Source organism: Trachypithecus francoisi, unplaced genomic scaffold (assembly GCF_009764315.1).
Source record: "Trachypithecus francoisi isolate TF-2019V2 unplaced genomic scaffold, Tfra_2.0 Lachesis_group15, whole genome shotgun sequence".
Lineage (NCBI taxonomy): Eukaryota > Metazoa > Chordata > Mammalia > Primates > Cercopithecidae > Trachypithecus > Trachypithecus francoisi.
In genome coordinates, this window is record NW_022681460.1 from 27,360,151 (window position 1) to 27,504,329 (window position 144,179).

The window sequence follows — 144,179 nt, forward strand, 5'->3', positions numbered from 1 at the left end:
GACTGACAGTACCACAAATAGAAGGGTCCTAGGTCCCAGAATTGCCATGGAAGAAAGTCTCCTGCCAATTGAGTAAACATTATGAATAATTATGTGAGCCAGAAATAAATCCTAATGAGTTATGCCATTAACATTTGAAGGTTTATTTATTAAAACAGCAAATGTTGCCCTAATTAATACACACAGCTGTTAAATTTAATGTACAATATATTCATTTTAATTTCGACTCATACCTTATTTCTAAATTTTGCTTTAGGGAATAGAAATTATACACATGCACACATACCACATACACACACATATTTTATTCCCTCAATAGAGAAAGGGGTAAATGATATCTGGAGAATCTAGTGAAAGTAACTTTCAAGTTTATTATTATGTTCTTTCTTCTGTGTTTTCTATAAATAATTTGTAAATTTTGGAGAAATGTAACCTTTTCTAAGACCATAATTTTTAGGGTAAGTTTTTTCTTTTTGTTTTTATGTGTGCAATCAGGAGAACTGGATGAAGAAAGTCACATAACAGAAATTATTGTGTGGTTCTGTTAGTCATGGGGAGTGTCATTGTTTTACTTATTATATTTCTCATTTAAAAATAAGGGATGAAGTAGAATAAAATAAAATAAAACTTGTCCAAGAAAGAAGTAAAAATTCCTATTATTTCTTTGCCAAATTAACAATGCTGTGATATTGATCAGCTGTATTTGCACAAGAACCCTGTAGAAGAGGACATGCCAAGTCAGGAAGGGTCCATAATATAAGCCCATTATACGAAACCTATCATAAACCCCACAAGAATTACTGTCAAAACCTTGAAACAGATACCTGTAGGAACTTAACATTTCCTTCTTTAGACAGCCTATCCTAATAATTTATAATTCTGATTCCAAGACTATCCCATCAGCTAAGATATCAACACAACATACAGAATTTACAAAAAGTAAATTCTCCGTGTCTCTTACCTATATGCTTATGCACTTTGTGTAGGAAATTTACAGCAAGCAAGACTATGTTCTGAAAGTTGGAAAAGTCACCGATGAAGTGGACTTTATTCCCATTAACAAGTATTCGTGGCGGCAGGTCCTTCTGGAATTCATTCATTCTAATCAAAGTTGTAGGAAAGCGTGTTGGAGCTAAATAATCCGCAAATAAAACCCAGTTTCTTTTACAATCTACTTCTTGTTTAAAATAATATTTTAACCTAATAGAAATGTAGGGTAGAAGTATGCACTTAAAATTAGTCTACTCAGAGTTCTGCCAATTCAATTTTCGAAATGGATCATCTGTCCAAAAGCTACTATATTCTACTTTTTAGAATACAAATTGTATAAACTTGCTTTTGATTTTAGCCCCTACATTTGAAAATGTGAAGAGACATTACTAGAATTTTAAATTTCGAAATTACCATCCCAGAAATTTGGTAATTTTTAGCCAAATGTTTTTCCCTTTTCAAGCATGTTATCCTTGCACATACTCTGAAATGTGGCCAAATATTATTTTAGAATGTGAAGATGAAGATCAAAGGTGGTGAGGCAAAAATTCTGCTGGATTTGGACATCTCTTGAAGAACAGATGATTTTTATGTCAGGTGACCACTGAAAATGAAATAAATTAAAATAACTTTTCTTGATTTTAGGTAGTTTGGTATTTTTTCCTCATGAATTATGCTAGAAAGCCAACACCTCTTATCTTATTGAGGAACCAATTTTAATTTTATGTTTGTAGTGAATAGTTTTACATCTATACAATCTGCACCACCTGTTCCAATCTTCTGAGCATGTAAACAGCTTGCTGTTTTGCAGCATGCTTGTTCCCTCCAAAATGATTTCCACCCCATATTTTGCTCATTATGTCCTATGTCCTTCAAGACCTATTATGGAAATTATATGGTTTGTTAGATTTCCCTTGGTATTACTATACGTATTACAGACATAGGGGGCTAGTTGTTATGGATTCAAAAAACAATTAGAATGTATCCTCTGGTCAACGCTGTGAAAGAAACACACCTGTATATAGGTGGTTCCCATGGAGTTATGGGAGTATAGAGTATGAAATTATGAAGCCTGTCCTGGATTACAGAAAAATTGGTTAGAACATCACACTTTTATCAAAGCATCATAACCAATGCTTAGGTTTAAGAAAGAGGACTTGAGGAACAAAATATAAAAAATAAAAACAGTTGTTACTGTCTGACTTTTAAACTTTAGCCATTCTAGTGATTGTTAAGTAGTAGCTCATTGTGGTTTTGATTTACATGTCCTTAATGATTAATGATTTCGACAAATGATTTTGAATATCTATGTACTTACTGGCCATTTGCATATCTTCTTTGGAGAAATACCTGTTCAAATCCCCTTTTTCTATTTTAAATTTTTTTATACCACTGAGTTGTAAGAGTTGTAAAATATATTTTAAACACAAGTTCCTTATCGGATATATGATTTGTAAATATTTTCTCCCATCCTGTGTACTGTCCTTAACTTTTTCAATAGTAACATTTGCAGCACCAAATTTTTAAACACTTTATGAAATTCATTCTATTTTCTTTGTCGTTTGTGCTTTTAGTGCCACATCTTAGAAAAAACTTGTCTAACCCTAAGTCAAAAAATTTATTCTAAAAGTTTTATAGTTCTAGCTCTAACATTTAGGTTTATCATGCATATTATGTTAATTTTGTTGTGTCGCAGAAGACACTTCATTCACCAGCATATGGATTTTTAGAAGACTAATCCATTTCCATTGAAAACTAATCTAACCCACTGAATTGTCTTGCCCCCTTGTTAAAAATCAAGTGACCACAAATCTAAGGGTTTATATCTGGTCTCTCAATTTTATTCCATTAATCTACGTGTCTATTATGATGCCCTTACCACACTTGATTACTTGTACATCTTGATTATTGTAGTTTTATACTAAGAGATTAATAGGGATTGCATAGAATCTGTGGGTCAATTTAGGGAAAGTCTCCAACTTAACAATATTAAGTCTTCCAATCCATGAACACAGGAAGTCTTTCACTTTAAATGGATCTGTAATTTCTTTTGCCAATATCTTGTATTTTCTCAGGGTATCTAAGTTTTGAATTTCTTTCTGTTAAATCTATTCTTGTGAATTTTTTCCTCTTGATCCTGTTATAAATGTATCTGTTTCCTTAGTTTTATTTTAGAATTTTTTTCATTGCAGTATATAGAAATACAATTGATTTCTGTATGTTGCTCTTTTTTTTTTTTTTTTGAAGTTTGTTTCTAAACTGGATTTTTATTTATTTATTTATTTATTTTTATTTTTTTATTATACTTTAAGTTCTAGGGTACATGTGCATGACGTTTATATCATGTATAACTCCCGAATGCAATCCCTCCCTCCTCCCCCCTCCCCATGATAGGCCCCAGTGTGTGATGTTCCCCTTCCCGAGTCCAAGTGATCTCATTGTTCAGTTCCCACCTATGAGTGAGAACATGCGGTGTTTGGTTTTCTCTTCTTGTGATAGTTTGCTAAGAATGATGGTTTCCAGCTGCATCCATGTCCCTACAAAGGACGCAAACTCATCCTTTTTGATGGCTGCATAGTATTCCATGGTGTATATGTGCCACATTTTCTTAATCCAGTCTGTCACAGATGGACATTTGGGTTGATTCCAAGTCTTTGCTATTGTGAATAGTGCCGCAATAAACATACGTGTGCATGTGTCTTTGTAGTAGAGTAATTTATAATCCTTTGGGTATATACCCAGTAGTGGAATGGCTGGGTCATATGGTACATCTAGTTCTAGATCCCTGAGGAATCGCCATACTGTTTTGCATAATGGTTGAACTAGTTTACAATCCCACCAACAGTGTAAAAGTGTTCCTATTTCTCCACATCCTCTCCAACACCTGTTGTTTCCTGACTTCTTAATGATTGCCATTCTAACTGGTGTGAGATGGTATCTCATTGTGGTTTTGATTTGCATTTCTCTGATGGCCAGTGATGATGAGCATTTTTTCATGTATCTGTTGGCTGTATGGATGTCTTCTTTTGAGAAATGTCTGTTCATATCCTTTCCCCACTTTTTGATAGGGTTGTTTGTTTTTTTCTTGTATATTTGTTTGAGTTCTTTGTAGATTCTGGATACTAGCCCTTTGTCAGATGAGTAGGTTGCAAAAATTTTTTCCCATTCTGTAGGTTGCCTGTTCACTCTGATGGTAGTTTCTTTTGCTGTGCAAAAGCTCTTTAGTTTAATTAGATCCCATGTGTCAATTTTTGCTTTTGCTGCCGTTGCTTTTGGTGTTTTAGACATGAAGTCCTTGCCCATGCCTATGTCCTGAATGGTACTACCTAGATTTTCTTCTAGGGTTTTTATGGTATTAGGTCTAACATTTAAGTCTCTAATCCATCTTGAATTAATTTTCGTATGGCCGGGCGCGGTGGCTCAAGCCTGTAATCCCAGCACTTTGGGAGGCCGAGATGGGCAGATCATGAGGTCAGGAGATCGAGACCATCCTGGCTAATACGGTGAAACCCCGTCTCTACTAAAAATACAAAAACTAGCCGGGCGAGGTGGCGGGCGCCTGTAGTCCCAGCTACTCCGGAGGCTGAGGCAGGAGAATGGCGGAAACCCGGGAGGCGGAGCTTGCAGTGAGCTGAGATCTGGCCACTGCACTCCAGTCCGGGCGACAGAGCGAGACTCCGCCTCAAAAAAAAAAAAAAAAAAAAAAAAAATTTTTGTATAACGGGTAAGGAAAGGATCCAGTTTCAGCTTTCTACTTATGGCTAGCCAATTTTCCCAGCACCATTTATTAAATAGGGAATCCTTTCCCCATTTCTTGTTTCTCTCAGGTTTGTCAAAGATCAGATGGCTGTAGATGTGTGGTATTATTTCTGAGGACTCTGTTCTGTTCCATTGGTCTATATCTCTGTTGTGGTACCAGTACCATGCTGTTTTGGTTACTGTAGCCTTGTAGTATAGTTTGAAGTCAGGTAGCGTGACGCCTCCAGCTTTGTCTTTTTGACTTAGGATTGTCTTGGCAATGCGGGCTCTTTTTGGTTCCATATGAACTTTAAAGCTGTTTTTTCCAATTCTGTGAAGAAACTCATTGGTAGCTTGATGGGGATGGCATTGAATCTATAAATCACCTTGGGCAGTATGGCCATTTTCACGATATTGATTCTTCCTATCCATGAGCATGGTATGTTCTTCCATTTGTTTGTGTCCTCTTTTATTTCACTGAGCAGTGGTTTGTAGTTCTCCTTGAAGAGGTCCTTTACATTCCTTGTAAGTTGGATTCCTAGGTATTTTATTCTCTTTGAAGCAATTGTGAATGGAAGTTCATTCCTGATTTGGCTCTCTGCTTGTCTGTTACTGGTGTATAAGAATGCTTGTGATTTTTGCACATTAATTTTGTATCCCGAGACTTTGCTGAAGTTGCTTATCAGCTTAAGGAGATTTTGGGCTGAGACAATGGGGTTTTCTAAATATACAATCATGTCATCTGCAAACAGGGACAATTTGACTTCTTCTTTTCCTAACTGGATACCCTTGATTTCTTTCGCTTGCCTGATTGCCCTAGCCAGAACTTCCAACACTGTGTTGAATAGGAGTGGTGAGAGAGGGCATCCCTGTCTTGTGCCAGTTTTCAAAGGGAATTTTTCCAGTTTTTGCCCATTCAGTATGATATTAGCTGTGGGTTTGTCATAAATAGCTCTTATTATTTTGAGGTACGTTCCATCAATACCGAATTTATTGAGCGTTTTTAGCATAAAGGGCTGTTGAATTTTGTCAAAAGCCTTTTCTGCATCTATTGAGATAATTATGTGGTTCTTGTCTTTGGTTCTGTTTATATGCTGGATTACGTTTATTGATTTGCGAATGTTGAACCAGCCTTGCATCCCAGGGATGAAGCCCACTTGATCATGGTGGATAAGCTTTTTGATGTGCTGCTGAATCCGTTTTGCCAGTATTTTATTGAGGATTTTTGCATCGATGTTCATCAGGGATATTGGTCTAAAATTCTCTTTTTTTGTTGTGTCTCTGCCAGGCTTGGTATCAGGATGATGTTGGCCTCATAAAAAGAGTTAGGGAGGATTCCCTCTTTTTCTATTGATTGGAATAGTTTCAGAAGGAATGGTACCAGCTCCTCCTTGTACCTCTGGTAGAATTCAGCTGTGAATCCATCTGGTCCTGGACTTTTTTTGGTGGGTAGGCTATTAATTGTTGCCTCAATTTCAGAGCCTGCTATTGGTCTATTCAGGGATTCAACTTCTTCCTGGTTTAGTCTTGGGAGAGTGTAAGTGTCCAGGAAATTATCCATTTCTTCTAGATTTTCTAGTTGATTGGTGTAGAGGCATTTATAGTATTCCTTGATGGTTGTTTGTATTTCTGTGGGGTCGGTGGTGATATCCCCTTTATCATTTTTTATTGCGTCTATTTGATTCCTCTCTCTTTTCTTCTTTATTAGTCTAGCTAGCGGTCTGTCAATTTTGTTGATCTTTTCAAAAAACCAACTCCTGGATTCATTGATTTTTTGGAGGGTTTTTGTGTCTCTATCTCCTTCAGTTCTGCTCTGATCTTAGTTATTTCTTGCCTTCTGCTAGCTTTTGAATGTGTTTGCTCTTGCCTCTCTAGTTCTTTTAATTGTGATGTTAGAGTGTCAATTTTAGATCTCTCCTGCTTTCTCTTGTGGGCATTTAGTGCTATAAATTTCCCTCTACACACTGCTTTAAATGTGTCCCAGAGATTCTGGTATGTTGTATCTTTGTTCTCATTGGTTTCAAAGAACATCTTTATTTCTGCTTTCATTTCGTTATGTACCCAGTAGTCATTCAGGAGCAGGTTGTTCAGTTTCCATGTAGTTGAGCGGTTTTGATTGAGTTTCTTAGTCCTGAGTTCTAGTTGATTGCACTGTGGTCTGAGAGACAGTTTGTTATAATTTCTGTTGTTTTACATTTGCTGAGGAGTGCTTTACTTCCAATTATGTGGTCAATTTTGGAATAAGTGCGATGTGGTGCTGAGAAGAATGTATATTCTGTTGATTTGGGGTGGAGAGTTCTATAGATGTCTATTAGGTCCGCTTGGTGCAGAGATGAGTTCAATTCCTGGATATCCTTGTTAACTTTCTGTCTCGTTGATCTGTCTAATGTGACAGTGGAGTGTTGAAGTCTCCCATTATTATTGTATGGGAGTCTAAGTCTCTTTGTAGTCTCTAAGGACTTGCTTTATGAATCTGGGTGCTCCTGTATTGGGTGCATATATATTTAGGAGAGTTAGCTCTTCCTGTTGAATTGATCCCTTTACCATTATGTAATGGCCTTCTTTGTCTCTTTTGATCTTTGATGGTTTAAAGTCTGTTTTATCAGAGACTAGGATTGCAACCCCTGCTTTTTTTTGTTCTCCATTTGCTTGGTAGATCTTCCTCCATCCCTTTATTTTGAGCCTATGTATGTCTCTGCATGTGAGATGGGTCTCCTGAATACAGCAGACTGATGGGTCTTGACTCTTTATCCAGTTTGCCAGTCTGTGTCTTTTAATTGGAGCATTTAGTCCATTGACATTTAAGGTTAATATTGTTATGTGTGAACTTGATCCTGCCATTATGATATTAACTGGTTATTTTGCTCGTTAGTTGATGCGGTTTCTTCCTAGCCTCGATGGTCTTTACATTTTGGCATGTTTTTGCAATGGCTGGTACCGGTTGTTCCTTTCCATGTTTAGGGCTTCCTTCAGGGTCTCTTGTAAGGCAGGCCTGGTGGTGACAAAATCTCTAAGCATTTGCTTATCTGTAAAGGATTTTATTTCTCCTTCACTGATGAAGCTTAGTTTGGCTGGATATGAAATTCTGGGTTGAAAATTCTTTTCTTTAAGAACGTTGAATATTGGCCCCCACTCTCTTCTGGCTTGTAGAGTTTCTGCCGAGAGGTCTGCTGTTATTCTGATGGGCTTCCCTTTGTGGGTAACCCGACCTTTCTCTCTGGCTGCCCTTAAGATTTTTTCCTTCATTTCAACTTTGGTGAATCTGGCAATTATGTGTCTTGGAGTTGCTCTTCTGGAGGAGTAGCTTTGTGGCGTTCTCTGTATTTCCTGAATTTGAATGTTGGCCTGCCCTACTAGGTTGGGGAAGTTCTCCTGGGTGATATCCTGAAGAGTGTTTTCCAACTTGGTTCCATTTTCCCCGTCACTTTCCGGCACCCCAATCAGACGTAGATTTGGTCTTTTTACATAATCCCATACTTCTTGCAGGCTTTGTTCATTTCTTTTTCTTCTTTTTTCTTTTGGTTTCTCTTCTCGCTTCATTTCATTCATTTGATCCTCAATCGCTGATACTCTTTCTTCCAGTTGATCGAGTCGGTTACTGAAGCTTGTGCATTTGTCACGTATTTCTCGTGTCATGGTTTTCATCTCTGTCATTTCGTTTATGATCTTCTCTGCATTAATTATTCTAGCTGTCAATTCTTCCACTTTTTTTTTCAAGATTTTTAGTTTCTTTGCGCTGGGTACGTAATTCCTCCTTTAGCTCTGAGAGGTTTGATGGACTGAAGCCTTCTTCTCTCATCTCGTCAAAGTCATTCTCTGACCAGCTTTGATCCGTTGCTGGCGATGGGCTGCGCTCCTTTGCAGGGGGAGATGCGCTCTTATTTTTTGAATTTCCAGCTTTTCTGCCCTGCTTCTTCCCCATCTTTGTGGTTTTATCTGTCTCTGGACTTTGATGATGGTGACGTACTGATGGGGTTTTGTATAGGTGTCCTTCCTGTTTGATAGTTTTCCATCTGACAGTCAGAAGGACTGTCTGTTGGTCTGTTGGAGATTGCTTGAGGTCCACTCCAGACCCTGTTTGCCTGGGTATCAGCAGCAGAGGTTGCCGAAGATAGAATATTGCTGAACAGCGAGTGTACCTGTCTGATTCTTTCTTTGGAAGTTTCCTCTCAGGGGTGACGCCACCCTGTGAGGTGTGGGGTGTCAGACTGCCCCTAGTGGGGGATGTCTCCCAGTTAGGCTACTCAGGGGTCAGGGACCCACCTGAGCAGGCAGTCTGTCCGTTCTCAGATCTCAACCTCCGCGTTAGGAGATCCACGGCTCTCCCCAAAGCTGTCAGACAGAGTCGTTCGCGTCTGCACCGCCCCCGCTCTTTCCCCTAATGGACTGCAGCTGTGCGCTGTCCGCAGAGGTAGAGTCTACAGAGACGGGCAGGCTTCCTTGAGCTGCTGTGAGCTCCACCCAGTTCGAGCTTCCCAGCGGCTTTGTTTACCTACTTAAGCCTCAGCAATGGCGGGCGCCCCTCCCCCAGCCTCGCTGCTGCCTTGCGGATAGATCGCCGCAGACGGCTGTGTTAGCAGTGAGGGAGGCTCCGTGGGCGTGGGACCCTCCCGGCCAGGTGTGGGATATATTCTCCTGGTGTGCCTGTTTCCTTAAAGCGCAGTATTGGGGTGGGAGTTACCCGATTTTCCAGGTGTTGTGTGTCTCAGTTCCCCTGGCTAGGAAAAGGGATTCCCTTCCCCCTTGCGCTTCCAGGTGAGGCGATGCCTCGCCCTGCTTCAGCTCACGCTGGTCAGGCTGCAGCAGCTGACCAGCACCGATTGTCCGGCACTCCCTAGAGAGATGACCCCAGTACCTCAGTTGGAAATGCAGAAATCACCGGTCTTCTGTGTCGCTCGCGCTGGGAGTTGGAGACTGGAGCTGTTCCTATTCGGCCATCTTGCTCCGCCCTATTATTTAATTTTCTGTAAGTATAATTACCATCTACTTCAAAGAAAATTTCTGTATAATTTTGTTTAAAATTCTGTTGTTTTTCATCATTTTGACAAATAATATCACCCAAAGAAATGCTGTCCACGTTATTTCTATTGGTAAGAAACAAGAATTTGTTAGAATTTATTTATAATTTTCAGTCATGGGATTTGACTTACAAGTGCAATTATCTGCCTTAATATCATTTTTAAATTGTTGTGCCAAGCATTTTATGCATTGAAATACATATTTTATTATCAATTTTTTTCTTTTGGTTTATAGTTCCTGTTTCTGTTTCATTGAATTTCTTTATAAACTTATATGTGAAGATAGAATACATTATCTACAAAAATCACTAAAGGTTTTTTAAATTCTGATAAAGCATTTACCATAAAAGGAGAGCATTAAGAGTAACCAAGAAGTGACAACAGAAAGTCAGTGGAATAAAATATCTTGGGATCACTCAAACACAGAGATGTATAGTTAACAACTATTGAAAGACAAGAATGGCATTCTGAATTCACTGTAACTTGGAGGAGAACCACTCTGGGCCCACAGAGTCAAGAAAAGCTGCAACCTCAAGAGGAAATGGTCATTTTAGACTCTGCCACTCCCTCCCTCAAAGCAGCAAAATACCACTCACAGAGAATTTTCTGAACCCAGGATTCCAAGGTGGGAGGAGGGAATTGGAGGTGAAAGTCTGGTCTCCTCCCACTTGCTCTGGCAGTCTTCACAGAAAGCCCACTTTGGCCCTGTCCCATGGAAGAGTTGAACCACTTGGGGTAAAAATGAGACAAGGAATAGGATGCTGATCAGAGTGACCATCCCACAGATCGTGATGGCTGCTCTGTACTCCAATTAGTGGAGCTCTCACGCAGAGGAGACTGGTCATGCCATAGCACTGTTAGGGCATTATCTATGGGAAGGCCTAAGTCTCTGGCCAGATTCCCCAATTAGTTCAGGCGCTGCTATGGAGCCTTTTCCTGACCAAGAAACATTTAAAATGTTACAATTAAGCTCTGGTGCTTGCTTAAGTCTTTCTCAGACCCAGAAACCACTGCAGTTTGTGTTTAAGTTGCAATGCAGCAATTAACTTGTGGTGTGAACTGTACATTCTCCCTAGAACAGGCCAACAACAGGCCAGCAATTAAATTCTGATATTAAGTATTAAACATCTAACACTCAAAGAACACCTGCAAAAGCTGAAAACGTGGCCATGTCCTCAAATGCATAGATACCAATGTAAGGACACAGGATTGTGAAAAATCAGAAAAATGACACCACCAAAAGAAACCAATAAAGCTCCAGCAACCAACCCCCCAAAATTGAAGGTGACAAGATATATTGAGACAAGAAAATGAGAAATTGACAAAGAAATAAAAACAATTTTAAAAAACAAATATAAACCCCAGAAATAAATAATACAATAACTCTACTGAAAACTTAATAGAAAGCTTCAAAAAAACAGACTTGATCAAACAGAACAAAGAATCAGTGAGGTCAAAGACAGAACATATGAAATTATCTAATCAGAGGAGCAAAAAGAAAGAATTTTAAAAAGTGAAGAAGGCTTATGGGACTTATTGGACACCATCAAGCAAACTAACCTTCACATAATAGGAGTTCCCAAAAGATACAAGAAAGAAAAAGGCCTATAAAGCGTATTTGAGAAGAAAAAATAGCTGAAAATTCTCAAATCTGGAAGAAGACGACAGCATCCAGGTACAAGATGCTCAGAAGTCACCAATAAAACTCAACCCAAAGAGAAATTCCCCAAGGCACATCGTAATAAAATTATTAAAAATCAGAGACAAAAAAGAATATTGAAAGTGGCAAGAAAAAAGAAACATATTATATTCAACAGAGAACCAATGGAATTTTCAGCAGATTTCTCAGCATAAACCCTCAGGGCCAGGAGAGAGTGGGACGATACATTCACAGTTCTGAAGGAAAATATTGCAAACTAAAATTGCAAACTAAAATACCGTGCCCAGCAAAGCTATTCTTCAAACACAAAGGAGAGATAAAGATATTTTCAGGCAAACAAATTTGAGGGAATTGATCAAAACCAGATCTGTCTTATAAGAAATCTCAAAAGGAGTTCCTCAGTTTGAAAGAAAGTGGTGCTAATATGTAACAAGAAAACATCTGAAGGTATAAAACTCACTAGTAAAAGTATAAGGACAAATTCAAATATTCTAATACCGAATTTGTGGTGTGTAAACTACGTATGTCTTTAGTATGAAAACTAAGAAAAAACTATTAATAACAATAAAAACTGCAATTGATTAAGTGATAGGAAATATAAAATGACATTGAGATCTCAAAAAGTCAAAATGAGGGGGAGAAATTATGTTAAAGTGTAGAGTTTGTTTTTGTTTCTTTTCTTTTCTTGCAACTAAAGATGTCGTTCAGCTTAAAATTACCTGTTCTAACTATAAGATGATTTTTGTAAGCCTCATGATAACAGCAAAGCAAAAACCTACAATAGATACACTAAAAATAAATAGCACAGAATCAAAGCATACTACTAGAGAAAATCACTTAACCACAAAGGAAAACTGTAAGAGAAGGAAAAAGGAAGAAAGGATCTACAAAACATCCAGAAAACATTAACAAAATGACAGTAGGAAGTCCTTACTTATCAATAATAACCTTGAATGTAAACAGATCAAAGTTAAAGTCTCCAATGAAAAGACATAAAATGGTTGAATTGATTTAAGAGAAAAGACCCAACTATAGGCTCACTTACCTATAAAGACATGAATTGTGTTGACATTTCTCCTCTTTGTAAGGAGATTAGCTGTATTGGATTAAGGACTAATTGTGCTCCAGTGTGATTTCATCTTAACTAATTACGTTTGCAACGACTTCATTTCCAAATACAGTCACATTCAGAAGTATTAGGGGCCTGGATTTCAAAGTATAAATTGTTGGGGGGTGCACACGATTCAACCCATAACAATTGCTCTATCAGTTTGCATTCCTTCTGCTGTGTATGAGAGTTCCAGATCTTCCACATCCTAGACAACATTTGATATTGTCAGTATTTTAGCCATTCTAACAGGTGTGCAGTGGTACTCATAGTTTGTAGATACATTTTCTTAATGGAAAACTGAGATTTTCTGTGTAGACAGTCAGGTTGTCTGTGATTTCTGTTTCTCTGTAGGTCTTTTCATTTCTGTTTCTCTGTAGGTCTTTTCACTACTGTATTCTGACTATAGGAGGAAATCAGTCTTTCAACAGTAAGTATAATGTTAACTGTAGGGTTTTTATAATGCCTTCTAATCAAGTTGACGAAGTTTCCTTCTATTCCTAGTTTGCTGAAAGTTTCTACATGATAAATAGAGTTTGCATTTTATCAAATGCTTAATCTGCATTCATTTATGTAATCTTATGGAATGTATATTTGAATAATGTGAATTACATTGACTAATTTTAAATATCAAACCAGCTTTTTATACTCACAAAACCTCCCTCTGTAGTGATATATTATTCCTCTTATATATTGCTGAATTTCATTTGATAATACCTGATTGAGAATCTTTAAAATCAAAAATTCGTGAGGCATATTGGTCTGTGGATTTGTGGGTTTGCTTTTTTTTGGTCTGGTTTTAGCATCAGGGTAATGTTAGACCATAAAATAGGTTGGTTAATGTTGGTAAATGTTTGCCTGTTTTCTGTTTTCTGAAAGAGATGTATAGAATTTTCAAGCTTTTCTTTCTATTTTTCATACGGATAATTTCTTTGCTCTTTCTTCAGTCAACTCCATTCTGCTATTAAGTTTATTCTTCAAGTATTTTACTTCTATCACTATATATATATCCATTTTACAATTTCAATTTATATATTTTATTTTTATTTGTTAAAACTGTTCATGATTATGCATTTGAGCAATTTAAAAATAGCTGCTTTAATGTCCCTGTCAGCTAATTTCAATATCTATATCATCTGATTGTAGGCATCTGTTGATTGTATTTTCCCATCAAAGTTGACATTTTCATCTCCCTTTATATATATATTTTCTATTGTATCCTGGATATTTTGATTATTATGTTATAAGACTCTGGGTTTTACTTAAATCCTATGGAAAATGTTGATATTTTTGGTTTTGCGGCAATCTACTTGTCAAAACAAAGGTTCAGGCTGCAAATTTCTGCCCATCTTCTATAGGATACAGTTACTAATTCAGTTCAGTTTCAAAGTTTTTGCAGTGGCCCAGTACTATTTGGATTTGTCCTTTGTGTACACTACTCAGTTGTCAGTCTGGGACCTATATAAGAACCTATTCATTAGTTCAGTTCTCCAAAGTCTTTGGTATGCTAACTAGAACCAGATTCATGCATACGTAGGTTGAAGTCAGCCCAGAAGTTTATAAACAACTTTATGAGTGTTCTTTCTGAGTTCTCATTCCTTATAGCATCTCATTCCATAAAATAAAGTCCTGCTCTGGGTATGGCAGCACTGTTGATTTTATAAAGTTGGAACAAGTAAATGGAATAATAAACAAAGACAGATTGGTTAACATCAGGTTACTTCAGGTTGCTTTTAAGGGTTAAAGCAAAGAGGACTTGTTAATTACACTGGCTTAGGTCAACTAGGCCCTTTCTAATTGGTTGCTGCAAATATGCTAATTTCAGGAAAGTATTATTTAGTATTCCATGACTAGGTTAACTTAAAACAGAGAGCGAGAACAAGTGGGTCTAGAATCTGATTCCATAAAAGGAACCAGTAGTGCAATTTGAGCAAATGGTTTTGTTAGGAATGCTGCTAAAGTCAGCTGATGGGCGGACTAAGGGATCTCTTACATAATGTGAAGATCTGGGTTTAGCATGAGAGATTCAACACTCCCTCAAGTTACCCACAGAAGCTACTAATTGTGAGATTCTAATGACAGTATTATACTTCCAAGCAAAAGAGGAAAACATAAGAAAGTCAAAAAATAAAGAGGAGTAAGAGTCTCATGATGATGAGTTTTATTCTTATGTCTTGGGAAAGTCGTCCACAACTTGAAGTTGTCAACTTCTCATCCTGTCTGCAGTATGAAGGTCTCTGGTTATGGCATTTCACATTTCACTGAACTCTCAAGGCATAAAGTTGCCCCTAGAAATTTATGTTGATTGGTTAGGCTCCAGATTATGGGGCTTCAAGAGCAGAACTGCTCTTGTCATTAGTGGAAGCCAGATATTGCAGGGAACAAGAAAAGTTTGAGGATCATGTCCAATCTACAGGTAGATAATAAAAACTCAGAAACAGCTGGGCTTGGTGGCGCATACCTGTCATCCCGGCACTTTGGGAGTCTGAGATGAGCAGATCACCTGAGCTCAGGAGTTTAAGAGCAGCCTGGCCAACGTGGCAACACTCCATCTCTACTAAAAATACAAAAATTAGCTGGGTGTGGTGGCAGGCACCTGTAATCCCAGCTACTCGGGGAGCTGAAGTAAGCAAATCGCTTGAATCCAGGAGGCGAAGGTTGCAGTGAGCTGAGATGGCACCACTACACTCCAGCCTGGGCGACAGAGTGAGACTCCTTCTCAAAACAAACAAACAAACAAACAATGAATAGAGCTATAATCCAATAACAAGTATATTATAGTTTTTTTCTGAAACATAATTTTTATCTCTACACTCACCCCAATTTCTACCTAAGTTAATCAAAGTAAGACTAATTTGTTTACAAAAATAAATTTACTCTCATCATACTTTTTCTGATTATATAAGCACAGCAAAAATAGTGATTGACAATATAGGCCCCTTTTTCACGTTGAAAATTTCTAATATGACTAAGAAGCAAATCCTTATTTTTCCTTAAAACTTATTTTAGGTTTAGGGGCACATGCTATATAAGTAAACTTGGGTCACAGGGGTTTGTTGTACAGATTATTTCATGAACCAGGTACTAAGCCTAGTACCCAACAGTTACTTTTTCTGCTCCTCTCCCTCCTCCCACCTTCCACCCTCAAGTAGACCCCAGGGTCTGTTTTTCCCTTCTTTGCGTTCATGAGTTCTCATCATTCAGCTCCTACTTATAAGTGAGAAATGCGTTGTTTGGTATCCTATTCCTGTGTTAACTTGCTAAAGATAATAGCCTCCCAATTCATCTGTGCTCCTTCAAAACATGATCTTGTTCTTTTTTATGGCTGTGTAGTATTCCGTGGTGTATAGGTACCACATTTTCTTTATCCAATCTGTCATTGATGGACATTTAGGTTGATTTCATGTCTTTGCAATTGTGAATAGTACTGCAGTGAGCATTCACGTGCATGTGCCTTTATGGTAGAATGATTTATATTCCTCTGGGTATATACCCAGTAAAGGGATTGCTGGGTTTAATGGTAGTTCTGCTTTTAGCTCTTTGAAGAATCACCATTCTCCTTTCCACAATGGTTGGAATTTACACTCCCACCATCAGTATGTAAGTGTTTCCTTTTCTCCACAACCTCACCAGCATCTGTTATTTTATGACTCTCTAATAATAGCCATTCTGACTGGTGTGAGGTGGTATCTCACTGTGGCTTTGATTTGCATTTCTCTAATTCTCAGTGATATTGAGCTGTTTTTCATAAGCTTGTCAGCCACGTGTGTGTCTTATTTTGAGAAATGTCTGTTCATGTCCTTTGCTCACTTTTTAATGGGGTTGCTTTTCTTGTAAATTCGATTACGTTTCTTATAAATGCTGGATATTAAACCTTTGTCAGATGCATAGTTTGCAAATATTTTATCCCATTTTGTAGATTAGCTGTTTACTCTCTTAATCATTTCTTTTGTTGTATAGAAGCTCTTAAGTTTAATTAGATCCCATTTGTCAATTTTTGGTTTTGTTAAGACTGTTTTCAGTGCCTTTGTCATAAAATCTTTGCCCATTCCTATGTCCAGGATGGTATTGCCTTGGTTGTCTTCCAAGATTTTTACAATTTTGGGTTTTACATTTAAGTCTTTAATCCATCTTGATTTGATTTTGTATATGGTTTAAGGAAGGGATACAGCTGTATGTTACCAATGTGCTGTAGATAAGAGAAAAAAATTAAAAGTTTTCTTAGTTCAGGAAAATAAAACATTAAAACAAAGAATCTCCAAAATTTTGAATAGAAAGTCAAAAAACGTTATCCTCAGCAGAATAAACATCGTGCAATTCTTGTTTTGCTTGATCTTGTTATAGCTGTTGCATGAAGCCATTAGGTTTTTCATTAGAGTTTAAAAAATTCTTACCCAGTCCAATGATCAGATCACAAAGTTATCAGCAGAAGTCTGTATTTCAGAGTACCTGTCAGAGTCTTTTTCATGAATGGCCTTGAAGATAAGGCAATTTTGAACTGTAGCTGATTACAAACACTTTCAGAGAAGAATCAAAGGAAAACAATTAACTGTCTGTGAATGACAAGAGTTCAATTGCCCATTGTTAAAAAGTCTGATGGCAGCTGATTATAATAATAATGTAATTACAAGAAGATTTGGTTATTTTTGTGACATAGCTATATTTTAGACTTGGATGTTACTACCTTTTAGGATATAAAGAAAAAGAGATTGAGTGAAGTTAGAAGTATTTTTTTAACTTGAATACTACAAATGTTAACTTTCTATATTCTCCAACTTAACTGAACCTTAAAACTGAATTCTATATTGTGTTTAGAAAACACTGGTGAAAAAAAGGGAGAAGCAAGCTTTTGAGAAATGCAACTGCTTGGATTTATAAACTAGACAACTAGCAACATCTAGTGGTCATGCTCATGATCAACCCCTGTCTTCAGTTTCATTGTTGCTTGGAATTAACTTGCATTACAAGACTTGGCAGATATTTTGAATTAAGTAAAATCCACATGTGAAAAAAACAAAAAACTTAAACTAAACAGCAGTTTCAATGAATATGTGTCGTAAACATAGTGTTGTTTATAATTGTGTTCAGTTTCTGATAGAATTTAATATATTGAATAAAACTTATCTAAGAGAGTGTTCAGCTGCTTTATTTGTCTTAAGAAGGGTTGTGATTTTGCCACATTCAGGGAACTGGACTTAATTCTACCAATTTTAATACTAAATGTTCAGTTGATATTTTGGAACTCTTATGGAGAACTGTACTATTTTAACTTATAATATTGGCATGGATTTTGAACCATTATTTTATTCATCTGTTTGAAATTGAGTTATAAGCACAATAGTTTTGCATCCTTGAAAGCACATGACAGTGAGGTTTATACATATGTTTAAAAAATGATAATAGGTAATAATTACTTGGTGGCAAAAGAAAGGTAGCCAGGAGTTTTTACGATTCTCATGACCAATCTGCAAATAAATAATCAAAAGTTGAATACAGATTAAAAACTGTCAGGAAATGGGTGATTTCTACTAACATAATTCAAATGCTCTAAAAATTATTTATTTCACATACTAATAGTATGTTATATGGATACTGAAAACACAAGGACTATAAACGAAAAGGCAGGAGCGGAAATGGAAGAAAGAGACTAATGATGTTTATGCACCTTTCAAGTGCCAGGCACTGCGTTGTGCTTCATGTGCATCCATCATTATCCTTCATCTGCATGACAATTCTAGAGGCAGGTGTCTTTGTCCCCCATCTTATAGACAAAGGAATGGAGTCCTACTCCTGTTATCACACAAGAAGGAAGTGAGAAAGGTAAATTTGAATTTGACCAAATCTGACTACAAAATTGATGTTCTCAGAGTTTATCAACTCATCATATACACAAAATCTATAGTCTGGGAAAAAAGTTTTTAATAGAGTGTCAGCATTTTTTTAGTCTTGACATTGTTTTGCAAGTCCTGAAAAAAAAAAAAAACCACATAACTTCAGTGTAAAGCAGTGAACAATGTGTCATCTTCAAATATGCCTAATTGGTATGTTGATTATTTTGAGTTAAAAACATTAGAGAAATAATTTCAGAAAGGCTGAGTTGATTTTTCTCTTTCTGCCTGCAGCAAATGATAAAGATTCCTCGGGAAGGGGTACTTTCTCCATATCAGGGTGAGAAAATAGCCCTTATCACCAGAGACTTGAAACTGAAGACTACAGTGGACCTAAATAAACATAATTAATGAAATAATCCTCATCCTTCACCTGTTTTACACTTTCCTATGTATTTCCTAGTGATTCCCCTAGAAAATTTTACCACAGTAGCCAGATTTTCTTTGTCCTATCATTTCTTCTCAAACGTATCACTCTATGTCTACAAAGTATCAAGGCATCTTGCTTTGGCCACTTCTTTTGACTTCCCTCTCTTGTGAAGAACCCCATGTGCATGCAAAACAAATAAAATTTGTATACCTTTCTCTTATCAACCTTCCTGGTATCAATCTGGTTTCTGCATCCAGCTGAAGAACCCATTAAGAGTTAAAAGGGGGGTTGGAGGTGACCTCTGGCTCCCTACAAGTGTCATCTGTTATCTTGAAAGATGCTCCACTGGTCAAGCATGACTCTTACTTGTCAGTGAACAAAACTTTTCATTTTAAACATTTATTCAACTATTTTCTCAGGTACTTGTAGGACTGGAGACTTAAACAAGTGGACATTGCTTTCATGGATCTTATGGTCTAGTTGGGAAAGACATAACAGGTTTCAAAGGTAATACAACTGTGCTAAACATGAAAGGAGCAAATACACAATGCTTAGAAATGTTTTGAAACCTCCACAATTAAAAATAAGGTTTAAGATACAAATCTAAGTTAGAAGTGGTATTACAAATTAAATGTATATAGCATTAGAGATGTATTCATTCAAAAATCATACATTGTGCACCTACTATGTGGCACTGTTGATACCAAACAGATGATGGAAAACAGCCTAAACACCAAGAACTCAGTAAAAATATATGCAAACCATTATTCACAATACTGAAGATACATTAGTGTACAATATATACTATAGTGGTAGAGGAGAAGAAGGAATGATGGTGTCTGCTTTGATGTAACTTGCAGAGTTTACAAAGGAGATGTTCAAACTCTGTCATTTACTATCCAGATTAAGGTGGAACAAAAGATAATGACAGCGGAGTCCACATAAAGGCAAGAAAGAGATGGAGAGAAGTAGATGAATTTGAGAGATATTTAAAAGCAATGATACATTAAAGGTAATAACTTCTCATGATGATTGAATAATACATCCTCCTCAAATAGGTAGGAGGAGAAGAAGTTGTTGACTGTGTCTGACATACTAACTGATCTAAACTGACACACTCCCTTTCCTTGAAGCTTTCTCAAATGGTCAATAATTATTCATTTCCTATTTTGGCAATACTATTTAATATAGTTATAACATTATTCCTTAGTTCTTTCTGAAAGTATATTTATTGTCAACAAGTTAAAATATATACACCTCCATACTTTAGGCCCACAACAAGAAAGGGCACTTTTATACTTTTTGATACATAAGCTCACACACACACACACACACACACACACACACACACAGGCACACACACACACACTTAATAAATGAGAACATACTACTCGCAACTCCACTGTCCCTCATTTATCCATCTGTCTCATGTTTGTGTGTCTGATAGTACCACATATCAATCGTTATTTAGGTTGTTTGCAATTCTGCACTATTTAAAACTGAGCCCATCTGTGTTTATTTTTCATGGCCTAATTTGTGATGATAGCCTAGAGTAAATTCCTGAAAATGAAATGGCTAAGTTAAAAGAGAAATAATTTTTAATCGATATTGTCAGATTGCACTCAACAATTTTGCACCAGAAAACACATTAAGTTATTGTTTCTGCACGCTCACACTCAAGTTTAGGAAAGCTTTCAATCTGTGCTTCTATGATAGACAAAATATGATACTTAAATGTCAATTTGATTAACTTTTATATTTTAACTATAATATTTTAAAACTTGACTATGTAGTTTAAATTTTAACCATCATTCGTATATATGTATGCCTATATATCTGCATATCTACATCATGTATCTTACAATACAGAGGAAGAATTGTCATACTCCTTTCTAAGTTTGTAGCAGCTGCCAACATTGTATCTTCCAATGATGTGAAGTATCTTAGAGAGTTTCTTTCAAGTGAAGTATTTGTGCTGTTACCACCTGCTCTTTAACATCTTTGTCCTTTTTGTCAGAACCACTTTCCTTATGCATGTCATTAAGTGGGACCTTCACTAAGTTCCTCAGGCTGTGTAATTAGAGTCTCTCAATGGCAGCTATTTTCCCATAACTCCATTCATGTTTGATTCACATTTCACTGCTGGTGTCACAACTTTTTTTTTTTCTTTTTTTTTCTTTTGCTGCACTTTTATGTATGTTGACTTCTTTGATTCCCTCTTTGGATTATTCACTTTTATAAAATGTCAGGCGGGTTTATCAGTTGGAGACCAGGAAGCAACACAACAAAATGCTTTGCTGTCTGTGGGAACTGAATTACAGATGTGCAGTGAACAATCACTAATAAACTTTAAAAGAAGTGACATCACTGGCCACTAGTCACAATGTATCCATGTTATTTACATAGGGATTTGTGGTCTGAAGAGCCAGCAGCAACATTTGTACTTTACTCCATTATTCAGTTAATATACTGTGAAAACTAAAATTTGAACTGTGTTGTTGGGGAATTATTATTATTTGGTATTATTTAACTAAACCATGGTAATTGAAATCTGTACATAATGGAGCTGTGCAAGGCAAGGACTATCTGTACACACATACATACGTGTGTGTGTGGATTTATTTCAATACCATATGTACGTATACATTGTATTAATTTATTACTGCTACCATAACAAAGCACACATACTGAATGGCTTAAACAACAGAAATTTATTTTCTCACAGTTCTGGAGACAAGAAGTTGAAATCAAGGTGTTGGCAGAGATGGTTTCTTTGAAGCCTTTCTTTTTGCTTTGTGGATGACCATCTTCTCCCTCTGTCTTCACATGGTTTTTCCTCTGTGTGCACATATTCCCATGTCCAAATTTCCTCTTCTTATAAGGACACTGATCATACTGGATTGTAGCCCTCCATATAACCTCACTTTACCTCTTTACAGGACGTTTCTCCAAATACAGTCACGTTCTAAAGTACTGGAGTTTAGCACTTTAACCTGCTAATTTTGGATGGCCACAGTTCAACACAAAACCCTCCAACTTTCATGTCCTCTTCACATGCAAAATATATGAGTTCTTTCCCAATAGCTCAAAATATTTAATCCATTCCAGTATCGAATACAAGTCTAAAAGTTCATCTAAAGATCATCTAAATCAGGCATAGTGAGACTCAAGGTATGATTATCCTCAGGCAAAATTCCTCTCCAGCATGAAACTATAGAACTGCAAAAGTTATCAACTTACTAAATGCAATGGTAGGGCTGGCATACAATAAACATCCCATTTCCAAAAGGGATACATCAGAAAGAAGAAAGGGGTCAGAGGTCCCAGGCCAGTCCAAAATCTACCAGGGCAAATTCCAGTATATTTTAAGGCTCAAGAATAATCCCTTTTGTCTCAATTCTTTGTCTTCAGGACCCACTGGGGAGGTGACCCTGCCCTCCAGGACCACTGGGGTGGCTGTTTTGCTCCCTTGGCCCTGGATAATGGCAGCCTAGCCTACTGAAACAAAGGAGGTGGCCCCACCCTCTGAAACTGGGGAAGAGACCTCCCTGCCACCCAGACCTGAGACTCTGAGCCCATAGTAATAGTGGCAGTACCACCTTTGGAGTCATTTTTCTCTTTTCTTGAAAAATAGCACAGATTTTCAGCTTGATACCCCAACTGGCTCATCCTATGGAATTTCAGAATTCTGATGGCTTTCCTTCACTCTCTCCCATCACTGTCCCTTTTACTCCAAGCTGGCAGTTTTTCTGCTGATATAAAATTCTCAAAAATAACCTTGTTTACTTCATAGGGATTCAAGCCATCAGACAAGAGCGCCTTCCACAGATCTTTCCTGGATGATCACATCTGTATTCTTGGCTTCTGCTGAGATCATTGATTCAATTCATGAGTCACATTCATAATTTATTTATGAAATGACCAGTCACACCCTTGTCTTCTGTTCAGAACAAGTTTTCTCATTTTTTGGCCATATGAATAAACTGATAATTTTCTAAATCTCAAGTTCTGACTCCTTTATTCTTAATGATCCTTTGATATATCTCTCTTCTCTTGTATTTTACTATAAGCATCAAAAAGAAACCTGGCCACACTTTCAAAAGTTTGCTTAGAAATCACCTCAGCTAAATCCCTGGGTTAGCACGGTCGGGGGCGGAGCAAGATGGCCGAATAGGAACAGCTCCAGTCTCCAACTCCCAGCGCGAGCGACACAGAAGACCAGTGATTTCTGCATTTTCAACTGAGGTACTGGGGTCATCTCACTAGGGAGTGACGGACAATCGGTGCTGGTCAGCTGCTGCAGCCCGATCAGCGAGAGCTGAAGCAGGGTGAGGCATCGCCTCACCTGGGAAGCGCAAGGGGGAAGGGAATCCCTTTTCCTAGCCAGGGGAACTGAGACACACAACACCTGGAAAATCGGGTAACTCCCACCCCAATATTGCGCTTTAAGCAAACGGGCACACCAGGAGAATACATCCCACACCTGGCCGGGAGGGTCCCACGCCCACGGAGCCTCCCTCATTTCTAACACAGCAGTCTGCGATCTAACCGCAAGGCAGCAGCGAGGCCGGGGGAGGGGTGCCCGCCATTGCTGAGGCTTAAGTAGGTAAACAAAGCCGCTGGGAAGCTCGAACTGGGTGGAGCTCACAGCAGCTCAAGGAAACCTGCCTGTCTCTATAGACTCCACCTCTGGGGACAGGGCACAGCTAAAACAACAACAACAACAACAAAAAGGCAGCAGAACCTCTGCAGACGCAAATGACTCTGTCTGACAGCTTTGAAGAGAGCAGTGGATCTCCCAACACGGAGGTTGAGATCCGAGAACGGACAGACTGCCTGTGCAAGTGGGTCCCTGACCCCTGAGTAGCCTGACTGGGAGACATCCCCCACAAGGGGCAGTCTGACACCCCACACCTCACAGGGTGGAGTACACCCCTGAGAGGAAGCTTCCAAAGTAAGAATCAGACAGGTACACTCGCTGTTCAGCAATATTCTATCTTCTGCAACCTCTGCTGCTGATACCCAGGCAAACAGGGTCTGGAGTGGACCTCAAGCAATCTCCAACAGACCTACAGCTGAGGGTCCTGACTGTCAGAAGGAAAACTATCAAACAGGAAGGACACCTATACCAAAACCCCATCAGTACGTCACCATCATCAAAGACCAGAGACAGATAAAACCACAAAGATGAGGAAAAAGCAGGGCAGAAAAGCCGGAAATTCAAAAACTAAGAGCACATCTCCCCCTGCAAAGGAGCGCAGCCCATCGCCAGCAACAGATCAAAGCTGGTCAGAGAATGACTTTGACAAGATGAGAGAAGAAGGCTTCAGTCCATCAAACTTCTCAGAGCTAAAGGAGGAATTACATACCCAGCGCAAAGAAACTAAAAATCTTTAAAAAAGAGTAGAAGAATTGACAGCCAGACTAATTAATGCAGAGAAGGTCATAAACGAAATGACAGAGGTGAAAACCATGGCACGAGAAATACGTGACAAATGCACAAGCTTCAGTAACTGACTCGATCAACTGGAAGAAAGAGTATCAGCGATTGAGGATCAAATGAATGAAATGAAGCGAGAAGAGAAACCAAAAGAAAAACGAAGAAAAAGAAATGAACAAAGCCTGCAAGAAGTATGGGATTATGTAAAAAGACCAAATCTATGTCTGATTGGGGTGCCTGAAAGTGAGGGAGAAAATGGAACCAAGTTGGAAAACACTCTTCAGGATATCATCCAGGAGAACTTCCCCAACCTAGTAGGGCAGACCAACATTCAAATTCAGGAAATACAGAGAACGCCACAAAGATACTCCTCCAGAAGAGCAACTCCAAGACACATAATTGCCAGATTCACCAAAGTTGAAATGAAGGAAAAAATCTTAAGGGCAGCCAGAGAGAAAGGTCGGGTTACCCACAAAGGGAAGCCCATCAGACTAACAGCAGATCTATCGGCAGAAACTCTACAAGCCAGAAGAGAGTGGGAGCCAATATTCAACGTTCTTAAAGAAAAGAATTTTCAACCCAGAATTTCATATCCAGCCAAACTAAGTTTCATCAGTGAAGGAGAAATAAAATCCTTTACAGATAAGCAAATGCTTAGAGATTTTGTCACCACCAGGCCTGCCTTACAAGAGACCCTGAAGGAAGCCCTAAACATGGAAAGGAACAACTGGTACCAGCCATTGCAAAAACATACCAAAATGTAAAGACCATCGAGGCTAGGAAGAAACCGCATCAACTAACGAGCAAAATGACCAGTTAATATCATAATGGCAGGATCAAGTTCACACATAACAATATTAACCTTAAATGTAAATGGACTAAATGCTCCAATTAAAAGACACAGACTGGCAAACTGGATAAAGAGTCAAGACCCATCAGTCTGCTGTATTCAGGAGACCCATCTCACATGCAGAGACATACATAGGCTCAAAATAAAGGGATGAAAGAAGATCTACCAAGCAAATGGAGAACAAAAAAAGCAGGGGTTGCAATCCTAGTCTCTGATAAAACAGACTTTAAACCATCAAAGATTAAAAGAGACAAAGAAGGCCATTACATAATGGTAAAGGGATCAATTCAACAGGAAGAGCTAACTCTCCTAAATATATATGCACCCAATACAGGAGCACCCACATTCATAAAACAAGTCCTTAGAGACTTACAAAGAGACTTAGACTCCCATACAATAATAATGGGAGACTTCAACACTCCACTGTCAGCATTAGACAGATCAACGAGACAGAAAGTTAACAAGCATATCCAGGAATTGAACTCATCTCTGCACCAAGCGGACCTAATAGACATCTATAGAACTCTCCACCCAAAATCAACAGAATATACATTCTCAGCACCACATCGCACTTATTCCAAAATTGACCACATAATTGGAAGTAAAGCACTCCTCAGCAAATGTAAAACAACAGAAATTATAACAAACTGTCTCTCAGACCACAATGCAATCAAACTAGAACTCAGGACTAAGAAACTCAATCAAAACCGCTCAACTACATGGAAACTGAACAACCTGCTCCTGAATGACTACTGGGTACATAACGAAATGAAAGCAGAAATAAAGATGTTCTTTGAAACCAATGAGAACAAACATACAACATACCAGAATCTCTGGGACACATTTAAAGCAGTGTGTAGAGGGAAATTTATAGCACTAAATGCCCACAAGAGAAAGCAGGAAAGATCTAAAATTGACACTCTAACATCACAATTAAAAGAACTAGAGAAGCAAGAGCAAACACATTCAAAAGCTAGCAGAAGGCAAGAAATAACGAAGATCAGAGCAGAACTGAAGGAGATAGAGACACAAAAACCCTCCAAAAAATCAATGAATCCAGGAGTTGGTTTTTTGAAAAGATCAACAAAATTGACAGACCGCTAGCAAGACTAATAAAGAAGAAAAGAGAGAGGAATCAAATAGACGCAATAAAAAATGATAAAGGGGATATCACCACCAACTCCACAGAAATACAAACTACCATCAGAGAATAATGTAAACACCCCTAAACAAATAAACTAGAAAATCTACAAGAAATGGATAATTTCCTGGACACTTACACTCTCCCAAGACTAAACCAGGAAGAAGTTGAATCCCTGAATAGACCAATAGTAGGCTCTGATATTGAGGCAATAATTAATAGCCTACCCACCAAAAAAAGTCCAGGACCAGATGGATTCACAGCTGAATTCTACCAGAGGTACAAGGAGGAGCTGGTACCATTCCTTCTGAAACTATTCCAATCAATAGAAAAAGAGGGAATCCTCCCTAACTCATTTTATGAGGCCAACATCATCCTGATACCAAAGCCTGGCAGAGACACAACAAAAAAAGAGAATTTTAGACCAATATCCCGATGAACATCGATGCAAAAATCCTCAATAAAATACTGGCAAAACGGATTCAGCAGCACATCAAAAAGCTTATCCACCATGATCAAGTGGGCTTCATCCCTGGGATGCAAGGCTGGTTCAACATTCGCAAATCAATAAACGTAATCCAGCATATAAACAGAACCAAAGACAAGAACCACATGATTATCTCAATAGATGCAGAAAAGGCTTTTGACAAAATCAACAGCCCTTCACGCTAAAAATGCTCAATAAATTCGGTATTGATGGAACGTACCTCAAAATAATAAGAGCTATTTATGACAAACCCACAGCTAATATCATACTGAATGGGCAAAAACTGGAAAAATTCCCTTTGAAAACTGGCACAAGACAGGGATGCCCTCTCTCACCACTCCTATTCAACATAGTGTTGGAAGTTCTGGCTAGGGCAATCAGGCAAGAGAAAGAAATCAAGGGTATTCAGTTAGGAAAAGAAGAAGTCAAATTGTCCCTGTTTGCAGATGACATGATTGTATATTTAGAAAACCCCATTGTCTCAGCCCAAAATCTCCTTAAGCTGATAAGCAACTTCAGCAAAGTCTCAGGATACAAAATTAATGTGCAAAAATCACAAGCATTCTTATACAACAGTAACAGACAAACAGAGAGCCAAATCATGAATGAACTTCCATTCACAATTGCTTCAAAGAGAATAAAATACCTAGGAATCCAACTTACAAGGATGTAAAGGACCTCTTCAAGGAGAACTACAAACCATGCTCAGTGAAATAAAAGAGGACACAAACAAATGGAAGAACATACCATGCTCATGGATAGGAAGAATCAATATCGTGAAAATGGCCATACTGCCCAAGGTGATTTATAGATTCAATGCCATCCCCATCAAGCTACCAATGACTTTCTTCACAGAATTGGAAAAAACTGCTTTAATGTTCATATGGAACCAAAAAAGAGCCCGCATTGTCAAGACAATCCTAAGTCAAAAGGACAAAGCTGGAGGCGTCACGCTACCTGACTTCAATCTATACTACAAGGCTACAGTAACCAAAACAGCATGCTACTGTACCAAAACAGAGATATAGACCAATGGAACAGAACAGAGTCCTCAGAAATAATACCACACATCTACAGCCATCTGATCTTTGACAAACCTGAGAGAAACAAGAAATGGAGAAAGGATTCCCTATTTAATAAATGTTGCTGGGAAAATTGGCTAGTCATAAGTAGAAAGCTGAAACTGGATCCTCTCCTTACTCCTTATACGAAGATTAATTCAAGGTGGATTAGAGACTTAAATGTTAGACCTAATACCATAAAAACCCTAGAAGAAAATCTAGGTAGTACCATTCAGGACATAGGCATGGGCAAGGACTTCATGTCTAAAACACCAAAAGCAACAGCAGCAAAAGCCAAATTGACAAATGGGATCTAATTAAACTAAAGAGCTTCTGCACAGCAAAAGAAACTACCACCAGAGTGAACAGGCAAGCTACAGAATGGGAGAAAATTTTTGCAATCTACTCATCTGACAAAGGGCTAATATCCAGAATCTACAAAGAACTCAAACAAATATACAAGAAAAAAACAACCCCATCAAAAAGTGGGAAAAGGATATGAACAGACATTTCTGAAAAGAAGACATTCATACAGCCAACAGACACATGAAAAAATGCTCATCATCACTGGCCATCAGAGAAATGCAAATCAAAACCACAATGAGATACCATCTCACACCAGTTAGAATGGCAATCATTAAAAAGTCAGGAAACAACAGGTGTTGTAGAGGATGTGGAGAAATAGGAACACTTTTATACTGTTGGTGGGATTGTAAACTAGTTCAACCATTATGGAAAACAGTATGGCAATTCCTCAAGGATCTAGAACTAGATGTACCATATGACCCAGCCATCCCATTACTGGGTATATACCCAAAGGATTATAAATTATTCTACTACAAAGACACATGCACACGTATGTTTATTGCGGCACTATTCACAATAGCAAAGACTTGGAATCAACCCAAATGTCCGTCTGTGACAGACTGGATTAAGAAAATGTGGCACATATACACCATGGAATACTATGCAGCCATAAAAAAGGATGAGTTTGCGTCCTTTGTAGGGACATGGATGCAGCTGGAGACCATCATTCTTAGCAAACTATCACAAGAAGAGAAACCAAACACCGCATGTTCTCACTCATAGGTGGGAACTGAACAATGAGATCACTTGGACTCGGGAAGGGGAACATCACACACTGGGGCCTATCATGGGGAGGGGGGAGGGGGAGGGATTGCATTGGGAGTTATACATGATATAAATGATGAATTGATGGGTGCTGACGAGTTGATGGGTGCAGCACACCAACATGGCACAAGTATACATATGTAACAAACCTGCACGTTATGCACATGTACCCTAGAACTTAAAGTATAATAAAAAAAAAAAAAAAAAGAAAAAAGAAAAAAATTAAAAAAAAAAATAAATCCCTGGGTTAATAATCACTTACATGTTGTACCTTCCATAAAACACTAGAGCATAATTCAGTCATGTTCTTTGCCACTCTGTAATAGGTATTGCCTTTGCTCCAGTGTCCAAAACATATTTCTCATTTCCATCTATGGTTTCACAGTAGCACTTTTTAATTTTTGTGTGTTTTTTGTCTTTTGTTTTTGTTTGTTTGTTTGTTTGTTTTATTTTTTTATTGAGACAGAATCTTGCTGTGTTGCCCAGGCTGGGGTACAGTGGTGTGATCTCGGCTCACTGCAACTTCTACCACTGCAAATTCTCCTGCCTCAAACTCCCGAGTAGTTGGGATTACAGGCATGTACCACTATGCCCAGCTAATTTTTGTATTTTTAGTAGAGATGGGATTTTGCCTTGTTGGCCAGGCTGGTCTTGAACTCTTGACCTCAAGAGAACCACCCACCTCGGCCTCTTAAAGTGCTGGGATTACAGGCGTGAGCCACTGCACCCGGCCCCACAGTAGCACTTTTAATGTCTATATTTCCACCAACAGTTTCTTCAAGGCAAGCTAAGCTTTTTCTAACATGGCCTCATCAGTCTTCCAGCCTCTATTTGTTACCTATTTCCAAAGCCACTTCCACATTTGTAGTTATTTTTACAGTTGGTATCCCACTCCCAGTATCAAAATCTGTATTAGATTGCTAGGGCTATCATAACAAAAAATAAATACCATTTACTGGAGGGTTAAATAATAGAAATTTATTTTCTCAGAGTTCTGGAGGCAAGGAGTCTGAGATCACAGTGTCAGCAGAGTTTTGTGATTTGTTTTGTTTTGTTCTAGTCTTTATTTTTTATTTTTAAGGCTGCCCTCCGTAGACTGTAGATAGCTTTCTCTCTGTCTTTACATAGTCTTTCCTCTGTGCATGTGTACGTCTAATGTCTAAATTTCCTCTTCTTATAAAGACTCCAATCTATTGGATTGGGCCTATCTGACCCTTTTTACCTTAATTACATCTATCCCAAATACAGTCACATTCTGAGGCATTGTGTGTGAAGGCTTCAATATATGATTTTTGGGGAGGCACAATTCAACTCAAAATATATGATAACACACACACACATACATGTATATGTATACTACTCTAAAATTGGTGTCTATAGCCTGGAACCCTCTCCCAACTCATATATGCAGTTGTGTGAGGGCTAAAAGGGGTACAAAAATTAATGTGTCCAAAACTGAGCCTCTGAGAATCATTCCCAAATCAGCACTTTCTGCACTATTCCTTATTATAGTCAATGGTAAGTCTATTTGAATGGGCCAAAATTCTTCAGGTCGTCCTTGACTCCTCTCTATTTCCCACAACTATATCCATGCTTTCCACAAATTCTAATAACTCTACCTTTCCAAAATACGTACAAAATTTGATTCTCATTCTTACCACCTGGATTCCAGCAACTGTCATCTCTGGAGGACTGTTGCATTAGCCCACTTACTGGTAATACTGTTTCGACTCTTCCTCACATATATTGTACCCTCACACAATAGGCATAACAGTTCTAGGAAAATAAGAAATCATCACTTTCTCAAAACCCTCCAGTGACTCTCATCTCATTCAATGAAAAGCTAAATTCCTTAATGTTACCTTCAAGACTATATTTTCTAGTTTTCTTACTTTTCTTACTTCTTTCCCTAGCTATTCTCCAATTCAAGAACCCCTTGGTTACACTGCACATGTCATGTATGTTTGGACCTCAAGTCTTTTGCACTTGTTAATCTCACTGACTTGGTGCTGTCTCTCCAGATGTTCGTATTACCAGTGTGATCACTTTCTCAGGATTTTACTGAAATTTTCCTTCTCCTTGAGGCTTTTACTGCATATCTGATTAGCACTGCCACTTCTAGAACCCCTTCCCTGTATTAATGTTTCTCCTTAAAAATTATCAATATCCATTCTACTATATATTTTATTTGTTTATTTTATAAGTTATCAAGAAACAGTAGATTTAAAACTAACTTTGTCAAAATCAAGTTATTCTTCCATGTTTAGTATCCTGGGCTTATGTATGTTTGATGGAATGCTATTATCTGACCTTTTACAATTTAAATTAATGTTGCTCTATACAACTTGCCAGTTAATGATTTGGCTTTCATAATCAGTAATGAGAGAGATTTTGTGAGATAATTATAAATTTCTGAGGAAATTTAAAAATAGCCATTCAACTTAATTGTATCATTTATGGTTGTTATTGATAACTTGATCTTATGAAATTTTTAATGATAGTCTTTGACAACTTGCTGTGAATAGGCAAAATCTTTTAAAATAATGTTCAGGTGATTTTTTAACAATGTTTATGTTTTTAAAACTTTTAATATTGATATGGAAAATAGAGTACACCACTTGACTCACCAGACTTTTGTAACATTAGTTCATATAATCTTTGAACTACATTATGGACAAGATAAGAATGTTGGTCCATACAGCTGTGAGGTCAAGGCCAGGTTTGCTGTCTTTTAGGAAGAATGTAAGGACAACAGGAGAATATTCTCTCTTTTCTTAATATCCATTGTTTCAGAGGCCATATTAAAATTTTAGTTTATTACCCAAGTCTATAAGGAAGGTTACTCTTTCTGGCTGAAAAAAAAAATGGAGATTTCCCCTCCTGTTATAATGTCCATCCTTAATTCAATTGACTATGAACAAGCAACAGCACATTCACTCAGATGAAACAATCATACAGGGCCTATTCTCCTGTTGTGGGTATGGGTTGACATATTTCCCAGAAGCTACATACTACATATTGACTGAAAAGATACAACAAAATTCCTAATGGCTAAAACTCCCTATCTAGGCCCAGAAAATAGAAAGAAATTTTTCTACTAAGTTATTAATTTGGAAATTTATTTCTTCATTTTATGAGTTCCTAAATTATATGACTTAAAATATCAGGCCAGATAATTTTAAAAGTATTATGACTAGTTGCTATACTGTTAATTTTTCACTTTTATCTGGAGAATTAATTAAAATTTAAGGAGATAATTTTAGAGTCTAAAAATTCCACAGTCTTAAGTTTTGCAGATGATACTTTAAAAAAAAAAGAAAAAGCCAAAGTTTGGGGCAAACCTAGTATCTCCACTCTCTTCATATTTCTAGGATATTCCTTCCTTATTATAATCCAATAAAAAGAGTTAGACTTCTCATCTCACAGGATCAATAGGAAATCTAGTCTCTTTCAAGGTCTCCCTCCCCAAGTTTTTGGGAGGAGGGGTTGTCCTAAAAAGTGCCTGTGTGGTCCACAAATTTATCTAATTTATTTCTCATCATAGTAAATCTGTCTACTACTTCAGATCTTTTACTGGTCACATTTTGTAGTGTCATAACCACCTTTTCTGGCTGTGTGTGGTTGCTATGTTTGTATAACTTCTCACCAAGTGTGGGCCACTCTTCTTCCATACATTAATTAAGTGACATCTCAGATGTAATATTTCAAAACACTTCATTGAACATTTTTGAAAAAAGTAAATAATTAAAAGCTAGGGGGAAAAGTACATTGTACTTACTAGATGATGTGGCTCCTGAATTCCACAGGATATGTCCTTCTACTAAACATTCCCTACTCTCTTCACTCTTCTTAAGTCTAAAAAGTCTAAAAAGTTGCATGAATTAGTCCACATGGCTGGAAAAGAGATTGATAGAACAGAGACAGCAGAAATAGACTGAAATGTACATGATTAATTAGATTTCAAACAACTTGCAAAAGCCACTCAATAGAAAAAAGAAGTCTGTTTAACAAATAGTGGTGGAAAACTTAAGTATCTATTTGGGGAAAAAAGGAAGGAAGAAATAAAGGCAGGAAAGAAGAAGAAAAAAAGCATCTTTACAACCATCCCTCCTCATACCATATATAAATATTAACTCAAACAGATCACATACCTAAATGTAAAATCTAAAAGTTCTAGAAGAATATATAGTAGAAACTCTTCATGACTTGTGTTAGGCAAATATTTTTTTAAATATGACACACAAACATGATCCATAAAATAAAATTATAAATCAAACCTCATTAAAATTAAGAACTGTGTTTTAACAGACTATTTTAAGAAAATGAAAAGATAAAACACAGATCAAGTAAAAATATTTGCAAATCACATTTCTGATGAAGAACTTGTATTTAATATTTACATACATATTTATGACTCAAGTTTCAATCATAATAAAAATGAAAACCTATTCTAAATGAGAATTATTTAGACAAAGTTAATTGTTTTCATGTAATGGGAGAAGGAAAACATTAGAGTAGGCTTCCTCTAATAGTGTGCTATTTAGTCTAATTATCCTATGAGCACTATAAATAAATATTTTTGCTAGTATTTCACTACTAATCTCTAACTTAGAAATAAGAACACTTCGTGTATCTTTCCATGAATTGGAAATATTCAGCCCAACTTGAGGTTTCCTCAGAATGCACAAAAGCAAAAAAAAAAAAAGAAAAAAAAGAAAAAAATTAAATGCCAGGGTTATGCCTAAAAAAGTACAAATATCATATTCATTAAGTACTTCAAGTACTTTGATAACACGGACTAAAGTGTTCAGATTTTACTTTGAATACTACAGAAGATAAGAAATTGACATACAATGTAGAAAGCATTTATTTTTAACAAAATGATTTGGGATAAGCACAGCACTTTTACTAGTTGCCATACATTCACACACTCAAAACCTACAAAATACACTAAAGAAAAAAAATAAAACCCACTTTAACCAGACATTTTGTGACTCTGCTCACTTCACTAAAGGTTTGGAGTTCCCATCTTTCTGTCTCCCACTTCCTTCCTCATTTGCTGTTGTAACAGACAAATTCTTCCCCTCTCCTACTGCAGCATCAGTTCCGCCTAAATTCTTCCCCTCCCCTACTGCAGCATCAGTTCAACCTAATTTCAGGCCCTTCAAACCGAACTTTAGCCGGAAAGCAGCTTATATGACCATTCATTTCCTCAATGTGGGCAGGTTTTGTCCTACAAGGAATGCTCTCTTTTTAAACATTGAGAAAAGAAAAATAATTTTGGATCTCAACATTAAAATAAGAGAGTGAGGGAAAATGAGAGAGTATGATACAAACAGAGAGGTTGGTCACAAAGTATAGGTCAAGCAGTTTCTGAATTTGAAAAGCTGCTAGAGAGGGCAGAGGAAGGACTGAAATCAAGCAACATGACAGAAGTATCTGAATAACTTAGCAGCTGGTGGGACCTGTGGAACAGAAGAGATGAGGAAGTAAAAAGTTACACCAGAATTGTGAATCAGGGATATTTAGGAAAGTAGCCCCATCATGTGATGAAATAAGAAACTTAGAAAGGAGAGTCAGTTTGGAGGAGACGATGGCGCATTTACCTTCTCAGGTAAAGATCCTGCAGAAAGTGTTTGTAATTGGAGTGTGGATGAATGGGACCCTGGGAGGGATATTGAGACTGATCTGACTCCTGGCTGCCTGTGAACATCTGTGGAGGACTACAGAATGACACTGTCACTATAAAAACCAGTCCAAAGAGAAGGGAGATTTGTAGTAGGGTGCAGGGCAGGATGAATTAAAACAATTTTCTGGGTAAGCATCAAGTGATAGGGTGATGTGGGGAGATGGATTAGTGAAACAAGTAAGAGGTTGTGACTTCTACAGTGTCCACAATTAGGGTTTTTCTTTTCTGTTATTTTGTCTGTCTGAGTGTTGGCATTATTTTGTGAAAGGGAGAGGCATCATGCTGGGGATGAAAAATGATTTTCTGGTACTTGCTGCAGCTAACTGTTACCATAGCAACTGACTTAGGAGGGAGGATTTTACTAGAGACAGTCTATACTGGACTGTTGTGCTTTCAAAGGGAAATATTTACAACTCTGTCAGTATAGCTGTTCCAGTTTAGATTGTGACAGCATGGCAGGTTAAACTGTATTTCAAAGATTTCTAAAGAGTTTAATCATTGTTAACTCAAATTAACGCTCTTCTTGACCAGTTGCCAAAAGCAAAACTTTGCAGTATGTACAGCCCATGGTGGTTGGGGTTAGTTTGTCTGTTTTTTGTTTGTTTGTTTGTTTTTTAGCTCTGTTGATAGTGAAGTTTGTCTACGCTGGGGTTTAAACCAAACCAAAATATTAAAATTATTGTGTGAGACCGATGCAGGGTGCTATGGACAGTTTTTGTCTTATCTCATTCAGAACTCAGAGAGTCTCCTTATTCCTCTCACAAAAAGCCTCTCCATCAAGCATTACAAGAAATGGATATTTCACTGGAGGCTTGGTGGGAGGAGTTGGTTTATTTCATAGAGCTTGGAGCCTTTTACCTCCTCCCCATGTGAAGACAATGAATTCTCTTGTCTTTCATTACAGCAGGGGGCTGAGTCTCTGCTTCACTTCCACCTCCTTTCTCCAGCCTCTCCTCCTTCTATATCTCCATTTTTAGATAGAACTATAGGATGTGGTACAGACTCCTCCAGCTGGGGCTCCCCACATTCATTTCTTAAAACTGTCTGTAAAAGACAGCCAGTTAGTGACTTCATTTGTTCATGGCAAATCAAGTCTTTCATTTGCTAGAATCTTCCTTCCTTAGATAATAGAGAGTAATTACAAATAAAAATGTTTTCTCTGTGTACTTACTGTTAAAAAATATGTGTATATATATATGTGTGTGTATGTGTGTATATATGTGTGTGTATATATGTGTATATATATATAATGTTCTTTTAGGCTTCTGTATGCCTTTGGTTTGAAAGCCAGATTTTCCTGACTTTTGAAGTGAAGCACCTCTCCAGATTCTGGCAATTACAAAATCTGGAGATAGCGTTTTGCACCAAAAGTGTAAAGAGTGAGTGTACTGGTCTGAGTCTTTCAGTCTCAGATTTTCTCCCCTCTATTTCTACTGTAAGATTGACTCTGACCTTAGCTAAGTGTGACACTAATTACTACAGGTTTTAAATTATTGTTTTACTTCTCCCTTCATCCCCCAGTGGTATTTTCCATTTTGAAAGATGATTTTGTTAATTAATCTTAAATGGTGATACATTTGTGCATGAAGACAGATTTGAAAGGGGTGATATTGAGGATTCTTGCACATTCCCAGCCGCATTTCTGGAATCAGTACTACTCCATTCTCAAACATAGTTCATCAGAGAATTACACAGAATCAGCTTAGAAACACTCATCACTGAACTTTTCCAAACTTTCTCCCAAATTTTCACCTAAAACTAAAGATCTCTTTATCTATTCATTTGTAATATCTATTCCTTTGTAATAAATAAGGATCCAGTATTTATTCATTTGTGTATTTGTTGAGACATTGTTATGGACTTTGGACATCATGGATACACGTTATGGGCATTGTTCATGTTATACCTGAATTTGCTTCTGGCAGAGTTACCGTTTTATTTTACTTACATGACAGTCATGGAAAACACTACACCCAGAATCTGAGGTTCTTTGGATTAACAAAAAAGCATGGCCTTTTTCTTTTTTGAGAAAGGTTATGACTAATTCAGGACTTTAAAAATATAAAATATTTGAAATGTTAGAAATTTTTTCTCTTTTTTTTTGAGTTATTATTGACATACAAAAAGCTATACACATTTAATATATACAACTTGAAGAGTTTGGAGATAAGCCTATACCCATGACTACAATCTATGCCATAAATCTATGCTGTAAATCTATACCCAAAAGTGTCCTCCCATTATTTTTATTTATAATTATTTGTGTGTGTGACATGAACACTGAACATAGATCTAGTCTTTTAGCAAATTTTTAAGTATAAAATACAGTATTGTTAACTATTGGCACTGTGCTGTATATTAGATCTCTAGGATTTCTTCATCTTATGTAAACAAAACTGTACCCTTTAACCAATACCTCCCTGTTTCGCCTCCCCTCTCAGCGACTATCAACCACCATTCTTGGATCCAGTGCCTTGATCTTGGACTTCCCATCCTCCCGAACTGTGAAAAATAAATTTCTATTGCTTACAAATTGCCCAGACCATGATTTTTTTTATAGGAGCACAAACGGACTAAGACAACACAAAAGCAACCTAATGTCCATTGACAGATCAATGAATAAAGAGCTCAGCTTCTATGAGTTTGACTATTTTAGATTCATTAGCTAGTGATATGATGTAGTATTTGACCTTCTGTATCTGCCTTATTTCACTTAGCATAATGTCCTTCAGGTTCATTCATGTTTTCATAAATGGTAGGATTGTCTTATTTTTTAAGCCTGAATAATATTTCATTTATCACATTTTCTTTACCCACTTATCTGTCAATGGACATTTAGGTTACTTCCATGTTTTCTTAGTCCATTTTTGCTGCTATAATAAAATGCCAAAAGTCCAAGATCAAGACACTGGTGATGGCTGCTCTCTGCTTCCAAGATGGTGCCTTGTTGCTGCATCCTCCAGAGGGGATGAATGCTGAGAAGGACATGAGGGCAAAAGAGAGGAAGGCAGCTCCGTAGCACCTCTTTTATGAAGTCACTAATCCCATTTGTGAGAGCTCTGCCCTCTTGACTTCTTAATCACCTCTTAAAGGCCTCACCTCTTAATACTATCACATTGGAGATTATATTTCAACATACGAATTTTAAACATTGAAACTATAGCATGTGTCTTGGCTATTATGAATAATGTTATAATGAACATGGGTCTGCAGGTATCTCTTTAACATCTATAGTGTCTTTTAAATTTAATTGTCTGGATTAAAGTATTTTAGGAGCCCTTATATTTATATCTCTTTTAAATGCAGATATGGTGCTAGAAATAAAGCTACAAAAATAACACAGATCAAGACACAAGCTCTCTTTACAAGAAACTTACACCAAAGTAGGGGAGATAGATAAGTAAATAACCAACTTGATGCAGTGTAAGAGGGGCAATGACAGCAATAACCCCAGAATGTTAAGTGAAACATGCAAGGGTGACTGCCTGGCCTGGAGGGGTGGGAGGGAATCAGGAAGTTTTCTCAGGGGAGTTAACACTAGTGTATAAGTACCCAGATGAGTTTGCCTGGTCAGGTTAGGGTAGGGATGTGTACGGGTGATCCAGACTGAAGAAATAGCAATAGGGCAAAGAAAATATTAATTGGCAGATGGAACCATGATATAAATAAATAAAACTTACTGAGAACCTATTATGTGCCAGATACTGTATGCTACCAATTTCTATGTTATTCTTAATTCAAAACTCTGTGGGGCACATCATTGTTATTCCTCTTTTATAGGTGAGAAAACAAAGGTTTAGCAAGGATGAGTACTTACTGCAGGTCCAACAGTTATGATGAACTGGAACTTCATCCCATTTTGGCCTAACTTCAGAGGAGTTTCATTCAACTTATATAGATTCGATATGAAATAGGAATGCAAGAAGGCATAGATATTTCTGGTTGATTCAATTTCCTGATAATTCCCAATTATAATAAAAGAAATGATTGCATAAAGACTCAGATGTTTGAACAAGTCTTTGGATATAAAATATAAACCTGAGATTAAATTTGATAATAGAAAATTTTTGATGAAGCATAAATATAAAAATATTTTTCTGGCATTTTTTTCTAAAAATAATAATAATAATCCCGTTCCAAAACCAGGGCTTCATAAAGAGGTCCTATTCCTATGTATTTTATGATTGGAGATGTGGAGGTCACGGTTGATGTGGTAAAAGTAGAAACATTTGTGGGTTTTTTCTTCTTGAAGAAATAAACCAAAATGCTAAAATAAATGAGTAGTGAATTAAGTTTGGAAGTTTTAAATATATGTGTAATCAGGAATACACACCCAAATTATCATCTTTAAGTATGATAGAGAATTGATGGTGCTTCACTTTCAAAGCATACTTTTTCACATTAATATTCCCCACTCTACAGTTATTACACAATTGCTAGCAGGGTCACTGTGCATCTTTTGAAATTGAATATATTCTTATGTACTTAGTATCTATTCAGTACACTCCAGAGATCGCCTTGGATCCTGTCTCTGAAGATGTAAACATAGGAGAACAGACTAGTAATCATTTTATTTTCTGAATGTGTTTGAAATACATAAGCACAAAGTAAGAGTCTGGATTTTCTCATTCCCAATTATGTTGCTTACACCTCATTCTTCACGCAGTCACCATAACTTGAGGCCAGGTACTGCGCTAGCTGTGGGCCGCCATATTGATTTCTAAAGATAAGAAAATAATTAACACCTGGCATCTGTGAAAATTTAATAGAGTACCAAGCCTCTATTCCAATAGTACAGAGATATGGGCAGATGGCATGGGAAAATATACGAGGGCACAACAAATTATGCAACAATTAGGAAGGGTTCCAAAAATGTTTCACAGAGATGTTCCTTGCTGGGTCTCGAGAGTGAGGGGGACTCTCTAGGAAGATAAGTAGAAGGATATTCTAGGGAGTGAGACCAGCATCAGCAAAGGCACAGAGACATGAAAATGCACAGTAGGTTTTGAAAACGGGAAGTTACGCCAGCCCAAAGTGAGTCTGCATTGTGTGAAAAGAAGAAGGCAAAAAGAGCCTATCAATATCCCTGAGTTAAAAGACAGGCAGGTGCAGATTTTAAAGGGCTTTGTACTCTGTTCTAAAACAACTGGACTCTGTCAAAAGTCAGTGCAGGGTATTAAAGAAAGTGAACTTGGAGTTCTATATTTCACGGCAATAGGTGTTGTCAAATATCCCACAGAGTAAGGAGAAATGGTTGGATTCAGAGAAGGCAAGTCCTATACATTCTTTTGCTAACCTAGTTCCACATTTACAATATTAAATAAATATTCAAGCTCAACCGTTCTTATTTTATCTCTTCTGCCTTCTGTTTTCAGGGAAGATGGCACATGGCTAGCACTTATCTTGTATATCGAAGTTCTATTCTATCAGCTCTCAATTTTCCCTTTTCTGACCCAAATAACACAGACTCCTCACTCCTCATAAGGTTGATTCTCAAGCCTTTGATCTGCCTTTGTAGGATTTCACCAAACTTCTGTCAAGTTCTCTTCCTCCTCCAGTCTTCTTCTTAGATAAAATTATTTATTTTTGACTAGGCAATATATTTATATAATTCAACCATAAAATATCCTTTCTACCAATAATAATAACATATAATATTCTTTCAACCCTGTCCTCCATCTGCCCCTTTCTTTAAAGAGGCATTAAAAAGGCATCCTTTTCTATAAATCATACCTGTGCCTATTTTTCTGTGAGCTATTTATATCCTTTGCCCATTTCTCTATACCTTTTTGCATCTTATGAGCTTTTTGTATATTTTACATTCATGCTGAACACTTTTTTTTTGGGCGAGGGGAGGGACATAGTCTCGCTATGTCGCCCAGGCTGGAGTGCGATGGTACAATCTCAGCTTACTGCAACCTCTGCCTCCTGGGTTCAAGTGATTCTCTTGCCTCAGCCTCCTGAGTAGCTGGGATTACAGGTGCCCGCCACCGTGCCCAGTTAATTTTTTGTATTTTTAGTAGGGACGGGGTTTCACCATGTTGGCCAGGCAGGTCTAGAATTCCTGACCTCATGATTCACCCACCTTGGCCTCCCAAAGTGCTGGGATTACAGGCATGAGCTACCGCGCCCAGCGGAACACTTTTTTGTTTTTGAAATCAGCATTCATCCCTGCTCCCTAATTAAGTCCTCTTTTACATCATGAAAGTTGGAAGCTGGAAATTATGATTTAATAGACTTCCTTTCTTCCCTCTGGATGCAATTTACATTGTATGAGTAAAAGGCATGCCTGCAAGATTTTGGAAGGTGTTGAATTTCCTTTGACTGTTTCTTTATTATTTTCTCCTGAATTATTTTCAACTTTTAACAGAAATGAATTTCTCTTTCATTGTAATATTTCATTATAATCTTTTGATCACAGTGTCTATTCTATTTCATTTATGCTCCTTCCAGTTATGCCTTATTTCTTTCTCTCTCTCTTTTTTTTTTTTTTTGTTTTTGAGACAGAGTCTCACTCTATCACCCAAGCTGGAGTGCAGTGGCGCAATCTCGGCTCACCGCAACCTCCGCCTCCCAGATTCAAGCGATTCTCTCCTGCCTTAGCCTCCCAGGTATCTGGAATTAAAGGCATACACCACCATGCCTGTCTAACTTTTTGTATTTTTAGTAGAGACGGGGCTTCTCCATGTTGGTCAGGCTGGTCTTGAACTCCCGACCTCAGGTGATCCTCCCACTTCAGCCTCCTAAAGTGCTGGGATTACAGGCGTGAGCCACCGCGCCCGGCCAATTATGCCTTATCTTTACAAATTTTTTTTTTCTTCTAATACTCTGCTGGTTTCGCCAGCTCACCAGTTTTTATCTCTTTCTGTTGCTTTGCCATCTCGTCCGTGAGTTCTTGCATTTTTGTTTCCTGGCCTTCATTTTGAGTGACAATTACTTATGAATTTTTTTTAAGTCCATGAATAGCTTCCTCTCCTTGTTATTTCTCTTCATGTAATCAATGAAACGTCATGTTTCACTTATGTATTTTTCTGTAACAACAGAGCTTTATTATGCAGGGAATCCCTGCAACACACAGCAATACATGAAAATGGATGGGACAATGGCACGGTGGCTCATGCCTGTAATCCCACCACTTTGGGAGGCTGAGGTGGGCGGATCAAGAGGTCAGGAGATCGAGACCATCCTGACTAACACGGTGACACCCGTCTCTACTAAAAATACAAAAAATTAGCCGGGTGTGGTGGCTAGCTACTCAGGAGTCTGAGGCAGGAGAATGGCGTGAACCTGGAAGGCAGAGGTTGCAGTGAGCCGAGATCGTGCCACTGCGCTCCAGCCTAGGCAACAGAGCAAGACTCCTCCGTCTCAAAAAAAAAAAAAAAAAAAAGATAGGACAAGAAGGATTATTTTTCTTTCTTTCTTTTTTCTTTTCTTTTTTTTTTTTAGACAGGAACTTGCTCCATTGCCCAGGTTTTTGAGTACAGTGATGTGATTTTGGCTCACCACAGCCTCCCCCCGGGCTCAAGTGATCTTCCCATCCCAGCCTCCTGAGTTGCTGATACTATAGGCATGTGACACCACACTTAGCTAATTTTTAAAAAATTTTTGGTAGAGACAGTCTCTCTATGTTGCTCAGGCTAGTCTTGAACTCCTGAGCTCAAATCACCCTTCTGCCTTGGCCTCCCAAAGAGCTGGGATTACAGGTGTGAGCAACCACACCTGGCCAAGAAGTCATCCTTGTTAATGGAAAGATAGGATTTGACAAATATTAATAAAAAATAAGCTTATACTTTATGGGATTTTTATTATTGAGAACTTGTATATGAAAGAGGATTGTAATATATGAAAGCAATGTGAAAGATGTCCTTGTAGTGATGTAAAGACTGTAGCCTTTGGAGAGAACTTGCATCAACACATTCAGTGTGGTTATAGGATAGCTGGGGACATGTGAGGCCTGAATTATGAGGTCATATCAACCCAAGTTCCTGCATATATGCCCAGGGAAAGATGCAGTGATATTTATGGATAAAATGACTCAATGAATTATTGATAGCCTTTTTAAAAACAAATCTTAACATAAACTTTATAAGCATACTTAGCTCATATTTTAGTTATTCACTGAAATGCTTGGGAAAGGAATATGTTACCTCGACACCTACCATGAAAGGAAGTGTCCTCATGGAGGTGCCAGGTATTCCTCTACAGATATCTCATAGTTTATGTGATCTACTCAACAGCTTAAAAAGCTGTGGACATCTCCAGTTAATGATACCCATGTATTTTGGGGGATGTGTACTCAGATCTGTAGTTTACTTTGAAGTACATAAAAATAAGATGGGTTGATAGGTGAATAGATGGTTGAATCAATGGATTGATATATGAGAGAGCAAGTATACTGAAGTGTTAATGGCAGAACCTAGGTGATAGTCACTCTAAAATTCTTCCAACTTTGCTGTATGCTTAAAACATTTCATTATCAAGTATTGAAGAAAATTATAGAAGTGAAAGCAATTGCTATGTAGTTGTTGATTTCATGGCATTTATAATGCTCCCAGATTAAGGGCTTAGTATATTTAATTCCAGAAGGTAAAAGTGGAGGGGTCAGTCACAACAGCTGGACAATTTCTCTCTTCCCTGTCTTTTTCTCAAACCTGCCTGATTGACTTGCTTAGTTAAAAGGTTGGGTTCTTCTAACATGAATGTCTAAGATAAGGTGCTCCTAACCAGGACCCCTTTCAGGATGATGGGAACAATACCAAAGAGAGCCACTCTCAGTGGAAATGCTGTTAAGACCATTCTCCTATTACTATTTTGAAATCCAAAAAACTACCTTCCAAGCAATCTTCTTGTGAAATTCCCCAGGGAGTGGTCCAAGTTTGAGTCATATACAAAACCTCCAAAGTGGGTATCCAGCATTGGATCCCCTACTTGGGCATCCAATACTTGAGTTGCATAAACTCCAACACCCTAAATTTTGGTCTCTTATCATACATAGTAAGTCTGGATGCTAGAAGTTGACTTCAAATAGGAGATTTCTAGAGACTGTTCAAGTGTAGCAACTCAAATGGATTGTTTTAATGAGGCCAAGTGGCACTGTCCTGATGGGTCTCTTTTAAAAGCCACTTGCTCCATTTTGGTTTCTTGTGTAACACAATCTTGAGTTCATCTACCCTGAGGTAGGGTAGACCGCTTATCCAATACGAGTAACATCCTTACTTAGAGAACAGAGACACAGACACACAGCAAAGAACACCATGTAACAAGGGAGGTAGATACTAGAGTGATGCATCTACAAACTAGGGGATGCCAAGGGTTGCTGGCAACCACTGAACATTTGGAGACAGGCATGGAACAGACTCTCCCTCAGAGAGACAATTTAATTTTGGACTTCTAGCTTCCAGAAATGTGAGAGAATACATTTCTGTTGTTTTAAGCCACCAAGTTTGCCGGACTTTGTTATGGCAGCCGTAGGAAATCGATGCACTGATCACGATTATGAAGTCTCATAGACAGGACTTCAAAAGTCAGAATTGTAAGTAATCTCTTCCTCTCCTCTGTATCAGCACCACTCATTTCTTCATGCTCTTAGAGCCATACCATGCCATCAATCATGCTTTCAACTTCAGTTAGAAAAGACTGTAAAATGAATATACAAGTGAAGAGTCACCAGTAAAAGCAGAAAGTAATACATGGGTCACATTTAGGTGGCAACTCCAGCAAGACATTCTGGGTTGGATTTTGGTTTTGCTCAGAGACGGGAGCTTGTAACTCCTTCGGTAAAATTCATACTCTCCTTGCTAACAGGCTTTCTTGAGCTGTTTAAGTCAGCTTCTGGCTTATTTGAAATGAGGTGGGTTTTTTTTCTACTTTTGTCCTAAATTTCCTCACTACACTCATATTTCCCAAGTCTTAGGCTTAGAGAGGGAGCACAAATACACAAAACTTTGATATCATGTTCTCTTCAGAAACAAAAAAACGAGATTTTTTTTAAATCACTTATAACCATGGGCAGAATTTCCTTCAATCTGCTGTGATTTTTGTGGCAAAGTCTTTAAAATTTGACCTGGCAAAAGAATGAAGGTAAGAATAAAAAACAAAACAAAATGAAACAAGCAAAAAACACTTCTATTGTTATTTCCTTTTCCTTTGTTCATTTGGAGGGCCACAGAGCTGGGAACTTGTATTTTTGGGCATCAGGAAATAAGGCAGTAAACTTTGAATTTTCCCAGACTTCAGAGTCACTTGCTATTTATCAGGTTAAATACAATTGCCAATTGGCTTAGAAGGAAATAATTTATATTACCTTGGCATGGCAAGTTGTGTGGCTTAGAACAAACAAGGTTATCCTCAGCAATGATAGGAGTCAAAAATTACATGACAAAGAGCTTTACAACAATGTTTTTTCAAGTTTTTATCATTTATATAACGTGTTCCCTTGTGACTCCCTACTCCCTTATATCCTTGTAGCTCTTTTCGAAAGACATACTACTACTTTGAATAACAGCATCAAAAATCATTATTGAAATTTTTTTCAGGCCGGGCGCGGTGGCTCAAGCCTGTAATCCCAGCACTTTGGGAGGCCGAGACGGGCGGATCACGAGGTCAGGAGATCGAGACCATCCTGGCTAACACGGTGAAACCCCGTCTCTACTAAAAGTATAAAAACTAGGCGGGCGAGGTGGCGGGCGCCTGTAGTCCCAGCTACTCGGGAGGCTGAGGCAGGAGAATGGCGTAAACCTGGGAGACGGAGCTTGCAGTGAGCTGAGATCCGGCCACTGCACTCCAGTCCGGGCGACAGAGCGAGACTCCGCCTCAAAAAAAAAAAAAAAAAAAAAAAGAAATTTTTTTCATTTGTTGTTGTTGTTGTTGTTCTAAGGGCCTCACATTCCGATTTAAAGAGACATATGGAGCTCTGAGGGTAATGCACTGGCTGCTTAGGAATAGGCAGGTTAGTAAAAACAAGTATGAGCTCAGAAATGCACTTTTCTGCTAGGATATAAAAGTGTCATGTTACTGATAAAGTGTAATCTGATGCAACTATCACATTGGGAGATGCTGGGAGAGCCGTGGACATTGTTTAGTTGGAGTCTAAGTAAACTATCTGGTCTTCCAAATCCCAAGACCTAAATTATTCAAAGCCTATGTCATCAATTGCATGATTTTAGATTTCTCCTTCCCAAATCCTTATCTGTGTGTCCACTGGGGTTGGAAAGGAAATATTGATTGAGCGTTATATCCTTATACATCCGTGAGAATGGATTTTAAAAATACTTCCTCTGGCTGGGAGCGGTGGTTCATGCCTGTAATCCCAGCATTTTGGGAGGCTGAGGAGGGCGGATCACTTGAGCTCAGGAGTTTGAGACCAGTCTGGACAACATGATGAAACCCTGTCTCTACAAAAAATACAAAACTTAGCAGGGCACGGTGTCATGTGCCTGTAGTCCCAGTTACTTAAGTGGCTGAGGCAGGTCACTTGAACCTAAATATATATATTTAGAATTGTGGGCAGAATTTGCTTCAATTTGTTATGATTTTTCTGATAAAGTCTTTAAAATTTGACTTGGCAAAAGGATAAAAGTAAGAATAAAAGACAAAATGAACAAAAAACCCTTCTATTGTTATTTCTTTTTCTTTTGGAAATATTCTTTAAGTCTTGCTTCTTAAATGGGAATGACATAAAATAATTTCTTTTTCTTTTTTTTTTTTTTTTTTGAGATGGAGTTTCACTCTTGTTGCCCAGGCTGCAGTGCAGTGGCCCAATCTTGACTCACTGCAACCTCCACCTCCCAGGTTCCAGCGATTCTCCTGCCTCAGCCTCCCAAGTAGCTGGGATTATGGACTCCTGCCACCATGTTCGACTAATTCTTGTGTTTTCAGTAGAGGTGGGGTTTCACCATGTTAGCCAGGCTGGTCTCAACCTCCTGACCTCAGGTGATCTGCCCACCTAGGCCTCCTAAAGTGCTGGGATTACAGGCATAAGCCACCACGCCCGACTGACATAAAACAATTTCTGAGCCCACAAATGCTTTTTCTTTCAAGATCTTTTTGTCTCTTAACACATCCCATTTACCAACACATTTTACCTATGTGTAATTCTAAATCCTCATACTGCTCACAATACACTGATAATTTAATCAGATTTTGTTATGGACAACTGATTTTTCTAGGGGCGGAAAAACTCGGCCTATTTAGAAAGTAAATTGGTCAGCTCTATTGGCATGAAGCCTGGGGCTTTCTTCATATACTCCATTGCCCTTTAGTACTGGGTTTGACCAGCCTTACTTTGCTTTCCTGAAGGCAGCATCTCAGAATGTTGTCTTGGCACATAACTCTGGCTGCTGCTTTGTGATGACCCCAGAACACTGTTCAGATCTCCCCTCCGACCTCCCTTTCTAATCTCCTGCTATCACCCCAGAGTAGCAAACCCTAATGGCTCACACTGCCCTGGGACTTGTTTAATGGAATCCTGAAAGTGTGCCAGGGTCACTGAACACGGAGGCCTCTATAGCTTTTCCTTAAACAGACTTTTTCCTTCAACAGGCCTTTGTAGTCATCCATCTGTAGCAGTGCCAAGAGCTTCCTTTGACACATTTTGGGACACCAAGATCTTCCATAGGGATAGATCCTTTGGGTAAGAGGGCCTTAGCACACTGGTTGGCACATTCTTCATTTGCTGTACATACTGGATATATTTCAGTAAATGTTATTAAATGGATTGTCTTATAAAAAATATTGGGGCTCTGCTTGGAGAATATGAAAAGGAAACGATAACCATAAGCAATACTCAGGGCTGTAGCATTGACCCTTTTGGTTGGAGCTCAGGTGTTCTTCTGAGAGGCAATAACAGAGCTTACAGTCAACAGAAAGATGTTTGTTTGGTGAAACGGTCGCTCTCCAAAACACTCGCCCCTTGCTGCTGAATGAAGGTAAGTGCAGAGAGCAGAGCCCTGGTAAAGAAGGTGTGAGCATCTCTTCAGGGTTCTGCTTACCTAGCTGGCTCATTCTGATCAGGAAGTTCCCACCTTCTCCAGATGTTTACCTAGAAATTTATGAAGATGACAGAAAGAAATGATAGTCCATTCTTTCTGAGAAGAATGTGTAGGTCCTTTAGAAATACAGATTTCAAAGACTGCAAGCTGGGTCCTGGTACCAACTGCCACTTCGTCTTCACTAAATGGATGATTACAAAAGAAGTTGTCTTGGTTACAGACCAGCCTGGATTCACATATGTGTCTCTGTGGCTCTTGTCTTCACAATCTGTACTGAATTAATTTCTGCCTTTTGCTCAAGGCCTTTGTCACTGAGACACTGTCCTTTTTAAAACAAATCTTCTCCAATTATAGAGTTTATGTACTAAATCTTTGTCAGTTGATTTTCAAGGGAGGGTTCCCCTCCAGGGTGCTATGGATGTTGCCAACTTTGTGTCTTTAGGATCTTTGGAGGAAAGAATTCTTCCCCGGTGAGAATCCTCCAGTGCACCCCACCATGACATACTACCTATGTAACTGCTGAATCTCTCTCTGCCACCCAGCAATAGCAATGCTGATTGAATTGCAATTCAATTACTTAGTGGCCAATATATGTGTATTACAAAAGTTCTAAAAGGAGGAATTGGCAGACTGGATAAGGAGCTCCTGAGAATATAATAGCTGCATCAGGGAATCTCAGTATTTCACAAAGTCAAATCTAGAAATATAATTTATAATTTTGAATAATTTATTGTTGCACTTGTAATTACTTTTTTAATGGTAGCCTTTTGCAAAGCGTGTATGCTCTGTGAAGCAGGGGCTGAGTTTATCTTATCTACTGATATAGCCCCAGAACTTAGTACAGAACCAGAACCATAAAGACATTTAATACTGTTTGTTTTAATTCGTTCTATCGTATAGTCTAGCACTGGTGCTCACTAAAACAGGGATGAATCACTCACTGTTCTTTGATTTGTCTGAGATATTCTGTATTAACATCAATGTCAGGGTTTTCTAGTCTGATTTTTATTATGTTTGCAATCATCTAGAAGATATTCTCCATGTCAAGTACAGACTTGGCACGTGGAAGGAGTCTATAGAGTGAATGAATAAATGATCTTGAGAGGGTTATGTGGCAACCAATGGGCAACAATAATTTGGGAGCCTGGGAATATAACAGGGAATGGAGAAACCGGTGGAACCCTCCATTCAGACCCAATTGATGAGAGCAAAACTGGGACAGGAAGGAACTTTCCAGGCCTCAGCAAGATGGTTGAATCAAAGCAGTAGGTGCCTACTTTGTCCACCATCTTGAATTAAATACTTTAAAATTTTGTGATTAAAATATTTAATAAGGCAGCATAACCAAGTGGATAAGAGCATGGATTCTGGAGCAGACTCTAGGTTTTAATCAGGCAGGCTGGGTGACCTTGAGCAAGTTATTAGAGCTCTCTAAACCTGTTTTTTCATCAGCAAAATGGAGATAAAGATATTAATAGTACCTACCTAATCATATGGTTGTTATGGGGATGAAATGAGTTAATCTTTACAAGATACTCATACCATGCTTGGCAAATAATAAATGCCATATAAATGTATGTTAAATACAAACAAATAATTATCTTTTGGGGAAGGAAGATAAGAATGTTACTGTGTATATTAGCATCTCTTATCCTGTAACAAATATTCTATATTTTATGTCTTTAGAGTATGCAGAAATCCACGATCTCTACCTGAGATTTAAAGAAGCATGAGTTATTGATTTAAACTTTGCATCTGGTATAGAATTAAACCTCTCCTGCCCGATGAGACATCTGAAATGTAGCCCACAGTTGATTGCTCTTTGATAACTTGTTTTTATTCTGCTTCCAAAATCTGGTGGAACATCCATTCGAGTTTGGCAAAAACTCTGTTCTCTAATCAGCACTATGAGTTGAGTTTGCCCCAGAAACTGGAAGGAAGAACTGGTTTTCAAACAATTTAATTGCCATCTAAAGACATGAATGGCTTGATTTATCTGATTTATGAGTTAAATGACTTCACCTGGTCCTGCGAGGGAACTGATGGTGCATTCAGTTTCTCATCCCCACTCCACAAATAACTGTTTCTGATGACTACAGCAACCACATGCACTTTCATCTTCTGAATTTAATCAGGCAACATGCTGTTTACTGATTCATTTGAGTTGTACAGCAGAATACTCAAAAGAGGACAAAATAAAGCTGATTCTTCCTCCATCATGAGGAAGTGTCTTGCGAACTGTTTTCTCTGATCAAGCAGGGATCTTACCAAGGTTAAGCCCAAAGGGAATTAAAATAAAATAAGAGGAAATGGGTAGAAAAATCAAAATGATAAGTCTGAGGACAAAGGTAGACTTTATAGACCAAGCGGTGAGATTGTCAAGAGGCAGAGCTGGATATAGAATGGAAAAATGTGTGTATGCCCAGAAACCCACTGATCCACATCCCATCTGGAAAAAAATCAGCATTCCTGCTTTGCGTGGCTGCCTTGCTTGATTAACTGCTTTTACATTCCATCTATCTGCCAAGATTTGACAATGTTTGGTATAGCCATTCCTGCTCTAAAGACATAGGCTTAGCTATGTTCTTAGAGGAAATTCAAAGATCAATATTTAATGAAACCACTTTATTTTGAATTTGAGAGAAATCTGTCCAATTAGAATGACGTTGCCACTTGAGGTTCTGAATTCTATCTCTTTATCCTTATTAAGTATCCCTTAATACTCATCTAGACTAATTTTTCTTTGAGGACCAAGTCCCGGGTCCTTACATATGGCAGGCAAATCTCAAAGGAGATTTAAAAGGGGCACCTGTCTTCAAGAAGGCAGGAAGTTTGCCTCCCAACATGGTGCCTGCTGCTTGACTTGAACACACCTCTCCCTCTTCCTCCACCAGACTTCTGACTGGTCACCAGGTGGGAATGTCAAATCTGACTCACATGAATCAGAAGTCTTCCCTAGTGACAAGCTTTACTACTAATTTCCAGGAGACAAGGAATCAAGAAGCATAGGCTGAGCAGGGACCAGAGTGGGACTTTCAGTGCAGGTGTCCAGGCCCTTTCTTGAAGTTTTGGTTCCACTCTGGCTCAGGAGAACACAGGAGGCATCAAAGGGATGTATACAGTTCAAATTACTTATACAAAGGAGAGCCACTTCAGTCTTGAAACCTCTCCATTTTATACTCAGCTAGTTATACAGCTTACTTAATTGTGACAAGGAGCCACGCCCCAGAAATTTACAGATGCCAGAAGCAATCCTAGGCGATCTGGTATACACGACTAAATCTCTCCTTACAGGATTCTTCCCCTAGCAATTTCATCACTTTACTTGGCAGGAGAACCATCATTACAAGGAGATTAGAGAAGGTCACTGATTTTTTTTCTTTCTTTCCGGCCGGCACGGGGATTCTCTGCCTTCTTAAAGAGGAGCGTGTGCTGTAGACCTCCTGCTTAATGGTGTCGTTCCCGAAGATAAAGCAGCTGCTCACCTGAAAAGCCTTGGAGGGCGAGGCGGTGGGGAGTGGAGCGAGGCGGCGGGTAGGGGGGACGAGGCGGTGGGGAGGGGGTCGAGGCGGTGGGGCGTGGGGCGGGGCGAGGAGGTGGGGAGGGGGACGAGGCGGTGGGGTGGGGAACGAGGCGGTGGAGTGGGGGGGCGGAGCACTGCTCTAGGGAATGCATGTTTAAAGCAAATATTGCCGAGTCCATTCTCATCAAAGGAAAGCAGAGCCATGTTATAAGATCTACCAAAACCCCAGACAGTGAACAACTTCTTTTCTAAGTTGGGAATGCTTCTGCCTAGAGATTTATTGTCCTCATCAGGTTTTGCTTGGATTCCTTAAAAAAAAAAAAAAGGAGCTCGTTACCCAAGCAGCCACAGTTTCTTGTGAAAAGGAAGCAGCCCAGCTCCAGAAAATGCTCTCAGGCCCAGAGAAAAACAATCCTGGAGACACAGGAACCATAGGCAGCAGCTGCAGCGTCTCTTGGGAGATATTTTAGTTTCATGTAAAGCCTAATTGAGGCCAAACTCATTCACATGCCATTTGAGGTGGGCCATTCTTGATACCACTTAAAAAAAAAAAAAATTATGGCTGGGCACCGTGGCTCACGCCTGTAATCTCAGCACTTTGGGAGGCCGAGGCAGGTAGATCCGCTGAGGTTAGGAGATCAAGACCAGCCTGGCCAACATGTGAAACCCCGTCTCTACTAAAAATACCAAAAAATTAGCTGGCCATGGTGGCGGGCGTCTGTAATCCCAGCTACTACGGGAGGCTGAGGCAGGAGAATCACTTGAACCTGGGAGGCAGACGTTGTAGTGAGCCGAGATGGTGCCATTGCACTCCAGCCTGGGTGACAAGATTGAAACTCTGTCTTAAAAATATATATATATATATGATTATATTTTATTTTGTTCCTGGGTACATGTGCAGGATGTGTAGGTTTCCTACATAGGAAAACATGTGCCATGGGATACCACTTTTTATGTGACCCTGGAATTGAAGCAAAATTACTTGTGAGGATTGGATAACTGCTGCTTTGTCACAAAAAAAGAGCATAAACAGATTCACTGACTTGCCCAGAGTACCAAAATTATTTACTTTTGGACTCAAACTCAAAAGTCCAGATTGGAACATTTTTTTCACCACAAGATGGAAACTGTGGCCATGCAATTGTTGTTCACATCATGCATAACCAAGAATAGCAGCTGCTGCCCTGTGGTGAGTATTTACTCCAGGACAGACACCGTCCCAAGCTCACCATGTATGTGATTTCATTTCATCATTGCAAAAAACCTGGAGGCCATGTTTATCTCTACTTTACAGATGAAAAAACTGAGGCACAGAACAAGTTAGTGGCAGAACAGAGATTCCAATGAAGACCTCTTTGACTCTTACCCTGTGTTCTCACTGCTTCTTGTACTGCCTCTCCGTAAGTACACTGATCCTGCCAAAGAGCTTCATTCCATTAATTGGTTTTTTAAATTTATTTTTCAGAAGTGAACAATGGTGAGCAATTGTTTTTCCAGAGCACAGACACCCATGAGTTTAGACCTATCTTCAGTAATTAGCTTTTCCAAATATTCCCATCTACCTAGATAGATGTGTGTTTTAAATCATTTTCACCTGATGCTCTTTCTCTTCCACTGAATATCCTTCCTTCATAAATTACATATAATATATTAACATATCATGTGTATTTGTAAATACATTTATGTTATATATGTGCTATGGTCCGAATGTTTATGTCCTCCCAAAATTCATATGTCGAAATCCTAACCCCTTCGGTGATGGTGTTAAGAGGAGAAGCCTTTAGAGCCCTCATGAATGAAATCAATGAGCCCAAGGGAGTTCATTCATCCCTTCCACCATGTGAGGACACAGTGAGAAGCTGCCATCTTACGAACCAGGAAGCAAGCCCTCATCAGACACTGATTCTCCCAGCGCCTTGGTCTTGGACTTCACAGCCTATAGAACCATGAGAAACAGATTTTTATTGTTTATAAGCCATCCAGTTTATCGTATTTTGTTACAGCCACAAATGGACTAAAACAATATGTATGTATGTATGTGTATAGATATATCCCCTCTTCTACTTTAGGTTTAACATGGCTTTGTCCTCAATTAATGAGAATGTGAGGAGGGATTATGCTGCCATTTTTTCATTAACTTTTCCCTTTAAATAGAGGGAAACCTGCTAGAAACCTGCCATGAAAAGATATGTTTATCTTTCTCAATTTCCAAGTGCAGAGGACATCTGTGATGTCACACGATTACTTTACTTCTGGGTAAATACAATCCAGTGATTGTAATGGAGAACTTGGTAAAGTCAAGTCCAGAATTTAATTAAGCAGAACATACTGAAGTGCACTCAAATAATCATGCAGCTCTCAAAATAAGCGATGCTTTAAAATGAAGATTAACCAGACTCTTCTAAAGATGAGGTGTCACTCTGTCACCTAGGCTGAAGTGTGGTGGCACAATCATGGCTCACTGCAGCCTTGAACTCCTGGGCTCAAACAATCCTCCCACTTCAGCCTCTTAAGTAGCTGGGAATAGAGGTCTGTGCCCCCAGGTTCGGCTAATTAAAAAAAATTTTTTTTTGTTTGTTTGTTTGGTAGAGACAGGGTCTTGCTGTGTTATTCAGGCTGGGCTTGAACTCCTGGCCTCCAGCGATTCTCCCACCTCAGCCTCCCAAAGTTCTGGGATTATAGGTGTGAGTCACCATGCTCTGCCAGTCCTACACATTTTGCCAAGCATTTCTGTTATCAATACACAGATCTGTACTTTACTCTTTCAGTTTCTTGGACATTGTATGAAACACCAGAACTTCCCATTTCTAAGGTACTGTAACTTCACAAAAACAACATACTTTAGAAACACAATATAAGAATAGTGTTTGTTTTTTGTGAGTTGTGGTTATCCATTAACAAACACTGATAAAGCACGTGTTACGTGCCCCAGACATGAGGTTTTCAAAAATGAGTAAGAGGTAATGTCAGCCTTTGGAGAACTTCATGGCTTAAAAATTAAAATATATTAGGCTTGTAAAGAGTACTGCTTCCTTCTGCAGCTTCGTCTCTTTGTAACATAAAATATGTGGTAATTTTTAAGAAACTCAGGATATGTTGTCCACTCCAGAAGTCTGAGGTGGGACTGCAGGAATATGAGCTCCTCTCCATATGCAGTGACCCCAGGTGAGGTAACGTGGCAGGTGCAGAGCACCAGAACAGGAGCGACCAGGGCTGAGTTTTCATATTTATTTATTTATTTGTTTGTTTTTGAGACAGAGTCTTGCTCTGTTGCCCAGGCTGGAGTACGTGGAGCAATCACAGCTCACTGCAGCCTCGAATTCCTGGGCTGAAACAGTCCTCCTACCTCATCCTCTGGAGTAGCTGGGACTACAGGTGTGTGCCACCATGCCCTGCTAATTTTTAAATTTTTTGGAGTCAAGATCTTACTATGTTGTCCAGGCTGATCTTGAAATCTTGAGCCCAAGTGATCCTCCAGCCTCAGCCCAGATGGGATGAGTTTTCATTCTTCCTCCACAATTCTCTGTGTGCTCCTGGGGAGGTCACTGAACCTTTCTAAGCCTTAGTTTCTTCATTCATAGCAGGGAAAATAGCTGCTCTACAAACCTCAGGCAATCATCATGGGATCAAATAAGAAAACATGTGAAACATTTTGAAAACTGTGGTAGGCATTTGTAAGCTCTAAGGAGGCATAGATTTTTGTCTGTTTGTTCACTGTTGGAGCCCTAGCATCTAAAACAATGCCTGAATCAAAATGAATTCACAATACAAATTTACTGAATGAATGCACATCATAATAAAGGAACTCACCTTTTCACTTTAAACTATTCAAGATTATGGTAATCAATTATATTCTATTTTACAAAAGGAGAGCACTAATTTTTTTTTTTTTTTTCTGTGATGGAGTTTTGCTCTTGTTGCCCAGGCTGGAGTACAGTGGCACGATCTTGGCTCACTGCAACTTCCGCCTCCCGGGTTCAAGCGATTCTCCTGCCTTGGCCTCCCAAGTAGTTGGGATTATAGTCATGTACCACCAAGCCTGGCTAATTTTGTATTTTTCATAGAGGTGGGGTTTCTCCATGTTGGTCAGGCTGGTCCCGAACTCAGGTGATCCACCTGCCTCAGCCTCCCAAAGTGCTGGCGTTACAGGCATGAGCCACCATGCCTGGCCAGAGAACACTCATTTTATATGATTTCTAGAGTCACTGTTTTTCTCAGGGCTGGAAGGGATCTTAATGAGTACATAATCCAGTCTTGCAGGTTGATGAATGCCTTGACTCTGTCTTTGCCAGGTGCTTATCCAGCATGTTCCAGATCATAGCCACCAAGGGGGAACTCTCTGGGCCAGCTGGCAGAAGTTCCCCTCACTCAACTGAAACCTGCCTCCACCTGAGGCCCAGAGCAAGTCTCCCTCAGCTTCTGGGCCTTCAGACATTTAGAGACAGTTATCACCTCTCCCTGCCCTCAGGTTTATCATGTCCAGGCTAAATGGATGATTTCTCACTTATAAATGTAAGGCATTTAATAATTACATTTCTTGATAATAAGATAAGGAGAAATTTAGAGTTTTTAAACAGAAACTTTTATTGGTATATGTCTGCTGTTACCCACAGAGGGTCCTTGTTTGCAAAGCTAGATATTGCTGGACCACCTAGGGTAGACATCTGAAAAATTTCTGCAAATGTGAAATGAATATTAAGCTACAGAGAGAATAACTGTATTTTGTAATATCTGTCATATAGCTGTGTGTTTTATCATATCTGCCTTTATATAAGATAAATATAAATATCATTGCAGCAATAGTTATAGTAGAAAATAATCTGGAGTCCGCCTAAATGTCTATTCATAATGAGATAGTTAAATAAATTATGGTGTCTACTCAGCCATTAACAGTTGATGTTTGGATTTAGGTGCAGTTGTGCCTGCCTGTAGTACTGGCTACTCAGGAGGCTGAGGTGGGAGGATCACTTGCACCCAGGAATTTAAGGTCAACTTAGGTAATATAACAAGACCCCCCTCTCAAAAAAGAGTCGATGCTTATAAAGTTATATAATAATATAGAAAATGCCTACAATATAATGGAATTATGTAGGAAAATCAATATACTCATTTAAAGGTACCATATGATATGGTTTGGCTCTGTGTCCCCACCCAAATTTCATGTTAAACTGTAATTGCCAGTGGGAGATGGGAGGCAATTAAATCATAGGGGTGAATTTCCCCCTTGACTTTCTTGTGATAGAGTTCTCACAAGATCTGGTTGTTTGAAAGTATGTAGTACCCCGCCCCTTCTCTCTCTCTCTCCTAATGGCCATATGAAGATGTGTTTGCTTCCTTTTCACCTTCCACCATGATTGTAAGTTTCCTGAGGCTTCCCCAGAAGCAAAAGCCTGTACAGAACCATGAGCCAATTAAATCTTTTCTTTACAGATTACCCAGCCTCAGGTATGTCTTTATAGTAGTTTACAAATGGACTAATACACCAAACGGTTACTATGTAAACAGCCATGTTTTACAACAGTCTAAAAGTAAATGCAACATGTTAAGTAAAATAAGCCTGACACAGAAAGACAAATATCTCATTCTCTCACTCATATATAGGAGCTAAAAAAAATTGAACTCATGGAGATAGAAAGCAAAATAATGGTTACCAGACACTGGGAAGGGTAGTGGGGAGAGAGGATAAAGAGGAATTGGTTAATGGGCACAAAAATACAGTTAGATTAAAAAAAAAAAAGATCTAGTGCTCAGTAACCCAATAGGTCAGCTATAGTTTACAATAGCTTATTGTACATTTCAAAATAACTAAAGAGTAGAATTAGAATATTCCTAACACAAAGAAATGTTAAATGTTTTAGGTGATGGATATTCCCATTACCCTGCTTTGATTATTACATTTTGACACACTGGTACCAGATAGTACATGCACCCCATTAAGTATTTACAACTATTATGTATCCATAAAAATTAAAAATAAAAAAATTTAAAAATAAATAAAAGTACAAAATGCTATCATTGGTGGTTTTACAGTGGTGAAGTTATAGATGATTTTATCTTCTATTTCATTTTCCAGAAAGTGCTGATATTACCTTTAAAATAATAAAAAATTTAAATATTTCATATTTATTTCAACATTTCTTTCTGAGATATTGTACATAGACACACATACCCAGATACATACACACACGCACATGCACACACATGCACACGTGCACACACACACACCTCCTTCTTTTTATTATTCATCTTCTTCACATTGGGTCAGTTTCTACAAAATGGACATGAATTTTGGTGGGACCAGAAATGTTAAGAATAGTATTAAAGATAATTTGAGCAGAGGCAGAAGAATGCTGAATGCTTTCAGCACATAGTGATCACAGAATATCTTTGAGGTAAAAGAACCAAGAAGAGAAAAGTGACCCTCATGGGCAGACAAAACCACCCAGGGCTGCAAGACCTCATCTTCCCCTCACTGCATAGACAGGTGTGCAGGCATGTGGGAAAGAGAGGGGGCATGAGTATGTGTGAACTCCACCCACACCGCTGTAACAGTCAATGTCTAGGCTCAACGTGTTTCTCTATTTCGGAATAATTCCCTCATGCCTTACACTGGCTGTGACACAATTGAAGGAATAACAAGGAGTAAGGCACCAGGACAAGCTAGTCTCTCTTTTCCATTTGCTCTGTGAGAGTGGCTGAGCTCTGTGCCAATAAACCAAAGCTTCCTCATTATTGTGTGAGAGTAAACAAGAAGCCATCAGGCTTTCACTTCAAAATGCACCAATTCAATTTTGAGGGGAAGAAATTTGCTAGTGTTAGAGCCTAGGGCTACACGTGATTGCCATGAGGCTACAGTTTCTCCTCAGTGCACCATCTCTCTCTCTCTCTCTCTCTCTCTCTCTGGTAGTGCAAAATGAATTTTAGCTGGCATTTCAGCATGGCTCACAGCTTTGTCTTCTTGATTGAATGCCAAGCATGAACTAAAATATATCAGATGTTTTGTCTGCCTAGTGCCACGTTATGTGGGTGGAAGTCTGTGCAGTTCTACTGGAGGAACAAAACAATAGGATTAGCAGCAAGAGGGAAGCTTTAAGTAAATGATTAAGCATTGGAAGGGAAAGAAAAAATGAATATTACCAGGAGGTAGGGGCTGAGGTCCTGTATGTATGCGCCTGCAGGGGTGTGCGGTGCCCTGGCATGTGTTTCCTGGAATAAAAAGGAATGATTGGCAAGTAAAAGCAGTGCACATATATTCAGGAATAATTGTGCTAATTTGAAAAGAACAACAGTATAAAAGCAAGACAAAGCAAACGAAATCCAATTGATGCCAAAGAGTAAGAAAGTTTATAATATACAATAAACCCTCAAATCACCTCAGAAAGAAATGGGCAGAGAATTATTGCCATTAATGAGATGGGAGCAATTTATAATGAGAACATGACCATCTGCAGCATGCCCTCCTCACATCTTGGAAGCGTCTAGGTTTCTGAACACTCATTCCTCTTTATTTTCTGAAACTTAATTGAGGAAAAGGAGGAAACTGTATCCTTGATATGAGTTGTACTTGCTGCTCCCTGGGATGGCTTTAGCTAGTAGAATTCCTGGGTTCCAGTGTGTGTGTGTGGTTTTGCCTTTGATTTGACTGGATGATAGATTATCCTAGTCTCTAAAGGAAACAATCAAGTTAGAGAGGTAACTGTGTCATAGTATGTACTTTAACATCTGAAAACAATGTCAATTTTTCTTTCTCATCACTTTCTTCAGTTGGTCCTGCCTCGTTGTTGGACTCATTATAAAAAAAGCCAGGTTTTCCATGCCCAGACACATTAACTATCAGGGATGTGTTCTTCTTCTCTAAGACAAATATTGATTTTACTGTTTCCTGCTGAGCCTGACTGCTGGCATTGGTCCTAATCAATTGGAAAATAAATGGAGTTTCCCAGGTCTTGAGTCAACACTGAGCCCCTGTTTTCCTGATGCTGAGAGCTGCCAGACGGCCAATTGCCAAGAGACCATGCCAGAGCTCATGTTCCTTTATTTTCTCTCTATTTCCTTTTCCGTATCTCCTCTCCTCCTCTGCTGTAATGCCTCCGGGCATTTTCTCAGTTCACTCTGTTTTCAAATCTTTCTTTATTACTCAGACTTCTGGGAATATTCTTGTTGTGTTTCATTGCTGTGTATTTTTTCTATAAAATACTTCTTAACTAGATGGTGTCACCTTGAACAAATGGAAGGGAATATATCTTACGTTTTCTTTTGTATCCACCCTGACCCTCCAACCCTTCAGTACCCCGACCCCAGAAGGGCTCAGGACAATGCAAGATACTCATCATTGAGTGACTAAATGATTAAATTTCCTGAAGGATAATTCAGGTTTTTTTTCCCCTCCAGAAATTCTCTTGATTTATTCTCTTACTCTTTATTATTTTATTTCATCAATTATTTCCTTTCTCAACTCTTATCTTCAACTTCTCTCTTCCTTTGGGGTCCTTGTTCTCAATCTAGAAACATGTTTATGTCTCTCATCCGAAACAAATGAATAAAGAAAAAACAAAACAAGCACAACCTTTCCCTTGACTCTATATCCCATTGGTTTATTCAACGTTTGTTTCCTGTGCCTACTATGTGCCACTGTTCTGGGGACTGCATGGAGGCAGAACAGTTGCTTCTCTCCTGGAGCTAGGGAGATGATTCATATATATATATATATCTGTGTGTGTGTATATATATATATATATATCTGTGTGTATACACACACACACACACACACATAAGAAAAGCTACGGCTAGAGCTTTGTTATTCAAGCCTAGGCCATTTGGAGTCTTGGTTAGAAGACCTTCCACTGGCCCTTCCAGCAGGCTGATTTAGCTTTGGCGACCGGGCATGGGCTGGATATTAGGCCTCCTGACCTCCTGCCTCCCATAAATCTGCACCAAGGGCCCTCAGCAACCCCCTTCTCCTCCTTCCTCCCAAGCCTGCTTAGAAGAGTAGCCTGTAATTGCACTACCTTCTGTTTTACCAGCAGCAACCTGGCCCCAATGCCTACCATGTGACCTCTATGCTAGGGTCCATGGGGTTTGGTTCTTAATTACATGTCCTTGGGCCTTAGACATTATTACTCATTTCTCCACTGGGTTCCACCTTCTCTTATTCACCTCCATGTCCCTAGTTGCTCTTTCTGACATCAGCCATCTTCTCTTCTCACTTTATGTTCCCAAGAAGCAATCTCACCCATCCCCCATCTTTAATCACACCACCTCACTGATGAACTCCAAGTTGTCTTCAGATCTCCATTTCCCAATTTCCAAGGCCTAGCTTCATGGGTATGTGACTGGTGCAGTGGCACAGGACACCATGCTCAGAAGGGCCCCTCCCTGGGGATTTAATGCTCTGTGGTCACCATCTTGGAATTCTTAAAAACGTTATCTTTGAAATTCGAATTGGTATCCTATAAGTCTATCAGTCTGCTCAGGCTGTCATAACCATGTACCACAGACTGGGTGGCTTAACCAATAGAAATTTATTTTCTCACAATTCTGGAAATGAAGGCCAAAAGCAAGGTGCCAGCAGGGTAGGCTTCCTCTGAGGGCCATCAGGAAGGGCTCTGTGCTAGGCCTCTCTCCCTGCCTTGCAGATAGCCACCCCTATGCTGCCTCTTCACATTGGTGTCCTTCTGTAGCCATATGCCCCTTGGTGTCTCTCTGTGTGTTCTAGTCCCTTCTTATAACATCAATCAGATTAGATTAGGGCCCACCCATATGATCTCATTGAACCTAATCTCCTTTTTAAAGGCCCAGTTGCCAAATACAGTCACATTCTGAAGTACCAAGGCTTAGGACATAGGAATTTTGGGGGACACCATTCAGCCCATCGCAGCAATTGAAGTCAGATGAGGCAATGAAGTATGCACTTAGGGCTTAGAGTCGTGGCTCTCTGTGGTCCTGCTTTCTGCTACCTTCCCAGGACACACTCTTAGGTGCCTCCCTGCCTCTTGGCCTTCTGGCCACCCAGCAATCCCTTCCTTCCACACTTAGAAGGCACATGGGTGCAGGTGCTGGGAGGACCAGGGCCCAGCCATCCTTGCCCGGGGATATCAGTGCCACTGCATGTTTGGAGGTGATTTGGCAGGGGCAAGCCTTGCACCCACCCCAATCCAGGTATCCAGCATATCCTGGTTGATGCTGCAATTCCTTGGGATTTCCTGTAGTCCGTGGACCTATGGAAGGCTGTGGGAAAGGAAAGTGATTCCCTACTTCCTAGCCCTGGGTCATTCAGCCTCTTTGAGAATCTGACTAAAGTTAGATAACCTCTAGCCTGGAAAGTTGACATACATAGACAGCCATGATTTTTATACATATTAAGGGAGTGATGAACTTCATAAAGCTACTCTGTGCACCTCTTGTGATTTGGTCCTGCTTACCTTTCCAGCCTCATGTCAACTCTGCTCTCACCATGCTGCAGCCCTCTTGAATTGGCATACCTATTCTCAGAATGCATTGTATCCTTCCATGCTTGTGTTTTTGCAAGTGCTCTTTCTTCTGTCTACCATACGCTTTTCTTCATTATCATTGTAACAAACTTCAAAATTAAAATTACATTCTATCTTCTTCGAGAATCCTTATTGTCATCTCCTACTTCCCACAACGTAAGTTAAACCAAGTGCTCCCCTAGGACCTCCATCAGTCTAAAAGATTTATAATACTAAGTTTTTATTATTTCCTTACCTTTGTCCTTTCTACATGATTGTGAGCATTTTGAGGACAAGGACTGTGTTTTAATCATTGCTGTTTTCCTGGTATCTAGGACAGAGCTGAGCACAGTCAATGTTTGCAAATATCTGGAAAGATCAAATGAATATATTCCTGAATGAACAACTGAAAGAGGAGAAGTATGAGCTTGTGGTGAGCTCATTTTGGAGACAAACAGTGCTGGGTTTAAATCCTGGATCTCTTGAAGACTAGTATTGTGACCTAAGGGAAATTACTCTAAAGCCTCAATTTTCTAATGTCAACTTATTGTCAACTTATATTGATGAACAACAGCTATAGCTACATATAACTCAGTCCTGTCACTAAATTTCTGTGAGTTATCTTGGAATGAAAAGACAAAAAAGACAATGAAGCTGTATTCTTGCAGATTAATTTATTAACAACAACAGTAAAAATATACTCATTGAATGTCTACTGGGTAGAAGACATTATGCTAGGACCTGTGGAGAAATGAAATGTAAATTAATATTTGGCCTATGGAGAAGTTAAGGGTATACAGTATAGGCTAAATTTTAAAATAAAGTAGAAAGTGTCAGGTGCCATAAGAGAGGTATCAGATTTTAGATTAAGAGTTCGTTTGTAGCTGAGACAATGAGGAAAGCTTTCTGGGAGAAGTGGTGTTTGAAATGAACCCTGAAGGAAAGGTCAAAAGATTTTTGCTGACAGTGGAGGAAGGAAGATGAGAATGAATGCAACCATGAGGAGGTGGAAATACCTAGGAGAGAAATGTGGGATCCGCCATCCTATTGTTATTGTTGTTTCACCAGATGCTGCAGTTTCATCTTCTGAAACTAAGGGTTAGTGACCTGCCTTTTTCACAAAGTACAATGTGCCCTGGTTTTCTGTCTGGAGCCATTGACATTCTGCCCAGAACAAGGCCACCTGATGCCAACAGCTAAGGCAGAAACTGGCCTGTTCACGCCATAGCCCCTCAGAAGCAGCAGTTCTGTCACTCTGTCTCGCGATGCCCTGAAGACACTTGGCAGAGGTTCTACAGCAGGGGTGAGGAATCACATCCCTGTGAATAGGAATGTGCAACTGGAACTGGTGTCGACACTTGGGGAATGACTAACAAATCTTATCACAGATTGTCAAATTATGTTATTTAGAATCAAACTGCTTGCAAATGAGGCAGAAGAGATACACACATGCTGTAAAGATGGTTTTCTCTAATGAGCAGTGATGATGAGCTTTTTTCCATATGTTTGCTGGCTACATAAATGTCTTCTTTTGAGAAGTATCTGTTCATATCCTTTGCCCACTTTTTGATGGGGTTGTTTCCTTCTTGTAAATTTGTTTAAGTTCCTTGTAGATTCTGGATATTAGATCTTCGTCAGATGGATAGATTGCAAACATTTTCTCCCATTCTGCAGGTTGCTTGTTCACTCCAAATGCCCATCAATGATAGACTGGATAAAGAAAATGTGGCACATATACAGCATAGAATACTATGCAGCCATAAAAAAGAATGAGTTTATGTCCTTTGCAGGGACATGGATGAAGCTGGAAACCATCATTCTCAGCAAACTAACACAGGAACAGAAAACCAAATGAGCATGTTCTCACTCACAAGTGGGACTTGAATAATGAGAACACGTGGACACAGGGAGGGGAACATCACACACCTGGGCTTGTTGGGGGGTGGGGGTCAAGGGGAGGAAGAGCATTAGGACAAATACCTAATGCAAGTGGGGCTTAAAACCTAGATGACGAGTTGATAAATGCAGCAAACTACCTTGGCACATGTATACCTATGCAACAAATCTGCACGTTCTGCACACGTATCCCAGAGCTTAAAGTAAGAAAAAAAAAAAAAAAAAGATGTGTTCAAAATATTTCGTTTCACACGTGGTAATGAAACTGAGCTTTAAAAAAACAAAACAAATCAATGATGAGATGTCATTTCCAGGAATCCTTTTCTGGCACCATCAGGTTGAGTTCATCACACTGCCACCAGCCTGCATGGGTGCTGCATTTCCCCTGCTACCGTATAATGGTGGTTAAACTATGGTTCTGGGGCACCAGGCTTCCTGACCTTGAAGGCAAACTCCTCTATTGACTAGCATATGACCTTGGGCAGTTCTTTTAGCCTTCCTAAGTTACAGTTTCATCAGTAAAATGGAAATGGTGGTAATACCTGCCTAATATGGTATATAGAGAGTAGTAAAAGAAATGAAGAGTGCAGTAAAGAACATCTCAGAGCCTGCCACACAGCAAGTGCTTTCTCTCCAGATACCAGCGTGACTTCTTTCTGTCTCATCTCCTTTAGATCTTTACTCCGCTGTGAGGCCATCTTTGACCATCCCATTTAAAAATGCACCCCCTACATTCAAACATTATCCCATTTCCTCCCTTCTTTTTTGTCCACCGCACTTCATCACTATCTCACATACTATGTATTTTAGTTATTTGTTATGTTTATGCCTGTCTCTTTAGTAGAACGTAAGCACCAAGCATCCATATTCCCAGATCAATGCCTGGCATGCAATATGGACTCGAGGGAGAAAGAGATGACCCAGCCCTGCTATGCTGAAACTACTCCAGACCCAGTGCTAGCCCTTTGGGACCCCGTTTGAACATTTGACTGCCCTTTGACACCTGGACCAGTGGGCAGGAAGGAAAACTAAAATCGAGGTAGTAATTTAAGTAGCACATTATGGGGGGGCTCTGACCTTATTGAACTTGAACTTAATGCTGCCGATTTTTCATAAACCTCGATTCATGCTACCCCACTCCCTCTCGCTCAGCTAATGAGCTCCTCCTGTTACCCAAAGTTCACCCGAGAGACCCACTGTAGTGCCCGGGATGGCAAAGAATTCTCTGACTCAGGCTCTGACCCGGACTCGGAGGGGCAAAGCGAGCAGGAAAGGGATCTGCAAAGCTCACCTCCTCTTGGCCAAGGCGGCCTCGGGCCGGGGAGGCGGCCCCGCGCTACAGCCCCGGTTTCAGCGCCCCGCGCCGCCTCCGCGGCGGTCGGGAGCGCGCATCTCCGCCGCACCTCGGAGACAGGAGCTACTCGCCCCGCCCTGGGCGTAGGAGACGGCGGCGGCTGCGCTCGCGCACCTCGGAGGAGCCAGGAGCCGGAACCAGGGCCGAGCCCGCGGGCCGGGGCGAGCCAGCCGGTAACCACGGGCGGGACAGGGCGTCCAGAGCCGAGCAAAGCCCAGGCGCTGGGTGCGGGGCGCGTGCAGCTTTGGTCAAGGCAGTAGGGCTTGCTTGGGTTTGGTGGCAGTCTTTAGTTTGGAGGGGCTGGAGAATGGGGTGCGAGGAGGAGAACTGGGATGTGAGGACGCCCAGGGAAAGAGTGTGGACCCAGTGGAGAGCACCAAGTTTAAAACCTTTCCCGGCAACCCGCTGATGTGCGTTTGGACGCCGCTGGGCGTCCGAAAAGCCTGGAAGCGGCGGCGCTCGGGGCTTGGGTGGGCTTCCTCCCCTCCGCTGGGCCCCAGCGGCAGAGGCACACCCTTTCCCGCCGGTGAGAAAACTTTCCTTGCTGCGGCCCTCCTGCCGCGTTGGTGCGCTGCGGCTGAGAGAGCCCCCCTGCACTGGGGAAATGTGCTGACTCCTGGCCCCGGGCGCACACCCCATACATTGGGCAGGGTTCTCAGATTATCCCTGGCTTGACAGTTGTATTCATTTTATTTGAACTGGGGAGCCTGCTCTGCTCGCAGGTCATTTTACTGATTAGAGGGAAATAGGGGTTTCACACTTTCCTCGCCGCCCCACCCCGCAATCCCCCCACCCTCCCGCGCCCGGTACCTTCCCATCCTTTGTGTAATTGAGGAAGGCAAAGAGTAGTCTCTGCCAAAACCTGTTTGGAGGCGTTGTGGTTTCCACAGCATGTTAGATGGCACAGTATCTGAGCCACTACTCTGCTTTTAGTTTGACAACAATGAAACACTCTGGTGTTTTGAAAACAAAGGAAGCTTGAATGAATGTGTCCAGGGAGACGAGAGAAGGGATCTCTCATGCGTAAATTAAATCTTACGAAAACCCCAAAAGTAAGTAGTGTTTTCAGTTTGCAGGTGGAGAAAATTAGATTGCGATATTAAATACGTTTTCAAAGGTGACTCCCCCAGTTAAGTAATAGTGAGGAGTAGGGGTCTGGAAGCTAGGACTGTGAGTCTAGTGTCCTTTAGGTACATTGCATGGGATACATAGCCAAGAACAGGAGAGTGACATGGGCCTGCAAGGATAAGGTCAGGAAAGCCAGAGGCCACTGTGAGCTGGGGTACCCACAAGGAGTTTTGTTCTTATGAAGAAGACCATCCAGTGTTTATGGAAGAATAGATGATATTAACAGGTGATAGGAAAAGGAAGAGTTGCTTCCAGTCTGTATCTTTCTTTTCAAAATGGGAAGGCCAGCCTAAACCCTTTAAAGAGGGTCTCAAAGCCCGAAACTGGACTGGATGTTCAAAGCCCAAATGGCAGATGTCCTGGAATAGTGAAAGCGATTATAGTCATCTTTGTGCAGGTATGAGAGATGAGAACGGACCCGGGAGGCTTTTCAAGAGGGAAACATTGAATCCTCAAAAGAGGGAAACATTGAATCCTGGCAAGGTTCTAGAACAAATTCTTTAAGATAGCTCAAAACTACCTAGGGAAGCATTTACAAAGACTTATGCCAAACCAACTCCCCTCCCTTTTCTAGCAATCTCCTGGGCTATAGATCAGGGTATGCTGTATCCATTGTCTTCAAATGGATCAGTTTAGTGAGTTGCAAACAGCAGTTTTTAAAACATGAAAACCAAAAGAAAGAAAGATAAGATATCAGAGTGTATTGCATGAGCAAGGGGAAGTACTGTTTTTGGAAGCACGCGGTGGTGATGCATGTGTCCTGTTCTGCGTTGCTGATCCTGCTGCCTCTACGTGAGTGTTCATATCCATCGCTGGCTGCCCCCTTTCAGCCTTCTGAGCTAGGCCCACTCTGGTCACAGCAGGGGTCATCTTCTTTTACTTTGCAAATTATATGTCATCAACATATTCTGGAAAGGTGTTCCCTTCCTCCTCCCTGTTTCTGTCGGTCCCCAGACGCTGAAGTATTTTGTCAGTCAGAATTCATCTCTGAATTATTTATCTGTGAACTCTTTTTGATAGCCACAGTTCATAGATAACTTTTATCAAACATATTAAATTAGTCCAAATTGTATAAAGAGAATATCACATCTGTCCTTTTTAGCTTTCAAGTGAAATGTTTTTGTTATTTGGAGTACAAAAAATACTGGAAAAACAATATTCTTATGATGTTTGTGTAATATATTTAAGGAACTGTTATTATACCAAGCTATGATATTTGGGAAATTACCAGATAATGCCTCAATGTGTCATTTTCTGTCTAGTCTTTTTTTTTTTTTTTATTTTTCTTATTTTGGCTTTTTTTTCCTAAATGAAATCTCAAGGTAGATATATGAGAACCTCTCCATAACTCTTGAACCCACTGGTTACTTCAAGAGTATGAGGGTTCATCATGCAAAGGAATATGAAGAAATGTTTAAACAAACAAAACGAAAAATAATATAAGGGTTGAGCAAGGAGGCTTTGTTGAAGAGATTTACTTCCTTCATCCCAAAGATAGTGATGGGGCCATCTGAGGGTGAGTTGAGCTGTCCATGTGCCTCTTGCATTTGGGGCTCACATAGCGGCCTAGGCGGCTGGATCACTTTCCCAGAATTTGTTGGGCAAAGGATGTTTGAGGATGATCTGGGAGCCAGGTTGGGGCCACATGGGAGGAAGGGCTGGCCTAAGGGCGAGGACATCTGGCAGCAGAAGTAGGAATGAGCAGCCAGCTGAAGGAAGGTGAGTATTACTAACGCACCCATGTGAGGTATGAAGATAGATAATTCAGTCCTGTCCTCCTGCTTTGATCTTGGAGTGATTTGAAACTGGCCAGCACTTGAGTGGATGTGGAGAAATAGAAAAGAAGTTTACCTTCCCCTAACCCCAGCAGGAGACCAGCATGCAGCAGGACATTGCTGAAATAGGGCAGATTCATGTTATAATGGGTCAGTTTCTTTTGTTTCCAAAGATTAGATATTTTAATTCTTTTAGGTTTTTATATTTCTTATTTATTTATTTATTCATTTGAGACAAAGTCTCATTCTGTCTGTTGCCCAGGCTGGAGTGCAGTGGCATGATCACAGCTCACTGCAGCCTCAACCTCCTGGGCTTAAGTGATCCTCCCATCTCAGTCTCTCAGAGAGCTGGAACTACAGACACACACCACCATGCCCAACTAATTTAAAAAGTTTTTTTTTTTTTTTTTTTTTTTTTTGTAGAGATGTAGTTTTGCTATGTTGCCCAGGCTGGTCTTGCATTCCTGGGCTCATATCCTTGCCTCCACATCCCAAAGTGCTGGGATTACAAGTGTGAGCCGCTGTGACTGGCCTCTTTTGGGACTTTGAAGTTGTTGCATGAGCAGAAACATCATGGGATCTACTCAAGTATTTGTTTGAGGGTAGGGAAGATGAATCCTTGAATATATTTTAAGGAGCAATAGAAAACCAAAATACAATTGACATTTGAGCAGGCCCCACAAGTTGTGCCAGCTCAGAGTAGGTAATATATGCTTGGGTTAAAATTAAGTAGAATAGCAATCTGTGTTTATTGTTATATTTGCTTTTGACAAAGGAAGACTTAGAGGCAGAAGCAGTTAGAAAAGGAAAGAAAATGTTTACTTCCCCAGAGTGTAAGGGAGTCAGACTTTATAAGACTGGCCCATCAAATAAAATCACAGTAAATACTTGAAAGAAAATATTCCTCCAAATCACCAAAGTTCTCCATGTACATTAGTCTGTTGTTCATGACTGAAAACAATTTTCTCACACAGTTATCATATTCCTAAAAGTTGTGACTTGTTTTCAGACACCAGCATAGCAAACAATCAAGGGAAAAATGTTTTCTTTAAGGGAGTGAGATGTGTTTGAAATTTTATTTTGGAGACCAACTTTCAGGCAGGGTGATCATGTTATTTTTGCTTCATGTCGGGGTACAAAGTGATTTTTTTCTTGACTGCAGTGTGAGAAATACTTAGTACTATTGGAGAAGAGGAAAGTATGCATTTTCCTTGCAAACATGATTCTGCAGTCCTTTATAGTATTGTTGAGATGTGAGGTAAAAAAGCAGTTGAGAATATCTCTATGAGATGCTAAAATTATGTATGTTAAAATCTGAGTTTAATTGTTGCTCATGTTTCTGTTAAGACCTGTGTAATTTTTGCCTCACTAGAGAACATTAGTAAAATTTCATAACCCTTCAAGTGAAAATAGTTTGTAAGCTTCAAATAATTCTCCTGCAAGGTGCATTTTGTTTTCTTCTTGCATGTCCTTGGTAATAGCAAAAACAACAATCACTGGAAGGCAGAGCAGGCTGAGGGAGGGGCTTCTTAAGGATTAGTTTTGAAGTTGCCTGGTTGAACAAGAGAGAAAAATTAGGAGCTGAGTGAGGGAATGTGGTTATAAACGTTTTCTATCTTTCTACAACCCTTTGTATACATTATTTCAGGAAATATAATTCTATCTTGTGTGGGGAAAAAAAGAAAGAAGAGAGAGAAAGAAACAAAATTAAGATCAACTATATCATATAAAACCTACATCATATTCCTACCAGTGTGATATGGTTTGGCTGTGTCCCCACCTAAATCTCATCTTGAACTGAATTCCCACAATCCCCAAGTGTTGTAGGAGGGACCCACTGGGAGGTAATGGGATCGGGGGCGGGTTACCTCCATGCTGTTCTCATGGTACTGAGCTTTCAAGAGATCTGATGGTTTCAGAAGAGGCTTTCCCTGTCTCCACTCTGACTTCTCCTTGCTGCCACCATATAAAGAAGGAAGTGTTTGCTTCCCCTTTTGCCATGATTGTAGGTTTCCTGAGGCCTCCCTAGCCCTGCGGAACTGTGAATCAATTAAACCTTTCTTTGTAAATTACTCAGTCTCATGTATGTCTTTATTAGCAGCATGAGAATGAATGGACTAACACAGTAAATTGGTACTGAGGTAGTGGGGAGCTACTATTAAAGATACCAGAAAATGTGCAAGCGACTTTGGAACTGGGTAATGGGCAGAGGTTGGAACAGTTTGGAAGGCTCAGAAGACAGGAAAATGTTGGCAAGTTTGGACTTCCCTGGAGATGTAGAGGGCTCGGAAGAAGACAGGAAAATGTGGGAAAGTTTGGAACTTCCTAGAGACTTGCTGAATGGCTTTGACCAAAATACTGATAGTGATATGGACAATGAAGTCCAGGCTGAGGTGGTCTCAGATAGAGATGAGGAGTTTGTTGGGAAGTGGAGCAAAGGTGACTCTTGCTATGGTTTAGCAGAGACTGGTGACATTTTATCCCTGCCCTAGTGATCTGTGATCATCAGAGAGATGATTTAGGGTATCTGGTAGAAGAAATTCCTAAGCAGCAAAGTGTTCAAGAGGTGACAGAGCATAGAAGTTTTGGAAAATGTGCAACCTGACAATGTGGTAGAAAAGAAAAACCCATTTTCTGGGGAGAAATTCAAGCCAGCTGGTTGCAGAAATTTGCGTAAGTAACAAGGAGCCAAATGTTAATTGCCAAAACAATGGGCAAAATGTCTCCAGGGCATGTCAGAGACCTTTCCAAGCAGCTCCTCCCATCACAGACCTGGAGGCCTAGGAAGAAAAAAATGGCTTTGTGGGCTGGTTCAGGGGACCCCTGATGTGTGTAGTCTAGAGACTTGGTGCCTTGCATCCTAGCCATTCCAGCCATGGCTGAAAGGGGCCAAGGAATAGCTCAGGCTGTAGCTTCAAAGGGTTTAAGTCCCAAGCCTTGGCAGCTTCCATTTGGTGTCGAGCCTATGGGTACGCAGAGGTCAAGAATTGAGTTCTGGGAACCTCCACCTAGATTTCAGAGTATGTATAGAAATGTCTGGATGTCCAGCCAGAAGTATGCTGCAGGGGCAGAGCCCTCGTGGAGAACCTCTGTTAGGGCAACATAGAAGGGTAATGTGGAGTCAGAGCCCTCACACAAGTCTCCAATGGGGCACTGCCTAGTGGAGGTCTGAGAAGAGGGCCACTGTCCACCAGTCACCAGAATGGTGGATCCACTGACAGCTTGCACCATGCACCTGGAAAAGCCACAGACACTCAATGCCAGCTGTGAAGGCAGCCAGGAGGGGGGCTGTACCCTACAAAGCCACAGGGGTGAAGCTGCCCAAGGCTGTGGGAGCCCACCTCTTGCATCAGCATGACCTGAATGTGAGATATGGAGTCAAAGGAGAATATTTCAGAGCTTTAAGATTTAATTACTACTTCATTGGATTTCAGACGTGCATGGGGCCTGTAGATGTGAGACACAAGTCAAAGGAGATTATTTCAGAGCTTTAAGATTTAATTACTGCTTTACTGGATTTCAGACTTGCATGGGGCCTGTAGCCTTTTTGTTTTGGCCAATTTCTCCCATTTGGAACAGGTGTATTTACCCAATGCCTGTACCCCCATGGTATCTAGGAATTAACTAACTTGTTTTGTATTTTATAGGCTGATAGGTAGAGGGACTTGCCTTGTCTCAGGTGAGACTTTGGACTTGAACTTTTGAGTTAATGCTGGAATGAGTTAAGACTTTGGGGAACTGTTGAGAAGGCATGATTATGTTTTGAAATGTGAGGACATGAGATATGGGAGGGGCCAAGAGTGTAATGATATGGTTATGCTTTGTGTCTCCACCCATCTCATCTTGAACTGTAGTGCTCATAATCCCCATGTGTCGTGGGAGGGACCTGGTGGGAGGTAATTGAATCATGGGGGCAGTTATCCCCATGCTGTTCTCCTGATAGTGAGTTCTCATAAGAGCTGATGGTTTTATAAGGGGGTTTCCCCTTTTTGCTCACACTTCTCCTTGCTGCCACCATGTGAAGAAGGATGTGTTTGCTTCTCTTTCCACCATGACTGTAAGTTTCCTGAGGCCTCCTTAGCCATATTGAACTAATGTGAATCAATTTAACTTCTTTTGTTTATAAATTACCCAGTCTCAGGTATGTCTTTATTAGTAGTATGAGAATGGACTAAATCTTCCACTGAATTAGCCCAATAGGAGAGGAGAGTTAATCCTTATTTCTAGGATTCTGAAGCAGAGGCCAAAGGTGGCAGGAGCAAACATTTATTTGGTTCTTACAGTTTACTCTGTAACATATCTGCACTTATTTAATATAAAATATAATCCTCCAGGTCCTGTATTATTGATGCTCCAGGAAGATGAACCAGGTATGCCTTGAGACTCTGGGGACTATTTGGGACCCTTAGACCTAGGCAAGCTGCGGGACACTACATTCTTGCCCTCACTTTATAATGCCCCTCTTTTCTGGCCAGGCCCCTCCCTGAAAGATGAGGAGGCTATGGTGTGCCTTGAGCCTGCACTGCCCTTGCACCCCAAGCTCTGGTTTGCTTGTAATTGATTGTACTGAGGTGGCAGTGGGTGCAGTAGGTGGAGAAACTACAAGAGCTACACATCCTAGTTTAAGACCCCAGGCCTCAGAAGGCAAGATGTCATTAGAAAGTTCAGCTTTTCTACTGCTCTGTCTTAAGCTCTTAAATAAACCACTGCTCTAGCTTACATTTCCATTTCTGCGGAACACAGCTGGAAATACCTGGTACCTAGAGGTGACAACACGCTAGCAGCTCTCGCTCTCCGCGCCTCTTCGGCCTTGGAGTCCACTTTGGCGGCGCTTGAGGAGCCCTTCAGCTCTCCCACGGCACTGTGGGAACCCCTCTCTGGGCTGGCTGAGGCCAGAGCCAGCTCCCTCTGCTTTTGGGGAGGTGTGGCAGGAGAGGCGTGGGCAGGAACTGGGGCTGCACCTGCAGCGCCCACAGCGCTCCCCTGCCAGCCTGAGTTCCGGGTGGGCATGGGCTTGGCAGGCCCAGCACTCGGAGCGGCCAGCCAGGGGCTTGGCACCTGGGCCAGCAGTTGCAGAGGGTGTGCCAGGTTCCCCAGCAGTGCCAGCATGCCGGCACTGCGCTGGAATTCTCCCCGGCCTCAGCTGCCTCCCCGCAGGGCAGGGCTTGGGACCTGCAGCCAGCAATGCCCGAGCTTCCTCCCCTCCGACGTGGGCTCCTGGGCCTCCCGAGCCTCCCTGACAAGCACCGCCCCCTGCGCCTCCCCACTAGGTCCCATGGACTGCCCAAGGGCTGAGGAGTGTGGGCGCACAGCTCGGGACTGGCAGGTAACTCCGCCTGCAGCCCAGGTGCCAGATCCACTAGGTGAAGCCAGCTGGGCTCCTAGGGCTAGTAGGGACTTGGAGAACCTTTATGTCTAGCTAAGGGGTTGTAAATACACCAATCAGTACTCTGTATCTAGCTAACCTAGTGGGGACTTGGAGAACTTTTCTAGCACTATGTCTAGCTAAAGGATTGTAAACGCACCAATCAGCACTCTGTGTCTAGCTCAGGGATTGTAAATGCACCAATCAGCACTCTGTCAAAATGGACCAATCAGCAGGATGTGGGTGGGATCAGCTAAGGGAATGAAAGCAGGCTGCTGGAGCCAGCAGTGGCAACCCGCTTGGGTCCCCTTCCACACTGTGGAAGCTTTGTTCTTTTGCTCGTTGCAATAAATCTTGTTGCTGCTCACTCTTTGGGTCCATGCCACCTTTGTGAGCTGTAACACTCACCCCGAAGGTCTGCAGCTTCACTCCTGAAGCCAGCAAGACCATGAACCCACCAGAAGGAAGAAACTCTGAACGCGTCTGAACATCGGAAGGGACAAATTCCAGACACACAGTCTTTAAGAACTGTAACACTCACCATGAGGGTCCATGGCTTCATTCTTGAAGTCAGTGAGACCAAGAACCCACCAATTCCGGACACAGTACCTCTCCTTTTCACTCATTTGCTAAAAGAATGGTTCAGCTCAGGACCGTAACAAATAGTGTGTGATATGGTGTGTGCTGCTTGGAGACAGATACTATGAGCCAAAAATACAAAGTAGTCTTGTTTGGCAAGTCATCCTCACAGTGATTTAAGACATAGCCAGTCTCTCTTATTCTTATTGTGCCAAGTGTTTCAGAAACTCCACTAAGAATTTAAAGAGTGGTTGATTCCCTGGTATTCTTAAAATGGTCCAATTTGAAAGTTTAAAATCTTTAAAGTTTTAATTCACTTAGCCAGGCTGTTTTAGAATAGCAGCTATATAAAACAGTATGACTCAGTGAGAGGCCAAGTTTAGTCTTTGGGGAGTCTGATGTATACTTTCTTGCTGCTAAAATGAGAGACTCAGATAATCCATGTAATGGGATTGAGAGAAGAGAGAGATCCTCATGTGGTGAAATAGTTGGAGAGATCTCTTTGGAGGAGGTAATATCTGATCCCTACCCACAAAGGTAGACAGGAATCTGGAGAGGAGAAAGAGGAAGTCCAGCTTGCAGGTGGAAATGAATGGGCAAAAGCTCAGAGGACCATCTTTGAGGGTTTCCCCACCCCAGATTCCTGTACCATCATGAGCCCTCCCTTTTTTAATGACCCTGTTGTTTTTACTGTCTATGTCTTCAGGCTTTTTTGTTGCCCCTTAACCCGTGTGTGTGTGTGTGTGTGTGTGTCAGGGTGGGTGTGACACAGTGTTTAGAATATCCTTGTTGATCTGAATGGACTCATAATAATTTTAACATGTTCAAAACTAGTGCTCTTTCTCCAGGAAGGGCATATTTATGAGAACTTAGTGGACGTGTTTGCTGAAGATGGCATGAAGTGGAATAGATTAATGACATTTTGTAAATGTTGTCTTTTCAAAAATGTATTTATTTTTTAGTTATAGTAAGAGTGATTGGTATAAAGTAAGTCATTTTTAATGGACTTACTAGGACAGTTTAATTAGTGTACCAAAGAGAACATTCCACATCCATGGATTTAGCCAATTGTGGATGGAAAATATTTAAACAAGAAAAGGATAGTTAACTAGATTTGAACAAAATAAAAAAGGATACTGAACATGCACAGACTTTTTTTTCCTTGTAATTTATTCCCTAAATAATACAGGATAGCAAATATTTACATAGCATTTATATTGTATTAGGTATTATAAGTAATCTAGAGATTAAAGTATACTGGAGGTTGTGCATAAGTTCTATGCAAATACTACACCGTTTTATACTGGGGACTTGAGATTCTCTGGATTTTGGTATTTGAGAGGCCCTGGAACCAAGCCTGCACAGATGCTAAGGAATGACTGAATATATGTATACACAGTGAATGATGGTAGTGACACTGGACATGCTGGACATGGGCAGCCAAGATGAACTTGAATAAGGTGTTGGTGGAGCTGTCAGGTGCAGCTGATGAGGCTGTGAAGGCAGAGATCCAAATCTGCATTGAAGCCAATAAGGCCCTGATGAAGGCCCTGGAATTGGCAAGCCTGTCCCCAAGACCTATGTGCTCTGGAGCCACCTCCACAAATGACCTGCCCCCACCCCTCACCCTTCCTTAAAGATGAAGAAGCCTGAAAAAAAAGAAAGGTATACACACAGGCTGGGCACAGTTGCTTACACCTGTAATTCTAGCACTTCAGGAGGCCGGGGGTGGGTGGATGACTTAAGGCCAGGAGTTTGAGACCAGCCTGGCCAACATGGTGAAACCCCGTCTCTCCTAAAAATACAAAAATTAGGTGTGGTAGTGCACGTCTGTAATCCCAGCTGCTCAGGAGGCTGAAGCATGAGAATGGCTTGAACACAGGAGGCAGAGGTTGCATTGAGCTGAGATCACGCTACTGTAGTCCAGCCTGTGTGAGGAGCAAAACTCTCTCAAAAAAAAAAAAAAAAAAGTATATATAGACACACACACACAATGTGTATGTTCACGTGCGTGTGCTTTCACATGCATGTGAACACACATGAATACCCATAATACAAATAGATACAGACCGCTGAGTTTGTGATACAAGTGAAAAGCAACTTGATAATTTTGTTAAGTGAAAAGCAACTTGATAATTTTGTTTTGTTCATGCGAACCCCCATGGAAGTGTCTGCTTTCTGTGAAAATATCGATGTCAAAGTGCTAGCCCTCCTGTCTTGCAGAGGACTGCCTTTATTGTGAAATTATATCTTCTCTACTTGGACGGTGTTTAAGATAACTGTCTACAAAATGATAATTATTAATAATAGTTGTTTTTAAAATTTTTCCTTACTTTGCAAAATAAAAATGCTGGCAAGTCTGTATTCCAGGTCCATGAAAACTGGCTGATCTCTAGAAAACATTCCCCAGAGACTGGATGGAACCAGTTTAATGAAATTAAGATGCTTCCTTTTTGTTGTTGGGAAGCTGCTAATTTTAAATGTTATCCATGAGAAGGGCCTGAAAGCTTTGGAATGATAATTTGTAGTGGACTTCTCCTGAAATGAATTGGGGTAATGACAGGTACAACAGAAGGTAAAGCTTATAAAAAGGAGAATTTAACCAGGTGCGGTGGCTCATGCCTGTTAGGTTGGTGCAAAAATAATTGTGAATTTTGCCATTAAAAGTATTTGCAAAAACCATGATTACATTTGCACCAACCCAATACTTGCTGTCTTTAAGAATCTGGCTATTCTAGGTACCTCATATATGTAGAATTGTGCAATATTTGTCCCTTTGTAACTGACTTATTTCATTTAGCATAATGTTTTCAAGGTTCATCAAAGTTGTGGCATGTTTCAGAACTTCATTGCTTTTTAAGGATTCATATTGCATTGTATATACAACATTTGGTTTATGATTCATCTGTGATTGGACACTTGGGTTGTTTTGACCTTTTGGCTATTGTAAATAATACTATTATGAACATAGGTATGCATAACTATCTATTCAAGTCTCTACTTTCAGTTCTTTTGTGTATATATCCAGAACTAGAATTGCTGTATCATATGGTTATTCCATGTTTAAATTTTTGAGAAACTGCTATACTGTCTTCCACAGTGACTGTACCTTTTTACCTTCCTACCAGCAGTGCACAAGGGTTCCAGTTTCTCTATACCCTCACCAACACTTATTTTCTGATTTTTGATAATTACCATGTTAATAGGGTGTGAAGTGGTATCTCATTATGAAGATTTCTTTTTGATAGTTGGTTCTTTGACTTGACACTAGTAATTTAAAGCACGCTTTCCCTAACAGTTTAGAGATAGAGCAATAATCAAGTAGTCATGGGAACTCAGAAAACCTAGCTGTAATAAAAGTGACTGACTTGGTATTCTACTGGTGCCCTCAACTAGCCTAGAAGTTTTTGAAGGACAGACCAAGAAAAGCAAGGTCTAGAAAAGGCTAGAGTTAAGCCTATGCCTTTCCTGTGATTGGGGAAGCCAGCTCCACCATGATAGCATGTTGTGGTGGCAACAGGACATTGACATTGGAATACAGGACGGCAGTCTAACACGTAGACACACATGTAGTGGGATGGAGCGTTACGGTTCTGTTTTGTCATATTATTACAACTCCCTTGTCCTGATTCTACTTTCACCAGCTAATCTTCTGATCTTAAATTTTGTTTCCCAGACCATGTAAAACATGTGCTATGGTCAGCGTGAAAATTGTTTTCCTTATTCAACAAATGAATATGCTCATTATAAATCATTCTGCTATGCTTGGTTAGCATGACTGAGTCCATAAGGGCTTTCTCATCTCTGGAAGACTGAAAATTCAGTTCCCTGAATCTGTAGAGCCAGGGGCAGAGGTGCAGTCGTATCTCAGGGCCATGCCTCTTCTCTTCTCTGGAAATTTTCTCCAGATGGAGACTTTACAGCTTCTTTCCTGGGTGTGTAACATGAAATTCTTCTTGATGTCCAGCTGAAGTCTATTAGAATGGGACTAACCTTGGAGTACTACAGAGCCAGGAAACACTCACTTTACAAATTACTTCTGGCTGGGTACAGTGGCTCATGCCTGTAATCCCAGCACTTTGGGAGGCAGAGGCAGGTGGATCACCTCAGGTCAGGTGTTTGAGACCAGCCTTGCCAACATGGTGAACCCTTTCTTTACTAAAAGCACAAAATCTAGCCAGGCATGGTGGTGCATACCTGTAATCCCAGCTACTAGGGAGGCTGAGGCAGGAGAATCGCTTGAACCCAGGAGGCAGAGGTTGCAGTGAGCTGAGATTACACCACTGCACTTAAGCCTGGGTGACAGAGGGAGACTCCATCTCAAAACAAAAAAACAAAAAAACAAAAAAAAACCTTCCTAGCCTGTTTACTACCATATAGGTGCCCAGGCATAACAGGAAGAGGTAGATTTATGAATACAAACTGCTTGTCCCCTTTGAGATACCAGCTGGTGAAAGAAGGGTGCCTACTTCTTAATTAAGCAATCTTTATTTCAGGTGGTGACTACATATCTATCAGTGTAAAATATTAAGTCCCATTTCTGTTTTTGGAAGTTGTTCTTCTGTTGGCATTGATTTTATGTTAAGATGGAAGAAGTCTTCAGGCTTGGGAACGCTTTTTGTTCGCTGCCTTGCTGCTGGAAACAAGTTGCTGACGTGCACAGGAGAAGCAGGGATAGGCAGGAAATAGATACATCCTGAATTCTCTGTCAGCTGTCAGTCACCATTTTTTGAGGACTGCTGGGTAATTGAGTACTTTCTAGGAAACACTAGAGAATGGCATAAAACTTGGCAGTGTAGAGAAATTTGGGAAGTATGTCCATTTGAAAAGGAAGAGCCCAGCATGCGTACGTTTGTGTGTGTGTCTGTGTGTGTGTGTGTGTGTGTGTGTGTACGTGCATGTAACATCTCTAGACTTAATTGAGTGGCCAGAGCATCAGACTTCAAAAGAGTCATACTCGAGTCAAAATAGTAGTAAGGAGGAGAACACTACAAAGTCCTGGAAGCAGGATCTTTTTTATTTAATTGGAGGAAAGAAAAATCCACACCCCATGAAAGACACCACTGACTTAAAATGGATTCACAGAAAAAGAATCAGCAGACCTGGGAATTAAGTGGGAAGTGCCAGTAGAAGGTGGTGGTTTACGCAGACTCTATAAAAAGGAGAAGTAAACTGGAGAATAACATCATGTTACTGTTTTTAAAGCACTGCCCTGGGAGGACAATGTGGCAGCTTTGATTGAGAGGGTCAAGCATGATCCCTTGCTGGGAGGTGCTGCCTTGTAGAGATGCTTTAAGAAGATCCAGCTGGCTCGGAGTGTGATTCATAATGTTGAAGTCTCTCATTTTCTATGTGACCCTACCCACTTAGACATGGGTAAGCTGGGTGTACCATTGTTCTGTGCAAGGAGGAAATTAAGCTTCTAAAGTTGTAGTTCTGAAGTTCCCACCTTGGGCTCATCAGCCGCCAAAGTGCAGCGTGGCTGAGCTTTATCTTTGGTTTCTCAAGTCTCTTTGCTGGAAGAGAGAGAGGGTTATGAGTCACAAGGGTGACTTCTCTATGTTGTGTGGGGGACAGTCATTCCTGGAAGTAAGAGGAAGAAGGATAAGAAGAGGTAGCTAACAAGACCTTCCTGGCCTGGGCCAGAACAGAGGTTGGTGATCCTGGGTGTCATGCCTACTTTTGGAGTTTGAGGATTGAAGAGGAAGGTGAGAGAGTCATTGCAGTTGGGAATTTTGATCATCTGACTGGCCATTAAGTCTTCCCCTGTACAAACTGGTCAGCATAGGTCTTTGGATTTGTGGCATTGGCTGGCAGTTTCTTGGAATGCCTTAGTAGCTGCGCTGTCAGTTGTGTGCATGTTTGTGTGGGGGCATGCTCATTTTTCAGGGTTTCTGGCACCTTTTGGATTTCTTCTTAATGTGCTAGTCCTGTGCCCAGGTTAGTAGTTACTTGAAAAACTCATCTGCTGATGTTTATCCCTTAACATGGAAAGAAAGTGTCTAACTCCAAAGAAGCAGCCCTCTTACCGTGCATACCATTGTAATACACCAAGGATATTGACACAAAGCCATTTATTCATAGAATAATGGCTTTATTTTTAGAATAGAATTTATTCATAGAACTTCTTTGGGAAGTTCTATGTCTGAGTACATCTCCTCAAATTCAGGGAGGTGGAGAGAATTGCTTGATCCATTTTTAAGAAGGTAGAGAGGGCTGGGCACGGTGACTCACGCCTATAATTCCAGCACTTTGGGAGGCCTAGGCAGGCAGATCACCTGAGGTCAGGAGTTTGTAGACCAGCCTGGCCAACATGGCGAAACCCTATCTCTACCAAAAACACAAAAATTAGCTGGATCTGGTGGTATGTGCCTGTAGTCTCAATTTCTTGGGAGGCTGAGGCAGGAGAATCACTTGAACTCAGGAGGCAGAGGTTGCAGTGAGCAGAGATCTCACCACTGCACTCCAGCCTGGGTGACAGAGGGAGACTCCCCTCAAAAGAAGGAAAAGAGGCCAGGTGTGGTGGCTCATGCATGTAATCCCAGCACTTTGGGAGGCCAAAGCAGGAGGATTGTTTCAGCCAGGGAGGTCAATGCTGCAGTGAACTGTGATTGTACCATTGCACTCCCCCCTGGGCAACAGAGTAAGACCTTGTCTCAAAAAAAGAGGGACGAGGAGGAAAAGAGAGTGCCCAGGAGTGGTATAGGAACCTGGGTTGGAGCGGGAAAGATTGGATAGTCCGAAGAAGGGATGAAAGTGATGGGAATGTGGGTTGGAGAAGAGGTGATGGGTTAGTGAGAGGTGTCTGGGCCTGCTCACCACGCTTTCTCTGTTTGGGTTTGTGATCTCCCCTCTTCCCCAACAATGGGCTGGCCTGGGCCACACTACCCTGTGCACACCTGGAAAAGGTAAGCTTCTTTTCAGGGCTAGCTTTGGGATGCAGTCCTAATCTTCATTTTTGCTTTTGTTGGCAGTGATGCTTTCAGCTGTTCAAAAGAGCAGTTTAGTCTCTGTGATGTGGAAGCTTGTTTAGGATATGTTTCCTGTCAAAGAAGTTATTTTTCATGACTCTAATATTATAAAGAAATCTGACATTAAGAAAATCTCAGTGCGGGGAGGGTGGTTCTCAGGAGTGGTAGCCACACAGACAGCAGCTGCCCGTGGAGCTGCCGCTTCCTGCTGTTGTGTTCAAGAGAGAGCAGCTGCCGGCCTGTCAGCACCCCAGGGAGTGAGGCTCAGTGCCAGGCTGCCTCCCTTACTGCGTGGATGGCCCAGATCATGCACACTGTGGTGGAATAGCAGACTCTGGGGGCTGCTGCTTGGACATGCTGGCAGTTCCCAGCTTATGTTTCAGCAAAGCTTGGAGAGTCACTGCGGGCTTGGCAATGGGGATGACACAGAACACTTCCCTAGCACTGCCTTATGTTTGTTGTTGGTCCTTGTGCATCTGATGGCCTAAGCTGGTTAATTTGAGACTTGCATGAAAAAATAATGCCTCGTGGACTTTTTCAAGGGCACTAGGTGACTGCTTTGTAGAAGAGGTCAGAGGTTCTGTCCTCCAAAGCTATCTTTGGGATTCAAGAAGTGAGAGGAAAGAGCCAGTGGAGACAAATGCCCCTCCTTTTGTTTGAAGGCTACTCAGGCAACTGGTGGCTGCTTGGGGAGAGCTGGTGTCACATTTCATTCTGCAGAATGAGAACCTTCTGTAGGCTGGCTCTGTTATTCGGTCATTCTTGTCTGTCAGTGTTGGTCAGAACTTCACTCCTCTCTTCCCACCTTCAGGACTTTTGCACATGTAACTTACCCTTTGGTAATGCCCTTTAGTAATCAATCCCTAAATAGTTCATTTAGATGAAAGGGGATAGTGTAAGGGGGAGAAAAAGAAGGCATGTCTCTGTTACAGGGTGGGTGGTTGATATTCCTTACAGTTAACTCTTACACGGACATATTTTATTGACTAGTTCCTGACCGGCCCTATGAGGGTGATGTTACTGCTGCTTTCTGACTGGTCCTGTGGACCCTGGCAGCCACAGATGAGGGTCCCCACTGTGTGCTGACTTTGAGAACTGTGTGGCCGTGGGAGAACAGCTGTCAGTTCTGTGGTGTCCTGAATACACACCCTCCATCTTTATTTTCTTCATTCCTTTAAGTATTTTTCACTATTTTTCTGTTCCAGATGAAGTTTAGTGCCTCCCTCCGCTCTGCTGTTACAGTAGCTGTAATGTTGATTTCTACTAAAAATGACATGATCAAACCAGACTTCATCTTATTTTCCTTAATAAAGAAAAAAAGGAGAGAAATATTATTTTATTTTTGAGTTGGTAGAACAGCATGAATCCCAGGATGTAAATGTTGATCATTTTAACTTTCAAATGATCTAAACACCTTTAAGTAATTTTTGGTCATAGTTTTATTTATTTGTCTAGGCACCGTGGCTCACAGCTGTAATCCCAACACTCTGGAGGGTGAGGCGGGTAGATTGCCTGAATCAATCAATTCACACTTGGTACATTTGGTAAGAATTGGCTGGCCAGGGAGTTGGGTGTGTCTGAAGAACAAAGCGAGGCTTTTCTATCCAAGATCAGCATTTCTAATTAATAGTTGTGCGGCCTGCTAATATTTTTATTAATTTTTCATGCAACATCACATTTAATTTTTATAGCAACTCCATGAAGTGGGTACCATAATCATCTTCATGTTATTAGTGGGAAAACTGAAGCTCAGATTTTTTTTTCATGGCTCTATAGCAGGGATTGGCAAACTTTTTCTATAATATAAGACCGGAAAGTAAATATTTTAGGCTTTTTGGGCCCATCCTTTGAACAGTATGATGACATGGGGTTGGAGTCTTTTTCTGTGGAGTCATGTCTGGGATGGGAAAGAAGGGGTGAGGGAAAGAGGAGAGTGATGCAGAAGTGTGGCGGAAGGGTGGTGCTGATTTTGCCCTAGCTTCCCTGAGGATTGTGCCCTGGAAGCAGTGGGGAGGGGTGCGGGCGAAAGAAACCTCAGAAAGCTCTTGAAGCGGGCGCAGTGGTAGTGACTGCTCATGAATCTTCGTTTCTGCTGATATTTCATTCAGATTTTCCCTTATGTTACTGCTATTTGTTGCTTTGTCTCCCTTTCTCCATTATAAGGGAAGGCCTGTGGTGTACTGATCTGTCTCATGCATCTCTGCCCACCCCACAGTGTGCAGTGTCTTGCACACCGTAGGTGCTCAAACGCAGTTATTGAACACAGGCTGCATTGACATCACCTTCGGCATCCATGCTGCGCAGTGCAATCATCTTCTCCCAAAGAAGTCAGGATTTTTTGGTCTAAAATAGTCACAGTTAACAAAGATACTTGGGAAATCCTGAAAATATGATAAATTTCAGGAGTAAGCAGTTGGACAAGTTGTGGACTTCTGTTGCGGATCTTCTGCAAGATCCACTATGCAACTTTTGTTGCCTGCTCTTCTTTATTCACTCCTTTTTATTAAACTTAGTTTCCTCTAACCCCACTGGAAGCAAGAAAAGCAAACAAACAAACAAAACCTTAGGTTGCTTATCTCCATTGTTACATAGTAGGTGTTCAATGGATACATACTGAGCTAGTTCATTTCTGATACTAATTTGATTACTTCTCCTAAACATTCTTTCTTCTTACAGAACTCTCTGTCCTCTACCTCCCAAATCCCACAAAACATCTCACCTCCACACATAGGCTGATTACTCGGGAATAGTACAGGAGGCCCTTGGTGATTCTAATTGATGAAAGACTAAAAAATTCCCTTATAGGAGAACTGAAATCAATGTCAATCTGAGATTGAGTAATACATCAAATTAGTATCAGAAATGAACTAGCTTCAGCAGACTCGTGACATACTCTTGCAGGTATAGGTGCTGAGGCTGAAGCTGTAAGCTCAGAGATTTTGACATACTCTTTCCCTCCTTTCCTTCTTTGCTTCATCAATTACTGAACATTGGTTATGTGCCAGGCATTGGGTTAAGTTCACAAAAAAATATGGTGTCTGGTTTCAAATACATTTATTCCAGTCTAGTGGTGAGATGAAAGGAAGTAGTGGCCATATGACATGAGGTGTGGGCAGCTGGTAAGAACCTCTCCTGGCCTAGGGGGTAAGACCTCCTCCAGGGGTTTGCTGCCAAACTCCTGAATGTGATCAAGAGTAATTAAGGTAACTGTGCAGCTCTGGATGAATTAACAGGTTCTGCACTTGACTTTCTCCATTTGTACAGGTTGAAGATGTCTGCCCAGAGGTTAATTTCTAACAGAACTTCCCAGCAATCGGCATCTAATTCTGATTACACCTGGGAATATGAATATTATGAGATCGGACCAGTTTCCTTTGAAGGACTAAAGGCTCATAAATGTAAGTTTTATACAATTCCTCATTGTAAGCATAAATTGTATTCTCTTAACCTGTGAAATACCCAAGGATTATTTCTCCTGAACATTCTGTCTTCTTACAGAACTCTCTGTCCTCTACCTCCCAAATCCCACAAAACATCTCGCCTCCATACGTAGGTTGACTGCTTGGAAATGGTACAGGAGGGCCTTGGTAAATCTAATTGATGAAAGACTAAGAAATTCCTGTAGTAGGAGAACATGAATCGATGTCAAGCTGAGATTGAGAATTTTAAAAAAGCATTTGCTATTTTAGCTCCTCCAAACTGTGAATGTTTGAACTATCAAAAATATGTATAAAAATAGGATCTGGAACTGTTATTTGAAGAACCTTCTTTTGTAACACAGCAGCATCTTTTCATCCTAGTTGGTTTTCTAGAGCTGTGGAGAGCAGTGTATCCATGTGTGTTCATAATGACGGGCCAGAATAGCCTGTGATCATTTCTAACCCTGTGTTCTAGGCATGAATTGTGTTTCATGCTATTGGAGTAATTAAGGGTCCAGCACAGAGCAAGGAAATGTAATTCTGTGAGCCGTTGCTATTCAACTGCAGTCATAACTGAATGCTGACTGGCCAGCATGAGACATCCTTGCTTCACTAAGTAGAGTTAACAGTTAACATGGTAGGCACGAACTGCTGCCTAGTCTCAGGTCCTGTCTTGGTAACCCCGTAAATATCCCTGAAATGTTCACTTTTGTCAGAGTGAATTATCCACAGCACTGTAAAATTTTTACGTTCTTAACTGGTCCAGGTTAGTGGGACACATTAGGAAATATAAGAGGACTTGGAGACACAAATGTAGCGAAGAAAGTGTTTTCATTCCTTTAATTATTTCCTGGCTGCTTCTATCCTGACCTGTCTTGGCATTCATGATCTCTTGCACCAGCTTGGTGCTCTTTTGCAAGAAGGGCTTTCTATTTTTGTTCCTTTAGCAAAAATCATTAACTAAACCACATGTCCTTTACCCCTTAAGTGAGTAGTAATAATTAAATACTTTCACTCATTCCTTTATTGACATCTACTCAGTATTTCTTTGTGGAAAAAAAGCACATGGCATTCATTAAGGTATGCTGTCATTGATTATCTGATAGAAGGCTGTTGGGTGTGAAATCACCCTCCTTAATTTACTTAAATTTTTTAATATGTTGTTTTCCTAGGATAACTTTTATGTAAAGACAATTGCTTGTTCTGAATTATAGTGGAAATCAAAATGACTCGGAAAATTGCCACATATTTTCTTGAAATGTGGGCTTTTACAGCTTGGTAACATCAACTTTATTTTTGTGTCAGCTTGCTCCTGTCTCTTTTCCTTAGTTTAAGAGGCACAGAAGACAGGCCTACTGCTATAATTTTGGTTGGTACATTTCCAGAGACAATTGAATAAAATCTTTTTTGAGGATATTTCATTCTAGAAATAATTATAGCTGGAAAACTTCCTGAGAAACATAGGCAGAGGTGTGACTCATTCTTTCCTTACTTACACTACCTACTATACCATTAATAACAACTGCTTTTGTTAATTTTAATATTCACATCAAGATAAAACAAAAATACCTGAATACTTACTGTTCTGATATAAGAGAGCTGATAAGTAGAAGCCCTTAGCTTCGGAAACCTGACAATATGTGAGACACATTGATAACAAAAAACAAACAAACACAAAACCCCAGATACACAGGAAAGTGAAAAGATCACGTCAACTGTTGAAATGTGTGCTTTGGTACAGTCTCTTTCATTTAAAAATGCTGTGATTCTGACCTTCAAGTATGACTCTTTGTTTTGCTGGGCAAAATACAAAGCCAATTAGATGCAGATTCAAAAGAACAGAAGCCCGACATTTCAAGGGGAAGCACTCATTGAGGACAGGAATGACCATAACAGTTATCTGTATTTGCCCGACCTGTAATGGATCATACTTGGCAACAATAGCTCCATCTTTGGACTGCGTTCCTCTGCTGAAATTAATATTCCTACCTTCAAAGCATGTTTCATGTGAGAAGCACCCTCAGATGGCCATTGATAATTCTTGTGCCATTGGTTTTGAATCCCATATTAAACCTCATCATATATCAGAAGTGGACATGTATCTTATACAAATTTGGCACCAACAGAGTGGAAATTTATTTATTCGTTCATTCAATATCTATTTATTGAGCACCTGTTATGCGCAGTACTATTTTAAGCACTGGAGAGACAACAGTGAACTGAAAAGACAAAAATATTTCCCCCTATAGAGCTTGCATTCTAGTGGGAGAGACAGACAATAAATAGTTAAATATATAATGTCAGATGGCAATATAAAAGGATAAATAGAGTGGGGGGAAAGGAATGTGGAGTGTGGAGGTGACAGTATAGTTAGAGTGGCCATGGAAAGCCTTACTGAGAAGGAGAGATTTGATAAAAGACCTGAAGGAAGTGAGAGATTGAGCTATAATATATCTCGGGGAAAAACATTCCAGCAAAGAATCCTTGGCGGGAGTGAACTGGATCATGCAAGGAACAAGGAGGCCAGCGTGATACCAAGGGAGTGATAAGAGGCAGAACAGCAGGAAATGAAGTCAGAGAGGCTATGGGGACATGGACATGGTCAGGGGGCTTAGAGGTCATGCTAAGGACTTTGCTTGGCCTTTTACTCTGAGCAGTTACTTGAGGGTCTGGAGCAGAGGAGTGCCATCTGGCTTAGGTTTCAACACATCACTTTGCAACTGGGGAGTGAAAGGCAAGAAATTAGAAGCAGAGACCATTCACGAGGCTTTTGCCATAGTCCAGGCAGCTGATGATGGTGGCTTGGAGCCAGGTAGGGAGAGTGAAGTGGTGAGAAATGCATACATTCTGGATATTTTTAAAAGATGGATCTGGCAAGATTTGCCAATGGATTGGCGGTGTGTGTAAGAGAAAGAAAAGTCAAGAATGATTTGAAGATTTGTGACCTGAGTAACTGGCAGGATGGAATTGCCTTTAACAAATTGGGAAGAGTATGGGAGAAGGAGGTTTCAGAGAGGAACGCCAGGAGCTCCATTTTGGACTTGTTAAATTGAGACACCTATCACATATCCAGGAGGACAAGGGAGGAGAGGGTAGGGGGAAGCTGTAGACTTGAGAGTCATCAGCATGTAAATAGTATGCATTCAAAGCCAAGAGGCTGGATAAGTGAGTGTAGACAGAAAACTGAAGAGTCCAAAGCTGAGCCCTGGGCACACTTGTATTTCGAAGTTGGAGGGTTTTGCATAGCAGTATAGGTGCCTGAGGGGAATGTACAGAAAGTAGGAAGAAAACTGGGCAATTCTGGTTTTCTCGATGCCAACTGAAAAAAGGGTTGCAAAGACAGTCTGTGTCAAATGCTGCTATTAGGTCAAGTTAATTGAAGACTGAGATTTGACCATTGGATTTATAATGTAGAAGTTACTGGCAATGATTTGAAAAGCAGTTTTAGTGGACTGCTGGGGGTAAAAGGTTGATGGAATTGGTTCAAGAAAAAATGAGAGGAGAGGAATTGGGGACAGCATGTACAGACAAATCTCTCAAGTGTTTTGCTATAAAGGGAAGGAGAGGAATGGGTTATCTATAAAGGGCGTGGCTGGGTGAGACAAGGTGTTCTTAAAGCAGCAGAAGCAAAAGCTGATGAGTCAATGAGTGGACAATCACATTTTAGCAGGACCACTCTGACCGCTGTGTTGAGAAAAAACTGAAGGAATATCCTCTTAATATGAGGCATCAGTGGTGGCCAAATCCATGCTTTTTTATGTGCCGCCTTGCGGATATCAGACCTATGCATGGATGAGTCAGCAAGAAGCCAGGTCATTAGGATGAGAAACAGACCTAGAGCTTGCAAAAACTTGGAGTAAGACAGTAGAGACAAGTGTGAGAACATCACTGTTGGCTCTTTGCCAGGAATTCGTATCACAGAATTGACCCTACTGCCTAGGAACCAAAAGTGGTGTGAGGACAGTGTCACGAACCCTCTCTTTCAAGTGAAGTATTAACCCTTGTTTTTCATATAACCACAAAATGGGAAGTTCACCATTTATTCTCAAGAGGTGGAGAGGAGGGCGAGTTGGATGGAGTAGTTAACCTAGTCCTACCCTAGAATGGGAAGGAAAAAAATCATGTCAGCTTTCAGCTCTCTTGTTCCATTCCATTCACTAAAGATTAGGTTAAGGGGGGTTACTTTATTATGACACATTCCATTTGCAATTCCCCTGGGCAATTGTTCTACCCATTTACGATAGTAGTCTCCAAGTATCTCAGTGTCTAGACAGGACAGACTGTGGTAGCTTGGCTGTGGTGGAAACTCCTTTGGAAGGCTTCTTTTGACTTTCTTAACCATCTAGCCACATTGGAGCTTTGCTCTGTATAAAACTTTATTCTGACTTCTTCCCAGAAAAGGACGCTTTTGGGAAGACAAGCGGCTCCACTTTTCCCATCTTACTGTAGTGCCTATGCCCATGAAGCTTAACATGTGAATAAAACTTCAGGAGAGTTTGGATATTTCTGGGATGAGATGGGGATCTCTGATGTTTCTTGTAAGAGGCTCAGGGTGAGAAAGTCCCCTGGGGATGGGTCATAGGGCAGAAGATGAGGTTGGGGGAAATTAGTGGAAATAACTTGAGGAAGCTAAATTTTGTTCAAAGTGGAATGTGAATAAGCAGAGCTACTTAAAGCATATTGCCATGGAAAACATAGATGCCGCATTATTAAAGAAATGTTTGAAAATGCTGTTGGATCATGAGGATTCTCATATTCTACCCACAGCCTGCCTCTCCCCAACATTGTCGCCGCCTGACTTCTCTGAAGGCTGTAGCCCTCCCATGCTTCACATTATTGCTGCTTTTTGATTAGCTCCCTGGGGCACTTAGAAGGACAGAGGGAAGGGGGACTGGGCTGGGTTGAGGGTACACTTTCCTCCGCCTCCAGGAGTCAGTCCACCATTTGCAGTGTGAAAGCTGTCCTTAGGGGAACACCTTCCTAGTACACAGATTTGAAAAATGTCAGTCAACATGATTCAATTCTAAACCGAAGATTTAAATATAGCATTGGTGTATAATTTTAGAATTTGCTTTTGCTATGCAGGCAGTTGATAAAGTACAGTGCAGGGAACTGTTATTTAACTGTACAATGTGTCTTCATAGTCTACGCCTAGATAGTTGAGATTTTATTGTTTCATGTTAGTTGTACCTCAGTACATATGGTGTTTGGTATTTGTTCTTGCCTTTTTTTATGCCTCATTTCTACTATATTAAAAGGCAAAGTATACAATTTCTATTTCTTTGGCATTTAAGGCTAGACACATTAGTTTTTCAGAGTGCCAAATACACATTGTTATCCTCTAGTCAATAGTATGTGGAAGATGAAAGTATGAATTATGCAGAGTAAATTGTTAATCTGATTTCTTCACTTTGGAAAAAGTGCTACACATACATAATTTAATTAGAATAAAGCTTTGCATTTAAACACATTTGATATTTAAACTCCAATCACTTATTTTTAGAAAATTGCTAAGCATCCTTAATGTATTTCCACATAGATAAGCTGCTTAGTATAGGCCAAAAAATGTAGAATGATTCAACTCTGTTGTGTCCTAGATTTGAGGCCCTACTGTGCATATACCAAGTTCTGTAGACAATCCAATCTAACCCTGAACCTAGAGATAAAGAATTGTGATTGTTATCCAAGATAGGACCAAGGAGAGCCCTGTTTAGGGAAGTACAGACAAAAATGTTATTGGGTTCAAAGGAGGGAGAGAGCACATCAATTGTGGAAATTAGTTGAGGCTTAGTGATACTGTAGCAGATGGACTTGGAAGGATGGATACACTTTCATTAGCTCCAGGTTGGGAAAAGTTGTTCCAGGCAGGTAGTGGTCAGAGCCCTGGTAAGGTGTGCCTGTAAGGAAGCTGTGGCTAAGGTTACGGTAAATACAGGGACACAGTGTCCCCTAGTATGATTGGAAACATATGGTTTTTAAAGTGAGGTAAATTGGGAGAAAATGACAATTCTAATGACAGTAGCCAGCACCTGTGGTGTACCATTTTCTCAGCTGTCAGACATTGTATTAGGTGCTTTACATATGGAATCTCTTTTAATCTGGAAAAGTGGGTCAGTCCTGTTTTTGTTGGAGAGCTTTTCACGAAAGAGCAATATCATCAGGGCTGTGATTAAAGCAGATTTGTACAGAAATAAAGCACAGGGAAAGGCAGAAGGCAGAGAGAGCACTCAAGAGGCTGTCTGTATGTTCTCTGCAAGAAGTAATGACAGCCTGAATTATTCCATGGTGAACATAAGTGAGAATGCAAAGTTGCTACCTAATTGAGTTGCTAACCAATAGAGTTGCTGAACTAAAATTTGGCCCAAGAAGGCCTCCATATTTGCATACTTGCATTCTTAGGTATGATCTGTGACCTAGCTTACTAGGTAAGGCCTCCATATTTGCATACTTGCATTCTTAGGTATGAGCTGTGACCTAGCTTACTAGGTAAGCAAACTGAAAACCTCGCGAATGCTTCCATAACAATAGCTGAGTCTCAGCTAATCATGCAGCTACACTTCAGGCACTCACAGGCAGACAGCTATTCAAATGGTGTTCAAACCCAGCTGTTTCCATACCTTGTTTCTTTTTTCTGTACATCATTTTCCTTTTTCTGTCCCTAAATCTTAACCAACCATGAGGCAGACCAGAGTCTCTCTGAATCTGTTCTGATTCTGGGAGCTTCCCGGTTCAAGAATTTTGTTTCCCTTGCACAGTTAATATCTGTTAAATTTAATTTGTCTAAAGTTTTTCTTTTAACAGTAGGAATCCAAATGCACTTAAAACTTGAGTTGGTAGTGTGCTAAACATTCTATTTTCTAACTCAAAACACATTAGTGGAATCTTGAGGCCCTAGATGACCTATGCTCTGGCCTAGGTTCCTTCCTTGAGATATGGAAACCATGAGTCAATGAGGCCTAAATCCCTTCATGCTATCTGAGACAGAAACCTGGAGGCAGAGCAGACTCTTCCTTCCCCGTCATCCTTTCCATCTTATCAATCTCCAGCCAACTGCGGATCAGACTGTTGATTTCCTTTCATGTTTCATGTACCAAAGCTTCTCCAAGAAGCTCTGATTCTTGAATGTTCAAGTTTTAAACTACTGTGAAATACTAATCGCAGTATTAACTGTCTTGCAGATTCCATTGTGATTGGATTTTGGGTTGGTCTTGCAGTCTTCGTGATTTTTATGTTTTTTGTGCTGACCTTGCTGACCAAGACAGGAGCCCCACACCAAGAGTAAGTTTGGGCTGTTCCTAAATGTCTCTTAAGCCTCACAGGAGACGGAGGAAATGGAAACTACTACACAGGGCTGGAGGTGCTTCCAGTGGATGAAGAGAAGGGGGTGGTTATGGATTTGCTGTCTGAACCCGGATGCCTGTGGATTGGATCCAGCTATTCTCCTGCTTTTTGTTTCTTGCGTCTTGGGCTTATTTTCAAGTGGACTTTTATGAAATTGGGTTTCTTGGTCCTTTCCTACAGTCTTAATGATGATACAGGGCCTGATTTTTACATTGAAATGTTTATTAATTACAATGTATTTTATCCATATTCCCAAAAGGATTTAGATGATTCACCATATTAAAAACAGTGGAAAAGATAATGGCAAAATAGGATGAAAACCAGTTTTAAAAATTATTTCAAGAAGCAGAGTAATAGTTGTTCCTGGATACTCAACTCAATTAACTATTGACAATGATTAATAAATTTAACAGAGTTTTCTTGAAACTAGGATACAAAGGCCAACACTATGGTTTACATAATTCTCATAACATGGTAGGACTTATGATGATGCTACACTTTGGATTGAAGTATTACATGAGTGCTTAAAGAACATTGAGAAACATCAGAAAGCATTTGTTCACTAATGGCTTGTAAAAAATTCAGAAATATCTTAAAGGATTTATATATTTTACACCAAATTTTTAATAAAAGGGAAAACAGAGAACATTCAATACCTTATCAGTCAGCACCAGCAGGCAACAGTAATTAAAACAGTTTTTGGCTGGTACGGTGGCTCCAGCCTATAATCCCAGCACTTTGGGAGACCGAGGCAGGCAGATCAGTTGAGTCCAGGAGTTCAAGACCAGCCTGGCTACGGTGACTCCCCGTTTCTATTAAAAATACAAAAAATTAGCCGGGTGTGGTGGAGGGTACCTGTAATCCTAGCTACCTGGGAGGCTGAGGCACAAGAATCACTTGAACCCGGGAGGTTGCAGTGAGCCAAGGTCGTGCCACCGCACTACAGCCTGGGCAACAGAGCCAGACTCTGTCTAAAAAAGAAAAAAAGTTTTTGATAAAGGGGCTGTTCAGAAGTTAAGGACAGGGAAGAGGGCAACTACACAGGCTCATGCAGGACAGCAAGGCTGGCAACACTGAGGAGCAACCATCCTAGATCCCAGGAAGCAAGGGGTGGGGCCACAACTGGAACCCGCGAGTCTGCTGAGAGTAGCTGTGACTTTGGGCTGAGGGACACAGCTAGTCCAGTGTGACCTCTCAGGGAAGGAGCCTCAAAGTGAAGACCAATACCTCAGTCTTCTCCCTCCTTCCCATTTCTTACCATTGCTCCCCACTGGCTGAACACAGCCAGCAGCCAGAGGTTGGATCAAAGGCCATTTTCCCATGCACAGAGCAGGACAGGGGAGAGTGGGAGAGACCTGGGAGAGTGAATAGAAGAAGTTTCACAGGAATCCTGGCATTTTTATATTCAGTATCTTATTTTTGCTTCACAGCCTGGGAGCATCTCTCTTTCATGGTTGTGTCTCATCACAGCCTCCAGCATCTGATGTTCACTCTTCAGCCTGCACTTCAACTATGACAAATGCCTGTGCAAAGGGAACAGTTCTTGCCATCACTCAGCTATTTGTAGATATCAGGGGCTAGAAAGAAAAATGTAAACACAGCCAGGTGCGGTGGCTCATGCCTGCAATCCCAACACTTTGGGAGGTGGAATTGAGAGGATTGCTCGAGCTCAGGAGTTTGAGACCAGCCTGGGCAACATGGCAAAACCCTGTCTCTACAAAAAATACAAAAATCAGCCAGGCATGATGGTGCACACCTGTAGTCCCAGCTACTCGGGAGGCTAAGATGGGAAGATCACTTGAACCCAGGAAGTTAAGGCTGCAGTGAGCTGTGATTGTGCTGCTGCACTATAGCCTGGATGACAGAGTAAGACCCTGTCTCAAAAAAAAAAAAAAAAAAGTAAACACAAACATTTTAAATGAAAGGAAAACATCATTTTCATTGAAGCATTTGGAGACATATGGCTGAGAATCTATTTAACAGCCACTAAAAAGACACGAGCTTTCCTTTTTCTCTCTTCGTGTCATTGTAAATATTCGCACATACTTCACTTCTATTATATTGGCCCGGGGAATTTGAAAATATGGTGTGGGTTACAAGAGGGGTAAGAAAAGCCTAGAATAAACTCAGATTAAGGCACAACTCATAGAGTGGTCAGGGATTAATAATACCCTGGTATCTTCCTTTTCCTCAGAAGAACCAATGGATTTTTGTGGGTTATTGAGATAGATGTGTGTGATGTAGAAGGCAGGAGATTTTAGGACTCAGAACACTAGCACAAAATAGAATGTGACTTTCTGTGATGGTTAATTTTATGTGTTAACAATTCTAGATGTTTCTGTGAAGGTATTTCTTAGTTGAGGGTACCATTTATCAGTACTCTTTGGGTTAAGCAGATTACCCTCCTTGCTGTGAGTGGGCCTTATCCAGTCAGGTGAACAAAGACTTAGGAGAACAAAGACTGACCTCCTCAAGCCAAAAGTGATCTACCAGGACACTGCCTTTGGACTGTCCCCACCCTGCCAGCCCACTCTGCGTATTTTGGACTTGCTGGCCCCCCAAGTTTCATGAGGCAATTCCTTAAAATAAAACTCTGTCTTTACACACACACACACACACACACACACACACACACACACATTGTGTTGGTTCTGTTTTCTCTGGAGATCCCTGACTAATCATCACTTCCGTGTGGTGTCATGGCAACCCTGGGTAGTTGAGACTTGCCTTTTAGCCTTCCAGTTGGCAGTTCACTTTTGCCGCTAGACGGTCTCTCTTTGATGGTTGTTCTGAACAATGCTCAATCACAGAACAGAGGTCATTGTAACCCTGAATGCTTCTAACAAGGTAAAGGAAAAATGACTTTTTTTTAACATTTAAGAAAATAATGGATCTTCCCTCAGAACCACATTTTGAATGCTTCTGTACACAGTCTGACACAGCATAAGATATGGCATTTAGTTGCAGTATTTAATAATAGAAAAGTGAAAGAATCAGACATGTGGAAAAACATTGAAATAAATCTGTTATAAAGACTTTTAGGGCTTAACAAACTTGTTATTTGTTTGGCAGGAATTTTCTTCTTAAGTGGACATTTTTTTCCATATAGCCAATATTAATAGAAAACAACAAATTTTAAGTTTGCCTGTGATAATTAGGGTGTGGGGGGAAGGACAATACAACATTGAAAATAATAAGAGCCATTTTTTTGATGCCAGGGTCAACTAATTACTTTATATCTCACCAAGTCCTCACAAGAAGACGAAGTAAATTCCATGTGTTACCACATTACAGATAAGAAACATGAGGTTGAGACACTTGTCTAAGGCTTCACAGGTTAAAGAAAAAATGTGGAGTCAAACCTCAAACTAAAGTCTCTTCAGTGCTGAAGTTCCTGTCATGAACCACTACACTATCTCAGATTGGCAATTTTTAATCTCTTCCTTCTATTGAACCGAAGATGTTAGCAAGCAACCAGATTTGTTATTTTTTCCGTAAGTTACTGGGGTACAGGTGGTATTTGGTTACATAAGGAAGTTCCTTAGTGGTGATTTGTGAAATATTGGTGCACCCATCACCCGAGCAGTATATACTACACCATATTGGTAGTCTTTTATCCCTCACCCCCTCCCACTCTTCCCCTCAAGTCCCCACAGTCCATTGTTTCATTCTTATGCCTTTGTATCCTCGTAGCTCCCACATTTTCAATTCCTGAGTTACTTCACTTAGAATAACAGTCTCCAGTCTCCTCCAGGTTGCTGCAAATACTGTTAATTCATTCCTTTTTATGGTTGAGTAGTGTCCCACCATATATACATATATATGTATATACATATATATGCAAAATATATACAAAATGTGTATACAAAATATATACATATGTATGTATATACATATGTACATATACATATACCAACAATATGTGTATTTTTTTGTTCCATATGAATTTTAGAATTATTTTTGCTAATTCTGTGAAGAATGATGGTGGTATTTTGATGGAGATTGCATTGAATTTGTAGATTGCATTTGGCAGTATAGTCATTTTCATGATATTGATTCTATCCATCCATGAGCATAGGATGTGTTTTCATGTGTTTGTTTTATCTATGATTTCTTTTGATGTATATATCACAGTTTCTTTATCCACTTGTCGATTGATGGGCATTTGGGTTGGTTTCACGATTTTGCAATTGTGAATTGTGCTGCTATAAACATGTGTCTGCAAGTATCTTTTTCATACAATGACTTCTTTCCCTCTGGGTTGATACCTGGTAGTGGGATTGCTGTATCAATGGTAGATCTACTTTTAGTTCTTTCGGGAATCTCCACACTGTTTCCCATAGTGGCTGTACTAGTTTACATTCCCATCAGCAGTGTGGAAGTGTTCCCTGATCACTGCATCCATGCCGACATCTACTGATTTTTGATTTTTTGATTATGGCCATTCTTGCAGGAGTAAAGTGATAATGCATTGTGGCTTTGATTTGCATTTTCCCTGATCACTAGTGATGTTAAGCATTTTTTCATATATCTGTTGCCCATTTGTGTATCTTCTTTTGAGAATTGTGTATTCATGTTTTTAGCCCACTTTTGGATGGAATTGTTTGTTTTTTTTTTCTTACTGATTTGTTTGAGTTCGTTGTAGATTCTGGATATTAGTCCTTTGTCAGATGTATAGATTGTGAAGATTTTCTCCCACTTTATGGGTTGTCTGTTTATTCTGCTGACTGTTCCTTTTGCCATGCAAAAGCTTTTTAGTTTAATTAAGTTCCAACTATTTATCTTTGTTTTTATTGCATTTGCTTTTGGGTTCTTGGTCATGAAATCCTTGCCTAAGCCAACGTCTAGAAGCATTTTTCCAATGTTATCTTCTAGAATTTTTACCATTTCAGGTCTTAGATTTAACTCCTTAATCCACCTTGAGTTGATTTTTGTATAAGGTGAGAGATAAGGACCCAGTTTCATTCTTCTACCTGTGGCTAGCCAATTATCCCAGCACCATTTGTTGAAAAGGGTGTCCTTTCCCCACTTTATGTTTTTGTTTGATTTGTTGAAGATCAGTTGGCTGTAAGTGGGTTTATTTCTGGGTTCTCTGTTCTGTCCCATTGGCCTATGTGCCTATTTATATACCAGTACCATACTGTTTTGGTGACTATGGCCTTATAGTATAGTTTGAAACCAGGTGGTATGATGCCTCCAGGTTTATTCTTTTTGCTTAGTCTGCTTTGGCTATGCAAGCTCTTTTTGTGTTCCATATAAATTTTAGAATTTTTTTTGCTAGTTCTGTGAAGAATGATGGTGGTATTTTGATGGAAATTGCATTGAATTTGTAGATTGCATTTGACAGTATAGTCATTTTCACAATATTCATTCTATCCATTCATGAGCATGGGATGTGTTTTCATGTGTTTGTTTTATCTATGATTTCTTTCAGCAGTGTTTTGTAGTTTTCCTTGTAGAGGTCTTTCGACTCCTTTGTTAGAAGGAATTTTCTTAAGTTTGTTTTTTTTCTTAAGTTTTTGTTTGTTTGTTTGTTTGTTTTTTGGGTTTTTTGCAGCTATTGTAAAAGGGGTTAAATTCTTGATTTGATTCTCCACTTGGTCGCTGTTGGTGTGTAGAAGAGCTACTGATTTGTGTACATTAATCTTGTATCTGGAAACTTTGCTGAATTCTTTTTTTTTTTTTTTTCTTTTTTTTTTTTTTGAGATGGAGTCTCACTCTGTCACCCAGGCTGCAGTGCAGTGGCGTGATCTCAGCTCACTGCAACCTCCGCCTCCTGGGTTCTAGCAATTCTCCTGCCTCAGCTTCCTGAGTAGCTGGGGCTACAGGTGCACACCACCATGCTTGGCTAATTTTTTGTATTTTAGTAGAGACGGGGTTTCACTGTGTTGCCCAGGCTGGTCTCAAACTCCTGAGCTCAGGCAATTCACCCGCCTCAACCTCCCAAAGTACTAGGATTACAGGCACGAGCCACTGCGCCTGGCCTGCTGAATTCTTTTATCAGTTCTAGGAGCTTTCTGGAGGAGTCTTTAGGGTTTGCTGATGATCATATCATCAGCAAACAGTGACAGTGTGACTTTCTGTTTACCGATTTGGATGCCCTTTATTTCTTTCTCTTGTCTGATTGCTCTGTCTAGGACTTCCAATACTATGTTGAAGAGGAGTGGTGAGAGTAGGCACCCTTGTCTTGTTCCAGTTCTCGGAGGGAACTTTTCAACTTTCCCCCCACTCAGTATTATGTTGGCTGTGGGTTTGTCATAGATGGCTTTTGTTACATTGTATGTCCCTTGTATGCCGATCTTGCTGAGTTTTAATCATAAAGAGATGCTGGATTTTATCAAATGTGCTTTCTGCATCTATTGAGATGATCATGTGTTTTTGTTTTTTAGTCTGTTAATGTGGTGTATCACATTTGTTGACTTGCATATGTTAAACCCTCCCTGCATCCCTGGTATGAAACCCACTTGATCATGGTGGATTATCTTTTTGATATGTTTTGGACTCAGTTAGCTAGTATTTTGTTAAGGATTTTTGCATTTCTGTTCATCAAGGATATCAGTCTGTAGTTTTCTTTTTTGGTTATGTCCTTTCCTGGTTTTAGTATTGGGATAATGCTGGCTTCATAAAATAAATTAAGGAGGGTTCCTTCTTTTTCTATCTTGTGGAATAGTGTCAAAAGGATTGGTACCAATTCTTCTTTGAATGTCTGGTAGAATTCTGCTGTGAATCTGTCTGGTCTTGTACCTTTTTTGTTGGTAATTTTTAAATTACTATTTTAATCTTGCTGCTTGTTATTGGTCTGCTCAGGATATCTAATTCTTCCTGATTTAAGCTAGGAGGCTTGTATTTTTCCAGGAATTTATCCATCTCTTCTAGGTTTTCTAGTTTATGTGCATAAAATTGTCTTTCATAGTAGCCTTGAATGATCTTTTGTATTTCAGTGGTGTCAGTTGTAATAACTTCTGTTTCATTTTTTAATGAGGTTATTTGGATTTTCTCTCTTCTTTTCTTGGTTAATCTTGCTAATGGTTTATCAATTTTATTTATCTTTTCAAAGAGCCAGGTTTATATTTCATTTATCTTTTGTATTTTTTTGTTTCAATTTCATTTAGTTCTGCTCTGATGATCTTGGTTATTACCTTTCTTCTGCTGGATTTGGGTTTGGTTTGTTCTTTTTTCTTTAGTTCCTTAAGATGTGACCTTAGAATGTCAGTTTGTGCTCTTTCAGTCTTTTCGATGTAGGTGTTTAGGGTTATGAACTTTTCTCTTAGCACTGCCTTTGTTGTATCCCAGAAGTTTTGATAGGTTGTGTCATTATTGTTTTCAGTTGGAAGAATTTTTAAATTTCCATCTTGATTTCACTTTTGACCCAATGCTCATTCAAGAGCAGGTTATTTAATTTCCGTGTATTTTCATGGTTTTGAAGGTTCCTTTTTGAGTTGATTTCTAGTTTTATTCTACTGTGATTTGAGAGAGTGCCTGATATAATTTCAGTTTTCTTAAATTTATTGAGGCCTGTTTTATGGTCTATCATAAGGTCTATCTTGGAGAAGGTTACATCCGCTGTTGAATAGAATGTGTATTCTGTGGTTGTTGGATGAAATGTTTTGAATATATCTGTAAAGTTCATTTGTTTAAAACCATTGTTTCTTTGTTGGCTTTCTGTCTGATGACCTGCCCTAGTGCTCTCCATGGAGGATTGAAGTCCCCCACTTAGGTCTATAAGTAATTGTTTTATAAATTTGGGATCTCCGGTGTTAGGTGCATATATGTTTAGGATTGTGATATTTTCCTGTTGGACAAAGCCTTTACCATTACATAATGTCCCTCTCTGTCTCTTTTAACTGCTGTTGCTTTAAAGTTTGTTTTGTCTGATACAAGAATAGCTACTCCTGCTTACTTTTGGTGTCCATTTGCATGAAATGCCTTTTTCCACCCCTTTACTTTAAGTTTATGTGAGTCCTTACATGTTAGGTGAGTCTCCTGAAGACAGCAGGTAGTTGGTTGGTGGGTTCTTATCCATTCTTTGGTTTTGTATCTTTCAAGTGGAGCATTTAGGTCATTTACATTCAATGTTAGTATTGAGATGAGAGGTACCATTGCATTCATTGTGCTCTTTGTTGCCTGTATACTTTGGTTTTTTTGTTTTTGCTTTTTAACTTGTATTTTTGTTGCATAGGTCATGTGTGATTTATGCTTTAAAGTTCTGTTTTGATGTGTTTCCAGGATTTGTTTCAAGACTTAGAGCTCCTTTTAGCAGTTCTTGTAGTGGTGGCTTAGTAGTGGTAAATTCTCTCAGCATTTGTTTGTCTGAAAAAGACTGTATCTTTCCTTCATATATGATGGTTAGTTTCACTGGATACATAATTTTTGGCTGATAATTGTTTGATTTGAGGCGGCTGAAGATAGGGCCCCAATCCCTTCTAGCTTGTAGGTTTTCTGCTGAGGAATCTGCTGTTAATCTGATAGGTTTTCCCTTATAGGTTACCTGATGCTTCTGTCTCACAGCTCTTAAGATTCTTTCCTTTGTCTTAACTTTGGATAACCTGATGACAGTGTGTCTAGACAATGATCTTTTTTGCGATAAATTTCCTAGATGTTCTTTGTGCTTCTTGTATTTGGATGTCTAGGTCTCTAGCAAGGCCAGGGAAGTTTTCCTTGATTATTTCCCCAAATATGTTTTCCAAGCTTTTAGAATTCTCTTCTCCCTCAGGAACACCAATTATCCTTAGGTTTGGTTGTTTAACATAATCCCAGACTTCTTGGAGGCTTCTTTCATATTTTCTTATTCTTTTTCTATGTCTTTGTTGGATTGGGTTAATTTGAAGACCTTGTTTTCGAGCTCTGAATTTCTTTCTTCTACTTGCTCAATTCTATTGCTGAGACTTTCCAGAGCATTTTGCATTTCTATAAGTGTGTCCAGTGTTTCCTGAAGTTTTGATCGTTCTTTCTTTAAGCTATCTATTTCCTTGAATATTTCTTTCTTTACTTCCTGTATCGATTTTTAGATTTCTAGTATTGGGCTTTGCCTTTCTTTGATGCCTCCCTGATGAGCTTAATAACTAACCTCCTGAATTATTTTTCAGGTAAATCAGGAATTTCTTCTTGGTTTGCATCCATTGCTGTTGAACTAGTATGATTCTTAGGAGGTGTTAAAGAGCCTTCTTTCGTCATATTACCAGAGTTAGTTTTCTGGTTTCTTCTCATTTGGGTAGTCTCTGTCAGAGGGAAGGTCTAGGGCTGAAGGCTGTTGTTCATATACTTTTGTCCCATGGAGTGTTCCCTTGATGTAGTACTCTCCCCCTTTCCCTATGGATGTGGCTTCCTGTGAGCTGAACTGCAGTGATTGTTGTCTGTCTTCTCGGTCTAGCCACCCAGCAAGTCTACCTGGCTCTGGGCTGGTACTGAGGGTTGTCTGCACAGAGTCCTGTGATGTGAATCCTGTTTGGGTCTCTCGGCTGTGGATACCAGTGCCTGTTCCAGTGGAGGTGGTAGCAGGGGTGCAAATGAATTCCGTGAAACTTTTTGGCTTTGGTGGCCTAATGTTCTATTTTTGTGCTGGTTGGCCTCCTGCCAGGACATGGTGCTGTCCAGAGAGCATCAGCTGTGGTTGTTTGGGGAGGAACAGGTGGTGGACAGGGCCCTAGAACTCCCAGGAATATATGTCCTTTGTCTTTAGCTACCAGGGTGGATAGGGAAGCACCGCTGGGTTGGGGCAAGGCTAGGCGTGTCTGAGCTCAGACTCTCCTTGGGTGGGTCTTGCTGCAGCTGCTGTGGGAGATGGGGGTGAGGCTCCCAGATCAATGGAGTTATGTACCTAGGAGGATTATGGCTGCCTGCTGAGTCATGCAGGTTGTCAGGGAAGTGGAGAAAAGCCAGCAGTCACAGGCCTCACCCAGCTCCCATACAAATCGAGGGGCCAGTCTCATTCCCACCATGTCCCCACTAACAGCCCCTAATCTGTTTCCTGGTAATGGGCAGCCAGACTTGAGAATTTGCCCCAGGTTACCCTCCTCCCAGCTGCAAAATAAAAGGGCTTGTTTCGTCCCCCACCTGTGGAGTCTGCACACTGGATTGTGTCCTTCCCCAAGTTCTGGCCAGGAGGCTTCTTGTCCCATTTAAAGTGTTACAAAGTTCAGCTGGAGATTTCCTTCTCCCTGTGGTGTTTCTCCCCACCAGCCCCCGGCTTCTCTGGCCGCCCTGCTGATAGATTCCTATGGTGCCAGGCAGGAATGGCCTGCTTGTGGACCCAGCAAGCTCCTGGGACCTTTCTGCTGCTTCCTCTGCCCCTGTATTTCACTCAGCCCTCTAAATTGACTCAGCTCCAGGTATGGTCAGAAACTTCTCCCGAAACAGACCTTCAGTTTCTCTAGTGGGGACGTGTGTTCAGGAGAGGAGGCTCTCCCTTTCCCACTTCTGCAGTTGGGGCACCCACAGTATTTGGGGTATTTCCTGGGTCCTGCAGGAGCAGTCTGCTTCCCTCAGAGGGTCTGTGGGTCCTCTTGGAATTGCTGGTTTGTTCTTGCAGTCGATCTGGAGCTAAAATTCACAATGCGAGCCTCTGCACACTGCTCTGTCCATCCAAGTTGGGGTTGCAGTCTAGTCCGCCTCCCATCCGCTATGATGATTACTTTTGTTTTTTTGTTTTTGTCACATACCGTGCCAAGCACGGGGCTCTGAAATCAAGCATTTCCAGATTTACTTATTGAGACTTTGGCCCGGATTCTTAACTTCTCTGTGCTTGAGACTCCTTGTATATAAATAAGGAAGTGTCTGCCTCCTGAGTTTATTGTAAACCAAGCTTATCCAACCTGTGGCCCAGGATAACTTTGAATGCAGCCCAACACAAATTCGTAAATTCGCTTAAAACATTATGAGATTTTTTTTGTGATTTTTTTTTTTTTTTTTTTTTGCTCATCAGCTATCATTAGTGTTACTGTATTTTATGTGTGGCCCAAGACAATTATTCTTCTTCCACTGAGGTCCAGGGAAGCCAAAATATTGGACATCCCTGTTGTAAACAGTGAGCAGACTGTGGAGCTTCTTGCAAAAGCTGGGCTCGGTGCATCCCTTAGTAAAGATGAGTCACTGTGTGAGCTGAAGGGTCTAGGTAAAGAGTAGGAGGGAGAAGAAAAAGGAACCCATTCTCCCATGGGATAGCCAGACCCTAAGCATTATATCTGCACTGTTCGAAATGTTGCCTCATCTATCCCAGCTTAACCTTGGCTGAGTCTCCAAGTGAAACAGTAAGATGAATCTAGAATAGCAGCTAGGTAGAGAATCCTGGTGATGACTCAGAAGGATCAACACCTTTGAATTCTGATTGCTTTACATATCTGGGTGGTTTGTCACTAAGACAGTTACTTCCTAAAGTAGGACATCAACAGCATCCTTTTGGAACGTGATTCCAACAGCATGGTTAAGATATCTGAGTAAGTCTGGAAGCTCAGAATGGACTGGTGCTGGATCTACCATTGAATTTAATATTTTTCTCCATGGAGGCATCTTAGGCCAGGACCAAATGGCTCCCTAGGATCTCATCATTGCTGACACATGGAAGTGTGTGAGCTTCCCTTTGATAGTAGTAAGACACAGGATGACAGATAATACCACCTGTGCCCTGACTCCCTGTGCCCGTGCCCACAACAGACATCAGCAATGGACTGCATCATCTTCCCCGCATAGCCAAGACTTTTGCCTGAGAATCATTTTCAAAACAGATCTCCAGGCAGCCACCAGGAACCAATCACAGTTTACCTGAGAGAGAATGTTTATCTGCCATCCCTGGCTGGACTTTCCTTTAACGTACTGGATGGCAGGAGCTGAGATCCATTTAACTGCACAGGGCCAATCACACTGCAATAAAATGGGTATTTTTTTCCCCTGAATTTTTTGACCTGGGATCATGCTAGAATGAGAACTTCTGGAATCACTAACTACTTAGTGGCTTCTGTTAAGGGGGGAAATATGTGCTAGGCTAGGCTGTCAGACAGTAAGAAGTTAATCCTCAAATCTTGGTATAACACAACAAAGGTTTATTTCTTGCTTAAACTCCATGTCTGCTAAGGTTGGCAAGGGGCAGACAGAAACATCTCTACTTGCAGCTGCCCTTTCCCCACCACTCGGCCTCCTAGGTTGCTGTGACGGGTAAGAAAACACTTGGAGAGCTCAAGGCTGCCCCTCCATTCTTCAGCCAGAAGCAGCGCACATCCCTTCCTCCCACAGCTCATTAGTCAGAACTAGCCACACCCACCTGACTGCCCGGGGCTGGGAAGGGTAGTCTTCTGTGTATCCAGAAGGAAAGAGGCGGGTATTGGTGAGCACTGAGAAGGTAGACTGCAGAGGAAGAAAGACTGTTATAAAGCTGACATCACCCTTCTTGAAAGCTTTTAGGCCTAAGAAGTGGCTTTGATGGGGATTATTTTTTCCATGGAATACTTGCTTTTTTACGGTGGGGCAGGCAGGGGATCTCTTATCTGGATTTTTTAAGGACAGTGAAGATAAAAGAAGCATTTCCTCCTGCCTTCTGAGCTACGGAGTCATTTACTCTGCATGCTGTCTTGTTTAAAGCATTGTGGCCCCATTATCATAAATCTGCCAGCTAGAGAGCAATGGGAAAAGCTTGGGTCACATTTTTATGTAGAATACTTTGGACTTCTTGAAAAATTGTCAAACCCCAGACATTACGTACCTCGCATACCCTCCTTCTGTAGCCTTTGTTAAGTACACCTCATCTGGGTAGGCCTGTTCTTCACTTAGGGGCCAGTGCAAGATTGCTCAGGACCTTGTAAAAATGGGAATTATATTCTACCTTGAATAGCAATTTACCTGAATATAGCACTCATTAATAAGACTGGGTACATGAAACTAAAAACTAACAGCAGGGAAATGTCATTGTTCTAAATTTTTGATATTGACCATGGCCATAGGAACTAGATGGCAAAGTGCAGAGGTAGTGAGTGATTCCTGAGGAAGCCCTGTCATTCGGAGGTATCTACTGCTATGAATGGGTAGAAAATCTATTTTATGTGTCTGGTTCTATCTGTAACTTTTGTTCAGGAGTTATTATTTTTTTTCTTTTGAGATGGGGTGTCACTCTGTCACCCAGGTGGGAGTGCAGTGGCACGATCTCAGCTCACAGCAAGCCTCGACTCCCCAGGCTCAGGTGATCCTCCCATTTCAACCCCCTGAGTAACTGGGACTGCAGGTGTGTGCAACCACACCCAGCTAATTTTTTTTTTTTTTTTTTTTTTTTGAGACAGAGTCTCACTCATCTCAAATTGTAATCTCCATGTGTCATGGGAGGAACCTGGCAGGAGGTGATTGGATCATGGGGCAGTTTCCCCTATGCTATTCTTGTGATAGTGAGTTTTCACAAGATCTGATGGCTTAAAAGTATGCGGTGATTCCTTGGCCGGGCACAGTGGCTCACGCCTGTAATCCCAGCACTTTGGGAGGCTGAGGTGGGTGGATCACTTGAGGTCAGGAGTTCAAGGCCAGCATGGCCAACATGGTGAAATCCTGTCTCTACTAAAAATACAAAAATTAGCCGAGGGTGGTGGTGCATGCTTGTAGTCCTAGTTACTTGGGAGGCTGAGGCAGGAGGATCACTTAAACCTGGGAGGCAGAGTTTGCAGTGAGCCAAGATCAAGCCACTGCACTGCAGCTTGGTTGACATAACAAGACTCCATCTCAAAAATAAATAAATGAATGAATAAATAAATAAATAAAAGCATGTGGTGGATCCCCCTCTCTTGCCGCCATGTAAGATGTGCCTTGCTTTCACTCTGCCTTCCACTATAATTGTAATTTTCCTGAGACCTCCCTAGCCATGCAGAACTATGTGTCAATTAAACCTCTTTTCTTTATAAATTACCCAGACTCAGCCAGTTCTTTATAGCAGTGTGAAAACAGATTAATACAGGTGCTTTGGTGAACATTAGACTTGTCCCTTAAAATTCACCAAGTTTAAGGTTATAGGGCTTCAGAAAGAGAGCAGTTTGTATTTTTAGTAATTCCATGGTAGAGAGTTGGATTGAAAGAATCTAGAATAATTCAGGATCCAGTCTATTCTGTAGGCAGATACCAAGAACTTGAAAATAATGCACAAGGCTAAAAACCTAATAACAAGAGTGTTGTAGTTTTTCTCTAGAAATATAACTTTTTCTCTCTTGTATTAGTGTACTTTTAATATTAAAGCTCACTCTTTAGCAAGGCTTGTAGATAATTTCCTTCTAATTATAGCCTTCTTGAACCTTTCATGACCTGCTCAAATCTTCAGTAATATGCTTAAGCCTTTAGTTTTGTCCCATTCTTCCTCTTTCTTAAATAACCATTTTACTTTAGCACAAAAATTTACTAGACAGATTCTTTCTTATATAAAATTGTTGTGTTTTCTTTTTAACCTTCCTTACCGAAAGTTCATCTTCTTTTTTATAACTTTCTCCATGTGTCTCTCTCCTGCTTACCAGTAGAGATGGGCTTTTGCCATGTTGCCCAGGCTGATCTCGAACTTCGAAGCTCAAACAATCCTCCTGCCTTGGCCTTCCACAGTGCTGAGATCTCAGATGTGAGCCACTGTGAGATATGACGAGATTTCTCTTCAAATAGCCTGATCAATCCTTTATTCTTTAATTCATAGTACCCACCCCCTCACCCCATTTTCCTTTTTCTCTTTTTTTCCTTTCTGCCTTTGTTACATGCCCGAACATGCCACAATACCAGGCTTATCAGTACGAGCTCACATTCCTTTCCTTATTTTAAAAAAAGACTAGCCCTTTAGCTCATCACAGACACCTCTTCCCCTTTTCCCCTCTCTCCCTTACATGCCCACCTTATCTAAAAAAAGTTCAAATGTCTAACCCACCGAGATTAGTTCAGATTGTGCAACCCGACCCCAGCCAATAGAAACAGAGTACAGGGACAGGACTTGCATCGGAAATACAGGCTTTCATGCCCCTTTGTTCAAGTGTGCTCTCGTGGCAACTGGCCAAAAAACAAACAAACAAACAAAAAAACATCCCTCAACACAAAAGTAAAATTGCTTTGCTAAAAATCCTTTGTTTGAGTGTTCAAGCTCTTTAAGATTTTGAGGGTTATTCCCAGCAGCCACCATACCTGGCCTCTTTACTTTTAACAGTTACACCTGGATTCTCATAGAAACTGAGATATTAGACAAAGCTAGTCATCATTTTAAATTATTTCCCGTTAATCATTTTTATAGCCTGTGAATATCAGGTGTTCACCTAAGTAAGAACCTTAAAGTTAAATATATGGGTATTTTGTCAATAACTCAGAAGATACAGCTGCTTTTATTAAGCCAACAATATGAAATTAGTCTTACATACCAAAGAGTTTCAGAAACAAATTTATTCTGTTTTTAGAGTGAGCTTGTAATTTCATCACCTTAAAATATCTAGTACAATCTTGATGAACAGTTACCCCAGGCAAAAATGTATGCTGACAGTTTTGAAGACCTCTCTATTTTTATTTTATCAACAAACTTAAAACCAACTTATTTATCAAAAATTTACTTAAGTAATGTGAACTGAAAACACTTGGGTTAGTTACTATATTTTTGTTACAGTACTCAATTTAAGTGCTTTTGTTCCTTTTAAATTTATTAATCAGATCTCTTAGTATATTTTAGTAGAAAAATATTATATACACACAACATTAAAACATACAGACAACACAAATACATAGAAACAGATTCTCTAGCTTTCATTTGGATATTTTAGTCATGAGACAATGTAACATAGTAATACAAACTCAGTTTATAAAAGGACAGTTGAACTCAAATTATATTTCTGACAAAATGGGACCTGTTCACATGGCTAATGTTTATTTGCCCCAATAGATAATCTTATTAAGGCTGTGAACTAAAATTTTGGATAAGGAAATTTTCATAGCAGTTTGATAATCATAATAAACCTTTATTATTATCCTTTATTTCAGTTTCAAATGAGTTTAGGGTACAATTTTAATATTTATATTTTAGCCAGGACTGGCTAAATTGTATAAGAAAAATAAAATCTTCAAGTGGTCTTGAATTTTTAGTAACAAATCTATCTTTTGTTTGCTAGTCTGGTTTGCTTTACTAGTCAATGTGGGTGAGGAAGCATTTTAACGGGGTTTTTTTTTTTCCGGCTTTTTCTACTCCCTCCGTAGTACATAAAGCAATTTTTATGCCAGACAAAGATATAATATTCCTCTGAGCTCAAGATTTTGATTTGTTTGATCTGAGAGACTATTATAAACATTTATGTAGTTATTTGCTTTTAGAATACCAATCCTTTAATTAAGTGTTCCATTACACAAAGCACGTTTTAGTCAGACAAACCTAGATTTACATTTCCAAAGGTGTCTAAATTGTTGGTTTTCATGAACCTGTTGTAATCTCTAAAGCTGTTAAGTTTTTTGCATTTTGACTGGGATGCCATAAGCAGTGAGTTTGTCTTAACACCAGCAGAAAAGTCAGCAGATTCAAAATAGGCAGAAAAAAAAAATAGAGAGATAGAGAGCCTAAAAGCCTTTGTGTATTAACTCTGTAGTTGCAGTTTCTATTTCAGCTCTAAGAAAAACAGGCTTGGGGAGTTTGAATGAGCTCCATGATGCCCATTGAGTTTGTGTGCACCAGGAAAAGCCATGTAGCCAGCTGGAGTCCCAGAAGACCTGGCATGCCTTGGTGTTTGAGAATTTCATTTCATTTCTTATTAATTTCTTAAAAGCAAAGAAGATCCCATAAATCATGTCAGGGGAACATCAGGAGTTTGTACTGGTGTGCAAAGAAAATTCATTAAATCTTGTCAGGAAAATGTCAGGAGTTTAGACTGGTGTCTTATGCAGTGGCAACCGACATAGTGCTTTTTAATTAGCCATCCTGCATCTACCATTTAGGATGTTTATTTTTGCTCTTGGAAGATTTTCAGAAACAAGCAAGGGGGAAGGGCCAAATCATTTACACACATGCATAACCAAACCCAAATCAGAGTGTTCACAGAAATTTTAACCCAGGCATGCAGATCAAACAAAATATTAAACTAGGCATGCAGAAAGAACCAAAAATGAACTCACCAGAAAAGACATGCCTCCAAGACAGATTGTAAATTCTGTAGAAACTGGAGTACTCTCCACAAGGACGCTTCTCAGGAAAGGCTTGCCAAAAAAAGAATTTTATAGTTCCAAGAGAGATGCAGCATTCTTCATTGAAGGTAGGCTTATAACCAAACCAAATCTCAGATCAAGTCAAAAAGCCTCTATCAGGAAGAAGGAGCTTAGCCTGAGTGAAGACTTGCCAGGGCGGAACAGGTGAGCCAGGAAGCAGAGAGCTCAAAGGGCTCAAGGTGAGCACAGCCCACAGGTTCCAAGAATCACTGATTCCTTCCAAAAGTGATCTTGCTTCAGGTTCCACTTCTGGAAACCATTTATGTCAATCTAAATAACAAACACTGAGAGGTTCTCTAAAAGAAAATGATGTTTACATGGTAATGGGTCATTGCAGTGGGAATACTCATGCCATATGACCTATGTGCATATTCTGGGAAGTAAAAGAAGACAAAGGTTTTTAGAGGAAAAGCGAGGAGGATTACATGGTTGTTTGGAGAGAGTGATCCTTAGCTATAAGGAACAATACGGGTGGTGCCAGTTCCAGATTGGACAGGCAGTTGCTGGGCAGATGTCCTTATAGTATTTTTTTGTGCAAGGTTATGGTTTTTGCAGTCTTTCGTGATGGTTTTTGTTATCAGACATTTGTGAGTGAGAATTCCTACTTCATGGCCTTCCCCAGCTCTGTTCATCAGGATTTTTTTTTATAACATTAAGTGACTCCAGATTTATTCTGACAATTTTCACAACTTACAGGTCCTTTTGTTTATCAGTCAAGGAAAGAAGAGACAAATAAAAGTCCAGTGTATTGAGTGTTTAATATTTACTGGACTCTAAGAGTACAAAGACGCCTGTAATCCCAGCACTTTGGGAGGCCGAGACGGGCGGATCACGAGGTCAGGAGATCGAGACCATCCTGGCGAACACTGTGAAACCCCGTCTCTACTAAAAAATACAAAAAACTAGCCAGGCGAGGTGGCGGGCGTCTGTAGTCCCAGCTACTCGGGAGGCTGAGGCAGGAGAATGGCGTGAACCCGGGAGGCGGAGCTTGCAGTGAGCTGAGATCGGCCACTGCACTCCAGCCCCGGCGACAGAGCAAGACTCCGTCTCAAAAAAAAAAAGAGTACAAAGACGAACTTTTTGCTCTTCTCAGGAAGGGAAAATCAGACACATTGTACTGTTGCCATACCAAGGGATCATCAGGAGGAAGCTAGAGGGGAGGGGGTAGCCATGGGAGCACAGGGTAGCCTCAGGGGGCAGGAAAGGCACCTCAGAGGGGCTTTAATGTACACTACCTTGGCACTGTCCTGGGGAGGGACAAAATTCTCTTGGTCTCTTGTGCCTTAGTTCTCCAACAAAGGTAATTAATGGACTTTAATTCCAGGAAACATAGCTGTGTTATGGAAGAGCAGCCACACACAGTTGGGCTTCTGGGTCTGCTGTCACACTCAGCTGGTGCCACAGGTAGGCAGAAAAGCTATTTCTCAGAGCTTCTTAGCCTTGGAATTTAGGAATGGTGTGGGCCCCAGCAATCTTAATTATGCTTTCTCCAAATGCTTTGTGAACCCCCAAAATCTGAGACAGGTCTCAGTTAATTTAGAAAGTTTATTTTGCCAAGGTTGAGGACACGCACCCATGACTCAGCCTCAGGAGGTCCTGAAGACATGCACCCAAGTTGGTTAGAGCAGTTTGGTTTTATCCATTTTAGGGAGACATGAGACATCAATCAACATATGTAAGATGAACATTGGTTCATGTCGGGGGAACCAGCCCCCACTATTTCAACGTAGGTTCTTTTCTATTTTCCCTAAGTGTTGGCCAGTCTGAGAAATAAAGAGAAAGAGTACAAAAGAGAGAAATTTTACAGCTGGGCCTCCGGGAGTGTCATCACATGTCAGCAGGTTCTGTGATGCCCACTGAACCTTAGAACCAGCAAATTTTTATTAGGGATTTCAAAAGGGGAGGGAGATACAAACAGGGAGTAAATCACGAAGATCACAAGCTTCAAGGAGCAATAAAATATCACAAGGCAAATGACAGAGCAAGATCACAAGGCCAGGGTGAAATTAGAATTACTGATGAGGTTCCATCCCACTGGGCACACACTGTCATTGATAAGTATCTTAACAGGAAACAGGGTTCAACAGCAAAAAACCAGTCTGACTAGAATTTGCTAGGCTGGAATTTCCTAATCCTAGCAAGCCTGAGAGCTCTGCAGGAGACTAGGGTGTATTTCATCCCTTATCTTCAACCGCATAAGACAGACACTCCCAGAGTGGCCATTTTAGAGACCCCCCCAGGGAATGCATCCTTTTCCCAGGGCTATTCCTTGCTGAGAAAAGAATTCAGCGATATTTCTCCTATTCGCTCTCTGCAAGAAGAGAAATATGACTCTATTCTGCCCAGTCCCTCAGGCAGTCAGACCTTATGGTTATCTCCCTTGTTCCCTGAACATCGCTGTTATCCTGTTCTTTTTCAGGGTGGCCAGATTTCATGTTGTTCAAACACACATGCTTTACAGACAATTTGTGCAGATAATGCAATCATCACAGGGTCCTGAGACGACATACATCCTCAGCTTATGAAGATGACAGGATTAATGTAACATAACAAGATTAAAGACTGGCACAGGAAATTATAAGAGTATTGATTGGGGCAGTGATAAATGTCCATGAAATCTTCACAATTTATGTTCAGAGATTACAGTAAAGACAGGTGTAAGAAATTATAAAAGTATAAAAGTATTAATTTGGGGAACTAATAAATGTCCATGAAATCTTCACAATTTATGTTCTTCTGCCATGGCTTCAGCTGGTCCCTCCATTTGGGGTCCCTGACTTCCTGCAACAGGTTCAGTCTGGAAAGGCGGGACAACTTGAAGCAGGGAGGGGGCTTCCAGGTCATAAGTAGAGATAAGAGACAAATGGTTGCATTCTTTTGAGCTTCTCATTGGCCTCTCCAAAGGAGGCAGTCAGATATTCATTTATCTCAGTGAGCAGAGGGGTGACTGAATAGAATAGGAGGCAGGTTTTCCCTAAGCAGCTCCCAGCTTGCCTTTTCTCTTTAGCTTAGTGATTTCAGGGGGTCTAAGATACTTTCCTTTCACAGCTTTAAGCCACTCTTTTTCCTAGGTGACATTTTAGTTTATCAGGTTACAGGTTGCTGGCACACTCATCCCTTTTCTCAAATATCTTTTAAACCTGAGTGAAATGACAATTGAGGGAAACTCATTTACAGAAAGACAAAGAAGACCATGTACATTTGTACTAAAGCATAAATCTTCAGTCTCCCTAAAATGATTTTCTCTGAATTCTGAATACCTGACATAGTAGAATATTGGATTCTTGCATAAACCCTTGACCTTCACAGCATGTTTGTGTAGTGGGCAATGAAAATTGTTAACCAGGCTTATTACTAAAAGGAAAAATGCAGGTTTCTGAGAGGATTTCTTGCCTGATGTCACCCAGGTAACCATGCTAGGAGATAGATCTGATATTAAAATTCCTTCAGCTAGCTGGATTACAAACTTTCTAGGGTTGCTGACCTCTGAAATCCAGGTGATTTTGATAATTTGGAGTTTAGTGATATATGGTCAGGTTTTCCAGACTTGTGGTTTTGTTTTTTTTCCTCCTCTGCCCAAATTCTTATAGAATTTGGTCATAAGTGCTTTTTCCCTGAGTGATAGGATGGGAAGGAAGAGATTTAAGAACTGAAACACTGAGAGGATTACACATCTGTTGAGCACAAACTCCAGAGCCTGATTTTTGTCAGGTTCTGTTCTGGACTTGAAAGCACATTCAGTAATGATTTGTGCCCTTAAGGAGTCACTACCTGTGCACGGGCAATTCTTATTTAAGAATTGCCTGGAAAGGATGGTGATGAAAGTAGATGAAGTATCAGGTTCTCAGCTTACCTGGGCTCTTTCATGCACTTGTGGGACTAACTGAGAGTTGTTTTATTCACTCATTGACTCACTTATTCTCCTTGAACTGCTTATTTGTTCCACATTAAAGGAAACAAGGAATTAGGAATCTTGGATTTATTCCCACTCATATCACAAACTGATTGTTTGACTAAGTGGGCAATTTGACTGTTCCTTACCTTAGTTCATATGTTTGTAAAATGCATATCATAATTCTTGCCCTAAGTGACTGTTTTGGTTACTTTAGAGAATCAAGTGAGAAAAAGTGATATTATAGCATTTTGACAAATATTTAATGTACCCCTATGAGATAGTATTACTATTTTTAGGCCAGTGGTTCTAAACTTTAGTATGAGTAATGATCCTTAGAGAATATGTGAAAATGCATATTACTGAACCTACATTCACAGTTTTTGAGGGTCTGTGACCAAGGAAACTGCATTTTAAAAAGCACTTCAAGTAAGTGTGATGCCAATGGTCCAAGAATTCCACTGAAAAATACTAGTGTGTCTGCAGAATATTGGGGAATTCCTCAGCAAGGTGTCTGTTTTCAGGATGATCTGGGGGCCCTCATCTTGAACCCTTTTCCTTGGGTTTATTTGTACATGCTCAGAAGGGATTTCTCTTATTTCTCATGTTTGTCTGCATGCCATGCAAGGGGCTTACAATCAATAGGTGCTTAGTGGAAATGTGCTAGCCTGCCCTACATGCAGAAAACCATGATTCTGCAGGTGAATGGGCTGGAGTGTAAGCAATCTTTTGTTTTCTGTTTTTAAAATAGCAATGCAGAGTCCTCAGAGAAGAGATTCAGAATGAACAGTTTTGTGTCAGACTTTGGAAGACCTCTGGAGCCAGATAAGGTATTTTCTCGCCAAGGCAACGAGGAGTCCAGGTCTCTCTTTCACTGCTACATCAATGAGGTGGAACGCTTGGACAGAGCCAAAACTTGTCACCAGACCACAGCCCTTGACAGTGATGTTCAACTCCAGGAAGCCATCAGAAGCAGTGGGCAGCCAGAGGAGGAGCTGAACAGGCTCATGAAGTTTGACATCCCCAACTTTGTGAACACAGACCAGAACTCCTTTGGGGAGGATGATCTTCTGATTTCTGAACCACCTATTGTTCTGGAAACTAAGCCACTTTCCCAGACCTCACATGAAGACCTGGATTGAGAAACATGCTCTGTAAAGGGTCTTCCTGAAGATGTGGATTCTATCTTTATGTGACAAGAGATCTACACTCACCAAAATTGTGTGTGTTTGGGGGAGAGAGAGACACAGAGATAGAGACAGAGAAGAGACCCCTTTAGAAGAGAGCTGAGCTGATTAAGCTGAGTGGTTTTTTGTTTTGCTTTGTTTTTGCTTTTTAATACATTCGGAGCTTTGGCGGTATTAAAGTATTTACAACAAGCTTGTCCAACCCATGGCATGTGTCCCAGGGCAGCTTTGAATGTGGCCCAACACAAATTTTAAACTTTCTGAAAACACTATGAGATTAAATTTTTTTTTTTTTTTTTTTTTGCTATTTTTTTAAAGCTCATCAGCTATCGTTAGCGTTAGTGTATTTTCTGTGTGGTCCAAGACAACTCTTCTTCCAATGTGGCCCAGGGAAGCCAAAAGGTTGGACACCTCTGATTTACACTAGCTCATCTTCCTTGTTGAAAAATTTGGCCAAATACTTATTGTCAGCATTCTTGGGTGAGGATTAGCCTACCACGTTCTAATCTGGCCCTGCCACTACCATGCTCTACCTTTAGCAAGTTGCTTTACCTCTCTGGACTGCTCCATTTTTAACTGTAGGTTGACGTGTCTGAAGTGATCCATCCCACCTCTAATATTTTGTGAATTTATGACTTTGCCTTCAGATGAGGCTAAGCTATACACAAAACAGTATAAACTAGGGTACTGCCTCATACCTCTTGTAGGCTCTCCCAAATCTCTGTACCTTCCACTCAACCCTTAATTGAACCAAGCTTTAGTCAGGGGGTCTGAGTGTCTGCCAGAATGTCAGGAGACTCATCTTGCACAGTCACGGTGGCCAGTGTTTCTGGTGGGTTGTGCTGAAACAGCTCCCTTCTGAGAACTTCCAACCACCCATGCTGTAACCTGGGGACAGCCATCCCGTGCCTCAGAATAAGTACCAATTCATAGGTCATGCATGGTACTCTTGTCCCCAAGAAAAGTTAGGAAGGTTGTCAGCTGAGTGAGGGGAGGTGCCTTCTGGGTATCTCTGTGTTGGTGTATCTGTGCCATTGGCTACAGAACAAGAAAAATACTATTTGCCATGCTATTACCTTGGCAGATGTGTGGGTGATAGTCATCTGTATTTGAGTTGAGATGGTCAGTGGGTTGTAAATTCCCCACTAGCAGATAATCAGGGTGGCCTGAGTTATGTAAACTTGTGAGCAACACAGAGTTAATTTATGGAGGAATCAAAGCTGCAGACTGGTGTTAAAACAGCTTGGTTTTCTGCACACAGTTTGCATGCATGGCAAGCTGTTAATCTCTGGGTGGCATTTTCATTATGAATTTGTTCACCACCTGTCTTGCTTAAGCTATAAAATAAATGCATTTGGCTGCACAGAAATTTTCTCTGGTTCTTTATTTTCACACATCCAATTTTTTATTTCCCAAAAAGTTGTACCATGTTTATAATGTCTCTTGGAGTAGGCAGTGCTGACTCTTCCTTAATCTCTGGGATTCTGGTGATCTGAGTCATGCATGAGATTTCATTTAGGGATTATTTCGCTAAAACAAATCCTTTTTCTATGATGTATTTTAAAGAAAATATCATTCTTTAAGACTATAACACTAAACAGTAAAACAAAGCATGGAATTTTTTTTTTGTAATTAAAGTGACTAACATATTTTTACAAATAGATGCTTTTTCATAAATTTTTTATGCAAGAGAGCAAGAGTATTAAAGAATGCTGAGTTTGTTAACTTTTTGTTTTTTTGAGAGATGGAGTCTTGCTCTGTCACTCAGGCTGGATGGCTCACTGCAACCTCCACCTCCTGGGTTCAAGTGATTCTCCTGCCTCAGCTTCCCAAGTAGCTGGGACTACAGGCACGTGCCACCACACCTAGCTAATTTTTGTATTTTTTAGTAAAGACGAGGTTTCACTATATGTTGGCCAGGCTGGTCTCGAACTCCTGACCTCAAGTGGTCTACCTGCCTTGCCTCCCAAAGTGCTGGGATTACAGGTGTGAGCCACCACGCCTGGCCAGAGTTTAACTTCTAATATGAGTATGAATATTCGTAATTTATTTAATGAGATATAAATCATGGGCTATTATTAAAGTTCACAGCTACTTAGTGGTATCTTATTTAGAAGTAGATTTATTGATCAGAAGATTGAAAGATATTTAAAAGTTAGACAAATACCCATGACTATATTATCATTTTTATGAACAAAATATTAAGAACTGTGAATAGTCTAAGATTTTGCCCCTCCTGCAAGTTAGCTTGCCATAGTCTCATGGATGCTGCCAGAAGACACAAGAGTCTTAGGTCAGAGACAAAAACTTCATTACAGCACAGCAGACCACATATGCTTCATACTCATGTTGGTTCCTGAGTTTGTTTCCTATTGCTGTTGTAACGAATTACCACAAATTTAGTGACTTAGAGCAACACAAATTTATTCTCTTACAGTTGTAGAGTAGAGAAGTCTAAAATCAGTTTCAGTGGGCTAAAATCAAGTTGTCAGCACAACAGCATTCCATCTGGAGGCTCTCAGGATTAATTAGTTTTCTTGCCTTTTCGGTTTTCCGGGGTTGCTCCCACTCTCTGGCTCCTCTTCTTCCACTTTACATCTCTGTCTTTAACCATCCTGCTTCTCTCTTATAAGGACCTTTGTGATGACACTGGGTTACCTAAGATACATTCTCATCTTGAGATCCTTCACTTAATCACATCTGTAAAGTCCCTTTTGCCACATAAGGCAACATATTGACAGGTTTCAGGGATTAGGATGTGGACATGTTTCGGGAGCCATTAGCCTACTAGTCTTCCCTTTGGCCCCAAAGGTTTATTATGTCCATTCTACATGCACAATACATACACCCTATCCCAATATACTCCACAGTCTCAATTCACTATAGAATCAATTCAAAGTCAGATATATTACCTAAATCTTAGCAGCTTAAAAGTCCCAAATCTTATCTTAACCATCTGAGTTCGGTGTTAGTGACATCCTGGGTATGATTCATCCTGGGGAAAGATTCTCCATCTGTGGACCTATAAAACTAGAAAATAAGTTATTTTCTCCCAAAATACAATGATGTGACCAACGTAAGATACTAGTTACAAATATAGTTGTCTTTCAGTATATGCAAGGGACTGGTTCCAGGCCCCCTGTGTACACCAAAATCCTAGCATACTTAAGTCCCGCAGTAGGTCCTGCAGAACCTGTGTATATGAAAAGTTAGCCCTCCATATATGTGGGTTTTACATCCCAAGAATACTGGATTTTCAATCCCCATTTGGTGAAAAACATCTGCATACAAGTGGACACGTGCAGTTCAACCCTGTAAAAGGAGAGAATGGAAGGAAAAATGAATCATCAGTCCAGAGGAAAGGTAACTATGAGTTGAAGTTTAAATCTAAGTATGCATATGGAGCCTCAGGGAAGCCCCTAATCCCCTAAAGCAGGAACTTGTGGTTAACAGCTTTTTGGATCTTTTATTGCTGATTGGCTGGAAGTTAGGTAAGCTACAACTTGAGTAAGGAGCTTTTGTTCTTTTACTCTAAACCACTCCAAAACAGGAAACCAACCAGCCTGCCTGTCTGAAAGTTGGCAGTGTTTCTGCTGGTATAACATTTTCAAGAACTAGGGTGTCTCCTGGATATATCACAGAAACTTACTACATTAGGCAAGAGGTTCTTGTGTGGATCACTCCTGAATAACCCTATCTCTATTCCTAGCTTGTACTTAAATGGATAACATGATCCATGAGTCACACTCCTAATTTTTTCAAAGGGAGCCCCCCGTGTGATTTAATACTCTTTTTGTTTCTTTTGAGACAATAGCAAAGGTTGCCTAGTCATGTCCTTGGCTTTCTCTCCAGAGCATGCTTTCCTGATGGTGAATCTCCTAATTTTAGTGTTTTTGCAATGTAATTGGCTGAGAATTTTCCAAATCATCAATCCTGATTCCTCTTCACTTAAAGTTCTTCCCTCAATTTATCTTTCCTCTTGCATTTTACTATCAGCAGCAAGAAGAAACAACGCCTCATCTTTAACATTTTGCTTGGAAATCCTCTCAGCTAAATATTCAACTTTATTATTTACAGATTTTGCTTTCTACATAATTGCAGGGCACAATTCACCTAAGCTTTCTGCTGCTGTGTAACAAGGATCTCCTTTTCTCCACTTTCCAATAACATGTTCCTCATTTCCATTTTAACTTCCATCTGCAGTACCTTTAATGTCCATATTTCCACCAATAGTCTGTTCATGATGATTTAGGTAGTTCATAAGATTTTTGTTTGTTTGTTTGAGATGGAGTCTCTCTCTGTTGCCAGGCTAGAGTGCAGTGGCACAATCTCGGCTCACTGCAACCTCTGCCTCCCGGGTTCAAACGATTCCTCTGCCCCAGCCTCCTGAGTAGCTGGGACTACAGGTGTGCACCACCATGCCCGGATAATTTTTGTATTTTTAGTAGAGATGGGGTTTCATCTGTTGGCCAGGATGGTCTCAATCTCTTGACCTTGTGATCCACCTGCCTCGGCCTCCCAAAGTGCTGGGATTACAGGTGCGAGCCACTGTGCCCAGCCAGATAATTTTTTTTCTGTCATGCTCAGCACTTCCCTCTGAGTCCTCACTTACAGTTGTTCACATTCATATTTCTACTAACAGTCTACTCAAGGCAATCTAGTCAGTTTATATCATGTTCTTCAATATTCTACCAGCCACTGCCTATTGCCAACTCCACATTTTTAGTCGTGTTTTGTTTTTTTACAACAGCAACAGAAATTAATATAGTTCCTCTTGTCTTTAGGTCTCACAGTGTGGAGATGCAAGGACTCAGGGAGATGCTGTGCACACAGTGGGTTGGCGTCACAGCTGTGGAACCCTGAGCTTAGGGGAACTCTGTTTTGACAATGGGTTGCAAGCAAACCTGCCTGCCCTTTACCTTAGAAGGAGATACTATCTTCATTATGCTGGATAGTCTATAAACCTGCTCTGTGCTCCAGAGGGAGACTCTATCTCCATCTTTCAAGGCTGTTCACTTTGCAAACATTGTTGAATAGACAGCTGAAACAAAAGCTGTCAGTGCCCCTGCTCACTATACATGCAGAAACTTGACAGGCCTTTGGAAACTGCCTCCCAAACCAAAAATGATCAAAGAGTATATTGTATAAGTCACTGGGGATTTTTAAGAAAGAAAACAACTTTGAAGAAATTGTGAAAAGAATGAAGGTGACTTTTTAAATGCCTGAATTTCTCTTTTAGAGATATACAACCACCTCAGGTTAAATTCAATGATTTTTTTTCCCTTCTGAAAACTGCCAAGACTTTGCCAAAATATATATAGTATATGTGAGCTGTTTATTACCAACTGAAAAATTGTCTATTATTGGTAGAACAATAATCCATCCTGTCACCCAGAAATGATGTATAGTAGAAATAGAAAGTCTTTATGTCTAGGCCAGGCTTTTAGACATATTGAAAGAGGTGACTTCAGGCAGCCTATGATCAGAGGTGGTGAGTTGGTAGCTTGTGCTGATTCTTGAGACAGATGTGTATGAGTGGCACAGAGAAAATATTCTTGTTTTTGAAAAACTCTATGGAGTTGGAGTTTTTGAATAAATTTTGCAGAAAACTTGGGATCCTCAGCTAAGAACAACCCTTGGGAAGTTCATTTACTGTATAGCTAGTGAGAGGTCTCCAGAGAAATACGCTTGCCTTGGGAAGAATGTGTGTACATTTTAAGGAAAAATACTTCATAAAATCCAGAGATACTGGAGAGAGATGTATATACATTTCTAGGATCCTTTCCATCTGTTCTCTGTGGAGCAAAGTTTTTTCTTCCTCATGTTTTGCCTCTTTCTCCTGTATATAAACAGAGGAATTCTTTTTTTCTCCATCCCTCATCTAGGATACAGATGTTGTATGTATAGGAAATTTTAACCTAGTTTGCAGTGTTACTTCAGGGGTAGAATTGGGATGTGAGGGACCATGTGCTTATGGATGGCTTTTAAAATGAATAATGAGAATCCGAACTGACCTGGATAACCTGGGGTATACATTTATGATAAAATTAATAAAAACAAATGTTAAAAATTTAACACAAATGGTGTTAGACTTCATTCCAAAAACGCCTCATTAGAGAGCAGAATAGTGTCAAGTGTAAGTGTAGGAGAGTTTGTACACACGAGTCGCTCCATATAGTACCCACGGACCCTATGAGCTGCCAGTGTGAGTTTGAAAGCACCAGCCTTTGGCTTCAAGTGAAATGTATGCGAACAATTTGCATTAAAGAAATAATAAATTCAGAGGTAATTATGATAACAACAGTGTCATAGGCTGTGGTCCATAAAAGCCTGAAAAGATTTATTGTAGGTGAGCTATAAGAAGGGGAATGATTGAAGCAGTTAGAGCAGGGGAAAAGCCACCAAGAATGTCATCTCAGCTGCAGACTGGCCACATTCTGATCTCACAGGAAGTTCTGGGGCACAAATTGTACTACAGAATCAGTCCCACCCTGAGGCAGAGGCATGATCTTTTGTTGCCCCAAGCTAGTCAGGGTAAGATGGCTTCTGCTTTGATCAAGGGTAATTTTTGAGAGAAGAGGGTGCTGGTTAACATCTCTAGCAGCTGAGAACAGGCACTGGCTAGTAAAGGACCCTGTGTGGGCACTAGCAGCATGCATTACAAACAATAACAGGTGACATTTATTAGGCACTAAGCTGCCCCTGTCCTGAGTTAATTTTTGTAAGCCTACTATGAGGACTCTCAACAGAGAGGTCTAAGTGATCCTTTAAATATCATGTCAAGTTACTCCTCTGTTCAAAATCCTTCAATGGCTTCCTATTTCATGCAGTGAAGAAGCCACAGTCCTTATGATTACCTGAAAGCTCTACGTGATCCCTGTTCCCCTCCCCTGCCCATCACAGAAGCAGCCCTTCCAATAACTGTTATGTGTGTGTGGGTGGCGGGGTAGGGCAGGTGGTCTTAGTAAGCCAAGAGTCGTTACATCTGGGATGAGCCCTTTTCCTGCATAGATCTGAGCCTACTCCCTTCAGGGCACTGCGTTGTCAGCTCACAAGCGTACGATCGTGACTTTAAGTTTCCTCTTTATTTTTGTCACCTGGGAACTTCACCTTCTTTCATGCTTAGCTCTATATTACTTTTGTTGTATTTTATACAACATTACTAAAAGTTTTACTTAAGAGGGATTCAAATTAGCTCAGTTCACTGTGTTTCCAGAACTGGAAACATGTTATTCATTCAGTTTTAGAATACCTGTTTGATTCTCCTTAAAAATATATTTAGTCTATTTCTCAGGTGAAAATCTTTGTCTTTTCATCTATTTTGTCCATCATTTCCTCTATGCTCTTAAAATATTGCAATTAATTATAGTTTTTGTAAAAAGACTCTACTAACTCTAATGCCTAAGTAATCTGTGGATTTGCATCTATTGTTTAGTGTTTCTTATTCTCGTACTGTTAATCATATGGTCTTGACATTTTGCATGTCTAGATATTTTTTATTATTTGGCAGACATTGTATATGAAAAATCCATTGATACAACATGGGAAGTTATCTTACATGAGAGATGTATTCCTCTTTCCTCTGTTAAGCAGATAGGGCAAGAGGCTGATTATCTCACTTGAATCAGGCATTGAAGTGGGTCAGGACTGGACTGCATTTTTAAAATATCTTTGAGGTATAACTGACAAAATAACTTTTACATATTTGAAGTGCACAATTTAATACATTTTGACACAGTATACATTCAAGAAATCATCACCACAATCAAGATAATAAACATGTCCATCATCCATAAAAATTATGATGCCTTTTTATAATCCCTCCCTCCTATCCCTTTCTCTGAAACTACAGATCTGCTATCCATTACGATGTATCAGTCCATATTTTCATGGTATTTATATAAGTGAAATCATGCAGTATATACTCTGTTTTGCCTGGCTTCTTCCATTCAGCATAATTATTTTGAGATTCACCCATGTTGTTGTGTGTGTCAATAGTTCATCCATTTTTTTTCATTGCTGAGTAGTGTTTCATTGTGTGGTTATACATACCATAATTTGTTTATCTATATATTTGTTGATGGACGTTTGGGTTACTTATAATTTTGGCTATTGCAAATAAATATGTTCTATGAATATTTGCTGTAAATATTCACTTATAAGTCTTCGTATGAACATGTGCTTCTGTTTGTTTAAGTTCCTAGAAGAGGAATGTCTGGGTCATATAGTAGATAGGCGTTTGTCTTTTTAAGAAACTGCTAAACAGTTTTCCAAAATGGTTGTACAATTTTAACTTTCTCACAGTGTATATGAATTCTGGTTGCTCTGCTTCCTATCCAAAATATTGTAATATCAGTCTTTTAAATTTTATCCATGTGAATATGCACTTGTAGTAGTATCTCATTTTTCAATTGCATTTCTCTAATGGTATTCAGCATTTTTTCATATGCTTATTTTTCATCAGTATATCTTTAGTGAAGTGCCTTTTCAAGTCTTTGTCCCATTGTTTTATTAGGGAATTTGTTTTATTATTGTTTTGAGAGTTCTTTATATTCTGGAAATGTAAGTTGTTTATCAGATATAGGATCTGCAAATAGTTTCTCTCAGTTTGTGGGTTGTCTTTTCATATCCTTAACAGTGTCTTCAAAGGACAGAAATTCTTCATTTTGGTGAACTTAATCCATAATTTTTTTTAAAGATACCATGCTTTTGGTGTCATATGAAAGAAATCTTTGCCAAACCCAAGGTCATAAAGGTATAATCCTATGCTTTTTTTTTCTATAAGTTTCATAGTTTCAGATTTTCATTAAGGTTTATGATTCATTTTGAGGTTTTTTTCTTTTCTTTTTCTTTTTTTTCTTTTGCTTATGGATATCTAAACGTTCCAGCACAGTTTGGTGAAAGGATCCTTTCTCCAGTGTATTGCCTCTGCAACTTTACTGAAAATCAGTTGTCTATATATGTGTTGGGTTTTTTTGTTTTTCTTTTTACAGTTCTGGACATTCTATTTACCTATTTGACACTCATTCCACACTTCTTGATTATTATAGCTTTAGAAGTCTTGAAATCAGGTAGTAATATAATTTGGATATTTGCCCCCTCCAAATCTCATGTTGAAATGTAACCTCCAATGTTGGAGGTGGGCCTAGTGGAAGGTGTTTGGGTCATCAGGGTAGATTCCTCATGAATGGCTGTCTTCACGGTAATGAGTAAGTTCTCTAAGAGTCCACACAAGAGTTGGTTATTTAAAGGAGCCTGGCACTTCCTCTCCTTCTTGCTCCCTCTCTCACCATGTGATGCACCTGTTCCCCCTGTGCTTTCCCCACGAGTGAAAGCTCCCTGAAGCCTCACCAGAAGCTGAGCAGATGCTGGTGCCACACTTGTGCAGCCTGAATAACTGTGAGCCAAATAAACCTCTTTTCTTTGTAAATTACCTACTCTCAGGTATTCCTTTGTACTAATGCAGATGGATTAATACAGACAGTGTATGTCTTCTTCTTCTCCTTTTTTGTTTTTGTTTTTTTTTGTTTTTTTGAGACAGGCTCTTGCTCTGTTGCCCAGGCTGGAGTACAGTGGTGGGATCTTGGCTCCTTGCAACTTCCACCTCCCGTGTTCAAGTGATTCTCATGCTTCAGCCTTCTGAGTAGCCGAGATTACAGGCGCATGCCCCCATGCCCACCAAATTTTTATATTTTTAGTAGGGATGGGGTTTTGCCATGCTGGCCAGGCTGATCTCAAACTCCTGGTCCCAAGTGATTCACTTGCCTTGGCCTCCCAAAGTGCTGGGATTACAGGCACAAGCCACCACACCTGGCCAAGTCTTCTAATGTTGTTCTTCCTGTTTATTGTTGTTTTGACTATTTGGCATCCTTTGCATTTCCATATGAATTTTAGAATCAATTTTTTATTTTTATTTTTATTTGTTTATTTGTTTTCTGAGACAGGGTCTCACTCTGTCACCCAGGCTGGAGTGCAGTGGCACAATCATGGCTCACTGCAGCCTCAACCTCCTGGGCTCAAGCCATCCTCCCACCTTGGCCTCCTGGGTTGCTGAGACTGCAGGCACATGCCACCATACCTACCTAATTTTTTTCTTGTATTTTGTAGAGATAGCATTTCGCCATCTTGTCCAGGCTGGTATTGAACTCAAGCAGTCCCACCTGCTTCAGCCTCCTAAAGTGCTGAAATTACAGGTGTGAGCCACCACACCAGGCCAGAATCAGTTTTTAAATTCCCTTTCTTACATCTTATTCTCCCTAAATTCCACTCATTTCTTAAGATACAACTTGAAAGCTATATTTTTCAAAAAATGTGCTCCAGATCCCTGGTGAAAGAAATTTGTACCTTCTCTGTGCTCTCTTCACACTTCATAACATTTTAATTTCATATATTCACATTTGGTTATATGTATATGTCTGATCTTTTCCGCCACACAGTAAACTTTTCAAGATCAGCAATCTTGGTGTGTTCCCTCTGTCTGCTTGAAAAACTAGTTTTATACTTTGCAGGAGTGAGCCCTGTATTGAGAGACCTGCGGAAGACATGTAGCTCATTTCCTGCATATTGTCAAGGCATCCAAGAGATTTACAATTGTTTATTCTATTGTTTGATGTCTCCAAGATCTCTCAGTCTTTGTTATTTCTGTTGACACTAATGTACTTTCAAAGAATAATGGGATTATTATTTTCCAAATATCCAAACATACTCTAATTGACTTGTGATGGTAATAAATGCAGCTGCATCTTAATCTATTCATTGTTCACATCCTTCTTCATCCTTGAACTCTTGGAGGAATGTCACATCGTTAAAGATATTGATATCTTTGGCCAGCAGTGCAGTAGTACATCAACTCAGACCTACTGAATATACACAGGCCCTCTATCTTATTATTCTCAGGATGATTATTTTCATGGAGTTTAATTGTGTCCTTCTTAGGGAAGAAATTCAGCTTAGTGATCTGGCAGCATGGGAATATGTGTAGTCTGCTTTCTGTAGGACCTAAATTGTTTCATATTTATTAGGGACAAATAAAATACAGAAATTGTTTTAGCATCTAACAAGTTAGCAGCATAACTACATGAGTAGTGAAATCAACTTTCCCATCCCACTCAGGCATTATGCCACTGTGACACTCACCCTGGGTAATGGTTTCCCCTGTGAGCAATTTAAGGCTCCAGGACAGTTATGAATTTGACTTTGTGTTTTTCTTCCTTAGTCTTTCCACATTTATTACACCTGGTGAGATTATACGAATCCTGTTTATTTGCAGCACAGCACTAATCTTTATTAAAGCATCATGTGTTTAAAAGCTAGTAGACAATTTGTTAGAAAACAGAAATGCTCTCAGATTTTGTCCTAAAGTAGAATCTTGATTAGTGGTTAAAGAAAATTTATGTTAAAAATTTAAATACAGAAATATTAAAACAAAAAATGATTATTAGTTGATTCCATTAAATACTATAGCAGTCATTTGCCTTTAAGCCTATTTCTATGGAAGCTTTGCAATGATTCTCCCTTAAAGTCCATCAAAGGCCTGTGTCATTATCATCATCTTCATCATCGCAGAATTAATTGCTCTGGAATATCCCAGGGAAATAAAGAACTGAACACACAGGGGATGTGTGCATGTCAGTGTGTGTGCATGTATACAATGAGAATAATAATAAGACATTAGATCTTGGATATATATTCCACTGAGAGAAGGATGTGATCAGAAAAACCTGGTGTGGTGAAAAAATAAAGTGGTAGGAGGTGGTCAAATGGAAAGAAGTCATAGCAAAGGTGGTAGTAGAATGGCATGGTTAGAAAATTCATAGAGCGATTTGAAAGAAGGGGAGTGTTGTAGACAAAATAATGCTACCCACCACTCACCCTCCTATGTCTGCCTGTGAATATGTTATGTGTTTGGCAAAAGGGCCTTTGCAGATTAAGGACCTTGAGATGAGTCTGGAAAATGAGCTTGCATTATCCAGGTGGGCCTAATCTAATCACATGAGTGGGGCATAAAATCAGAGAAGCTGAGTTAGAGCTGGAGGGAGATGTGACCACGGAAGAATGCTCAGAGAGATGTAAAGTTGCTGGCTATGAAGATGGAGGAAGGGAGGCACAAGCCAAGGAATGTGAGTGGTTTCCACAAGCTGGAAAAGGCAAGAAAACGGATTCTTTTCTAGAGAATTCAGAAAAGAGCAGAGTCCTGCTGATACCTTGATTTTAGCCCAACAAGAACTGTGTTGGACATTTGACCTACAGAACTGTAAGACGATAAACTTGTGTTGTTTTAAGTCATTGGGTTTGCTGTAACTTGTTACAACAGCAATAGAAAACTAATATAGAGAGGATTTATGCAAGACATTAGAGGTCTGTTATGGAGTGTGGATAGGAAGACTGGGATCAGAGCGAGGAGGACCCCGGTGATTAGGGCAAGGATTCTGATGTTTACAACTTAAAAAAAAAAAAAAAAAAAAAAAAAAAAAAAAATAGTGTGAGGTGGGCAGGTGGAATGTGTCAAGCAATTTTTTAGGAAGAACTACCTGTCAATGCTGTTGTAGACTATTTGGAGTGATGGCAGCATTGGAGTAGAGGAATCAGTTAAGCTCCTAATAGAAAATCAAGAAGTAAAATGCTGACAGGGCTTCAGTAATGGTGGTAGCTATGAAAATGTAGACAGACAAATATGTGCATTATTTTGAAGAAAGTGGCTACAAGTTTGATGACTCCATGTTGGCGAAGATAAGTAAAGGATGCTTCAAAGTTTAAAACTGGCTGAATAGAGATGATGAAACATAGCGACTAGGCAGCTGAGTTTAATGGGGACGGATTCTGGAAGAGATTGGAAACAGATGTTGGCATTCAGGAGCAAGGGGAGAGGAAGGGTAGAAATGCAGATCCAATGTTATCTTGTTATCCCACTAGTGGTGGTATTTGTGCCATTATGGTACAAAAATCTCTGGGGATTTGAGGGGAATGAGTGCTTTATTTGTGGAAGGAGATCAAGGGATGACAAAGGTGATTGATTTCCTGAGCCCCTACTTTGTGTGTGAGGCGGGGCTGCTGTGAAGGCTCTGATCCCAAACAAGGGGAGTGGGCACCTGTCCTTTTTTGCTATGGCTTCATTCACTCATTCCTGATAATGAGCAAAATAGGTAAGAAGTCATGAGGTTGCAAAGGTATGATTCCTTACCCTGACAGCCCAGAGCTTACCAGTGAAAGACCAAGATGCTTTATTGCACCCAGTTTGCTCCAGTAAGCAGGCTCAATTTCACCCTTTATAAATAACTTAAATTCTTTCCTTCATGAATTAATTTGTGTGTACCTCACAAATCCTTTTCAGAAAACCATTCCAGAATTTTCTCCAAGAAGTTTCATAAACCTTGTGTAGCTCTATTTCTATTATTTGTCCTCTGTATCTGCATAAGGGTTTTGTTATTGTAATAGCAATACCGTTAGATAGGAACCATTGGTAGCATGACCAGAAGGGGTTTAAGTGCAGGGCATGCTTTACTGAGACTAAATACACTTGGTCAGGCTCCTGATGTGTTCTTGACTTCATTTTTGTGCTCCAAGAATGCATAACTTGTATAATTATCCTCTCCATTAGTTTGGTCTGCTCCTCTATAGTCTATTCCATTTTTGTTTGACTTGAATTTACAACTCATTTTATTCTACTAAGGAAACCTGATGCCTCTTCTATAGATTTCCCCTCCAATTAATACTGTATTTCAACAAACTTAATTCTTCCAACAATCTTTTAAAGTAGGAATAGGTGGGAAAGAAAAGGGTTTCCCCCAATTTGCATTATTTGGGTAGCTGTGCCAAGGTTTGGGGCTTACAACCTCTGAAGTCACATCCTGAGCTCTACATCGGCCACTTTCTGCCATGGCTGGAGTGGCTGGAATGCAGGACACCAAGTCCCTAGGCTGCACACAGTATGGGAACCCTGGTTTTTCCTCCTAGGCCTCTGGGCCTGGGATGGAAGGCGCTGTCATGAAGACCTCTAACACTCTCTGGAGACATTTTCCCGATTATCTTGGGGATAAACATTTGGCTCCTCATTAATTATGCAAATCTCTGCAGCTGGCTTGAATTTCTCCTCAGAAAATGAGATTTTCTTTTCTATCGCATTGTTAGGCTGCACATTTTTAGAACTTTTATGCTCTGTTTCCCTTTTAAAATTGAATGCCTTTAATAGTACCCAAGTCACCTCTTGAATGCTTTGCTGCTTAGAAATTTCTTCCATCAGATACCCTAAATCATCTCTCTCAAGTTCAAAGTTCCACCAGTCTCTAGGACAGGGGCAAAATGCCACCAGTCTTTTTGCTAAAACATAACAAGAGTTACCTTTGCTCCAGTTCTCAACAAGTTCATCTCCATGTGAGACCACCTCAGCCTGGATTTCATTGTCCATATCATTATCAGAATTTTGGTCAAAGCTATTCAACAAGTCTCTAGGGAGTCCCAAGCTTTCCCACATTTTCCTGTCTTCTTCTGAGTCCTCCAAACTGTTCCAACCTCTGCTTGTTACCCAGTTCTAAAGTAGCTTCCACATTTTTGGTATCTTTTTGGCAATGCCCCACTCTACGGGTACTAATTTACTGTATTAGTCTGTTTTCATGCTGCTGATAAAGACATGCCTGAGACTGGGCAATTTACAAAAGAAAGAGGTTTAATTGGACTTACAGTTCCATGTGGCTGGGGAAGCCTCACAATCATGGCAGAAGGCAAGGAGGAGCAAGTCACATCTTACATGGATGGCAGCAGGCACAGAGAGAGAGCTTATGCAGCGGAATTCTTTTCAAAATCATCAGATCTCATGAAACTTATTCACTATCATGAGAAAAGCATGGAAAAGACTTGCCCCCATGACTCACTTACCTCCCACTGGGTCCCTCCCATAACATGTGGGAATTCAAGATGAGATTTGGGTGGGGACACAGCAAAACCATATCAGCATTGTAGTACTAAGAGACACCCTAAGGGATCTTCTGTATTCCAGAGGTACTGTTCCCTACCTCCATTTTGGAGTAGTAGTCCAATTTCTCCTTGGCAGTCTGGATCAGTCAACCTAGGCAATACCATAACTTCCTTCTTGGTCTGTTGACTCAGAGGCATGAGGAGCCCAAAGTAGCTGGATTGCAATCTTAACTTTCAGGTCAATGAAATCATTGTTGTATCTCCTGGTGGAAGTATCCTTCCCTCTGGAACTAAGACCTCTAAGTCAACAGAGCATAAAGTCACAGGAACAGAAAGTAAAAATTTTGCTAGTGGGTCACTAAGGGTAATGTGGAGTGGTGCCATTCCCATTTCTACCCTTTGATTCCTAGACCTATAAATTTTGCCAATAAGAGAAACTATCACTGATTCAGAACCTCTATACCCTTCTTGAGAACCTTCCCCAGCCCTGCAAGATACTGTCACTTAGCTATCACTGTAACTGTATCTTCAAATGACCATCTCACCATTCTATCAAGCCAGTTGCTTCAGGATGTTGAAGAACATAGTAAGACCAGTGAATTCTATGAACATTAGCCCACTGACATACTTCTTTGGCTTGTGAAATGATTTTCTTGGTCAGTAGCAGTGCTTTGTGGAATACCATGACTGTGGATAAGGCATTCTACAAGTCAGTAGTTGGTAGTTTTGGCAGAAGCATTATATGTAGGAAAGACAAATCCATTTCCAAACTAAGTGTCTATTCCACTAAGGACAAAATGCTGCCCCTTCCATGATGGAAATGATCCAATGTAATTAACCTGCCACCAGGTAGCTGATTGATAACCCCTGAGGATGGTGCCATATTGAGGACTCAGTGTTGGTCTCTGCTGCTGGCATATTGGGCACTTAGCAGTGGTCATAGCCAGGAAGGCTTTGGTGAATGGAGGTCCATGTTGTTGAGCCTATGCATATCCTCGATCTCTGACTGCATATTACAGAATTATCTGTAAACCATGCCTGAGTTTCTCTTCCTTTGTCAACTGATTGTAGAGTACTCCCCTGTGAGGCCATAGATGCAGGCTGGGAGAAAGAAGACAATGTAACAAGAGTAGGAACCATGGGCATTTGGGCCACCTCTTCATGTAACATACTTATGCCTTCAGAACCTGCTCAGGGCTGATCACTTATATACCACTTCCATTTGATGAAGGAGTGCTGCTGTTCATGCCCAATTTTTACAGTTCAGTGGGTCAGATAACATGCAGTTCATGACAGACAGCTTAGTTTTCATGGTAACTTTGTGGCTCATGCTCAAGGGTTCAGTTTCTACTAAGGCCCAGTAGAACGTGAAGAGTTGTTTCTCAAAAGGAGAGCCATCTATGCATAATGTAGGGCCTTGCAGTAAAATCATAAAGGCTTGAGCTTCAATTCACATATAGGGTACTTCCAAAGACTCCAAACCGCATCCTTGTTTTCCACTGAGACCTCAAGCACCATTGGATCTGCTGGATCATATAGCCCAAATGGCAGAGCAGCCTGTACAACAACCTAGACCTGTTGGAGAGCCTTCTCCTATTCTGCACCCTACTCAAAACTAGTAGCTTTTTGGGTCACTTTGTACATGAGACAGAGTAACACACCCAAATGAGTAATATGTTGCCTCCAAAATCCAACTAGGTCCACTAGGCATTGTGCCTCCTTCTTGGTTATAGGAGGGGCCAGAAGCAAGAATATATATTTTACCTTAGAAGTAATATCTTACTATTCCCCACACCACTGGACCCCTGGAAATTTCAGTGAGGTAGAAGGACCCAGAATTTTACTTGATTTTATTTCCTACCCTCTCACATGCACATCTCTTAATAAGTCTAGAGTAGCTGCTACTTCTTCCTCATTGGATCCAATCAGCATAACATTATAAATGAAATGGAACAGTGTGATACCTTGTGAAAGGGAAAGGCAATCAAGACCCTTGTGAACCAATTTGTGACACAGTGCTGGAGGGTTGATATACCCTGAAGTAGGACAGTGAAGGTGTATTGCTGGCCTTACCAGCAGAAAGCAAACTGTTTATGGTTGGTTTTACGGACAGGTGTGAAGAAAAAGGCATTTGCCAGATTAACAGCTGCATACAACTCCCAAGAGATGTGTTAATTTGCTCAAGCAATAAAACCACATCTGGTACAGTAGCTGAAATTAGAGTCACTACTTGGTTCAAGTATAACAATCTGCTGTCATTCTTCAAGAATAAACCAAGCCAGGATATTAACCATTGATCTAGCAACAATGTGGGGTCAGACATAGCTTTGATTTGTTGGTACATGTCTTGCAGGGCCATCAAGACATTTCCCAAATTATCTGGGATGTATACACAGCATTTAGTCTTAATTATTATGCCCTTTCCCCACTGTCAATTGTACTTGGAGGTCCTGTGAGGATATGATGACAAGTTGGTTAAATATATATTTAATATATGTATGCAAGTGTCTTTATAATAGAGCCATTTACATTCCTTTGGGTATATGCCCAGTAATGGGACTGCTGGGTCAAATGGTATTTCTGCCTCTAGGTCTTTGAGAAACTGCCACATTGGTTGAACTAATTTAAACTCCCATCAACAGTATAAAAGTATTCCTTTTTCTCCACAACCTTGCCAGCATCTGTTGTTTTTTGACTTTATAATAGTAACCGTTCTAACTGGTGTGAGATGGTATCTCATTGTGGTTTTGATATGCATTTCTCTAATGATCAGTGATGTTGAGTTTTTTTTTATATGTGTGCTGGCCACATTTATGTCTTCTTTCAAGAAGTGTCTGTTCATGTCCTTTGCCTACTTTTTAATGTGGTTGTTTATTTTTTTCTAAATTTAAGTTCCTTATAGATGCTGGATATTAGACCTTTGTCAGATCCACCAATTGCCAAAAATCTTCTCCCATTCCATAGGTTGTCTGGTTACTCTGTGGATAGTTTATTTTGCTAGGCAGAAGCTCTTTAATTAGATTCCATTTGTCAAATTTTGTTTCTGTTGCAATTGCTATTGGCATTTTCGTAATCAGATCTTTGACCATGTTTATGTTATAAATGGTAATGCCTAGGTTTTCTTACAGGGTTTTTATAGTTTGGGGATTTACATTTAAGTCTTTAATTCATCTTGAGTTGATTTTATATATGGTGTAAGGAAGGGGTTCAGTTTCAATTTTCTGCATATGGCTAGCCAGTTCTCCCAGCACTATTTATTAAATAAGGAATCCTTTTCCCCTTGCTTGTTTTTGTCAAGTTTGTTGAAGATCAGATGGTTGTAGGTGTGTGGTCCTATTTTTGGGCTCTTTCTTCTGTACCGTTGGTGTATGTGTCCATTCTTGTACCAATACCATGCTGTTTTGGTTGCTGTATCCTTGTAGTATAGTTTGAAGTCGGGTAGTGTGATGCCTCCAGCTTCGTTCTTTTTGCTTAGGATTGTCTTGGCTTTCTGGGCTCTTTTTGATTCCATATGCATTTTAAAATAGTGTTCTCTAATTCTGTGAAGAATGTCAATGGTAGTTTAGTGGGAATAGCACTGAATCTATAAATTGCTTTTGGGCATATGACCATATGGTCATATGCATGCTATTGATTCCTCCTATCCATGAGCATGGAATGTGTTTCTATTTGTTTGTGTCTTTCCTGGATTTCTTTGAGCAGTGGTTTGTAGTTTTCCTTGAAGAGGTCCTTCATTCCCTTGTTAGCTATTCCTAGGTATTCATTCTTTCTGTGAGTTGTGAATGAAAGTTCATTCGAAATTTAGCTCTCTGTTTGTCTGTTGTTGGTGTATAGGAAGGATAGCAATTTTTGCACATCAGTTTTGTATACCAAGACTTTGCTGAAGCTGCTTATTAGCTTAAGAAGTTTTTGGGCTGAGATGAGGGAGGTTTCTTTTCTTTTTTAAACACTCCACTTCTTTATTATTATTATTGTATTTTAAGTTCTGGGGTACATGTGCAGAATGTGCAGTTTTGTTACATAGGTATACACGTGCCATAATGGTTTGCTGCACCCATCAACCCGTCACCTACATTAGCTATTTCTCTTAATGCTATCCCTCCTCTAGCCCCCCACACCCCCCCAACAGGTCCTGGTGTGTGATGTTCCCCTCCCTGTGTCCATGTGTTCTCATTCTTCAACTCCCACTTATAAGTGAGAACATGCAGTGTTTGTTTTTCTGTTTTTGCATTAGTTTGCTGAGAATGATGGTTTCCAGCTTCATCCATGTCTCTGCAAAGCACATGAACTCATCCTTTTTTATGACTGCATAGTATTCCATGGTGTATATGTGCCACATTTTCTTTATCCAGTCTAACACTGATGGGCATTTGGATTGGTTCCAAATCTTTGCTATGGTTAATAGTGCTGCAATAAACATATATGTGCATGTATCTTTATAGTAGCATGATTTATAATCCTTTGGTTATATACCCAGTAATGGGATTGCTGGGTAAAATGGTATTTCTGGTTCTAGATCCTTGAGGAATTGCCACAATGTCTTCCACAATGGTTGAACTAATTTACACTCCCACCAATAATGTAAAAGTGTTCCTATTTCTCCACATCCTCTCCAGCATCTGTTGTTTCCTGACTTTTCAATGATCACCATTCTAACTGGCATGTGACGGTATCTCATTGTGGTTGTGCTTGGCATTTCTCTAATGACCAGTGATGATGAGCTTTCTTTCATATGTTTGTTGGCTGCATAAATGTTTTCTTTTGAGGAGTGTCTGTTCATATCTTTCACCCACTTTTTGATGGGGTTGTTTTTTTCTTGTAAATTTAAGTTCTTTGTAGATTCTGGATATTAGCCCTTTGTCAGATGGATAGATTGCAAAAATTTTCTCCCATTCTGTAGGTTGCCTGTTCACTCTGATGATAGTTTCTTTTGCTGTGCAGAAGTTCTTTAATTAGATCCCATTTGTCAATTTTGACTTTTGTTGCCATTGTTTTTGGTGTTTTAGTCATGAAGTCTTTGCCCATGGTTATGTCCTGAATGGTATTGCCTAGGTTCTCTTCTAGGGTTTTTTATGGTTTTAGGTCTTATGTTTGAGTCTAATCCATCTTGAGTTAATTTTTGTATAAGGTGTAAGGAAGGGGTTCAGTTTCAATTTTCTGCATATGGCTAGCCTGTTTTCCCAACACCATTTATTAAATAGGGAATCCTTTCCCCATTGCTTGTTTTTGTCAATTTTGTCAAATATCAGATGGTTGTAGATGTGCAGTGTTATTTCTGAGGCCTCTGTTCTGTTCCATAGGTCTATATATCTCTTTTGGTACCAGTACCATGCTGTTTTGGTTACTGTAGCCTTGTAGTAAGGTTGAAGCCAGATAGCATGATGCCTTCAGCTTTGTAGTTTTTGCTTAGGATCGTCTTGGCTATACGAGTTCTTTTTTGGTTCCATATGAAATTAAAAGTAGTTTTTTCCCCAATTTCTTCTGTGAAGAAAGTCAGTGGTAGCTTGATGGGAATAGCATTGAATCTATAAATTACTTTGGGTCATATGATCATTTTCACAACATTGATTTCTTCCCATCCATGAGCATGGAATGTTTTTCCATTTGTTTGTGTCCTCTCTTATTTTCTTGAGTGATGGTTTGTAGTTCTCCTTGAAGCAGTCCTTCAGATCCCTTGTAAGTTTTATTCCTAGTTATTTTCTCTTTGTAGCAATTGTGAATGAGAGTTCACTCATGATTTGGCTCTCTGTCTGTTGTTGGTGTATAGGAATGCTTGTGATTTTGCACATTGATTTTGTATCCTGAGACTTTGCTGAAGTTGCTTATCAGCTTAAGGAGATTTTGAGCTGAGACAATGGGGTTTTCTAAATATACAATCATGTCATCTGCAAAAAGAGACAATTTGACTTCCTCTTTTTCTATTTGAATACCTTTATTTATTTCTCTTGCTTGATTGCCCTGGCCCGAACTTCTAATACTATGTTGAATAGGAGTGGTGACAGAGGGCATCCTTGTCTTGTGCCAGTTTTCAAAGGGAATGTTTCCAGTTTTTGCTCTTTCAGTATGATATTGACTGTGGGTGTGTCATAAATACCTCTTATTATTTTGAGATACGTTCCATCAATACCTAGTTTATTGAGAGTTTTTAGCATGAAGGGCTGTTGAATTTTGTCAAAGGCCTTTTCTGCATCTATTTAAATAATCATGTGGTTTTTGTCTTTGGTTCTGTTTACGTGATGGATTACATTTATTGATTTTCATATGTTGAATCAGCCTTGCATCCCAGAGATGAAGCCGACTTGATCAATGTGGATAAGCTTTTTGATGTGCTGCTGGATTCGGTTTGTCAATATTTTATTGAGGATTTTCGCATCAATGTTATCATAGATATTGGCCTGAAATTTTCTTTTTTTGTTGTGTTTCTGCCAGGTTTTGGTATCAGGATGATGTTGGCCTAATAAAATGAGTTAGGGAGGAGTCCCCCTTTTTCTATTGTTTGGAATAGTGTCATAAGGATTGGTACCAGCTCTGTTTGTACCTCTGGTAGAATTAGGCTGTGAATCCGTCTGGTCCTGGGCTTCTTTTGGTCGGTAGGCTATTAATTATTCCCTCAATTTCAGAACTTGTTATTTGTCTATTCAGGGATTCGACTTCTTCCTGGTTTAGACTTGGGAGGTTGTATGTATTCAGGAATTTGTCCATTTCTCTTGATTTTTCTAGTTAATTTGCATAGGGGTGTTTATAGTATTCTTTGATGGTAGTTTGTATTTCTGTGGAATCAATGGTGATATCCCCTTTATCATTTTTTATTACATCTATTTGATTCTTCTTTCTTTATTAGTCTGGCTAACAGTCTAACTATTTTGTCAATTTTTTCAAAAAACCAGCTCCTGGATTCACTGATTTTTTTTGAAGGATTTTCTTGTGTCTCTGTCTTCTTCAGTTCTGACCTGATCTTAGTTATTTCTTGTCTTCTGCTAGCTTTTGAATTTGTTTGCTCTTGCTTCTCTAGTTCTTTTGTGATGTTAGGGTGTTGATTTTATATCTTTCCTGCTTTCTCCTGTGGGCATTTAGTGCTAAATTTCCCTCTACACATTGCTTTAAATGTGTCCCAGAAATTGTGTACATTGTGTCTTTGATTGGTTTCAAAGAACATCTTTATTTCTGCCTTAATTTCGTTATTTACCCAGTAGTCATTCAGGAGCAGTTGTTCAGTTTCCATGTAGTTGTGTGGTTTTGAGTGAGTTTCTTAATCCTAAGTTCTAATTTCATTGCATTATGGTCTGAGAGACTGTTTATGATTTCCATTTTTTGCATTCGCTGAGGAGTATTTTACTTCCAATTATGTGGTCAATTTTAGAATAAGTGCAATGTGGTGCCGAGAAGAATGCATATTCTGTTGATTTGGGGTGGAGAGTTCTGTAGATGTCTATTAGGTCCTCTTGGTCCAGAGCTGAGTTCAACTCCTGAATATCCTTGTTAATTTTCTGTCTCCCTGATCTGTCTAATATTGACAGTGGGGTAAAGTCTCCCATTATTATTGTGTGGGAGTCTAAGTCTTTTTGTAGGTCTCTCAGAACTTGCTTTATGAATCTGGGTGCTCTTGTATTGGGTGCATATATATTTAGGATAGTTAGCTCTTCTTGTTGCATTGATCCCTTTACCATTATGTAATGCCCTTCTTTGTCTCTTTTGATCCTTGTTTGTTTAAAGTCTGTTTTATCGGAGACTAGGATTGCAACCCCTGCTTCTTTTGCTTTCCATTTGCATGGTAAATCTTCCTCCATCCCTTTATTATGAGCTATTGTGTGTCTCTGTATGTGAGATGGATCTCCTGAATACAGCACACTGATGGGTCTTGACTCTATCCAATTTGCCAGTCTGTGTCTTTTAATTGGGGCATTTAGGACATTTACATTTAAGGTTAATATTTTTGTGTGTGAATTTGATCCTGTCATTATGACCCTAGCTGGTTATTTTGCCCATTAGTTGATGCAGATTCTTCATAGTGTCGATGGTCTTTACAAGTTGTTATGTTTCTGCAGTGGCTGGTACTAGTTGTGCCTTTCCAAGTTCAGCACTTCCTTCAGGAGCTCTAGTAAGGCAGGTCTGGTGGTGACAAAATCTCTCAGCATTTGCTGTCTGTAAAGAATTTTATTTCTCTTTCACTTATGAAGCTTAGTTTGGCTGGATATGAAATTCTAGGTTGAAAATTATTTAAGAATGTTGGGCCGGGCGCGGTGGCTCAAGCCTGTAATCCCAGCACTTTGGGAGGCCGAGACGGGCGGATCACGAGGTCAGGAGATCGAGACAGTGTTTCTGGGTAACACTGTGAAACCCCGTCTCTACTAAAAAACACAAAAAACTAGCCAGGCGAGGTGGTGGGCACCTGTAGTCCCAGCTACTCGGGAGGCTGAGGCAGGAGAATGGCGTAAACCCAGGAGGCGGAGCTTGCAGTGAGCTGAGATCCGGCCACTGCACTCCAGCCTGGGCGACAGAGCGAGACTCCGTCTCAAAAAAAAAAAAAGAATGTTGAATATTGGCCCCCAGCCTCTTCTCGCTTGTAGGGTTTCTGCCGAGAGATCTGTTAGTCTAATGGGCCTCCCTTTGTGGGTAAGGTGACCTTTCTCTCTGGCTGCCTTTAACATTTTTTCCTTCATTTCAACCTTGCTGAATCTGACAATTATGTGTCTTGTGTTGCTCTTCTTGAGTAGTATCTTTGTGGTATTTCCTGAAGTTGAATGTTGCCCTGTCTTGCTAGGTTGGGGAAGTTCTCCTGGATAACATCCCTAAGAGTGTTTTCCAACTTGGTTCCATTCTCCCCCTCACTTTCAGGTACATCAGTCAAATGTACATTTGGTCTTGTCACATAGTCCCATATTTCTTGGAGACTTTGTTCATTCCTTTTCAATCTTTTTTCTCTAATCTTGTTTTGAAACTTTATTTCATTAAGTTAATCTTCAATCTGTGATATCCTTTCTTCCACTTGATCGATTTGGCTATTGATATTTTTGTATGCTTCATGAAGTTCTCATGTTGTGTTTTGCAGCTCCATCAGGTCATTTACGTTCTTCTCTAAACTGGTTGTTCTAGTTAGGAACTCCTCTAACCTTTTTTCAAGGTTCTTAGCTTCCTTGTATTGGGTTAGAACATGCTCCTTTAGCTCGGAGGAGTTTGTTATTACCCACCTTCTGAAGCCTACTTCTGTCAATTTGTCAAACTCGTTCTCCGTCCAGTTTTGTCCCTTTGCTGGTGAGGAGTTACGATCCTTTGGAGACGAGGCACTCTGGTTTTTAGAATTTTCAGCCTTTTTGTGGTGATTTCTCTCCATCTTTATGGATTTATCTACCTTTGCTCTTTGATGTTGGTGACCTTCAGATGGGGTCTCTGCATGGACGTCCTTTTTGTTGATGTTGATACCATTCCTTTCTGTTTGTTTGTTTTCCTTCTAACAGTCAGGCCTCTCTGCTGCAGGTCTGCTGGAGTTTGTTGGAGGTCCACTGCAGACCATGTTTTCCTGGGTATCACCAGCAGAAGCTGCAGAACAGCAAAGATTGCTGCCTGTTTCTTCCTCTGGAAGCTTCATCCCAGAGGGGCACCCACCAGATGCCAGCCAGAGCTCTCCTGTATGAGGTGTCTGTCGACCCCTGCTGGGACATTTCTCCCAGTCAGGATAAACGGGGATCAGGGATCCCCTTGAGGAGGCAGTGTGCCTGTTAGCAGAGCTTGAACACTGTGCTGGGAGATTAGCTGCTCTCTTCAGAGCTGTGAGGGAGGGACATTTAAGTCTGCTGAAGCTGCACCCATAACTGCCCCTTCTCCCAGGCACTCTGTCCTAGGCAGATGGGGGATTTATCTATAAGCCCCTGACTGGGCTACTGCCTTTTTTTCAGAGATACCCTGCTCAGAGAGGAGGAATCTAGAAAGGCAGTCTGGCCACAGTGGCCTTGCTGAGCTGCAGTGGGCTTCGCCCAATTTGAACTTCTCAGCGGCTTTGTTTACACTGTAAGGGTTAAACCTCCTACTTAAGTCTCAGCAATGGTGGATGCCCCTTCACCCACCAAGCTTCAGCATCCCAGGTTGACCTCAGACTGCTGTGCTGGCAGTGAGAATTTCAAGCCAGTGGAACTTAGCCTGCTGGGCTCTGTGGGCGGGACCTGCCAAGCCAGACCACTTAGCTCCCTGGCTTCATCAGCCTTTCTAGATGAGTGAACAGTTCTGTTTCACTGGTGTTCCAGGTACTACTGGAGTATGGAGAAAAAAAAAAAAAAAACTGCAGCTAGCTCAGTGTCTGCCCAAACGGCTGCCCAGTTTTATGCTGGAAACCCAGGGCCCTAGTGGTATAGGCACTGCAGGGAATCTCCTGGTCTGCAGATCATGAAGACCATGAAAAAAGCACAGCGTCTGGGCCAGAGTTCACTGTTCCTCATGTCACAATCCTTCACAGCTTCCCTTGGGTAGGGGAGAGAGAAAATTCCTTGACTCTTTGTGTTTCCCAGGTGAGGCAAAGCCCCACCCTGCTTCAGCTTGCCCTCTATGAGCTGCACCCACTGTCCAAGCAGTCCCAATGAGATGAACCAGATACTTCAGTTGGAAATGCAGAGATCACCCATCTTCTGCATCGATCTTGCTGGGAGCTGCAGACCAGAGCTGTTCCTATTTGGCCATTTTGATGGACTTTTCTAGACATAAAATCATGTCATCTGCAAACAAAAAGAGTTTGACTCTCTTTCTTCCTATGTATATACGCTTTATTTCTTTGTCTTGCCTGATTGCCCTGGCCAGAACTTCCAAAACTATGTTGAATAGGAGTGGTGAGAGAGGGTATCCTTGTTGATATGGTTTGGGTGTGTCCCCACCCAAATCTCATCTTGAATTGTAGCTCCCACAATTCCCATTTGTTGTGTGAGGTACGTGGTGGGAGGTAATTGCATCACAAGGGTGATACTTTCCAGTGCTGTTGTCGTGATAGTAAGTCTCATGAGATCCGATGGTTTTATAAGAGGAAATCCCTTTTGCTTGACTCTCATTCTGTCTTGCCTGCTGCCATGTAAGACATGCCTTTCACCTTCTGCCATGATTGTGAGGCCTCCCCAGCCACATAGAATTGTGAATCTATTAAACTTCCTTTTCTTCATAAATTACCCAGTCTCAGGTATGTCTTCATCAGCAGTGTGAGAACAGACTAATACACTCATCTTATGCTGATTTTCAAGGGCAATGTTTCCAGCTTTTACTCATTCAGTATGATATCGACTTTGGGTTTGTCATTTATGGCTCTTATTATTTTGAGGTATATTCCTTCAATACCTAGGTTTTTGAGTTTTTGACATGAAGCAATGTTGAATTTTATGGAAGGACTTTTCTGCATCTATTGAAATAATCACGTGATTTTTGTATTTAGTTTTCTTATATGATGAATCACATTTATTGACTTGTGTATGTTGAACCAGCCTTGCATCCTGGGGATGTAGCCTACTTGATTGTGGTGGATAGGATAAGCTTTTTGATGTACTGCTGAATTCGGTTTGCCAGTATTTTGTTGAGAATTTTTGCATCGATGTTCATCAAGGATATTGGTTTGCAGTTTTCTTTTCTTTCTTTTTCTTTCTCTCTCTCTCTTTTTTTATTCCATGAGACAGAGTCTTGCTCTGTTGCCCAGCCTGGAGTGTACTGGTGTGATCTCAGCTCACTGCAACCTCTGGCACCTGAGTTCAAGTGATTCCCTTGTCTCAACTTCCCAAGTAGCTGGTATTACAGGAGAGCACCACCACACTCAACTAATTTTTATATTTTTAGTAGAGACAAAAGTTTCACCATATTGGCCAGGCTGGTCTTGAACTCCTGAGCACAAGTGATCCATCCACCTTGGCCTCCCAAAGTACTGGGATTACAGGTGTGAGCCACCATGCCCAGCCTGAAGTTTCCTTTTTTTATTTTCTATCTGCTGGGTTTTGGTATCAAGACAATACCGGTTTCATAGAATGAGTTAGGGAGGAGTCCCTCCTTTTTGATTTTTTTCTGAATAGTTTCAATAAGAATGGTACCATCTCTTCTTTGTACCTCTGGTAGAATTCATATGGTTCTGGGCTTCTTTTTGGTTGGTAAGCTATTTATTACTATCTCAATTTCAAAATGTGTTTTTGTTCTATTCAAAGATTCAATTTCTTTCTGGTTCTCATGTTTGGGGGCTTATCTGTCTTCATTCTTTGAGGTTGCTGACCTTTGGATGTGGGGGTGGGGGTGTGTGTGTGTTGTTGTTGTTCATTTTTAAGTTTGGCCACTCTCCAGCAGGGCTGCTGCAGTTTGCTGGGGGTCTGCTTCAGATCCTAGTCATCTTGGTTTTTCCAGTACCTGGCGGTATCACCAGTGAAGGCTGTGAAACAGCAAAGATGGCAGCCTGCCCCTTCCTCTGGAAGCTTCCTTTCAGGGGAATACCAACCTGTTGTTGGGCTGAATGCACCTGTAGGAAGTGGTTGGAGAACCCTGTTGGGAGGTCTCACCCAGTTAGGAGGAACGGGATCAGGGACCTTCTTAAATAAGCAGTCTAGCTGCATTTGGTAGAGCAGTTGTGCTGTGCTGGGGATCCCTTCATCCCCCAATCGATTTGGGCTCTCCAATGCCTGCAGGCTAGATTGATTGAGACACCCAAACAGCAAAAGTGGCAGCCAGTCTCCTACACCTGGGCATTTCATTCATCCCAGGGAGAAATTAGAACTCTGAAGGCTGTAGAACATGGGTGGGGCATGGCTGGAGACCCCAGCTGGAAGGATCGGTCCAGTGAGAAAAAATGGATCTGGATCCTCTTTAAAGAAGCATTCTGGACATGCCTCCACAAAACAGCCATGCTGTGCTGGGAAACCACCTCTGCCCTGGTTTGCTGGGACTCTCCAAAGTCTGTAGGCTGAACAGCCCAGTTGTCCAAACACCAAAGGTGGCATCCCACCCTTCCTCCAGGGCACTCCATCCCAGGGAGAGATCAGAGCTCTTTCTAGAATACCCGCAGGTGAAGGTGGCTGGAGGCCCTGGCTAGGAGGTCCCACCTCACGAACAGGAACAGATCAGAGTCCTCCTTAAAGAAGCAGTCTGACCACATTCTGGCAATGCAGTTGTGCTGCCCTGGGGGAACCCTTCCTCAGACTGTCTGGACTCTCTAAAGCCTGCAGGCTGGAAGGGCTGAGTCGACTATACAGCTAAGATGGCAGCCTGCCCCTTCCTTTGGGACCTCCACAGGCAGGCTCCACCCTGTTGCCAGTGGCTGATTGGAATTCCAAGGTAGTGGGTCTTATCTTGTGAGATGCTGTGGAAGTGGGCCTGCAGACTGACACTGCTCAGAACCCTGGATTCAGCCCTCTTCCTAGGGCTGGATTTTTAGTTTCAGGTCTTAAATATATTTAAGTTTTTAACCCAATTTAATTTTTATATATGATGTGAGATAAGGATCCAATTTCATTCTTCTGCATGCAGATATCTAGTGTTCTTGATGCCACTTATTAAAGAGATTATTTTTCTCCATTGTGTGTTCTTGGTACCTTTATTGCAAATCAATTATTTGTAAAAGTGTGGGTTTAATTTTGGATACTGTATCCGGTCTCACTGGTCAATGTGTCTGCTTTTGTGATAATATTATGCTGTTTTGATTATTGTAGTTTTGTAGTATATTTTGATGTCAGGCAGTATGCCTTGAGCTTTGCTCTTTTTGCTTATAATTGTTTTAGTTACTGAGGTCTTTTTGTGGTTCCATACAACTTTTAGGACTTTTTTTTTTTTTTTCTATTTATGTGAAAAATGTTATTGTAATTTTAATAGGAATTTCATTGAATCTGCAGATTACATTGGGTAGTCTAGATACTTCAGTATTTTTCCAATTTGTGAATATGGGATATCTTCCCCAATTTGTGTTTTTGTTCAATTTCTTTCACCTAAGTTTTTGTTGTTGTGCAATTATTCAACACTCTCACTTTAACAGTAGACACCCTGTGAGGCTGGAAGTTTGTTCTAACTCAGCCAAGTGCAAGATGAGGTCTAGTGTTTATTTTCAGCAATTATAGCCTTGTGGCTCTAGGAGATGAGATTCTCTCTCAGGGCACACTAGAAGCTCTTAAATTATTTATGCATTCCCTGAGCCAGAAATTCAAATCTCTGAGGTCATCCTTTTAAAAATTACTTTGTCCAGCAACATTAGGGGTAAGCAACTGACATAATTATATTCCTTAGTTTTCCACAAGTGTTTGAAAGTGTCATATACAGAATTACTAAATTACATGCCTCTTACAAGTGGTTGATCAGGAGGACTCAATCCAGATGTTTTGTGTATCACAATAAGCAGTTCATTCCATTCATCCTATAGACTATTAGTGCTCCCTGTACTGTTGGAAATAGACTCCTTAACACTTGAAGTCCAATCAGATTAGAAAGCAAACTCTAGAAACCCCAAAACCAACTAAAGAAACTCATCCTAAAAGTTCTATTCCCCTAGAATAACTCCTGGTGCCACAAATCTGTATTAGGGTTCTTTAGAGATGTAGATAAAGATTTATCATGGGAGTTGGTTGACAAATGATGGAGGGGCATAAGTCCCATGATATGCAACGTGCAAGCTGGAGAAATGAAAGCCAGTGGTGTAGTGCTGTCCAAGACCAACAGCCTGAGAACCTGGGGGTGACTGGTTTAAGTCCTGAAGTCTGAAGGCTAGAAAACTTACAGTTCTGATGTCCAAGATCAGAAGAAGGGTGTCTTAGCTCCAGAGAGAGGGCACAAATTTGTCTTTCCTCTGCCTTTTTGTTCTATATGGGCCCTCAACCATTTGGATGGTGCCTGTCCACATTGTGTGAGGATGGATCTTCCTTACTCGGTCTGATTCAAATGCCAATCTCTTGAGCAACAACTTCACAGACATACCCAGAAATAATGCTTTACTAGCTCTCTGGATATCTCATAATCTAGTGGAGGTGACATCTAAAATTAACCATCACACTAGGAGAAGATAGATCACTTCTGGAGCTTCAGTCTTTATAAAAACAGCCAGATGTATCCATCTTTTGTGTCCTCATCCTGGCCCCTAAGTGCAATGATTAAGGAATAGGATATGGCTCCTGGGTTTTTAGTTCTAACTAAAAACTTTTAGAGTACTTATGGATCTTTACATATAGAACCGAAGACCTGCCATGTATATAGCTTATTCCAAAATAAAATATAGAATCGTCATCAAAACAGGATATACCTTTTCTGAAAGTAATTATATGATGTGTGGGGAAAAGAGAGATCAGACTGTTACTGTGTCTATATAGAAAGAAGCAGACATAAGAGACTCCATTTTGTTCTGTATTTGAGATGCTGTTCATCTGTGACCCTACTCCCAACCCTGTCCTTGCAAGAGACCTGTGCTGTGGTGACTCAAGGTTTAACGAACTTGGGCTGTGCAGGATGTGCTTTGTTAAACAAGTGCCTGAAGGCAGCATGCTTATTAAAAGTCATTACCGGCCGGGCGCAGTGGCTCAAGCCTGTAATCCCAGAACTTTGGGAGGCCGAGACGGGCGGATCACTAGGTCAGGAGATCGAGACCATCATGGCTAACCCGGTGAAACCCCGTCTCTACTAAAAAAAATACAAAAACACTAGCCAGGCGAGGTGGCGGCGCCTGT

At 40.3% G+C, this 144,179-nt stretch overlaps 1 protein-coding gene and 1 long non-coding RNA gene across 3 annotated transcripts; one reads left to right on the forward strand and one right to left on the reverse strand.

The window, feature by feature from the left end:
* Positions 1-16,169: 16,169 nt before the first annotated feature.
* On the reverse strand, positions 16,170-17,037 carry LOC117097994. Its single transcript, XR_004443134.1, has 2 exons — positions 16,909-17,037; positions 16,170-16,703 (listed from the first exon to the last, which is right to left on the reverse strand). It is a non-coding gene; the product is annotated as an uncharacterized LOC117097994 (long non-coding RNA).
* A 47,683-nt stretch (positions 17,038-64,720) lies between these two features.
* MRAP2 (melanocortin 2 receptor accessory protein 2) lies at positions 64,721-114,994 on the forward strand. 2 transcript variants are annotated; one of them, XM_033234508.1, is made up of 4 exons: positions 64,721-64,975; positions 83,885-84,018; positions 91,218-91,317; positions 113,190-114,994. In XM_033234508.1, exons 2-4 carry the CDS (start codon positions 83,892-83,894, stop codon positions 113,578-113,580), a joined length of 618 nt encoding a protein of 205 aa, XP_033090399.1. In that variant the 5' UTR covers positions 64,721-64,975; positions 83,885-83,891; the 3' UTR covers positions 113,581-114,994. The 2 variants fall into 2 exon arrangements, with proteins under 2 accessions (XP_033090399.1, XP_033090400.1); XM_033234509.1 differs by lacking the exons at positions 64,721-64,975; positions 83,885-84,018; positions 91,218-91,317 and adding an exon at positions 109,898-109,950.
* The last annotated feature ends 29,185 nt before the right edge of the window (positions 114,995-144,179 follow it).

Excerpts from the sequence above, each read along its gene's own strand:
- MRAP2 (XM_033234508.1), top strand. The coding sequence starts at position 83,892 with ATGTCTGCCCAGAGGTTAATTTCTAACAGAACTTCCCAGCAATCGGCA. Across the intron at positions 84,019-91,217 it reads AGGACTAAAGGCTCATAAAT|ATTCCATTGTGATTGGATTT; the intron begins GTAAGTTTTATA and ends ACTGTCTTGCAG. Across the intron at positions 91,318-113,189 it reads ACAGGAGCCCCACACCAAGA|CAATGCAGAGTCCTCAGAGA; the intron begins GTAAGTTTGGGC and ends TTTTTAAAATAG.